Genomic DNA, 144,179 nt, shown 5'->3' with positions numbered 1-144,179 from the left:
GAATGAGGTTTCGAATCCCCAAGCTCCCATGGAATGTTTCTTCTTCTTCTAGGGCTTCCAATTCTTGTCTTGTTTCGTCTGCAACCGAGACGACTACTACCACTTCTACTCACAGAAGGTCTCTTCACAAGATTTGGGATTCCAGCAAATGCCAGAACCTCCAGGTGTGTATGTGCGTTTATGCGAGAGAAATAAATGGTAGTTCATAAAAAAGTCATTGCATTGCATCAAACTCAGTGTGCTCTGAGAACTTTATCATTACTTCTTCCTTAAATTCATTGTTTTCCAAGATGGCGTTATGCCATGATATGGTTATCTCACTATAGAAGGTAGTTTGGCCTTCTGGCTTGTCTAACCTTTGTGGTCCTGATATGCATGACACTCAAGAAGTCTAAACGAAGACGTTTTAATCATCAAGGTTATGAATAGCTTGATCTTCTCGATTTCCAATATTATTGGCCATGACTTGGAGTTTGGGATTTGCACCATGAACAATAGACAGTATGTTCTCTTGGCTTACGAACTCACCTCACCCCTTACAGAGATTCCTTGTGTACCCCAAAATTCTACACCACAAATCATCAGCATAACTTATGGCTTGTAATCTTGTCATGAATCTAGCATGAGATGCTTTGTCGAGACCTTTCGATATCCACAAAGAAACAGTCGAATTTGATTGTGTTTGCCATACCCTGCTCCGTGACAGTGCTCATCTTTTGTTTCATGTGTGGTTAATAAACTAGTGTAGCCATAAACGTTGTTGTCAACACTAAACATCCAAAAAAGTGATAAATGAATACATTTATTTCCTAGTGATGACGTGGTATTTAATTATCTTCATCGTCAAACTCTTAACAGCTTGCCATATCCATAAAATTCTTTTCTTGGCATACATTCATGATTGTGATTTGAACTTGTCGTGATGAAAAATTTGTTTGCAAGCTTCATGAATCACAATAAATTTGCTTTACTACAAGCTTATGAGATCCATCATTGATACTCTTGGTTCGCAGAATAATGAGTAATGAACAGCTTTGGTAACAAAATGGAAATACCAATATGGAAATGAGCATCCAAAGGGAATATTGTGTGTTGTGTACACACACCCTACCAATGCCAAAATAACTATTGTGCATAATTACTTTTCATAGTTCTCATCACCTTCAACTTGTTTTTTGTTGATTATGTTAGACACTACACAAGGTATTAACGAAGTAGCGAGGTGTTTAATCAATTACCCTATTGTATAATATATCACAAGCGTGTTGCCAGATGCTGGAAGGTCAAGATATCACAAACATTAATTTATCAGATTGAGCTATATTTAAAATATGAGACAATATCAAGTGTATTAGAATCACCCAAATCACAGCTTCTGCAGTTACCTTGTATTGGCTTAATTGTTAATGCAAGACCTATGTTTATCTTTCCTCCTAGACTTTTAATAAGTCCATTATATTTATTTTTGCACTGCAGATTTTGGCTTGTGTTAAACAAAACTCTCCATCGAAATATCATATGTGTGTCATGCAAAGACTTTATTCAGCTAGTTCCACAGCTGATGATGGTGAGAATTGATTCGAGGAAAGCTTCTACTCTCGGAGTCACATTGATGTGTGTGGTTTCTGTTCTTCTAGAGTTGATTTTATACAAATAACTGATGTGGGAATGTTGTAATTGCCGGATATTGTATGATTGTTTATACACTTTATTGAATATATTTGCTTATGCGTAGTATTATAGAAGCATCATGAATAATGGATTACTCAGGAGTTGGATTGCCCTCATAGAAAGAGATCTATCCTTTTGGGGTTTTTTTCTGTTCTAGTTTGACACGAGGTTATTTTAGTTTTCTGATATTAGAAAGTGCTTAAAATGGCTGTATTCTATTTCATTTAGGGACATGTAGAAAGATTAATGAGGATTTTTAGACATGTGTGCAAACGTTTCCAACATAAAAGTATGTTGCAGGTGGCATCCTTGAGTAGTTGCTGTCAGTCTTGGTTAGTATTTACAGTGGGAATAAAATACCAATTTGGAGTCTGAGCAAAGAAATGTGTGCTATGCGATTTTTAGAATTTAGAGAATAAAAGGGTCAAGTATATTAGTCTGAAACCAAAAGGCATACTGTCTTATCTGTATGCTTATTATGCATGTACTTCAAATGTGTTCCCTGCTGGTTCCATTTGAAATAGGATATATTACTCATAGTGGTCATTTTAGTATTCTTATCTTCTAAAGAGACTACAATTACTTTTCAAATTACAGAAGATATAGAACAGAAGTCTGAATTGATGAAGAAGGTCGGTTGGCTGATAAAGATATTGGCAGCAGCTACAATTACGTATGTCAGTTTCAACATGTACCCAATAATGGGTAAAGTATTGCAAAACTTCATATGTTGTTTTGAGTGTTACTTAAAATACCACGATAAGAACTAGTATAAGATAAAAAATAGTTTGTCAAAGAAAAAACTATTTTTTTCCAATGCAGGTGATAGTTTAATTTGGCAATCTGTTGCGTTAGTACGGTTGGATGACCCCTTTATGAAACGAAGTGGTGCCTCAAGAATATCTTTGATTGCCACAAATGGTTTGTTCCCTGGATTCCATATATTTTCCATTTTTCTTTGTCTCTTGCAATTCAAATTCTTCATTATTGGAATGCCAAGCAGATAGGAGGAGGAAAGGTTTTGTTGAAGCAGGCGGAGTTACTGAGTTGACAAAAATGCTGAAATCTGCGTCAGATGAAAAGACTCAGCTTGAAGCTGTCAAAGCTCTTGTAGCACTATGTGAATGTGGTATTATTTCTTGTTAAGCTTTTTACCAGTGTAAAAACGATGGATGTTTACTTGACAGTAGGACCAAGATGGTTGCCCTAATGATCGAGGCCCTTGCTAGCATATGCCATAGGTCAGGAGTTCAAATCATGCCCGCCCCTTCATCAGTTGTAAATACGAAAAAAATAAACACTCTGCAGTATCAGAATTCAATATCTGTTTATGTACATTACCTTTTAATGTGTTTGTGTATATACATTACACTATTTAATATCTGTTTATGTACATTACCTTTTAGTGTGTTTGTGTATATACATTACACTATTTAACATTATCGTTAGAGAGAAACTTTTGACATTGCCAGAATTGGTGTGTGTGTGTCTGTGGATATGTGAGCTTACACAGATAATCACCTTTGACAATTGTTTGGGTGCAAACACATTGGGCTATTACCTTTTATGTTTATGTATGTATATTAGGGCTATCAACACCAATTGAGAGAAAAGGATGGAAGAGAAGATGTTTCTGTACAAAGCACAATGTGACACATATACATACACCCACCCACACATATGTATGTATGCATATATACATTATGCTATTTATTAACATGTCACATGCTGTGACAGATGTAGCGGTAGAAGCTTTGCATGCCACTGGCACTGAAGGTTTATTGAGATCGTACGTCAAAGGATCAACTTCTGAGATTGAAAAGCATACCATATTTTTGCTTCGGAAACTGGAAGAATGGAAAGCTAAGCTAAGTAGAGCAGAAAACTAATTTTTGTCCTCAGTTTTAAACTTGTTTCTTCAAATTACCGAAATAAATTGAGGTGTTCCTTCCATGAGAAAATATGAACAATGTGAACGAGGTATGTGTAAAGAAGATGAGAATGACATGTAAAGTTTCATCTCTTAAAGAAGCTCATGGATGTTCAAATAAATTTTTATTTTATACTTTTGAACTAAAAATAGATGAGATTTTCGTCTACTTGACATAATTGCTAAGTCCTTTTTCCGTAAGAGTATTTCATATGTTAAAACAACATTATAAAATATCCTTACTTAACGTATAACATAGTAAATCCTCGGAGAACTAGTCGTGACTTAACAGCAATTCCTCCGAGTACAAGATGTTGCAGAGCTCAATTGTGAACACTGCCAACTCAATTTTGATTTCAAGATACGTACTTTTGGTGATAAGAACCCATTTCTCATACCTCAATTGTACCATAGACACTGATACTAAGGTAGTCAAATTCATGGGCAGGGTAACGCTTTGGCTTCAAATTGAAAACCCACTAAAGTGTGTCAAACGTGATCCATCTGTGCTTTTTGTCCTCAATCACCATATAGGATAAATGTATTAATCTAAACTGTGGTTTTGCTCTAGAACCACCACTGAAAGTAACCTACCCATTATTACGACCAAATCTCTCTCTCTTTCTCTAGTGGTGGTTACAAAGTTATTACTAGCCCAATCACTTAGATTCAAATCTCGCTACATACACTGTAAATGTATGCTGTTGTAAAATGTTTGAACTCATGCCCAGGTTTTAATCAAGCATTTCCTGATTGGGCTACAAACAAATTGGTGCTCTCTTGACTATTAAGTTTCAAAATATCAATATTTATGAATGAGAAATATTGTGTGACATAATGTTTTCATTAGATTTCACTTTTGAATGCATGAATGGCTTTGAAGTATTTTGCTTAATGGATGCTCCAAACTAACAAATGAGGTTTGAGAAATTCAGAACAATGCATGTTGAAAAATTGATTAGGTAATCAAATTTATGTTGGGCTGTTGCGTTATGAAATGCGATGTTGTGGAGATAATCAATGATTGAAGTGTTGAGTAGATTTGTGGATCTACAAGCGTTGGGTTTCAGCCACAATGGTTTTGAACTAGAAGATGATAAAGAATAGAAAGTGATAGTTACAGTAAACAAGTACAAAGTGAGAAATCCGCAATGACTTGCAAATACAACAATAGAGGTAGATTGATATCCCCTATCTTTTGAAACATAATTTATAATGCATTTATTTGGAAAACCAAGCCTCTGGACAACACATCTTAATATCAACCTCAAAAAATCTCAATGTAATGAGATGATGTCCTCTAGTCTACTGAATTATCCCTTCTTGGCAACTACATTTTTATTGTCAATTTTGCACATTCAATTCAATATAGTGTAGTAGATATTACTTTCTATTCTATACTAGAGTATCCCTTCAATTCGATATTATTATAATGATAATAGAGGAATATTTGTTTAAATAGACCCCTTAATCTTATTGTGACATATTAAAAAGGGAGGCATGTGTGTATGCATCACATTTCTTCTCAAAATGTACAAGCCTCTTTCATTGAGTACAACTTTCTCGATATTACGTAATGAGTTCTTCCTGGTAATCTTAGGTAACATCCTTGTATTCAAGTGCATACATATATGTAAATGCATTGGTTGTGTGCACATGTGTGTGAGTACTATGAGTGTATGTTTCTATATGATACTAATTTTCTTGTATACACCAAAGCAATAGGTTTAAGGAACTATTTATCAAGCAAACGAAATATCGGTTTAAGGTACGACTAGTATGTATATATTTTCTAGTGTAATTCTTCCTTGATTAACAATATTATAGCTGCAAAATTGCAATAGAAAACAATAGCGATCTCAAACACTAGATTACGAGTGTGATGCAGAAAATGACTAACGCATCCTAAATGAAATTTCTAATGTGTTATCCTTGTCAAACCCGTGCTAGATTTTGTTACATGATCAATCCTAAGTAAATAGTAGATTTCAGTGTATTCGAACATGAAAACCCTTAAAAATGCCTTACACTAGAATGCCTCTATCATAAACCTAGCTACAATGTCTCCTCTTGTACAATAAAGGGACTTATATAATAGATATACAAGAATATAGGTGGCTGATGTATAAACAATATAGCCTACACATAAATAAAGGTAAACAAGAATATCACTCGACATATTCACATGTTTGAAGACATGACCTTAAAGGTGATGATAATGAAGGCATGCCATTATATGTATAGTTACATCATGCTTCTTCATGTCAGGGGTACATTTAAATAGTGAGGAAAGTAAATTTTTACATGCATTTTCCGAATGACATGAGAATCAAGACATGATCAAATTTATCACAATATCAGTCACTCAAAGACACGTTTTAAAAAATAGCATGGCAACACACTTTGAGATGTAGAACCATGGAACCACTCTGAAAATTCCAAAATCTTTTACGTTGTCATGATGAATTTGACACCAATGACATCAATCACTATTGAATGTAGCTTTACCTTCCGGCTCAAGATTTGGCCATCAAGTAAATCAAACTAAAGGTAGACGTCCTTGGATAACGTGCACAGGAAAGTGTAGTATTGATCAATTTTACAAAAAAATGCCAATGCAATTGGCAATACAAATTTTGGTGAAACTATCATTCTTTTGAGATATTAATTCTCTCTTTCACATTTTAAACATGATTAATTCGTTATCACCCTTTGAAGGGTTTTCTTCCTTACTATGATTTAACATGTTCTACACATTGTATGCGCATGTGCACATGCACACCCACATAGTTATAAGACCACCAAAGAAATAATGAGAATAGTAATTTGAATCTCAAATGTCCAATTTCATTACAATTTACAATCTTATAAGTGGCATAAAATGCATGGCCATCTCTATCCTTGATTTATGATGCAGAAAATAAGAAACAAATTAAAACCATGCCATACCTTCAAGCACTAAACTTGATTTGCATCGACAACCATCCACAAATTAGCACAAATATTAAGTTATATTTAAGTATAAAACTAACTTTTATATTTTGTTCAACAGTTTTAATAGAATACCTGATGTTGTCATGAACGATGGCGATTTTTTAATACATAGAATGATATATCAATGATAATGTTGTTTGTATTGGACATTTTCCCCATTACCTAAACAATGTCAATACACATGAAAGAATTTTGAGATAGTGTGATCCATTCTAGTGACAAGATTTTAAGTTGCAATATTTGAAGTTATTACGTACTTGGAATTTGTGTGATGCTTATGTCCATATCAAGTATGTATATGTATGTCACAAATATATTATGCAATCGTCATTATAATGAATTAATATCAGTATTATGTAGATTGTTAATGCACTAAAATAAATTGTAACATCCTACGTACATTGTCTTAACTAATGGAGGTAGTATTTATTTATTTATTAATAAAAAATAAAAATTGTAATAAAAAAGTAAGCAATTAATCAAGAGTGAAGATTAATAAGACTGTTGAGAGGAATTTTGAGAGTTCTATGATGTAATTTTGTTTGCTAACTAATGTGAAGTAGTGATTTTTTGGAAAAAAAGAAGACCTGAGTCATTTTTTAATAAAAAATAAAAAATGTAATAAAAAAGTAAGCAATTAATCAAGAGTGAAGATTAATAAGACCCTTCCATTTTGATAAATAAGAGTGTTTTCACAGACGTAGTCAAGTGTAAAGTTTTGATGGTATAAAATCCTTGTTGCCTTTGGATATGTATATAATACAGAAATATAAAACAATTTAAGAATGTGGCATGGGCATTTATTCTTGTACACTTTATGGTGGGACATGTGAAGAATGGAGGGTCTTTATTACAGTCACATGGGAGCAAACACCATGTCAGTGAAGAAGAAAATGCAAATGTGTATTATAGTTTCTAGCTACAACATTCCTAGCCAACTTACCTTTACTACAAATTGGGTGCAGTAAGTTCCCTTGAATGGCCCCTTCTTATGTATCCACTATTAATCCACCTCTTTTTATATCTTTATGGTGGTATTAAAACTTTAGGGTTCGTCGTCAAACTCCATTATCAACCTCATAGGGTGGATGTATGGGTGGTTGAAAAAGTAGCACATCAACATGGAAACTTGAAAGTCACTTCTATGTCTTGTGTATTAATACCATAATGTGTATTTTTATGGAATGACATTGATGCCTTCACATGTAGAAACACAATGGAAATAGTGTGATTGAGTATGATGGAAAATATAACGTCCACAAGGTATATTGGATCACATATACATATTTTTGCTCCAACAATGGAATTCAAAATCAGACCATATGACTTTATATAATGGTCTCAAATGTGTCAAAAAACTCACACATCTAAAGTCCAACCATAATTCTAAGACCACATATTTATGCACAAACATTAGAACAACGTATTTTTCCGTCTTTGCATATTTTAATAATGGCCACTCTCGTAAATATTAACACAAATATACATTCATACTTTAATTAGGAATACAAATTCTATAGTTATAAAGAGACCCCATTTACGAATGTCCAAATTATAAATATAACTAGCAACGTCTAGAAGTAAATACACACCCTTTCTATTATGTATAGAGAGAGATAGAGAGGTGCAACCACATTAGCATTAACCGCATTTATAGTTGTAATCTAGAACTCAATTACATTGTTAATGATATTATCCATTCTCTATTTCCATGTTCATTTCACTCATAAGGATTATACTTCTTAGTGTTGAGTGTAATAGGATGTGATGAGTATGTTACTTGGGCTAGTGAGCCCGTGTTTTAAACTACATTATCTTGTATGATTGATATAGAATTGTTTACGCAATCTTCAAGCAGATGATGAAAGTATCACAAAAAGTGTTGATTAAATTGCTAATGTTGCATTTATGTCTAACCCACAACAAACAATCGATTGCTTTTGAATGCAAAAGTGATCCATCAAATGTTTTAAAAGACAAAACTCCCAAACAATGTAGCACTAGAATGTGAGTGGCAAGTTTTCAAGAGAGAAATTTCTTCATGCATAGACAAATTCTTTTTCATGAAACATCTTGTAAAGAAGTCAATAATTGTACATAACTCCAAGGGCATAATAGTTTGATAAAGAATGCTGAAAACCAAAATCTGCTTGATGAATTTACTAGAACCCCAAATGCTCAAAGATAAGGGAAATTAAATGATATGTTTGTTTGTGCATTGCAACATGATATGGAGAACTAAACAAATCAAAACTCTCTACATAATGGGTGAGAAATAAACAATCGGGCAAACTTAGTCAATTTAGTGTATACGGTTGGAGACAATAGAAGGGACATTACCAATTTTCTAGACAAGGACATTTTCTAGACCATTGATTTTCCCATCAATCTTCAAATTCTAATGAACGAAATCGTTAGTACATGAATGATATATTCCATCCTAGACTTCAACAAAGCATTTGGTATATTGCTTCATGAGCATATGTAAAGGCACTTGCAATAACTTCAAGCACCAAACATATGTTTACCTTTTATTGTAGCTATTTGAGCTAGGTGATATGTCGTATGTGTGAAACATGGAAAAGAAAATTTCGCCAACCATATTGATGTCAAGGAGGATGTACACTACAATCTAACTCTCTTTATGTAATGTGTCACTAAATTGGAACAATGGTTGATGAACTCATCATCGTGCTTTTGCTATATGCATATGGTGTGGCTGTTTTAGCAAATTTAGTTTGGAAGATTAAATGAGGGTTATGAGTGGCTAGAAACTTTTGTCGACATTGTAAGTTCAAATGTCAATAGCTTCAAACCAAAGGTTATGCTTATGAAGACTTTTAGTAAGTTTAAACCATGCATTACGTATAAGAATGAGCCACTTGGAACGACATAAAGCTTTCAACACCTTGGCCTTGAGGTTCTCTCCCATTTGTAGATGAAATGAATACATTACTAATGGCTTGGATCCGAGAAAAGGGCTTAATATGCAATAGAAAACATGTGCATTAGAGGAATCCAAATATTGGGCTCCTATTAATATACTCAAAAGATTCATCATCAACATTGTGCAACCGATAGGTTTTTCTATACATTGTTGTTGTGAGCCCTAGGAGAGAAAATGATCAAATCAATTGGTGCTTTATTCACTACCTTGACTATATGATTGATTGCATAACTAATATAAAAGAGCGAGGTCGAAGCAACTTGTACAATATTCTATATGGCGACCCCAAGTTCACTTAAGAATGGAGTTCTTGACAACATCTCTATGATTGAGAGTTGTGTGACAAACTGATCTCTCATGATACAGAGATAGATACTAACGGTTTCCTAGTACATGTATTGTGAAGTGACATAATCAAATGTTAGGCACCTACTACATTGCTCACCAACTTGAAATTACAATTAGTAGAGGATAGCTTCTCCTTCTTTAGTGTTTCTAGGAAGATAAGGAAGGTTCCATGTAAGTCTTACTTGTCTTAGACCCCCTTCCCTTCTCTTGATTCAAAGAGGTGGTTGTTGTGGGCCTTCTACCCCATGCATTTAATGAACAAATGACAAACATACAATTCGCCAAATCAATGGAATATTCTCGCTTGATGAAGCATGGTGCGTGCAATAGTGAGAATTTCACAATTTCTACCTACATTGTAGCTTCACAAGGTTAAGTTTTATATTGCATCTGCATGACTAGAACCAATCTTTTGTCAACAAGTTATCACTCAGCTTGCTTTCTAAGGCGCCCTTATTCGCGCGTAGAAATATTGTTTCACTTCCATTTCGCCTTTGAAAGGATTCCCACCCCCAGTTCCTCCAAAAAAAGAAAAAGAAAAAAGTAAGTTATAGGAACTGATGGCCTTGCAAGCACCTTGTGTGCATTTTCGGAAACACGGGCTAAATGTATATGTATGTTATGTTTTTCTTTTGAGGGGGGGAGATGAAAGGGACACACACACACACAAACAAACAAAGAAACAAACAAACCTAAAGAGACCTGTGTATTGTGTTGATCCTTGGGGGAAAAGAAAAAGAAAACGAACTCCTTATAATTTCTGTGGATGTGAATCACTCTATGGTGTGTAGACAGTAGGACCCAACCCCACTCTCCTGTTCCATGAACACAACTTGAGAGAGAGACTAAGTGAGAGTGAGTGAGTAAATGTAGAAGTACACAAACACACACTCACTCTCTCTCTCTCTTTACCCTCTACAAAATCTACTGAAATTCTCCTCTCTGTTTAGAAGAAGAAGAAGAAGTAGTAGTAGTGGTAGTAATATTAGTAGAAGAAGAAGAAGCAGGGGAGGCCATTTGGAACAGAAACCAGAAGGCAAATTGGCTCAGCTCATTCACATACAGCAGCCGCTACCAATGTTGGTTGGGAAGGTGTGGGTGTTGGGGGTGACATGGGCATGGACATGGGCATGGTCTATGTTTCTATGGGGGCCAGTGACCGTGTCCGGGTCTGGGCTATACTCGATGGACGAGAGCCCGAACCTCGCGGCCGAGTTCTTGGCCGTCCAAAACGAAGCGCGCGCGGATGTGGGCGATGCCCCACTCCAATGGCACCCCCAGCTCGCCCGATACGCCCAATGGTGGGCCGCCCAAAATGCCGTCTACGGGGACTGCGGCCTCCACCATTCGGGCGGGCCCTACGGCGAGAACGTGTTCTGGGGGAGCGCCGGCAAGGACTGGGCCCCGTCCGATGCAGTGACCCAGTGGGCGGGCGAGAAACGTTGGTACAGCTACTTCTTCAACGCGTGCGCCTTCTACGATGGGTGCGGACATTACACCCAGATCGTGTGGAAGGACAGCCGGTACGTCGGGTGCGCCAAGGTCACGTGTGGCGACGGAAACGTCTTCATCACTTGTAACTATTACCCGCCCGGCAACTACATCGGCCAACGCCCCTACTAGACCTGGACCGCGCGACCGACCACCTTAGCTCCACGTGAAATGCCACTTAACTTACCCTTGTGTTTCACTTTCACCCATCATTGTACTTTAGGCTTTTGTGCCTAATAAATAGCCCCTCTAGTGTTTTAACCCTCTCCTTCTTCAGATCTCCTTTCATATATATATATATATATAATCACTATCAACATTCCGATCACGACGATCCGTTCAATATATAACAATCAACATTCCAATCACATTCACCAATGATGAACTCTTTACCTATACCATTTCCTACCCCTTCACATGTCTAGTTAAGTATGGCCATTGCTCCTTCATCCTTGTACTTATATATAGCATACATTGCATTCAACTTGTCATTCATGTGTTTCCATGTTTCTTGCCTTTTGGTGTGCCAATGTTTGTGGACATTTCGGTTGGATCCCAAAAGAAATGAAGGCAATATCTTTGTACGAACTAACCTTAACTTTCTCAAAATCTTCAAGGGTGATACTACTTACCAACATGAAAGAACATGTGGTGGAAAATTGATTGGCATTAGCTCGATTTTGTGCATGGGGATTTTTGCCAATGTTACATTATCACAAGCACACCAAGGTTGAATACTATGATGACGGATAGTAAGTTAACATCAATAGTAGATATGATTAAAGTATAATGTCATGGGTGTAAGTTTAATGTTGGCTTGGGGGTTTATCGTGCCATATGACTAAAGAGATTTTGTACAACTAATTATATGTCACGAGTTATTGGTGAGTGAATGGACATGAGATTGATTATGGCTTCCTCCTAATTTGGCATATACATGTTTTGATAGTTTTGCTAAATCAACACAAAGTTTATATTTTTGGGAAACTTGATCACAGTAGAGATCCTTTTTACGTGCTCTACTTGTAGTGTTTAAGAGGCTCTACCACATATCTATGTCAATCAATCCCTTCTCTCTAGACAAATTTATTGTTCGAATTTTAGTCACAGTAAATGAGTGAGGGTGTTCATCGTTGTTATATCTTGCTAATGGATGAAACTATGCCAAAAGAAATATTCATAAGATTTGAGCAAGTGCCCAAGGTGCATATTTGGCATTAGGCTAATATAAGTTTATACCGTTCACTCATTTCCTCTTTTATAAGGAAATCCTCACCGACTAGTTTATTTGCAAATGAACCATGTAGCTTAATTTGTCTTAACCTAAGGTTTCTCGTCAAATCATTAAAAAAATCCTTGTAACATGATAACAAAATTGATTCCAAGTTTTTGTGTTTGCGATCTACTAATAGCATTAATATTGACAATAATGACTCTCCCATTCATAAATATTATTCTTATTGCTTTGATTCTTGTACCAACAAGGGTGGTTACCACTGTAATAGCTCCTATGTGGTATAACCATTTGATACATTTTTGAGAGCTTATGATCATTTAAAGCCAAGGTTTTCATTTGATTGTCGATTATATTTCTAGTTTAAGAGTATTTCTTACAAATCTACTCTCTCTCTTTTTCTTGTCTCCTTTATTAAATAAGATAACTTCTCTGTATCATTGAGTCATTCTCCATGCATATTTTCCTCCCGTAATTTTACCTAACGAAGAACAAAACAATTACAATACCAATTGAAGTTTGTGGGCATCAATTGTAAATTTTTATGTTATTGCATGTCCTTATATTTATGATATCATTGGGCACGATTACTCGAACAATAGTGTGCAGATTGGGAATGAATTGTTATTGTTCAAATCAAAGGTTTTGAACAAGTTGAGTTCTTGGGTAACTCATGCAAACCATGATGTTTTAGAAATTTTCAAACTTGGCTTCACACTCATGACCACTCGGTACAAATTTAAGGTTGACCTAAAAGAAATCTAAAACAAGTGTTTGTAGCATGCAATTGAATGTCTAGGTCAAAAAAGTGCACATCCAAGCATAATGATATTGTAGTCTCTCTTCTTTCATCGCGGCTTTTTCATTTTTGTTGTTATATACTTGAAGGGTTTAAATATTTAAGCTCAATTTGTTCAATTGTGCTTCTAAGTTTCTTGCACAACATACCATGTTCGCACGTCCTCTTCATCTCATGTGTAAGAAATTACTTGTATATAAATCTTGAGCTCTAAACCATCATTCTTACATAACATGTATAAAATAAATTACTACGCCATATAAAGATAATAAAAAATAAATCATAGATGGGACAGAAGGTGACACATTTAGTGTGTAGAGAGTACCTACATCCGAAAAGAGTAGTTATTCGCATGTAAGACTCTTATATTCAAAGTTCAAAAGCAAAGACATAAAATAAGCCAGCAGAAGAATTCAAGGAATTTCTTACTATTTTTTCATGATTCCATAAATGATGAAGGCATTAAATTTGATTATATATCCCTTGTCAAAATTACCTCAACCATTTGTCTACTACACTATGTAAAAGCCCTTTATGAAGGCTTCATTTCTTTGCCAATTCTTTGTGCATACATATCTGTGAAACTTAAGTCTAGCTTTAGAATTATAATGGTGCCCGTTGCTTCCTAATCACAACTCCTCTCATTTTTGAGTCATAACTCAAACTTACTGTCTACATGAAGTGGTTACTACCTCACTGTAATTTTTACAATTATCAGACTTAAGATTAAGGGAAAAGTACCACGATACCCCTAGAAGTTCGTCTATTTACCAAAATGCCCGTGGAAGTTCCAAATTTACCAAACTATCCCTATGTCCAAAAAATTACACTTTATAAAGTAATTATACACTCAAATCTACAAGCCCTATTTACCAAAGATGGAAGAAATGGACCCAAACTAGCCCTATATACCAAAGATTTGAGTGTATAATTATTTAATAAAGTGTAATTTTTTGGACATAGCGGTAGTTTGATAAATTTGGAACTTCCAAGGGCATTCTAGTAAGTAGACAAAGTTCTAAGGGTATCTTGGTACTTTTCCCCAAGATTAACTACATTGCTACAATTTAGTGCAATATACAAAAACTATAGTTATTTTAGTAAAATTGTTCCCATGTAAACTTAAACTTAAACTGTGTTGTGTAATATCTACTAATCAAGCCTATCTATTTCCAACAAAATCTCTCTATTTACTTTATTTTATTTTAGTTCTGATAATTGGATAAATACCCATTTAGTTGTAAACCAACCGTCTCATGGGCCAAGTTTGGCCTTAAGAAGACGTTAATATATCTTTCTCTTGTTACTGGGTAATACCTATACCACTATCCTATGCTTGTTTGAAAGTTATCAATGTATGCTTGTCTGAAAGTGCACCGCATACGTTATCAACGTACTTGTTGTGTGTTGATTCAGACCAAACCTTAGTTGATCAATGATGATGATTAGACATAGGCATAGAAAATCCAGTTTAAAAAGACCAGGACAGCAAATATTGTAACACATTATACTAACATTAAGCAAAATACCATATGGTCGATCATTGACACTCATCGGTCTGGTACCATAGCACATACATCATTCATGCTTGAAAGCATATAGCAATAAATAAAAAAACATATAAGAGTTCCCTTTTATTGTTCGGAAAGTCCTTCACTCATGCCTTTGGACGGTGGTGATTTCTTAGGACCATACAAGAACTCCTTTGTATTTGATTCCTTTATGTGATGGCAAACCTGACGAATTCTTCCTCTCCCCACAAGCCACATTAACAATGCCTTCATGCGGATCTTGCTTTTAATCCCTGCAGGCTGTCATTTCAAAACAAAGAAAGAAATGAAAAATAAATTAACTAAGCCAAACATGTTTTAGCATGGGGTAATGACCAATAAATATCCTTATAAAACCCAACATTACATTACAACTGAAACTTGTTTTTTTCTGAGAACATTCAACAACTGACAAAACAATGGAATGTATATTTCTGTTTCATATACATCATTGATCCATGTTTCTAGTAACCACAAATTCTTTCACAGTCTCAAAGAATCATTCCTACAACTTAAGAGACATGCCTTGCGGACCAATTTGATACATATACCATGTTGTGCCACAAGGTTTTTACTCTTTAGCCATATACATAATGTTGTGAGAGCTTTCTATCTAAATCATATTAGACATAAATGAATCACTCAGTCGATCACCCTCATACAAGTTTTACAAGCAGTACAAGTTCTGTATCCTGGTTTACATTACAACGTGATGAAAACTATTTATGTTACAGTTTAGTAAGTAAAAGCTTCTGGCTATAGCCAACAAGGCTGGCGTTGTACACATATTGTATCCCATATACAAGAATTTTAGCACCCTTGTCTGGATGGAGCTATTCCATAATCAATCATGGATAGCAAACACTGTCATGATGCAATTGGCACATGGGGTACATTTCGACCAAACCTAACCTGAGCTTATTGAATCATTGGAAGTGTGCATGAGAAGACACAGAAAAATCACTAAAATTCTCATCATAATTATCATCTTTTTCTTCATGATGATGATGACGATCATCTATCTTTGCCTTCTTCAAATTTTGCTGTGCAAAGGCATATGCTTTAAAGAATGTCCATCGAAAAAAAGGCAAAGGGAGGAGATCCCACATACAGGGAAAAGTTTGGCAATAATTGTATGTAGGACAAAGAAAGAAATTATCTTTAACTAAAGAGAGAGCTACATAGTCTCCCCTTCGCCCAAACTCCCATGTGCTTTCCATTTTACCATGTGATTAAGGGTGCACCATATGCTCTAGTGCACATACCGTGATCAAGAGTGCAACACGTGCTCCAGCATGCAACGTGTAATCTAGACAGAAACACATGATCATGATTTTCTGATGTGTTACTCTTCGCTAGCAAAAGATGATGGCTAGCTTGGCAAACACAGGCTTGAATTAGCTTTGAACTCAGTTGAGTTCCGGGGTATAGTCTAAATATGCCCTTTATTAGTAGACATAGTATTTTCACAACTTCCACTGAATGTAGTTGCATTGCTTTATATCTTTAAATTCCAGCCTTGTTGCTCCTTCATGTTGTTGTTATTGTTGTTGTCAGTGACGCCTCAAGGCCAAGATCCTCTACACTACATGGTCACCATGGGTGCTGGATTTCAAGATATTCACCTTCTACACTTGGATATTTCAGTCTGTGGGTCAGTAGGTGTGGCAAGTTATTAACTTGGACACTTTTTGTTTGGACAGTACCACCATAAAAGCTTGCCCCATTAGGAACTAACCAGGGGCAGCATGAGGGAGAGATAATGAAAACAGAGGGGTAATTTCGGAGAATAAAGAGAGGGGGGTGTGTGTGTACCTCGGCGAGCTTCCAGCAGTCAGAGACGGTCTGAGGGCCATGCTCGCGAAGCAGGTCTTCAAGAATCTTGGAGGGGGGAAGCTCGAAAGGAGGAGCAGCAGATCTGAAGGCCTTCCCGCCGGCGATGGCTGCTTCTGCTGCTGCGGAGAAGCAGGCTCGCGTCGCGAACATCTGCTCTGTTTCGTTGTCCCGACAAAAACCTCTCTCTCTCTCTCTCTCTCTCTCTCTCTCTTTCCTTTTCAGAAAAGCCCTGCCTGTCTAGTCTCTCAAGCAGAAAGCAGCTAGAGAATGTATGTTGTTACATACAAGACCTTAGAAGACTAAAAAAGAGAACGAGACTGTAAGAGAAAGAGATATTATATTTACGCAAAATGCCCCTGCACTTTCCCCATAAATCTCATTTTCCCTACCTACCCCCCCCCCCCCCCCCCTCTCTCTCGCTCTCTCTTTCTTTTATCATGATTACCTTGCCCTAGTGGACCAGTGGTTAGTTGTTACGCACTACTATCCCTAGGTCTTAGGTTCGAGACCCCGATTCATCCATACATATCCTCTTCATTCACTAGATGCCACTGTGAAATGTAGGGGTTGAACCCCTGACCTCCAGTGGGCAATTGTGATCTCTCTCTCTCTCTCTCTCTCTCTCTCTCTCTCTCTCTCTCTCGTAATTAGCATACCCTAGTGCTAAGTTGTTATACTATAAGCATTATTTGTTGGGTTTGAAACCCACTTCTCTCACCTCTGGTGCGGTGGCGGGGGCGGGGGGACTCTTGGTTGGTGCGGTGGCGGGGGCGGGGGGACTCTTGGTTCTTAACTATCGCAAGTTAGGGTTATTCTTGTCCTTTTCCAACCTTCAAGTAGTGTTGACTTCATCATCCATGACATAACCAAAATTATTTGTAATTTCATAGACATAAGAAAATCATATACATACATTTTGAAGCTCTTGCTTCCTAGTATTTCTCTAATTTCATGGAAAATGTGACTTCATTCCTTCGTCTCATTTTTTGTATTAGAGTTGTACGATGTATCCTAGTATATTCCTTCTCATTCCTTTTATTCTTATTTTTTCCCAATCAAGAGCTCGAGGACATGGAAAGAACTAGAGAGTATGGTTCAATGTATAGAAGTACACCGAGTAAGATATTTGTGTGTGTGTGTGGCAGAGAGACAGAGAATGAATGAATGAATGAATGAAACATATATTAACATCTTCTAAGGCCAAAATTGGCCCATGAAACAATTGGTGTACAACAAAATAGGGTATTTACCCTATCATCAAAAATAAAAATAGAACTTAAGCTAAAAGAGTTCTAGTATTGTACAAAACATGTTATGATGTAACATTTTCGATATAAAGGAAATGACTTTGTACTAGGCCTTGTGTCATTTCCATCCAAGCCTCTCGAAAAGAAGTGGGAGGTCAAAGGGTTTCGGTGTGGGTATGACCTGTGGTCCCAGTGTAGAAGGAACCCCAACCATGGCTTATAGGCGGTGTAGCTCACGTTGCCGAGGTATTCCTCGCGGATGCGTGGAATGAGGCGGGACCTCGGGAGTCCTGTACCGAAGAGCAAGTGAGAAAGGAGGAGAGACCCACTACGTGCGAGCGTAGATTCACAGGGACACGGCCCTTCGACACAAAGACGCGAGTGGGACAGCGACACAAAGAGACGTGAATGTATGTATGTATTAACAAAGACAAAACAACAAGAACACGAAGACGGTTACAACCGAACAGGCCGGCGAACAGATGCCGATGCTTGTTCGTAAATGCACAGAAAGAAAGGAGTAGGTTGGAGGTGCTGCCGGAAGCACTCGGGCATTCCTCAGAGCAGCACGAGCCTCCCGAGACCTGCACAGAAAGGAACTACAGAGTATGGAAGAGAGAGAAGCCTTCGGCCCGCAATCCGACAGCACTTCGTCCTCTCCGATTCTGCGATCCCTTCGCCCCTCCTCGTCTCCCTCCTTTTATAGGCAAGGAAGGAGCAGTTTCCCCTTTACTTCCTACCTACCGAATCTACCAGCCTAGGATCTCCTATGTACAACATAAGGCGCACGTGCATGAAGAGCCGGTTCCTACGCCCCGGTGCACCGATTCCGCTTGTGGACGGTTTTCTTCACGACAACGTTCCCTTATTTTCTTAATTGCTTCTACACCATATTGAGTTGCTTTGAAACCTGGCATTCGAGGGCATTTGGTTCTTCTTTGGTTTTCTACTTCATCAATGAAGAGGTTGAGTGGTGCAGGTGTGTCCACATTCGTCGTCTCCCCTTGTTCCTAAAAAACTTCATTTGTTACATGTTGGTGAATCTTAGAAACATTATCGTCAACATTTTGTTACAGTTTATTCTCTCTACGTTGTTTTAGCTCTAAGATACATCTTCCTAATTTCTTTATATCTAGAGTATCTAATAGTTTGGGGAAGGTGGGAGAGGGACCGAGTATGTCTCGGTATTTTGCCCTTATCTCAGCATAAGTTGGACACTTGCATGTAAAGTGGTACTCATCCTCTATCTCTATGTGACATAATCTACATATCCTTTCCTCTTTAGGGACGTCATTAGTACAATCATTCTCAATCTCAAGTTGGTGAGATAATCTTCTAAGTTGTCCATTGGCAACCCTTAGTGCATTTGATAAGAATGCATCTAGATATTTTGGTTGTCTAATAAAATTGTGTTCCTTATAGTACAACATTTTAGATGGGAGTGGCTCTAGTGGGGTGATCCATTTATATCGAGTGTAAATTTTCCATATTTCTTAGTGTATTGCTTTATTACGGTCCTCGTGAGAGATCAAAGTGTTATCAATCTGTGGTTGTACCTATTAAGGGGAGGTAGGTTATTAATGTCTAGACCGTTTGCAAGAAGCCAAGTCAACATCATGCCACACCATGAGCTAGTATAGTCGAACTCATACAGTGATCAAGATGCTTCAAAAGCTTGATGAGTTATCCTATCATGCGGTTGGTTATGTATCCTATGAATAAAGACTACAAGTTGAAAAAGTGCTTCTACTAACATCGGGGGTAAAGTGAACTCAACTCTAATAATGTCATGTGGTACTGTCAATTTGCTTCGAAGTTGGCATGATAGCATCATCACCAATGGTCTCTCCAATTGCGTCCACATGGAAGATGGTAGCCTTGGAGCCCAAACCACTGATGCATACATGAGCGAGGGGGTCACTAATGAGTCGTAGAGCCACCCCTTAGTCTATAGCTCTTGAAAGTATGCCTAGTGGCATTGTCTCTCTAATAGTGATAGGAATGCATGTCCTCTCGTATGTCTATCCTTTGCTACTTGTGTCATCAAAAACTTACCTGAGCGGGCACTGAAAGTGAGTCCGAGATATAAATATGATTCAACTACCTCAATTGGGCTATGGGAGATGGTTAGGTGATGCTTAGTTCTAACTTGAGCCGATTCATGGAAGATAAGGACTTTAGTTTTCCCTAGGTTCACTACCAATCCTTGTTGTGTGTAAAAGTCATATAAGGCGTTAAGGTGCCTTTGTAGGTCGTGTTCGAACTCAAAGAGCAAAACTATGTCGTCTGCATAGAGCAAGATATGAACTTGGGTACCCCCAACGACTACTCCATTGCCTCCCTTACGAGCAATAAAATTCGTGATCTCATCAATGTAGATCCCAAAAAGAGTTGATGATAATGGGCAGGCTTGCTTTACACCAATAGTGCTAGTGAAGCAATAAGATAGGCCACCTAGGCATCGTATGCACCCGGAGCCTTGCTCATTTACTGCGTAGATGGCCCAAATAATGTCATATGGTATCTTCAAGCTTTTAAGCCTATCAAACAACTGCTCTCTAAGGATTGTGTTAAAGGCTTTGCAGAAGTTCACAAAACAACAGTATAATTTCTACTTGCGAGCTTTTGTCAGGTCAATTAAGCATCTAAGTGTGAACATATGATCAATAGTAGAGAAGCCTCGTCTAAAGCCAACATGTTCAGGTGCTCAAAGATTTAAGGTCTCCATATAATCGCTAAGCTCTGCTTCCATTACTGCACCATATAATTTAGCAAGTGTATGGCCTATCATAATGGTCCTATATGTATTTGGGTCCATGGGGTTCCCTCCCTTATGTATGGGGGCCACTGTATTCATAGTCTAGTGTGGTGGAAAGCCCTCGGTGAGGGCTCGATTGAAGATTATAGTTAGAAAGGGAGGTACTAGGCAATCTCGTGCATATATGATGTGTTTTGTTCGCAATCTTGTGTGGTCCATGGACTTCCTGTGTTGTAATTTCTTTATGACCGTCATGACCCTAGAGGTCGTGAAAAGTGTCCCCATGGTAGGTCGGGGTGTAGGCAACATTGGAATGGGTGGCTAGTTTGGGACTTGTAAAGTATCTCTGTATATATGTGTGCCAAGTGTTGGGATCCTCGATGGGTGTTTGTGGTCTTGGTTCCCGTAGTCTCTTCCACGCAGTGGTGCAATCACTACTCATGAGCATATGGTAGAGTTCCCAATATTGGGATGCTTCCCACGCTCGTCTCTTATGACGTGTCATCTTGCGCATTTCTTTGTGAGCTTGTATTGAGGTGATAGTACCATTCAGTTGTGATACTTTAAGTTGTCTATGTAAGTCCCTATCATCCTCATCATACCATCTATTATGTGGCATAGACCCTACTCTACCTTGATTGGAGTGTTTCGTATATGGGAAGTTGTTAATTGTTGCGAAGTGAAGGATGTATGCGAGTTCCGTAGGAAGGCTTTCTAAAGGCAAGGAGGAATCAAGAGAGGAGAGATGGGCCTGAACATGTCGGGAGTATATGTCTAATAGCTCGTGTGTGAAATGTATTGTGGTGTGATGGAAACTATGGTATGCGCCAATAGGACATGGAGTTAATCATGTGGATATCTTCAAGGTGTCCTATTAGATAGTCCATTGTGCTTTTCCCTCCTCCATGTGGGAAACATGTGAGCTCTTCCGAGCCTGGCCACTTGGCTGAACCATTATATATGATCATCCGATGCCAACTACCAAGTTTGAGCAAATGATGGCCAAAGCTCATGGTGTCTGCATCTTGATCTTTTGATCTACGTGTGGTGCCTATGTCTAAAGGATCGACTTTACCATTTCTAGATTTTTATTCATCCAAAATATTGTCGGGATTGGGTTCTTGCATTAAAATCTCCTACAAGGAAGACTTCTCCTTGGATAGAATATCGGATTATGTCATCTGATAAAGGTTTGTATGGAGAAGGCCCATGTGGCACTCCTTCATCAACTAGTCTTGTCTCTTAAGCAAAATAAGGGATACATATTCAGTTCATCTAAAAATGATGTTAAGCGTAAAACAATTATAAATCAAGGTTACCCAAAACATTATAAATGAGTGGGAGCTTGGTTTATATGAAACTTCTATGCTATTAGAAGTTAGAAATAATAGGTAATGATAGGAGAGTGAGAGGGATATCTAAGGTACTAACAATCGGCAACAGTTCGATTCAATTCGAGAGTGTCCAAACCAAACAATTTAAAATTTTTGAAACTTGAACCGAACCAAACCATGAAACCGTTAAACCGAACCGTTAGGTAAAAATTCAAATTGTTAAACCATTAGACCGCTAAAACCATGGTTTCGTGGTTCAGTTTTGGTTTTCAACTTAAGGTCAAATTTTAATTTAAAATTTTTAAAATTTTAATTATTTCAAATTTTAATTTCTCAAAATTTTAAAGATTTTTCCTAAAATCTGAGAATTAGGCTTTAAAATAAAAAGGTTGTTTTAAAAAAAATGTAACAATTTTTAAAAATTTAAAAACCACCAAACCGTTAAGTCGGGGTTTTGCGGTTCGGTTTGTGGTTGCCGATTGTTATAAGGTACCCACTTCATTCAATGCAAAAACATCTCCCATTCATTACATTAATGGTGAATGTTAATGCAAAAGAGTGCCCCAATAAGCGTACATTCACAAACAAAGTTATATGTGATTATGCATGTCATTTGAACTCACCCCCTCAAGCTAATCTTATGTCATTATGGTCATTTATATGATGACCTTTGATATTGTACTAGCGCTCTTGCACTCCCCATCAAGCTTAACGAGTTAATTTGATGTAGTATAGGTGTTGTTGAGAACTCCTTGATCTTGTTCATCGAGTGTTTTCTTGTTGTGAAGATATTTGTCGTCTAATTACTGTTCTAGACCAATCCCATGATGGATCCATTGTAGAAAGTTCTATTCTTTTAGTACACTGTGAAATTTGGTAGAACCTTACCCATGTCTAAGAATATTTCAACTCCTACAACTCAAAATCATTGGAATAAGTGGGGTGTTTCAAGCATTCATTTGAAGGCATATTGGAAATGGATTTGGTCTTTTCGGGGACCAACCAAATATATTCTCTTCAAATGGGTTTTACTATATGCAACACTACTAGTAGGTCAGTCATTGAAAGGAGATGTGGCAATCATTCTTAGACAATGTTGTTATTGAGGTGACATGCATGAACCTACCAAGCACACTCTCTAGTCATGCTCATTAGCCCAACAGGTATGGAATAAAGTTCTTTCTTTATTCCTAACAATTAATGCAAGTTGCCTCTTCTCTTGGGGGTTAGCAATATGAGGAGGTTCTCCATTCCAGTCTCTTGTTGTATGAGGCAGATGATGCTCCAAAGACTATGATAGTCATCAACATGCATCTAATTTTTGTTTCCCCTTTTTAGCAACCTCGCAAGAAAATGCGTGCAGCCCATGTATGGAAAACCATATCTACGGTTAAATTATGGATCTTATGAAAGTATCGTTGTAAAAGATGATATGATTTCATAATCCTCTTCTCTCAGGTATATTGCCGGAATTATGGGAGAGCTTATTGGCGGTATTGGGGGGGCAATATGACAATATGATTGGCTCTTCGAAGGTTGTTCTTAAGGAAAGAAAAACATTATTGTGCAATTATGGAGGAAGTTGCCTTTGTTCATAGTCTCCTCTCAAGGACCGATATGGAAATATCATCACCCCTAGTCCTTGTCATGATCATCTTTTTTGTATATAACACTTTGTGATTGTACATTTTGTAACTTTATGGCGCTTTTCTTAATACTAATGAAGGAAATCTTTTGCAATAGATAGATAGATTGATTGATATTGTTGTGGCTATGGTGGAATAAAGATGAGCTTCCATATTTGAAGGTTGGAATGGGGTTAGATCTCTCATTGAGGGACATGAGTTGCTTCTTTGAAGCTTTCAAGTTCAAGGATGATCGATGTACCTTCACCATGAAGGTGTACCATGGTTCCATGTAATTATAGACGAACAAGGTCATTGCATTTTTCTCAAAGTTTGAGTGATGTATTTGTTTATAAGCCTTTGGTAGTCTTCTTGACTTTTATTTGTGCATAATCACATTGATTCACTATCTACAAATGAACCCAAGTTTGCAAATTTGTCGGAGTGGCCGTTCATGGCCTCTCCGTGACATATATGATTGTCTTTGTATTGATCATGTTTCTTCACCTTTGCTTTGCCTAATCAAATAAGGTTTAGTGTACCTTGAAATTTGAGCATTTTCTATTAATCGAGAAAACCTTTCAAGTGATCATGCCAAAAGTTGGTCGTTTGAATTATCAAGCAAGTCATCAGTAGTATCACCAAACAAGTCATCAAGCAAGTTATCGATCAAGCACTCCATACCCTATTTGTTGTATTTAGAGTTGACGGATTATGGATGTTGGACAACAGACTACCTCCACATGGTCGGATTTGCCGAAGTATGAACACTATGGTTAGTTTTGGTTGTTTCGTCCACAATGGAAACTTCCCCTTCTTCCAAAATTCCTATTTTTGCATTTGTTAATGTTCCTGTTTTGGAAGTCCACACCTTGCCAATACATTTGCCATGCACTCAATGTTTTGCCCATCGAATTTATTTGTCAATCATCTTCCTCTCCATCCTCCACAATTGTTCTTAGAGTGAGAGCACAACATTCGGCTTTCAAAGCCAAAATACTTGTTGTTTTCTTCATAATTCCTTTTTATGAGAAACATTCACCATAGGTCAGAGATTGTGGGAGTGAGTCTCTTGCAATGATGGGAGCTCTACACAAGACAAACAGTTATGATAAGCCACTGAGAAATATTTGCATCATCTCATTCATATTGATCAACACATTGATGGGGACAAGAGAATCTCATAACAAGTTATTTTTTAGGGTATAGTCATTTATTGATATAAGTTATAACCTTTAGTTGCATGTTATTCAACTCTTGTCTAAGTTGAAGATTGCATGTGATTGTCTTTAGCAGCAAAAATCTTACATAGATTTTATCATGCAACATTTGGAGTCTTTGGATTTTAGATGTAGCCAACCATGTGATTGTGCATCTACAATGTTAGACAATTATACATCATGCAGCTAGTCCCTTGTTGCCATTTGATATAATTGTTTCTTCATGGATTTAGCATGTCCGTCAAGTTGCCTTCAATGTAGCCCCAATATCCTTCTCCAACAAGTAATGGTGTCATTTTGCACTTTCATCTTGCAAAGTTGGTTCTATCAAGCTTCTCATTTGACATCTAGCTATAAAAGTTTACAAGTGATCTTACAAAAAATACATGAGCTGCATATGCTTTATAGTGTTTACCCTCATTGAGCCATGCTTTTTATAATGTTTTCCCTCTATGAGCCATGTGCTTTATCATCTCCATTACTAGAAGAGACTCTTTGTAATATTCTTTGGTTCCACAAAAAACCCTCTTCTTATGAGAAAGTGACCATGATATTTCCAATCATAGTTGGTGTCATCCACACAATAACATCAATTTGTCTTATCTCTTAGTTATTTTGATTCAAAACATGTCGGTGGAACAAAGTTGAATGTTGCATATACTAAAGTAAGAAAGGTTGCATGGATATGAATACAAATCAAGAATTGTTTTATCCATCTATCGAAGGTTCACACTGCGAAAATTTTGTTGATATCACCCTAACGGATAAAGATTTCGTATCGGGTTTTATCAACAAGAGCATAATAGACGAATTTCTGGTAAGGTGGCATGGTTCTACTTTACATCGAAGTATTTATTTAAGCCAATAATTTGAACTTAGAAAGGGGCTCATTACCTAAATGTATATATTTTATGTATCGCCTTATGAGTTTCTTAATACTAATGTACTATCTTTTATGGAAAAAAAACAAAAACAAAAGCATAATAGAATCCATAGAGGGTTGGAGATTCTCCAAAAAACAATCCACATTGGATGCCGTTAATTGGAATTGTGAGATTACTACCTTTTAACAAGCTTCATGCATCAAATACAAGAGTTTAGAAATCCATACCAATTCCATTTAACTTATTACTTTCCAAAGATTGTGAATGAAAACCCTAATATTGTAGTTTCAAGTCTTAAGCAACTAGTTTGATGTTGTGATCCATTTGTATTTACAGTTCTAGTTTGTGATCATGATAATTGATAATGTGCTCAAAAAACTAAATGCCATATCCCAAGTATTGAAAACAATACAACGTACATATTGAAAGGCTAGAGTCAATTATCAAACTAAAATTTAATTGCCTTTTCCGTAAATAGAGATAATGTAGAAGCACATTTGTTTTGGAAAAAATATAAATTAAAAATTAAAAAAATGTAGAAGCACATTGGCTTTTAGTAATGTGAGTAAATATGAGATTGAGAAGGGTAAATAATGTCTTATAGTAATGCATGTCTTTATGAAATCTATGTTTGGAATTTAAAATTTGGGAAATATACTTTTTCAAAGGATTTATTACACAAGATACATTATGACGAGTCCAACTAGTCATATGAATATTATAGCTTATGGTTATAAAATAAGGCATTGTGACATGCAAAAAGTGTGATATTTCACGTTGCCTCTCCAGCTTCTTACAAGTTTAATATAAACCACCACCACTATGATAGAATGTGAAAACATAACTTGCCTTGATATGTCATACAAGAGACTACAATGCCCCAACAAATTGTCAATTGTATGTTCACAATATTACTATAATTTACATTATAAACTACACAGAAATAAACAAGCAATACATTATGCCTCACAACAATATTGCAATGGTGTCATTATCATTTTCATGTTCATTAGAGCTTAACACTAATATTGTGGTATCACATGCCTCCCTTCAAGACATGTGTTATGATGCACTCCTTCAATGAGAAGTTTGAGATTCATAATAAACTTGGTGAATCATTTTGTTTAAATAGAGTATGTTGATATTTGTGTTTCACAATGTGGACGTTACGGGCATGACCATGTAATATCCCGTGGTAAGATTGTACCGTAGTATTTTATCCACATGTATAGAATACTATGGTACAATCTTACCACGAGATATTATATGGTGATGTCTGTAACAATGGATCTTGACACAATATCATTGAAGCAACATTAGAGATTAATTAAGACGATTAGTTGTAAACCTTGAGCTCCTCACCATACAAGTACATTATGGTACATGTATTGAAAGGTGGGATATGACATAATTGTCGATAAACATTTTGAGATCAACATACTTGCATTGGAACTCAAGTTTAGGTTGCATTTTGTGGGCCACATCACTCTTGTTGCTCAATTATTTTCTCTACTTGTATTACTCCTTGGTTTATTTTCCACCCTAACATGCACTTCTTATTATGTTATCACCTCCCAAGTGTCTGAATTGGGAACACAAAATTACTATGATAACTTATAAGCCCAAGGTGCAAGCACATTGTTATCTCTTGTAGCATAGGTTGTAAGAGGCCTTCACCTAATGGACCTCACCTCCAAGCAATCAATCTCAGAGGAATATCAACGTTTATTCTACCATATGCAAATATTCCCAAAGTATGCTTAATTAGTCGAATGACTATTTAGATCCTTATAACATTGAACAACAACATTTGAGACAAGGTTTTCAAGTCACCTTCGTTGTGGTTGCAACACTCGAAATGCATTTTACAACAAACTTGAATATTTCATTAGAAAACATTCCATACATATTTATGATTGATATGAATATGTATGTAAGCTCCAAATGTTAAGCCTAAGGATTTGGAATTCATAAATTTATTTGCATTGTCCCTAATGTTAACCATAACGTGTGTATGACCTACACCAACAAGGTCAATCAAGTATGATTATATTAATTAGATGGTTCAATAAATTTTTAACTTCCATTATGAGCAAGTTTCTCGTCCTCGCAACCTTGATCATGACACAACACTACTCAACCTTGGTGCAAAACGTAGTGCACCCTAGGTTCCTAAAAGTTTGTATATTATTTTTCATCAAGTGCATTGATCAACTCTAAAGCTTTGTTATTGGAAAACCATGCATTCTATATGCATTTAAGAAGAGTCATCCGGCAATTTTCTAGTTATTTATCAACTTTTACTCCTAGACTATTCTATATAGTACTTAAGAGTTAAATATTGGCTTTGTTTTAATTATTGAAACATAGTTTTTATCCATTGCCAAAATTTTGTGAGTATTTGTCCTTTCATAATGAGCTAAGCCCTCTTCACAATGTACTTTTATTTTATTTTACTTTTAGAGGCTCTCATCAAGTTTTACACAACCTTGATCGTTAGCGTACTGGTTGGTCAATCAAACTCAATACCTCGAGCTTGGTTCAAAAAACACTCAAAGGTCGTCTAACTTGTGATGTTGTGCATGTGTAAATTGACATGCATGATATTGCACCAATACTACAATCTATGAATCTTGGTATACTTTCAAGTGTTTATGATTGGTGCACAGTATTAATACTTTAGCAAGCAAGAAGATTGCAATATTATGTATAAGGTGATGATGTTCGAGGAGTGTCAAGATGTCATCTATGGTAGCATCAAGTTCAACATCAACTATGATGTGGATTATAGGTTGTGGTGTTTGTTGTGTCGAAGGTTGGTTGTTAATGTCTCAAGGTGTAGATCTAGCTACAAAAAGGGCAATTGCATGAATAATATCGGGGTGGCTCCCTTTTATATGCTAGGTTGAGCAATTACAAATATATTGTTCTTCATAACTATCATAGGTTAGGAAAATATTAGAGTAGGGGGGATAAGGCTCTCAAGTAGATATTCTTGAGTAAATCAGTAAAAACATAAATTGCAATAATTTTTCGATTGATTTTGGTAAGACATACTCGAAATATTCGTAGTTCATAATGAATAGAGGCTACAGGAGGCTAACCATCACCAACATTATGAGAATATAGAATTTTTTTCCCCAAAAAAGAGAATATAGATTTATCACGAGGATGACAAAGTTGTAGACATTATTATGATTTGTCAAGGTACCATCATAGTGGTGTATTGACTACGTGTCCCCATCAAATTAAATACGTTTTGTATGCACTCGGTGCATCTGACAATTGTACTTAGAGATTTGTATAATCTATAAATGTATGCATTTAGAGCTTGCATTCCATGATGAATTTATGAGTTACAGTCGGTACACCACCACATGTGGATTGTGTGGCAAACATAACTTGTTATTCTTTTTTCCAATTACATGTTTCATAGTGTTTCCATACTTGAATCATCCATTTTACTTACAATTAAATGATATAGCGAGAACAAAAACAGGAATTCCCTTATGATATTGTTAATTTGCTACATTTATTTGAGCTGAAGTGAGCAACACAGATAAGGTAGATAACACTAGAATACAAAAGATCGTAAATATATTGTATACACAAGAAGAGAATGAGAGTAAAACGTAAGAGTACTTTTATGTCTCAATTATACAATATTACTAATCATTACCATTTATCTTGTACCGAAATACATAATGCTAAAATTTTACACTTCGATTGCACCAACACTTCTATCAAATTATATTCCCATGAAGATCTTTAATGGGCATTGTACAACGAGGTAACTCACCATTACATGATAAACCATACCTTGAGAGCAAGTTTTCCTTTATATATCGTATTAAAAACTTTAGAAATCCCCAAATTATTGAATAATCAATATAGTTTGCTAACATTTAATACGAGCAGAACTATACATGCGACATATTGGATGGGGAAACAGAAGCATATTCTCTCTGTTTGATAAGGATGAGTGTTGACGTTGTCAAGGGCTAAAGCATACTTTCATGAGGGGATGAGGACATTAGAATCATTTTTTTTTCTAGTTTATGAGTGTTGATGTGGAGTTGGAAGCATACTCTGACGGTCGGCGAAACTACATGCTTTGAAGATCACATTCCAGGATTTCTAAAGTTGGTTGATTTTGTAGGCATGTTTGTGAGGCATGTTTTTGAGAAGTTGGCTATTTTGTTGGTTTGTTTTTTCTAGAATTTGGACTATTCATCATGTTTATTTGGAGAAGGATATGGCTTCATTGTATTGTCTTGGTCTCTAAAAATTGGCTACGTGTCTTTCTCACTTATCTTTACCTACAAAGATTGACTACGGTCATATGTAATATTGGGCTATTTTGTAGTAAGGCCTTCGACCACTGTAATTCTAATACCAATGGAGGATATATTTTCACAAAAATAAACAATGGTGTACACTTAGAGCTTCTTGTTATAAAATTATAAAAAACATCTTCTAGCTTATCCTAGTTTGAGATCTCACATGCCATGTTTGAGTGCATAGAAATTTACTCCTAAAACATGGCTTTTCAACTTTTATTGTTTTTTCCACAACACACATTTAAAGCCAATGTTGATAATACATTGACAATTAGATAAAACATGAGCAATAGAAAGAGATTCAAAACATGTACAACAATTTCAAATTCTCAAAATCATAGAATTAACATGATTTACATTCCAAAATTAATCTTTTCTATGTTATAACTTATAATTATCTCACGATGATTTTCGTATTATCTCTGTTAATTCCGTGTTCCACTAGGTTACTTCCTTACTCCGGTTGTAAGAGTCATTATGCAATTGCAAAAGTGTATATTCACCTCCTCTCAAAATCTCTACATTTGAGCGATGAAATGATTATATACATCACATTGTTGAGAATATAGTTTGGCTTGCCATGATGAAAAGTATAGAGTGCAAAAATCTTATTATATCACAAAAAAAGAGTATAGAAAGTCCATTGGTGTCAATACTTTGTGACAATGATCCATGGTGAATCATCACCTAAATTGAGTTCCAAGAATCGTCGAAAAATAAATATGCATAATTACTTGCATGCTAACGAATAGTTTAATTCTTAATGTACGTGTATGTGGGGTGCAATATTTGATTCGATTATGCAATTCAGCTTAGATTTTTGGACATCAATATTACCATAAACGAGGTTACGCATATTTGAACATTTTCTAATCATATATGTACACCCAAAACTTTCTTCAAGTACTTAGATGTGAGAATAGATCTAAAACTACAAATATTATCTTATTCCTAATGTATAAACAAGTTTTTCTTGTAAAATGTACCTATACGGGCGAGAATCTTGTAATGATTTCAAAATCTCATGCTCATGTCGGATGCCTCTTTTTCTCCACTATATATCTTGCTCGTACATATTTTACATCTACAAATTCAAAGTATCAATGTTATCTAATCCCCCATTTTTGTTTTCCATGATCTCATAATGGTTATATGTAAAAGCAGTGTTAATAGTTTTGAATTGGCTGTAAATCGACATTGCATCTTATTATATTTTGTTAATGTGTTTCTATTGTATGCCCATTGCCAACCACATGAATAAATCATGTTTTCTCTCCAATTTTTGAACTTTAGATTCACAAACACTTTTATTTGGTAGCTTTGCATTTTGTGGATTACTCATAATCATGTAAATTACATGTGTGATAAATATGGTTTTGCCTAATGATAATGTATTTTGGTTTACACGTGAAAGTTGATGCACAATATGTGAATCAATAATCTCCATTCCAACTATAGCTTGTCCAACATCAAAGCACTTATATGCTCAAAATCTAGATCACCTAGTATATGTAAAACATCATCTTGTGACAAGAATATAAAAGATCATGTTACCATTAAAAAACACGGCATTCAAATGCATCTTGAGAGCTTTGTTTTATTATGGTAACTTATAACCCAATATAATTATGTAATGTACACTTGGTGGAGAACTTGATCAAGGCCCACGAAAGTAAAATGGGGCAAAAATGTATTATGTGACTTCATAATTCATTACAATTAGATCGAGAAATACTCACATGATACTTGCAACAACACAAATCATGAACAAAAATGTATTATGATTTTTTCAATAATTAAAAGGAACAAAAGAGACAAATTTTGATTATAAGTGTTTACATAAGAAGTGGTGTTGGAATCGGTATGCTAAATATCTAAAAATTAGAGACCCGCTTTTGTTAAATGGTTGTGGAATGCATGATGTTCAAGTAACAAAGCTCAGGGGGGATAGGCTAGAGCAATGAACTTGAGGACGAAGGTCTTCCAACCTTCGAAGGACCTGGGTTGCACCAGGTCTTGCAAGGTCAAGAGGAGTTGGCACATCATTGGTAGGGGATGCCTTGACGAGCCACTGTCGAAGCACGGAAGAATCAAGTAGCTTCAAAAGCTCAGAAGAGATAGCACCATTTGACTAATTAACTCAATATAAGTAGTCGGCTAATATTAGTGGATGTACAAGCAATTTCGAAAATGTCGAGAGTAATTACTCCATTACCACAATAATAATTTGGTAAAGTCATATTTGTTTCAAATGATGCGAGGATATAATTAATCATACTCTAATTGGACAATCTAATTATATGATGGCAAACTACATGGACCATAGGAATGACCGGTAAAGATACTTTGATGATGATGAAATATAAGTTATATCTATAATTGTCGACCTCCTATATGGAATCCTTGCAAATGTCTTTGAAAAAATGATCCATCTAATCTTAATAATTGGAAGTCTTTCTATTCTATAAGTTAGCAAGTGAATCAGGATTGCTTATAACAAGACTCCATTCTTAAACTTCTATAGATTATCCATACATAGAATGCATTATCATGTTCACAAAGACTACCAAGAAGAGGAAGGAGGAGGACTAGTGTGAGTGATATAGACATATACATGTATATATAATGGGAGAATATAATGAATTTGTGTAAATTGAAGAGTAGTAGTTGAAAATAAAGGGTAACTTGTGGATGGTAACATATTTATTTATTTATTACCATCCACAAGTTACAAGTAGATCTCCTCCATACTAACACATACCAACAAATAGATTGTAGAGAGAGTGGATGTAAGTGTGTTCCTAGAGAGATGAAGCCTTTTTTGTACAAACTCCAAGTGTTGCATTATGAAATATATTTGGTAGCATTGATGGGCAACTATGCGTCAAGTGTGACTCCTATTTGTTTGCATAAAATAGAACTTCAACGTTGTATGATTGAGTTCATGCTCACCCACTTACACTTCCGATTTGGGATTCCCTCCCATGGATTCTTAGAGCCTCGAAGACAAATGACCATTGGCTAGCCTTTATCCTCATTCTAGTTTCATTCTCAACTTTTTCTTCAATTTTCTAGCTAATTACTTGATATGGTAGTATCCTCACCCCCTTCCTAGCGACATTCTTATACATGGTTCTTTGGAACGTTCCAATCCCTACTTTGCGACATAGAATGTTTGTATTTGTAATTACATTTGTCTTTGTACTCTCCTTGGAATTTGGGCACACATACAAATTTGAAAGATCTTTTGTACAATTAATATAAGGGCATGTTTCGGAAAACCAAAAAAGGGAAGAGAGAAAGATAGAGAGACGATGATGATACAATTCTATTTTTGTAGTAAAAGCATTTAAAATTACATCAATGTGGTTTTCATAGCTTTCAGTGACCCCCTTCCATCCCTTCAAATATCTTTGAATTTGGTGTTACCATGTGTCCGTCCTTGTCTCAAACTCTTATGTCCTACACTCCCACTCCTCCCCTTACATTATTTTAAATAAGAATCTTCCTCTCATGTCTCATCACTTCTATTATATGATATTATGATACATAAAAATGGCATCTAGTTTTGTTTTTATGTAATTTAACGAGGTAGTATCCACAATGCCCCATCGTGCATCCATGGGTGCTCGCAAAACCCATACTATTGTCCCTCTAAAGATCCTCCTCCTATTAATCTCGTGACCATGTAAGTTGCTTAAAGAAAAACAATATAATTATGAAGCTTTCCTAATGGTCAAAGTTGCATGATAATTTTGCCTAGAAAAATGACCACGTGTGTAAGGTAGGAACAAAGGATTCAATGTGCCAAACCAGCGAGAAATTGATGCAAAACCATAGAAAAACTTTCATATGTAAGGAATCTTACAAAAAGTGCTTTGTTGCTATAAACCCTTGCACAACATATGTTTGTAGATTTAGAATTACATCGAATAATGATTTATTTTTTTATGTTGATTAAACGTACGAATAGGAGTAGTTGTGAGGGTGTTCAACGTTGAAATTCCCTACATATATTACCCACACTTGGCAAGGTGAAATATAGGGTAGGAGGTTCTCACCAACCCTCTGATGTCATGTGTGACAAATTTGTGAGGTTTTGCAAGCAAGACTATACATCAACACCTCCTTTAGTAAGGCGAAATATAAGGTTGGAGGATGTTGACGACATTGGAAAGTCATGAGGATCTTTACATTACAATGTAGGCTCTAGCCAACATTCAAAGGCTACCACAAGTAATCGTTATCCCTCTACAAATTCCTTCATTGTTTACAAATAGAAATTTGTACGCTAAGTTTTGTTAAAGTTCATATGACTTCACTATTGTTATCCGCCCATTAAGGTATGAACCATGTTAATTTAATGTTAACCATTATGTCCTTCTCGAAATGATAAACTTCAAAGGTTCCGTTGTTACAATTGGCCCCATCATCCATCCACGTGTTTTATGAATGAACCAATTATTACCTTATCATTATGATATCCCTATTCTCATATCTACGTTTTTTTTAACTTATATTTTTTCCTTCTTCAAGTGGTAAACTTCCATCATTCCATGATTTTAATGAACCCACTTTGAATGTGAATGTCCTTATTTGTCTAACTTTTAGGTACTTTCTTTGTTCCAGTCTCTTACTACATAAATTTGGAGATATTTATTTCATCATCATTTCAGCCTCCCAAGTTTCATGACTTACATGCAATACTTTTTTCTGCTCATACCAACACATGTGCGTAGTACAATAGGCTAATTGACAGACAACATTCATACATTTAAATGCATCTATATGTAGCTCAACATAGATATGTGCATGTATACATGTATGTACACATACGAGCATGAATGTATGTACCGAGATCAACATACAAATTTGCACCCATATTCTTACAACTTGAAATGTTACAAATCTTTTGTCCACTTTTACGAGGAGACCTAGGTGAATATCTTGGCATCTAAAACTCAAAATGAAATATGAAGATTCCCATTTTGCCCATACTAACTTCCCATGCTCGAAAAAGATGATTTGCCACTTGTTCCATATATTGCACTTGTATACTTGTTTCATTTTATGGAGTGACTATGTTTTGAATGAAGCCTCACCCCAAGAGTTCTATTAAAACTTTGAATGTATTTGCACATACACATATGTATGACCATAGACCTACACATACATATGTATACGTACACATGCTTGTACACTAATATTTTACATCCATTCCCACAACGAATGTCCATGCACACAAAATGTGTAGTAGCAAGCTAATTCTCCAAAATGCTGAACAAATGTCCCAACCAAGGACCTATTTTGGATAGCAAAATGATAAGATGTATGTTTTAGTTTATCTATGACAAATGAGCTAAATATATTGTTGGAAGCTAAAGCTTAAAACTAAAAGTACTTGTCCTCCGATTTAAGATTTGAAATGTGTATTGTTCATGCTTTATCACAATGTTAATATGTTGGAATAAAATTATAGATAATAAATCCACTAACTTTGCATAAAAGGGAATGATAAGACACGTTGTAACATATGTATTTGATAATCGTAATATGTTGTGTAATAAATGGCCTCCTTGGTACTTTGCTTGCACCTTGACATTTGAGATGTTAAAGATGTGCTAACACATGTTGTGATGTGTTCAAAAGTTGTAAACTTTTGAAGTAGACAACACATGGACAATCAACAACATAAAGGACCAATGGAAAATATGATTTCAGATAAATGAAGATAGTTTTGGTTATCAAATGCATTGAGATTGAGTTGATGATTTGCATTACATAGAGCAATGAATATGATATAAAAGTGGCAACACAAAAGTAATTGTGAAGTATGAATACATAGGCTAAGTTCCTTAACAATGTCCTATGTTTCCATCAATAAGCAGTAACATAAATTTTAGAATATAATGAATTAAAACTCTTCGGTACATGCACACTTGCATTTCTCTATTGATTTGATAAAGATCCCTCCCCCTCTTGAGTCTTATCTTTTACACAATGTATGTTTACATTGAACTATGAAGCAACATAACAATACAAAAAACCCTTATTATCCTTACAACAATAGTAATTATGCTATGGCAAGGGAACACTCGAAGGTATTGTAATCCTGAGTAAAATAAAGGCAACTCCTCGGGGGATAATGTTCCTACAAGCTTTGTTGTGAGAAATTGTAAAAATCAAATTTCCTTTTAACCTACGAACTTGTTATCGTACTCCATAGAGACCACTAAACAAGAACTCATTTCTCAAACTCCAATTGTACCAGGTACTCCAATACCTAAGGTAGTAAAAAACAATCTTACATGATGATGGAGAGAAAGTTATGGCTACACTAATGAAAACCCATTGAAAGGGTGACAAAATATCCCTAGTTAACGACGCCCAATGTCGAGAAACGTATGAAATCTATGTTTAGCATCGTCCTTGATCACTTTACAAACAAACATGCTCGATTGGAAATACATCAATATTTTTAATTCATTGCCAATGGTAAAACAACCATCTTTGCCTACCAAAGAAAAGCTTTTGCACATAATGGAAAACAAGAATACAATCCTACAACCAAAACCTAATCTCCCAGTTGTATACAAAATGCAATATGCCATGTATGTGAAACTATCATGACAATACAACATCTATCTTTAATCAACTAGTGATATACATAATTGATTTGCACTGCTAGTATCGATTTCTTACCATCAAATAACAAACATTTTTTAGTGTTTTTGTACCACCAATTCCAAAAGAGAGGGCACAATAATAGGCATTACAAGGATTAATAATCACCAAATATAATCATATTGAAAAGGTATATAGAACTTAGTCTACACTATCTTGAATGCCACAATCTATTGGCATGACACTAAAACAACATCTAGTTGCGAAGCCAAGCCTTGCATACAATTGAACTCAAACATGAGATTCTCCTTTCCACCCCAATGCAATAGTCTTGAAGATGCAAGAACATATGTTAATCAATCGTCAATATCTTTTCTACTCTCGGGTGTTTGCCACTTTAGCAATTCTAAACGTGTTTGCCTAGAGTGAACTAATTGTTGACACGTAATAGGCGATGAACATTTAACCTATCAATCCTATTAACAACACGCCACCATGAAGCTACTATTTTTGTTTTCCCATGGTGTATAGAAACCTTTTTCACAAAATAATAAATTGTCCCCACCCAAGGTTATGTATATGAATCACAATTGTCTTACAACCTTGTGGCATTAGCCATGCACTTTCATGCAATGTGCATGTTTATGAATTTGAATCTAAATATTAAATATATGTACATACATACTACATAAAAATTACATATAACTCATAGTATGATATCAACATGATTAGAGAACCTTGTGTAAAAGGAAATAAAAATATGCTCACAAAAGTATTACATTGAAACATTGGATGACTTTGAAGAAGACTACTCCCTTTGACAAAATACAATGAAACCTCCTAAGTCCTTACTAGGACTCTCAACAATAACAATAAAATTAAGAGGAGTATGCCAACCCCAAAAGTGCAATAATGTATGTGAAACATAGAAAAAAAGTTGGGACATCAAGGGGTTGACTATGTGTTGGATAGTGAGGATGAGAGTTTTGTGTCATGTTGTAGCCAGCTTTAGTTTCAAAGTCATGATAGTGGTTTCAAATGTACATAGTATATATTTGAGCCTAGTCTAAAGGATATAAATAATAGCCAAAAAAGAAATTATATCTGTTTGTTAGATTCTAATTTCTAAACACCGAGGTACATGGTAATCAATCCTAGGAAGGTGTGGTTGTGGTGGTTATTATGAAGATTTGAGAATATAAAGACGCATCCTATATTTCATGGCAAATGCCAATACCTTCATGGATACATTTCATTACAAATACCAATGCCTTCCATTGTGGTTCATGTATTTCTTTGAAAGTGGTGAGTCTTGCATATTTTTCACTGTACACCCCAAACATTTCACAACTATTGAAGCCAATATCACTTTGTAAGGCAAATCTTTATTATTATTATTTATTTAACATAAACTACACCATAGTTTCCATTACCAATGCAATAAGCAAATACAAACCTATAATGATACATTTTAGTGGTGAATCTTACAAGTGGTGGATGAGTTGCACTACTACAATCACTCCTAAAAATATGGCAAAGCTTTTGAATTATTGTTTAGAAAGTAGTTTTTGCCCAAAAATAAAATTGGTTAATGACTAGATAGCTTAGGATCGTAGAGAAACGTTACAATGCTTGATTGCATCTAGAAATATGATGTTATTTAGGAGTTCGGCTGCATGGTGGAGCAAAAATGGGGATAAGGTGAATAAACAATTTTTCATGCATAAATAACCTAGAACAAACTATAGCTACAATCTGAAGTTGGTTAAGGAGGATGGCTCTATGTCGGAGGATATTTCAGAGATCTTGGAGGCGGTCACCTCACACTATCATGAGTTGCTTTCGGATAGTTACAATAGCCCCGAACAACCTGCTATGATAGAATATGTACTTGAGGGAATGCAACATAAAATTTCAAATGCGGCACAAGCTAATTTGGTGAGGCCTCTCTTGGAGGAGGAGATGGCTGGTGCTTTGGCAAGTATTTGTAGAATGTCTTGCCCAGGCTCCGATGGGTTATGAAGGGGTTTTTTTCGAAATTTTTTAGGACGTAATCAAGGCAGATTTGGTTGATGGGCTAAAGGAGGCATGGGATGTTGGGTACTTACCTGAGCAATTTCAAGAGGGGATGATATTTCTAATTCCTAAGGTACAAGGTGTAACAACTGATGCAAGGCAATGGAGACCAATCACGTTGCTAAACACAATATATAAGATATTTGCTAATATACTAGCCAAGAGGGTAAAACCCTACTTGCAGGAACTAATCCATGTTGGACAAACAAGGTTCATGGAAAACAGATACATAATTGATAATGTGCTAACATTTTGGGAGGCGATTGCTTTGGCAAAGAAAACCAATCAACACATTGCCTGTCTCATGCTTGACTTTGAGAAGGCATATGACAGCGTTCATTGGCCTTTTTTAGATAAAGTCATGGAAAGGTTGGGTTTACCTTTAAAATGGCGATCAATTTCGCTAGCCCTTTACAAAGGAAGTTCGAGTAGGGTGTTAATGACAGGGCATCGTGGCCCATCGATTCCATTATGTAGGTTTGTTAGACAGGGGTGCCCGCTGGCCCCCTATCTTTTTTTATTTATTACAGAGGCATTCTCTTTCTTTTTGAACAGATCGGATGCAGGAATAAGAGGTTTAGTTATCCCACATGCGAGTAAGGAGTTGCTGGACTTTGATTATGCAGACGACACTATGTTTTACTTGCAAGGGAATGATGCTAATTTATAGAAGGCGGAAGGACGGATTGAGTGGTTTTGCAATGTATCACGGGGGAAAATTAACTGGAACAAAAGTAGAGGATTCTGGGTAAGTTCAAACCCACGACCGTTATGGTGTCCCAACGTTGATTTTCAATGGGTTCCCAATGGCATGGCTGTAAGTATTTGGGCTTTTTGGTGGGAGTTGAGACACCTAAAAATCAACAGCTTGAGCAGGTCAAAGACAAAATTAGAAAAAAGCTTCGGTTGTGGGCATTAGTAAAGCTCTCCCTTGCTAGTAGGGTTGTGGTGGTGAACCATATTTTGATGGCCACCATGTGGCATTCAGTGGCATGTTGGATGTTAGACAAAACCTGCATAAAAAATATTAAGGCCATGGTGAGAGGCTTCTTGTGGTCGGGTAGAGACAATGAAATGGCATCAGCTAAAGTGGCGTGGGGTTGTTTAGTTAAGACAAAGAATGAGGGAGGACTTGGACTGGTGGATCCGGTTCACCAAAGTAAGGCTCTACTTGGTAAGCTTTTAGTGCGAAGTTTGCAACCTGGACCAGAATTGTGGAATGTGCTCCTTAGGAATATAGTTGACCTTTGGTGTCCCAAGAATGGTGGTCTTTGGTAGGCAAATACATGGTGGTTGTTCAACCCAGCTCTAAAGTTGAAAGAATCGGCTAGCATGGAGGATAGTGTGGTTCACGCCATAATGAAGGCATGGTCAAGTTTAAGAGAAGGGTTAGTCTTAATGCAACCGAAAACACTGGATGAACAACTAAGACAACCGTTGTTTTGGAACCCTAGGATTAGACGTGAAGATGGTAAGATGCTTGGACAACAAAAGTACTTGCCTTGGGGGAAGATGCTAGGGTACAAGATTCGGTCGGTACACGATTGGGAGGTTTTCAACATGAAGAGACGGATGGGTTAGACTGTTAATTGTAGGATTACTGGAAGACTAGCGAAGGTAACCCAACTGATAGATGGGGTTGTTGATGGATTGGATAAGTTGACTACGGAAGAGACAATTTGGTCGGGCTGGTTTGTAGGTGAGGGTGACGCACAACTTATCCGTGGTAGGTGCTCAACTAGCGAGGATTGTTTGTGGGGTAACCGAAGTTCTTTGACAGATGATTGTTGGTGGATGGCAGTGCGAGTGACAGTGTTGGAGGGTAAGTGGTGGCAATTGAACCCAGTCCCTAAGACACTGGATCATGATTGTAAAATATGGCTTTATGATAACAAGCCCTTATATGATTTGGAGTGGGACCCATTGGAGGTTTGGTGGCAGACACCAGGAACAAAAAACTTGAAAAAGTTTTTTGAATACAATACCAAGCTAGGAAGACGAATCGTTGGCTCCAAAACCGTGGATGCTGGAATGATTCGCAACAGTTGGAAGGATAAAGGCATTTCAGACGACGATTTGAAGTCGTTTTGGAGGAGACTATGGGCATTGGATATGCCATAAAAAATTAAGGCTTGGTGGTGGCTTCTTAGCCACAAGGCGGTACCTGTAGGCGAGTGGTTGAGCTCTCGTGGTGGCGAGGCTAGCTGAAGTTATGTGGACAAGCTTTGGAATCAATCTCTCATTGTTCTTGGAATTGTACAGAGGCGATTAGCATTTGGAGTAGAAGCCTTCGAATCATGGCAACCTGTGGTGTGAAAGGGAACGTTGTGTGGGGCTCAATACAAGGGTTGTCCTTAAAAGGGGAAAGTTGGGGTGAACGGTTAAACCCACAAGGACATGAATTTATAGTGCAGGGCGGTAGCGTGTTCCAATGTGATGGGGTGAGACCATGCACAAATTCTGAAATTTTTGAGGAGATTTGGCTTATGGTGGCCTATTTGACGGACTGACACATCTAGATTAGGCGTTGTAAGGTTGTTTTTCAGCAGCAAAAGATCTCATGCGGGGAGATGATGTTAAATATCTGGTTATCTTGTGGCTTGGTTGCGTGGTCAGTATGATTCGATTCAAGGGGATTCAGAATAAGCAGAAAGGGCAAGGTCAAAGTTCTTGCTGAAATGGAGTAGCTCTCCCATGCTAGCCAAATCTTCATCGAGGCCTAAGTGGAATTACCAAGCACCTAGGTGGTTGTTTCCACTGATGGCTCCCAATATTGTACATGGGTTGTAATTATGTATGTATAACTGACACAAATGTGCGTCAGTGAGTTGTAGAGTCGTGGTAAAATAGGGTTTAATTCAATTTTGCTTGAGGTAAGGATCGGTTGAGTTTTTTTGCTATTTTTGGTTGATAGTTTTGGAGTTGTTTCTCCAAGTTGTATATGTTGATCCCATTGTGGATTTGGATAAACTTTGTTGTATTCTATTTGCTAACTAATGCAAAGTAGTGGTTTTTTGGAAAAAGAAGAAGAAGGATCGTTGTTCTACTCACTCATTGAATGATTGTTTCTTGGTAGTGATGGTTTTAAAACTTTTGTGCGAGTTTATCGTTTTGTTTGATTATTAACATTAAATGAAAGCACGTGCCCAATATCCAAAGACAATTGAGAAGGCAATGAAGTGTGTGTTATTTCTTATTGGCATCCTGAAGGACCTTTGTATTCTTTCACATGTTAGTAAACATGGCAATACACTTCTTTTGGCTTCATTTTGTTAGAAATCCAAGGCCATGGAAGAATCCCGTTGATGGGCAGGTTGCGTCTATAATTTATTTCCTACTTTTGATTATGAAAAATGTTGACGCAATATCATGCGCTAATTGAATGAGGTTGCATTTGAGGAAAGGAATTTTCTTTAGGTTTATCACATGGTAAAACGGGAACTCATGCAAATGACAACATGGTGAAGGAGAAGATTGTATACATAGTGGAACTTCTTCCTTCACAAACATCAAGTATTCCCAAGTGGAAATGAGTTTTTGTGAAGACATGATGTTACTACTTATATGTGGCAACCTTCCTTGAAACTCCATGCATTTGTTTCATATGTATGGAATTTCGAATGATTATAATGTTTTGGAGGTGAAGACTCAAATCTTGATTTACTCGACTGTTAAGTTAAGGATGAGTATGAAAATTTATCTCATGGAGTCCTTCAATATAGGATACATGAGCCACAGGTTTTCAATAGATGATACAAGGACATTATACACACATTTGTTTTCATGTCATGCATATGTATCACATATATGTTGTTTTCGTCTTGCATAATTGCGCGCACTACATCCTTCTTAGTCACTAGCAGTTACCAAATTATTACACTCATGTCGATGTCTAATGACATATTGTTGTCGCATGGTCATCAGGAGAAGTGACATATTGTTGTCGCATGGTCATCAGGAGAAGTGACAGGTAACGTAACAAACATGCAAGATGCCCATCTCATATTCCATTCCATGAGAAAGTGTTTCTGCGGTCAGCAAAGGTGGGGCGGGCCAACTTTTGGCGATGGCTTTAAAACACAAACACACATTTAGACGGGGCATATGCTTTTTGTCTATACATACAATGATCGAGGAGAATTTGGGGCAAACCATGGTAGAGCCGTTATGGATGTTTTGTATATACATATAGTAATCGGGAGAAAACATTTGGGCCCATTCACTTTGGGGGGGGGGGGTTCAGAGAGTTGGGTCACGATCAAACATTGTCCAGATCGTATCGTATTGTCGCCATCATCCGGACGGACAACAAAGTTTATGTTATTATGTATGTATATGGATGTGATCTCTTTCTTTTGGGTTATTGATTTATAGCTTTTTGCTTTTGGCCACTCTTGGCCCTGTTCTTCCTTCCCCTGCTCTCTTCTTCTGGTTTTTGAATTATAACTTTTTGATTTTTGGCCGCGCTGCCCCTGTTCTTCCCCTGCTCCCTCAGAAGATCTCTCTTGTTTTCGTTTTTGCGATTTCCCGCTCGATCGATGTGCTCCCACTCCGAAGAAAGAGCAGAAGGAGAACAGACGACGGAAATGATGACTGGGTAAGAACGTGGAACGAAGACAGCCAGGAGTAAGACTGTAAAAGACAGAAGGAAGGAGGAAGATAGAAAGAATGGATTTCGACACCCCAATGAACAGGTATCCTCTTACATTTAGATCTATCTGCAAGTTTCTCTTTTGTTCATTCGTTACAACTTCTTGGATAGCATCACAGGTCTAGATTGCTATTTTGTTTTTGTACATGGAGAAGTTTTTACGGTTATTTGAATGTTGTAACAAGTTTAGAGTGTTTACCTATACGGTAAAGCTGTTTGCGTCTATTTTAATGCCGTCACAGCTGATATATAGGATTTTCTGGATGATATTACAGGAGCATAGTGGTTTTTTCCACATGGTAAAAGCTTTAGGTTTTCAGAGTGCTATATATAGTGTTTTTGCGTAGGTGCAAATTATTTTTGTACATGCTAAAGCTAGAGAGAGAGAGAGAGGTAGACTTTCGGAATGTTCTTTGGGGGTCAAATTTATCGGATGGGACTTACAGGGGACAGAAATGTTGTTTTTTATAACAGTTATCTTTGGTGCAGATAATGGTATTACATGTTGCATCCAAGCGGAGAGAGTGAGAAGTAAATTAAAGAATGGCTGGGAGAGGGAATCTAAGCAAACCCTCTCGAAATGCTGCCCCACCCCCTCGATACTCATTGGCTGGACCAGGCAGACCTAGCCTTTCTCGTCGCTCCTCAGTCATATATGGAAAAGGGTCTCAACCCCGGCAAGATCCACGACCAATCAATGACAAATCTTTCCAAACTTCCAGTATGCGCCGCCTTGTCGAATATCTCACCACACATGGCTATACTTTCCCTATCTCTCCCAAATTGCTACCTTCAGGTAAAGATATCCATAACATGATCGAGTTTCTTTTCCAGCAAGTCGATCACACTTATCGCCTCATCAAGCTCGAAGATGATGTGCCCTTATTCTTTCGAGTATTGGGCTACCCTTGCCAGATCAGCAAAAGTGCGTTATATGCTGCTGGGTCTCCACACTCATGGCCCAATCTTCTTGCTGCCCTTGCTTGGCTCGTTGACCTATTGAATGGCTGTGAAAAAGAGGCATCTGGAAAATCTGAAAATGATGCTGAATTTGATTCAATATTAGAATATGTGGCACAAAGCTACTCTTGTTTCTTGCAAGGTGATGATGCAGGTTGTGCAGTTCTGGATGAACAAATTACCTTTCAGAGCTCTGAAGCCACAGATGAAGCTAGGCAGAATGCTCAACTCATAGCCGAGCAGATAACTGAACTTGAGGCTAAACTTCAAGGTTTGCAATCCGAGCTTAATCCTGTTGTTGCTCTCGAAACGAAGAAATCTATGCTTCTTTCAGATTCTGGGAAGTTTCACTCACTTATTCAGAATCTCACATCGCACAAGGCGAGCCATGAGAAGAAGGTAGAACAACATAAACAACAGCTTGAATCAAAAAAAGCTGAACTAGAGACAATAACTGCTGAGAACCAGTCTCTGGCACAGCGTGTTGCTATTCAGACGGTCAAGGTGGAAGACATCGATAAGATGTCTAGAGAATTGGCAAGAGTTTCAGAAGATTTGCTATCAGCTTCTACTTCGAGGAAGCAGAAGGAGAAAGAAACTTGGGATTTAGAGGTTCTTGTATCTAAGACACTGAAGAAACTTGAGAATATTGCTCTTGAATCAAATCATGCAATGAAGAGGTATCTCTATACTCCCCTGTTTTTTGAGGTGTGTGATTATGTGATATCACATTACTAACGGCCTATTAGTGATCTTTAGATTAAAAGTATTCAATGGCTCTGGAAACCCATTTGAGATCCACTTGAATCCGAGAGGTGAAACTGCACAAGATATGATTGGAATTGACATCAAGAAGACTATAAGACCGCATTTGAGTGCCATGCTAGATGACATGGAGAAGAGCGTACGAGAGAAGTGGAAAGAATCCACTGATATCTTAAAGGAAATAAGCTCGAAAGAGGATGCACTGCAAGAGAAACAAGCTAGTAATGTACAGTTGGAATCAAAAATGAAGGAGGTATTTTGTTTCGAGCTACACATGCTCTCTTTGTTTTTGTTTTCAAATGGGAATCGTTTGTTATTTTGATGGAATAAATTTGGGGCCAGCTTGAGGCTGTTTGCAAAAAGAGGCAGGAGAAATTGGATTCCATTCTGTTGGCAATTCAAAAGATTCGGACACGAATAGATGAAAGTGAAGAAAAACTCAAAGCTCGCGAGCTTGAAAGTGCAGAAAGATACGAGGTATTACCTTTAATTGCTTATGAGCTCTCATGGTTTGTAGAGTGAGTGCTAAGTGTAATCAAAATATTCTTGGTCTGAATGTGGAAGGAAGAGCGTCATGTTCTACAGGATAATTAAAAAAATACAGAACAATGAGAGTTGACTTCTTGAAATTTGCTAGGTTTAAATTTGGTGGGTGTTGATTTAAACTTGCTAAACACAAACTTAACCAATCTTTATAATCTTGCTAAGCTTACACCCTTAGTTTTCAAGTAAGGAGGAAATCTTATTGCCAAAGTCTCTCTCTCTCTCTCTCTCTCTCTCCCCCCCCCCCAAAGTATGAATATCCCTTCTTAGGAAGGAGTCACACAGCAAGAAAACTTGTGTACTTAGGTCCCATGGATGCTAAAGAAGATGTAATCTAATCTCTCTCTCTCTCTCTCTCTCTCTCTCTCTCTCTCAGAGCAGATCCAAAAACATTTCTTTCCCCCACTGAAGATGTTTTAGCATTTTAAAAACTAGTAACAACACTATCGGTGTCTTAAAAGTATTAATAAAGGTGTTTTTATATTCTTCCCTGAAATCTTGCCCTTTCACCAAGCTGCTGTGAAAAGCTATGAAGCGTATTAGTATGTTTTCGTTTATATTATTATGAAAGGATGGATGCTTTATTGATATATTGGAGTGTTACAGATGTCTTTTTTATATTTCCCTAACTTTTAATCAATTATTTTCCATGTACTTAAGACTGCCAAAAAGGAGCTTGAGCAGACCGAGGTTTTGTGTGAGAATGAAATACAGCAAGAGGCATCCAGGCTATTTGCAGTGTTTGACGCAGTGGCGGGATTCTTGGAACACACACATGTAAAGAATGTGGCACTTAGGGCTGAGGTAGACAAACTGAAAAACATGGCGAATGACAACTACATCCGTAGATTGAAGAATTTGCAATCAGATTCTTCTCTAGAGGAGACCTAACAGTATCAATGGAGAGATTCATTAATGGTAGCTTCTTAAAAAGAAATCTACGAGTTGGTCTTCATATATGTTGTAATACAAGTTGTTGAGCTTTTTAGGCATCTTCTGAAGGATTCTACTAGCGGAATTTCTTGATAAGTTGTAAAATAAGTTGCAATCCAATTCCTCCCCTGAATGTTTTTAGCATGATAATGAAATGTTATGAAAAGGAATGGATGGACATCTTGTGTCTGGACTTGACCCTATTTTGGGTAACCCTGATGGTTTTTGAGTTTTTACTCATTCTTTTGAAAGACATATCCACTTGATATGTTGTAATACAGTTGCTGCTTTATGCTGCAGTTTTGCATGTTGAATGTGGGAATGAGGATGCACTTTATGAAAAAGGAATGAATGATTGTATTTTTCCAATGGGGTAACATTTTCAAATATGGGCCATGATTTGCAGGAAGAATTTCTCCTTTATAGTGATTATTGATACACAGTTGACTAAAGGTTTTATAACAGAAGCTGGTTTGTTGTTTAGATTAAATATATATAATAACGGGTATTAACTATTCCACAATCATAGCAGAGTTATCAGGTCATGTTGCAAGACTGTGTTATATACATTATTATCGCTGACTCATATTTGGTTTAGTAGTATAGACTATTGCTTTTAAGACCCTGGATGTATCTGTATACTAGTATTATTTGTTGGAACAGAATGATTTTGATATGATGAAATTAGTTAAACATCACCAAACTTGAACCATGACAGCTATTCGGGATAAGTGCTGTTCAGGAGTGACCTACAGTCGGATATTTTTTCTACAATTAAACATTAAGTAGTTTGCTAGGATTTTTTAATTATTCACGACAAATCATTTCACAGTTAAAATGGCATTAAACACTATCCTCTAACAAGAAATACATATATTAGTGTTTTACTATCATAATAAAATATATATCCTTTTCTTAATGACAGTTTCTGACTAACGTATTTTCATTTCTTCACAATCTCTAAGCTATCCATTGTGAAGCCATTCAACATGCACCAACAATAGGCACAATTTCTTTCATAGACAAAACCTTAACAGTAAAGTAAAGATATTTGAAATGAAATTTGTCATTTCAGTATTGTCAAAACCGACATCAATTTGGGAAACAAATTGTTAAAAGGATTTAGTCCACATTATTTCGAATCAAAAACTTGGTTCTACTGAACTCATCAAGTTTCTTCACAGTATATATATACTCAAAACAATTGCTAGCCGTAACCCGAGGCAGCAGCTGAAATCAGATGACATATCAAAATAACATAAAAACTTTCCAAACTTGAATGTGTTCACTTAGTCTTGTTGAAAAGTTTTGGTGCCACCTACAAAAGAAAAAGATCAATACATTTAATTAACAGATCAATTTGGCATAACAAAACACTCCAGAAAGAAGCAGAAGGTTATAAATTCATGCACATACACATTTGTCAATGCACGACCAGAAATCAAAATACTGCCCTGTACAATGTTTATGCCCTGTTGTGTCTGCCTCGACTCGTTTAACACATGCCTGAAAAAAGTAAGAGCTAAAATACATCAAATTCCAAAAAAAAAAATATAATCACGAGGTAATACCCAAAATAGGGAAGAAATTCGCAAATACCAGCGCCCGATTTTTCTTTATTTCTCACAGGGAAATTCAAAGTGTTAATGAGAATCGTGTTAAAAAACTCATTTGCTCCAGCATGACAAAAATAGACTAGCCCACTTCTTATCTAGGTGGTCTGAGCTTACAGACTAAATGCACTTAAGTGAGTCAATCAGATAGAGGGTTAAAAAAACGAAGGGATGACAAGGAATGGGTCAAATGACTTGAGAGGTACTTCACACAAGCATATTATTAAGGGTCACTATAGCATTTCGCAGAGTCAAAAAGCAGCAGAAGTAATGAAACGACACACAACACCCATGTAGTTAAAATACCTATTTTAAAAATAGAGAAACAGCATGAAGAAAATAACTAGCCACCTTATCTTGGTAATCTGAGCTTACAGATTGAATGCATTGACGTGAGTCAATCGGAGAGAGAGGTGAAAACGAGTGAGATGGACATGATATGGAATGGATTGAATAGCTGAACACACACCGCATATAAGCATAGTATAGAAGTCACTCTAGCATTTTCAAAGTCGAAAAGAAGCAGTGTCTAACTCAAACCATGTAGCTGTCAATAATGTCTGAATACCAACGTAACAAAACAGCACACAACTAGCAATGGGCCCGGTTTTGGCTCAAACCGAACCGAAAAACCATGGCTTAACAGTTTATAGGTTCGAAAATAAATAAACGGTTTGGTTTGGTTTCAAATGTTACTAAACGGTTTCAATTCGATTCGGTTTTGAATTTAGCGTTTTATCGGCTTATCGGTTTCTATTTATGTGGTTCAGTTTAAATGTTTAAAGGTTTATAGGTTAAAAAATATTCATAAATTTTCCTTGTAGGCTCTAACTTTCAACTTTTAATTTTAAACTCTAGTTTTAACTTATTAAATTTTATATGCATTATATGTAGAGTCTCCTTTTCATTTATGATAATCAAATATGATAAGTGTGATGATCAAATTTATGATAAGTATGATGATCAAATTTATGATCCGTATGATGACAAAATTTATGATGATTTTCTCACACAAATTTATAATAAGTATGATGACGAATATCAATAAAAAATGGTTTGGTTTGGTTTGGTTTTGATTTATGATAAACCGGGTTGGTTTGGTTTGGTTTTAAATTTTTCGTAAACAGTTTGGTTTTAAACGGTTTGGTTTCTCCTATTCTTTAAACAGTTTGGTTTAACGGTTCGGTTCGGTTTAAATGGCTTCATAAATTTTAAACGGTTTGGTTCGGTTTTCATAAATGGTTTGGTTTGGTTTCAAGGCCAAGAAACCGAACCGAACCAAAACCGAACTGGGCCCATTGCTACACACAACACCCATATCGTTAAAGCATCCATTTCAGAGAACAAAAAGAAGTTCTGGGAAGAAGAACACCATAAATTACCTGATATTCTAGCAATGGTTTCACACATTTTGGTTTGCATAATTCCTCAAGGTCACGTTTGGGGTCGACAACCTCATCAGCTTCATCAGACCTTCACAGTAAAAAACTCAAGTCTTAATTGCCCAATTTCTTCACTATACCTTCTACACAATTAAACAAAATGTTATCAACTCTAATCACATACATATTACCTTGAAAGTACAGTTTATAGTTTATTCTTCAAATGTATGCAGATAGGACATAAATGAATGGATTGACGAATGTACATTGATTTGACTTGAAAATTATGTAATTCTCCTAACCTCCATAGTCTGCTAGCCATGTATAGCAATTCACACTTAGACTAAACTAATTTCTTTGGGTCCTAGACCTTATGTAAGGGTCGTGTTCAATATTGTAGTAAATCTATTTCTTCAATAATCCTTCAAACTTCTTGTCATGCAGGACCAACCATATGAATGAGCAATAATTTGAGCTTTTAATTACCAAACATTATGCTTCTATTATTCATAAATTTAAAGAATGACGAACCATCAATAAGATTCGAGTAGAAATCAATCCTTAAATTTGAAGGCCAAAGTAAAGGTTTCATAAAAAATTAAAAATTTTAAATATTTAAAGTTATTTTTAAGGCCAGCATGCTACTATGCGTTTAAAATTTTTTACAAAAAAAGTCATCCTGATTGTAAAATCGCCATTTTCTTTTTCACAAATCTAATTAATATTGATGCTGAAACAGCCCGAAATACTAGATAATGCTTTTCACAAGGCAGACTGCTACTTTCCATTTGACTTTGTTATTTTCATACACCATAAAACATCAATATACATGTATGTATATGCACCCTGTGCACCCTATACTTGAGAAACCTTAGTTAGTACGTGTCTGGGCAATTGACATACCACTTATCCATTCATATTGGGTTTCACTCTTGAAACCCTGAAAAAAAAATTGAGCTTCATGCTATGAATTGCTCATAGATACCTACGTAATGCTACGCCATATAAAAATATATATAAATGTGATTATAAAAAAACGAAAGGACATGCAAAAAAATATGAATCAAAGGTTATGATCCGAGAACAAAAACACACAAAAAGTACAGAGCGTGCTAAAGTCAAAAACTTGACAAGCTATAAATCTGGAATAATAATAATAACTTAAATTTGCATCCAGAAAAATGAACTTTACTGGAACCAACCTTACACAAAGCGATAGAAATCTGAGAAAAGGAAATAAGAACATTGTTGTTTCCAAACGAGGGACGAATATACAAATACAGAGGAGAGAGAAAAGAAGAAAGGGGGAGGTTTCCTCCAAAAGGGAATGGACGCATGAAGAAACTTACATGGTTATAGAGAGTCGAGAAGAAGCAAGCAGCTCTGTTTGGTTTGTTTTTTCTTCTTCTGCCTCTGTTTGTCCTGCAGATCCACAAGAACAGAAGGTAGAAAAATGAACCCTTTTTCTCCTTTGCCAAAAAACAGGAATATAAGGAGAGAAGGGGGGGGGGGGGGGGGGGGGGGGGTCTTGACCCTTTTCACACCACCACAACTTGGCATGGCATCCACCCAACCCACACGAGCTTTTGGTGCCAGTGACCCGGAGGGGGGGAGAGAGAGACCATATGGACTTGCATATGGAGCTATCTATAATGTATACATATGTGTGTACCTTGGTGTTTCTAACACCCAAAACGAGCTTTTTGTTCATCGACAATTGTCGGGGTTTACACGCGATGAAGAGACACAATTTTTTTGATGTTGTTCAATGTGTGAGTTGTGTTATCATAATTTAGGGGTATTTTGTCCAACAAGTAGGGGATATCTTGATGTTTTTGCTCGAAAAAGGGCTTCTGTGCTTAGGGAAAAGAGAACACGAGACAATGCATGTCTAGTGTTGCTTTCTCAACCATACATTAGGTTTGCATAGTTTCACCCTTTGTACCCATTGTTGGCCTTGTGCATCAGTCCAAGGCTTATCTTCATGTACCCAAACTTCTTTTGCTTTTCTTTGTTAGAAACTAGTGTGCAACTTGTTTTTGATGTTGATCATCCATGCTCCCCCTAAAGGTAGCGTGCACTTTGTTTTAGCAGCATACTTAAGCGAATAATGTTTGGAAGTGTCCAATCATCGAGATCATTTGTAGTTTAAAAAGTTGACAAAAACAATGTTGGTGCATAACTTTGTTTTATTTTTCTCATTCGATGCAATATTGTTAATAACAGACGATATAAAAGTTGAGCAATACAATGCTTTGATAACTAACACACTAGTGCATATCACATTGGGAAAGAATAAATGGGTGATCATGTGCACCTCTTTTTGAAAGTGTTGCCTTAAGTGATTTTGATGATATGTTGTTTAGGTTAATTAGTCTTTCACACATTGGTTGTTTGGGTTACCTAGTACAAGTCCATCTAATGATCGAGATATAAGCATTTGACACATTTGTATCATAAATTCACAATCCATTATTTATCAAGATTCCAATTGCATCATTTTACCAAAGCACTGACCCATCTACATAAGGCACCGTGGTAAATTATTGATAGATTCAAATTCTCAAATCCAAGTTGATAAAACAACATAGGTGTCAGACACAGTTGTTTGATACCTCTACTTCATACTTTCTATTTGCAATGCTCGTGTAGGGATGAACTCGAGCATGCATTGTTTTCTATTCAAAACGACATGCCATATATTACTTTGTAGACCACGAGTCTTAGTTGATGGACTTGGACGTGTTTCTAATTGGATTATCTAAAGCTTTCCGTGAGTCCATGAAGTGGATGCTTTGAAAATATGTGGCAAGGCGCAGTAGTCGATGGTCCAAAGTAATTCATAAGACCAAAGACAGAGACAGGAACCATGACACTTCAAAGGCATATATCCATTTAGACTATTGGCCAAGGGATATGTGATCTTTGATGCCTTGCATGATCAATCAAAGTTTATCCAATGGAATAGTTTTCAAAATTTGCCATTTGCCATTTATATATGCTACAAATCTAGTTCAAAGTGGCCAATGGAGGACTTTGGCAACCCTCATCTCAATAGTAATTTGATCATTAAACAACCCAAATATTAAGATGCGGCTCATGCTACTTTATGTAGCCCATAGATCCACCATTTGAGCGTAACCCTCAGCAAGGACCTCTCATATAAATGCACCGAATTGATCACCAAACCATCCAAATCTAAAGATGTGAATCGGATCTCGTTGAGAGACGCAACCCTAAAATTAGGATAGGGATGTTCCCACAAGATTGTCTTGTAATGGCTATATCACACCGCATTTAGGTGTCCGGGGGTAAAGACTGGTTTTTTTAAAAGCCTCATTTTATTCGATTACGAGAATCAAAAGCTGAAAGCGAGCTTCGAATACATATGTGTCAGCCGCGGCCCCAAGGACCCGAGAAATGCATATGTAGTGCCCACAAGGCTTTTATATCAAAGGTGTGGGGTTTAGGGTTTAAGGTGGACATGGATGGCTGCCAAGCTTCTCAGGCGATGTGAGATCGCCCAACACACATTGATCCTCAGGTACGCAGAACAAGAACTCCCATTGATCAGTCATAATCCATCATCATCACCATTGGCATCACCCTCGCCCCCATCAAACATATCATCGCCATGGTCACCATCACCATCACCATGTAAAGCTTCACGGGACCAGTTAGGGCATCCTCAGAGTATCATTGACACCGATACCAAAGACCCTGTTTCTGTATACGCTTCCCTGTTGAGGAAATGTGGTGAACTAAGAAGCTTCTCTCATGGTAAGAGAATCCACGACCTCCTTGTGGCGAAGGGAGGCTCAAATAGCATCGATGATAGCAACACATTCTTTGCGAATCTTCTTATACAAATGTATGGAAATTGTGGAGCTATAGCAGAGTCTGCCTCAATCTTCTATAACTTACCTTTCAAGAATGTATACTCATGGAACCTCCTTATGGGAGCATACATACAAAATGATCAAAATTTTAATGTTTATCCATTGTTTCTTCATATGCAAATGGAGAATTTCATACCAGATCAAGTCACATTTGTTACTGTGCTTTCATCTTGCTCAAGCATTTCAGGCCTTCTTGGTGGGCAATGGATTCACGTTAATATGCAATTCTTCGGATTGGAATATGACTCCATCGCGGGCACAGCTCTTCTTAACATGTATGGAAAATGTGGTAGCTTGAACAATGCATTGAGAGTGTTTGATCTAATACAAGAAAAGAATGTTATCTCTTGGAATGCCATGTTTGCCTTGTATACAAAATATGAGAGAGCAAAAGAAGCAATTCAATTGTTTCGATGTATGGAAATGGAAGGTATTATTCCCAATAAGGTCACTTTTATCACATTGCTTCCCGCTTGTACCAGCCTCAGCGACCTTTCACAAGGAAAAAGAATGCATGTTTACATTCTAAATGAAACATTTGACTCAGATGTGAAGGTGGAAAATGCATTACTTGATATGCATGGAAAATGTGGAGATTTGGAGCTAGCACACTATGTTTTTGTGTCTATGTCAGAACGAGATGTTATATCGTGGAATGTAATGGCTGAAGCTTACATTCATCAAGGTCAAAATGAAGAAGCATTTAATCTTTTCAAGCAAATGCGAGAAGAAGGTATTCTGCCCGATGAAGTTAGTTGCATAACATTACTCTCTGCATGTGTAAATGAGGGCTCCTTAATGGAAGGAAAACGCTTACATTGTTTTCTATCAGGAGGAAAGGACGAATCAGATGTTATATCTGGAACTGCTCTTGTTAACATGTATGCCAAATGTGGGGACTTACATGGTGCAAAACTAACATTCGGCAAAATGCAACAAAAGAATGTTATATCTTGGAATGCGATGGTTGCTGCCTATGCACAACATGGATCAAGCGAATTTTGCTTTCATCTATTTGAAGAGATGTTATGCAAAGGTGTTCGAGCGACTGATTCGACCTATTTTAGTATACTCTCGGCATGTAGCCATGCTGGCTTATTGTATGAGGGCTGTTTTTGGTTTGAGTTTATGGTTAGTTTTCATGGTATTGAACCAACCACAGAACACTTCAATTGCATGGTTGATCTTCTTGGGAGGTCAGGACAACTAGATAATGGAGAAGCCTTGCTCTATAGCATGTCTTCTTTTCGACCAAATGCGGCTTCTTGGGCTACTTTGTTAGCTAGTTGTAAAGCTCATTCAGATGTGGACCGGGGAATCCGAATTATAAGACAAGTGATAAGAACAGATCCAGAAAGTGCCGCACCTTATGTGTCAATATCAAACATATATGCAGCTCTTGGGCGATGGGATGAAGCTGAAAAGATACAAGAAAGAAGGAAAGGTGTTAAGAAGCAACGTGAGAGGGTAACTGATTATGACTTTATGGATGATGACAATGATGATTTTTTCTTCATGAGTATTCAAGAATCAGATAGAAAAAATCAAAACTTTTTCACATTCTGAAGCTTGACCATGTCCAGAATTTGCTATTGGTTGCAACAAAAAGGAAGATGTACAATAATGCCAACATGTATGTGTAAAAGAAGCAAAACAAATAGGGCTCAGCTTTTACTCTTTAGAAATGAAAAATGTCACATCTCTTTATCTAAGCACTTGCTTCATCTGCCCAACATAAGGGCTCCAAAACCAAATACTAATATGATTGATCATCTGTCACCAAAACTATATACTGAATCACGGCTAAGTCCACGGAGTTGTGCAAAGATAATTAGAGTCACACTTTATCGAGCATCTTTGTAGCCCAAATTTTTTTAAATCTTCAACAATGACTAATTAACCTAAATTTATCCATCTCTAATTGATAAAAATGAAATGTTAGTGTCTAAGGTGGTTGAAGACAGTTGGGATTGATGGTGGAATAGATGCATTGTGGTGATGACAGGAAATTTTGAGAAGTTGAGGAATGTGTGGAAGAAAAGGACGTTTCATAGGTAAGTTTGAAAGACAAAATGTTTTTTTTTGTTTGTAAAGCATGAACATGTAGTGGAATACATTTGTAACAAATTAATATAACAAGGTTTCATAATGATAAGAGGCTAACATTGATTAACGTGATGAAGATTTTGTAGCATTTTTGTAGATTTGGTTCCTCATGAGTTGCCATGTCTTCAGTGTAACTCATAAATAATTGGTCCTTCCCTTTCTCTAATTCAACTAGAAATCCCCCTCTTCTTTGAATTTGGTCGGGAAAGGTGATGTGCTATTATATTAGTCGTGACTAGTGAGGCCCATGGCTACCTCTCTTTGTAGTTGGGCTCTTATCTCTCTACACATAATTATACCAATTCTTTGGAGGCATTGTGCTTGAATTTTATCTCCCTATCTAAGACTTAAGTACATGGCAATGATTAAATCACAATTGAGCATAGAGTTTCAATCATGACCTATGCCAACTTTGCAAGAGTGCAACAAAGGATTCTTCCATCAAGGAGTTTGGTAGATTGTTCAAGTGTACACTACATTTGCTTCCTTGAGAAAAGTATACTTTGGATGGTACTGCGCATTTTGTTTGCGTAGAACACTAACGTAAATCCACTAAAGTGTGCATGATCCATTGTTACACCAATGATAAGTCACTGAGAGTTCATGTCAACGAGGCACTAGTGTGGTGGGGGGGGCAAGAATATAATCCATTGCGCTACGCTATGCCTAAGCAAATAAGGCACTTGGTAGTTGATACATGTGCGGTTTGACATGTATGTAGATCTTCATCTCCAAAGGTATCTTCCATAGTGAAATCTCTAGACAATTTGGATCCTTAACCCAAACACAACAATGACATTATAAATTTGGACATTTATTTAAAGTATCAAAGCAGTGGTGGCCTCTTTCTTATCATTGAAGTCTCAAAGCAAGACAATGTGTCCATATTTGAGAACTCCTAAATATCCTCACTTGAAATATTGTAAGGTGATTGTCCCCCATAGAATTCAACATAACAAGGAGTGCTAGTAGGGAAATAATATATGATTGCCCTCATATACTCTCAATCGACCCGTTTGTGTTGATCAATATCATCTCAATGAATAATGTGCTTGAAAGGTTGAAACGTCTCAATGAAAAGCATTGCAACTATCTTGTGCATGTTGTTTTCGTCATATCAATCGACGCCTCTACTTCATTGATTGTCTTTAGCCCATTTCGCCTTGTTTTTTGCTCGCCTCTTGCAAAGTGGACTCTAATCCTTCAATGGTATTCCATGTCTTTGCCTCTGAGTGAGGTATTCCACATAACATTAAATGAGGTATTCCATGTCTTTATCTTTGTCATTGGGCTTTACAAACTCAACTTCCCTCCACTCGCACTCACAACCTCCATGATCTGATCATGTTTATCCCTCTATGCTTCCACCATTCCATTGTGGCTTCAATTATGCACTTTTGTGTCCGTTTGTTTGTGCCTCATAGGAATATGTATCATTCTTGGGTCGATAATTTTTTGTTTTGTGAACAAGCACAGAAATGTAAATCTCAAGGAATATAGTTCTAATAAATAGAAGAATGAGAAGGATATATTTGTAATTTTGTACAGAAGATAAATTTACATAGAGAGATAGAGAGAGAGAGAGAGAGAGAGAGAGAGAGAGAGAGAGAGACTGAGACTGTGTTGTCGGCGAGCATGGCGACCAACCTTCTCCTCCAGACCTCCTCCAATGGCTATGGCGTTCCTCTGTGCACATTTCCTACTTCCTCTCCCACATCCAGGAAACCACCTCTTCCTTCCATTTATCATCGAAAAAAGACTTCTTTCTCCTCCATTTGTTCTCATGCATCCCTCCCGCTCCACAGAAGTAGAATCAGTGTTTTTACTTCGAGGAAGCCATCTATTCAGACAGTTTCAGCTTATATTTCTGCTCCTGCCGCAGATCCAAACTCTCATTTCTTCTTCAACGACAAAGATAATGCTTCATTAGGTATTTTTAATGATGGTAATGATCTGTCAAAGACGCCGAAAGAAGTGATTACATGGAAGCTTATATGGAGCCTGATGCTGGAAGAGAAATGGAGGCTTGTCATTTCTGCTCTCGCTCTCGTTGTTTGCACTTCTTCTACGCTCAGTATGCCATTGTTTTCTGGTAAGTTTTCCACACTAATTGTCCTTATGAATTTTTGTTGTCCCATCTGTTTATGCCTATGTTTTTTCTGTAATAGTTTTGATATATTCTATAATTCGTATGTAGTTCTCTATCTTAGTTTCCTGGAATTTATTTGTAATATGTATGTATTTTTGATGTCGTATGTGATTATTGCTCTGCTGATTCTCCCAGCAATATTTTAATGTTTTCTACCTTTCATTTTAATGTCTCTTCGGCGTTTATTTCAATCTCCTATACTTTTAGTTCCCAAAATTTTATTGCTGTATCGATTCTTCTTTTGATAATTTTGATGTTTTCTGCCTTCCTCCTCTGTTAAGTATTTTTGATCTCTTTGGCCTTTATTTTCTGGTAAGTTTTGGTCTCTCATACCATTAGTTTTCTCTTAATTATTCTGGCTAAAAATTTGATGTTCCAGTTCATTGTTTTCTCATAAGTCCTGATCTCTTTTTGGCAAATTCCTATCTTTTATGGGCCTTTTTTCTGCTAAATTTTCTTTTACAAATTTCCGTGTCTTATCCTGTTGCTATCTGGTAAGGTTCCATTACCTTTTTGCCTTAATTTTGCAGTGGATATCGATTGCTTATGCCGTTGTTTTTATGGTAATTCGTCTAGAAATTATCAATGTTTTATTCTTTTGTTTTCAGTTATGTTTTGGATCTGTTTTGCATTTGTTTTGTGGTAAATTTCAATCTTTTTCTGATATTTCTTTTCTGCTTGTTTTCTGGTAAATTTTGATGCCTTCTGATATTGTCTTTTATAAATTTCTGTCTCTTTTGTGTCATTTTTTTTTTTTGTAAATTTTGATTGCTTATTCCTTTCATTTTCTGGTAAATTTTGTACTCTGGTAAGTTTCAGATGTCTTATGAACTTGTTTTTTGGTAAGCTTTTTGATCTCTTTCCTCATCTTTCGAAATGTACTAATCATTAATCACTTACGCATTTCCTAATTATCTTTTGAATTTCTTAGGATCCAATCATTTCTTTTCATGGTTGCTAAGATCTCGTCATACACAGATATATGTAGTTATCATCAAAACATAATGCTCTCTTAATTACTGATACGATCTCATAATCTGTTTCTGGCCTTTCCAAGGCCAAAATACTGTTCTTTCTTGGGTGCTTATCTCCATGTATTTGTGGTTTTATATGAGGGAAATCATATGCAATTGTCACAGAAATGAATGGCATAAGCACTGAGAGGGTCTCATATTCCTTCCGTACTTTTCGATTCCAAACTTTTTTCTTTCCTTAGTCATTTAATTCTCTTGTTTGTACTTGCGGTTATATATGGGGTTGGAGTTATCATCAAAATGCATTGCTATTTAATCACTCATAACAAACCGAGTGTGATATAGCCACAAATCGAGTGTGATATTGACCCGTGGTTATGTTGGTAGATATTTCCATCTCACATTCTCAGTTTGACAGAGATGCTAATTAGTGCCTTAGCTTTTACTCTTTTATTCGGAGGTTATTTATAACATGATTTATAGAGCTTGATTGCTACTATTGTGAGGTCTTGCCTATCCACCTCTCCTGCAAGCTGACCATGGTTGGTAGGATATGATCCTGAAGTTGACCACTTTATTGTTGGCATGCCGTGTATGCAGCCCTTTTATATTATGTGCATTGAGGTTCTGTGGTTTGTTTTTGCATATATATGAAAATTGGGAGACAAATTTTGATTGGTCAGCTATGGTACCATGCCTACACAGCTACAACATTGGTTACATGCTTGACCTTTGATCGTGTTTGTTCTTTGGATATCAGTTGCTGAGTGATTGACTTGCAGGAGCAGATGGGCCACTAAAGTACTCTGGTTATGACATTCTGTCTCATTCTGATTGGCATTCAGTTTCTTGATATTCTGCTTGCTTGTTAGAGATGACTTTGATATTAGGGGATCTTCACAGGGATACATTCTCTTGCAGAGTTTCTAGTATTTAATTTTTGGTATATAAGTGGTGGTGCTCCCATGACCTTGGGATTGATTAACAGAATCCATTGGAAACTTTGGTCATTCTTTCACTTGGACTGATTTGTGCTTCAAAAAGTCAATGGCGTGTGTATCAGCTGGTTCCTAGGAGGTTGAGGAAAGAAAACACAATTCGGATATAGACCATCACTATGCTAATTTTCATGGTATCTCTTGATTAGCTGGTGGTATTAGTTATGGCTGTTGTATATGCTACTTTGAACTACCCTCAGCATCAGGGCACATTGCACATCTGAATGGTTTCTAAAAGAAATATACAACCTTTTTTCAAGAAAAAAGATATACTTCCTTATGTTGATGAACACGTGTTTTAGTTGGGGAACCATGAATATATAATGTGGTTATTTCTGGGGAGAATCTTATGTAGTTAACATCTAATAAATATGCATTTCCTTTATTGTTGATCTTATTTTTTAGTTAGGAACTGTGAATGTCTGATTTCGGAGACTACCAACTTGATCATTAAAGTCTTGGTTTGTTGCGGCGCTGACTAATATTGTGATTACAACTTAGAGAAGGAACCATACAATGGAGGATCAGGGGATGTAACGTGTTTTAATCCTATTCCTTAAATGAACATGACTTAGTGTTATTGGTTTAGCCATTATTCATTATACACACTTGCCAAGAATATGACCTGATGGCTGCGGCATTTACTTATTCTTGTTTTTGGAATGTCTGATGACAGGACGTCTTTTTGAGAGCTTGATAGGGAAATCTTCTGAAGCACTTTGGCAGATTTTGTCCAAACTGGCTGTCATATACTGTCTAGAACCAGCATTTACCATTATTTTTGTTACAAACATGACATATATTTGGGAAAACGTTGTCGCAAATTTGAGACAACGTGTCTTTCAACGCGTTCTAATTCAAAAGGTCTTTCTTTAACATAAACCTTGTGAGTTTAAGATTACTGAAATTTACTGAAATCCCTAATTTATGTGCACTTATTGTAATATATTTTATGCACTAAGTGTGATGTAGTTTGTCAGTCTATGACAGAAAGAAATAAATATTCACATATTTTAAAAGGCCAAAGTAGCCAAAATATTGTCTCATCTTTGTCATCGACAGACAACGATTATCATCTGGTGCTGAAGTGCTTTCCTTGCTTCAGAGACCATCCCATGTTTTTTGAAATCAGAAGTTTTAGTCTTATCTAAGTTCAGAAATTTCTGTGCTTAGCTAACGAGGCTCTTGGGTATCTTATGTTTAGCTATACATATTTATTTTGGTTCGTTCTTCTTAAAGATGAATAACATTTTAAGGTGTAATTTCTTGTTCTGTTTCATAGGCCATGTTAACTTTTTAAAACACATTAATATATTCTGTCTTTCTTTTCACCCATACACTGAATTCTGATTCTAGGATTGAGCCATAAAGTTTGGCCAAGAAATGGCTACTCAGAATTATCCAATAGTTGCTAGGTATCATGGGATCTTCTCTCGTGGAGATAAGTACAATGGTATGTTCTGTCTAGCTATAGGGAAACCTTCACACCTAGTCTACTAAAGGTGCGTGTAGAAGTAGAACAAGGGTGTCAGGGCATCAATAGAGTGTAGACCTACCAATCCATCATGATCTCGGGCCTTTCCAAATTGTAGTTTATATAATTCTCACCTCTCATGGGTAAAAAAGGTGTATTCACCCATGTGGGTGGGGGAAGTGGGGCTGCTCAGAAATGTCAATGAGTACCTTGTTGGATATCCTAGATAAAAAGCTCTATGATAGCATGGCCTATGACTTCTATGATGGGCAATGATGGTTTTAACCTTTTGTGCTTGTTTTGTGTAATCGAGTGCTGTATCTCCCTCCAGGGTAACTCCTCTAGAACATGCTCTACTGTGTGTTGAGTTCCAGATGAATGTGTGGAGCTGTGGCTTTGAAGAAGCTAGCTATCGTTCTTTGTAAGGCTGGATTATTTTGTTGCCTATCCTTTTGAAGGTGTATTCTATTGCTTCTCAAGAGTTTCTCACAGTAGTGTGTTCTAGCTAGAAGATTCTTGGGCATCTCTTGTCCCAAAGTTTATTTTATTGGTAAGGGTCCAAAGTCTTCCCTAAAGAGGATGTGTTAACTTCTTTGATTTCATAAAATATGGGGAAAGGATATATATGGTGCTGTTCAGTTTCAACCTCTAGAGAGCATAGGTAGGAGATGCAGTTATTTGGTTCCAGCCATTTAATTAGAGTGACGAGGGGCAGATCTGCCCAACTCTGCTACATATGCTATGCGAGAAGTGGGTATCCATGTGGCTAGGATGGATGAGAAAGCTATTTGATGTTATATACAGGAAGTTGTTCTCCCTTGTGCCTAAGCGATATGAATAGAGCATCCAAAAGTTTTCCTTAACAAAAACTTCCTTGCAAAAGTCAGCTAGTTTTTGTCTTTTCTATTTATTGACAATAGAATATAAAAAAATGACCTGAGCATGAATTCACATAGTTGGAATAGAATTTTAGTGAAACTCAGCTTGCATTTGCTCTATTTTCTTTTGATTAATGTGACGGTTATTTGATAATATTTATTATGTTTATTGCAGGTTGAATTCTTTGATCGACATAAGGTATACTCATGAGCCTTACACATCTAGATTATGAACAAGAATTGTATGAAAACATATTTCAGAGTATATTTATAGAGCTTTGAGATATGCACGTTTATGGAGAGTAATGTGTTCAGAATTTTAGAGACAACAGGTGGCATAACATATTCACATTCATTAATATGTTTGATCTCCATGTTTGTTAGTGGCAGGGTCATTTGGATTTCTGTTTGAGCTTGCCATTCATGGTTCTAACGTCTATTTGTTGTCTGACTATTAAATTTCCGCCTGCTAGATTCTAGACTGATCTTGTGCATGCCTTGCCCAAATAGATGTTTTCAATTGTTTGTTCATTAATATGTTTGATCTCCATGTTTGTTAGTGGCAGGGTCATTTGGATTTCTGTTTGAGCTTGCCATTCATGGTTCTAACGTCTATTTGTTGTCTGACTATTAAATTTCCGCCTGCTAGATTCTAGACTGATCTTGTGCATGCCTTGCCCAAATAGATGTTTTCAATTGTTTGTTCATTAATATGTTTGATCTCCATGTTTGTTAGTGGCAGGGTCATTTGGATTTCTGTTTGAGCTTGCCATTCATGGTTCTAACGTCTATTTGTTGTCTGACTATTAAATTTCCGCCTGCTAGATTCTAGACTGATCTTGTGCATGCCTTGCCCAAATAGATGTTTTCAATTGTTTGTTCATTAATATGTTTGATCTCCATGTTTGTTAGTGGCAGGGTCATTTGGATTTCTGTTTGAGCTTGCCATTCATGGTTCTAACGTCTATTTGTTGTCTGACTATTAAATTTCCGCCTGCTAGATTCTAGACTGATCTTGTGCATGCCTTGCCCAAATAGATGTTTTCAATTGTTTGTTCATTAATATGTTTGATCTCCATGTTTGTTAGTGGCAGGGTCATTTGGATTTCTGTTTGAGCTTGCCATTCATGGTTCTAACGTCTATTTGTTGTCTGACTATTAAATTTCCGCATGCTAGATTCTAGACTGATCTTTTGCATGCCTTGCCCAAATAGATGTTTTCAATTGTTTGTTCATTAATATGTTTGATCTCCATGTTTGTTAGTGGCAGGGTCATTTGGATTTCTGTTTGAGCTTGCCATTCATGGTTCTAACGTCTATTTGTTGTCTGACTATTAAATTTCCGCCTGCTAGATTCTAGACTGATCTTGTGCATGCCTTGCCCAAATAGATGTTTTCAATTGTTTGTTCATTAATATGTTTGATCTCCATGTTTGTTAGTGGCAGGGTCATTTGGATTTCTGTTTGAGCTTGCCATTCATGGTTCTAACGTCTATTTGTTGTCTGACTATTAAATTTCCGCCTGCTAGATTCTAGACTGATCTTGTGCATGCCTTGCCCAAATAGATGTTTTCAATTGTTTGTTCATTAATATGTTTGATCTCCATGTTTGTTAGTGGCAGGGTCATTTGGATTTCTGTTTGAGCTTGCCATTCATGGTTCTAACGTCTATTTGTTGTCTGACTATTAAATTTCCGCCTGCTAGATTCTAGACTGATCTTGTGCATGCCTTGCCCAAATAGATGTTTTCAATTGTTTGTTCATTAATATGTTTGATCTCCATGTTTGTTAGTGGCAGGGTCATTTGGATTTCTGTTTGAGCTTGCCATTCATGGTTCTAACGTCTATTTGTTGTCTGACTATTAAATTTCCGCATGCTAGATTCTAGACTGATCTTTTGCATGCCTTGCCCAAATAGATGTTTTCAATTGTTTGTTCATTAATATGTTTGATCTCCATGTTTGTTAGTGGCAGGGTCATTTGGATTTCTGTTTGAGCTTGCCATTCATGGTTCTAACGTCTATTTGTTGTCTGACTATTAAATTTCCGCATGCTAGATTCTAGACTGATCTTTTGCATGCCTTGCCCAAATAGATGTTTTCAATTGTTTGTTCATTAATATGTTTGATCTCCATGTTTGTTAGTGGCAGGGTCATTTGGATTTCTGTTTGAGCTTGCCATTCATGGTTCTAACATCTATTTGTTGTCTGACTATTAAATTTCCGCATGCTAGATTCTAGACTGATCTTTTGCATGCCTTGCCCAAATAGATGTTTTCAATTGCTGGAAACTTCAACAATACGAAGTCTTAAATGACTGTAGTGACAGTTTTTACCCTTATGTTACTGAAGTTAGACATGCAATAATTAATATTCTAGTATGATGTATCTACTGTTCAACTAGGCCTAGGCTTAGGCAACTCTTCTATTATTTCTCTCGCAGAGACCACCCATATTCCAGCTCATCAAGCCTAATGAGACTTCACAAGTTTGACACTTTGATTTGATGTTACAAGGGAGCAAGCTCACCTCTTATCTAGAGAGCTTGGTAACTTGTAGCAACTTTGCTTGTTGAAGAACTCATGTTCTATCATTCTTGATCTCTTTAAGTTTTTGATCATTGAGAGGATGAACTTTTGAAAGTTCCATCATAATATGCCAGCTTGCAAACTTGTGGACTAAGAAACATTGGCACGAGGACTCAACAGGCATTCATCTAGGGTAGGGATGCTAAGAGAAAGAAAATAATCCGTGTTAATATTTGTTGAGTTCTTGTGTTAATCTGTCCTGAATCTCTGTGTATTTATGTTTACTGATTCTCTGCGTTAATCTCTGCTGAATCATCATGTTAATCTTTATTGAATCTTTGGTTACTCCTCATGTCAGCGTGTTTGGAATCTCTGCATTTTGTCCTGCAGAATTTCTGTTGAAGCTCTACATCTATCTACTTAATCTCTACTCAATCTCAAGGTCAATTTCTGATTAATCCTTCCCTTCATTGCTCGACATTATTATCTTGTTAGAACACTGTGGACTTAGAGTCGATAACTAATGAAGCTGCCTAGAAGTTCATGAAGATAGGTTTGATATATGGAATACCCCATAAAGGTACTAAGAAGGGAGGGGGCCACACTAGGTAGTGTGCAGAGGGGGAATAAGATACCCAAAATGGAAGTTTTGATAAACAGACGCAAGGGGAAAGATAATGTCTACAGCCAACTGATTAGGGACTAGTTTAATTGCATGGCAATTTTATAGAAATAGTCTAAAAAGAGAATGCAAAGCAGAAAACAGAAATATGTGCCCTTTTGAAAATGGAACTACTTGATGTTGCAAGCATAGTAAGGCAAGCTCAATGAAATGACATTTGCAAGCATCATAAGGCAAATTAGAGGCTAAAGATGATAGAGTTTTGAAGATACCTTTTGAGAACACAGATATCTCTATGTACATAGACACCTGTCAATGCATTGATAGTAAACTCCTCAGTGTGCAAGTATATAGATAGGAGTTGGTGGGCTATCTGCAACCAGACATGTCAGGAGGCACTAGAAGCCCTGGTGGAGTGGCTTTGTTGTACAAAGAAGAGCTCCTTGATAGTGTGTTGTGTGTAAGGATGTGCATGTGTGTGTGTGGATACAAATCCAAATGGAGGGTGTCATAGAGAGTTATATGTTGCAATTGTGTACTTTCCACTTGCCTACTTGTGGTTTACATCTGTTGGAGAATCACCGTATTAATAAAACTATTAGAGGGCCTCAATGCATGTACTGATGAACAAACAACTTTGTCTGACACAAGTATGGGCATGTATGGAGAAGTTGTAGTAGAAGAAGTTGGTCTAAAGCGATTAATGTATGACATTGTGTTGATCTCCGACTCCCTTGTAGGACTTCAAAAATATCTAAATGCTGTAAAGTCATTTCTATAAAACTAAAGTGATTTATTGGTCGACCTTGGTAAAACTAAAGTGATGGTATTTTAACACCACTCAAGCATGGGTAATGAGATCAGATCTGGAATTCTTCTTCGAAGAGATAAAGGTGGCATACGGAGGATCTTGCATATATCAAGGAGTAACATTCACAAGGCTTCAGCTCTCCATATGGGAGGCTGTATGTGCTTGACTATCACATGGATATGCAGCCCTTGATACTCTTTAAAGACAGTGTGCACATATCCAGTTCCAAGAACCGCTAAGTTCTGGTTGTTTGATACACTTGTAAAACCAATTATGGAGTAAAAATTTGAGGACCGAGCCTTCATACTGCACATAACTGAACAGATTTGGAGGTACCATTTGTCTCAGTGAATGCCTGCATAATAATATAGGTTATGATGGGTGCAATACAAATAGTCACTGATGCATTATTCCTATGAATGACTAGTCTGAATGAATATCATTAAATTGGAGAATGAAAGAACATGGATCAACCCCACTTCATCTTTTGATAGACCCACTATAATACACTCTTTTTCCACATGTTGCAGGATAGATTTACTATCAGGCCTTCTTGCATCAGCGCACATATATGTCATGCTCTCTGTAGTGTATTAGGGCAGCTTAGTAACTCTTCACAATGTTAGAAATTGAGACAGGTAGATGTACGAGCAAATCTATGGAATTATGAATCTGCCAATTGTGCAATCAAGGGTGGACTTGGAAGGACACTATCTGAGATTGTGTTTTTTGTGAAAGAATGGCAAAGATCACGGGCTCTTCAGACAAGGCTTTGGCCCACTATGCAAGGTAATGGAATACGAAGACCAACATTGCTTAAGACTGTTAGCGGTTACAATGGATCAGTCAATTGCAGTTTGTCGTGCATGTAGGCCATGACCATCTGGACCACACCTTGTCACCCTTGTCATCAACAAATAAAGGCCATTATAACTTGGCACCAAAGGTGTGTCCCTCAATGTGGTGATCTCTCCATCTCGGAGTAATCCATGTTGAGGATTTTTAAAGGAAGAAGTTTCAGTTTATCTGTGTTCAGAATCTTGAGTTCTTAGATATCTAGATTCTTTAGTACCCTATGTTTTAGTAATATTTATTTTGGTTGATTATTCTGAAAGACGAGATAACATTTTAAAATGAAATATCTTGTTTGATCTTATAGGCTATTTTGGCCCTTAAAATGACATTATTATAGCTTTCTCTCTTTCTGTTATAGCTTTCTTGCTAATCCCAACCTCACCTACTCAGAGACATGTAGCATTGCTCCCCTTATATTCATCCTCCTTGACGTTTGATATAAACTATTCTTTCTTGATTTCGATGAGATGTGTTTTGGCTGTATGGATTTCCCTGTGAACTTCATCAACTAGATCTTGCTAGCCTTCTCGAGCTGGAGATGCTGCTGCTAATTCTTTGTTTTTCCAGGTGGGAGAATTGACAGGATTAATTTCTTCAGATCTGGTATCCATGAAGAATCTTGTCAGCGACAATGTTTCAAGAGATCGAGGTTTTAGAGCAGTTTCAGAGGTTGGTTCTATGCATTCTTATATTATTCTTGTAGCACCTAGCATATTTTTCTTAGCACATTGCATGCATCCAACAATCCAGTAGAATTGTAAGAAACTAGGTTTATAGGCACATAGATAACTAGTTTGAAGTTTCTTGCTAGCCTATTTTAGCTTCATTTCCTTAAGAGCTAAGGGTTAAGACATTATAAAAAATTTATCATGAACTTTTTTGTACTTATTTTACTTATTTTCTCCATCTCCTCTTTGTATATTGATCTGTGGCATCTGGATGCATTGCTGGTCTTTCATGGTGTTTTGCTAGATGGGACAAGTAGATTTTAAAAAGTACTGCAATGTCGAGGAGTCCGGCCGAACTGGGAATAATCGTTTATACCCCCACTGCATAGATACACGTCTCATGCATCTATTTACCATGGCATAGGAACTGGGTTACATATGGAATTAACCTTAATAAAGCTTGATTTTGGTTGTAATTTTATCATATTTGCAGACAGTTGGTACACTGGCAATATTGTTTACTCTGTCACCGCAGCTCGCGCCCGTCCTTGGCTTGCTAATCCTGTGCATTTCAGTTCTAGTTGGTATATCATATATAAATATTGCTAGAAAGATATGTTTGAAGGTTCTCACTTCTGGACTTCGTAAACATTTGTGTTTAAGTTTTGTTTATCTTAACCAGGTGGTACAATTAATAAAGTGCCGGATCCTGTCTTGGTTCTGAGGATTCACTTATTTCAGTTAACTGATGTTTAGAATTTTCCATTAACTTTAGAGACTCCCCTAAAACAGTATTATGACCAACCACCTGCTATAGAGTTCTTTTCTGTATAGCTCTTACATATCTCCCGGAAAGTTTAGCAATGGAAGGCATACAATAAACTCCTGAAAACACAATGAGCTTAGAGACGGAAAGGACACAATAATATTAGTGCCTGTGAAAGTTTGGAGAGTTTCCTGAGCAATTCGATACTGAGATAATACAGTTGAGGGCCTTTTCATAGGGTCAATTATGAAAAATCTTACAAGATTGGCTGAAATTATTCCTAGTTCTTAAAGCAGTTCTAACCTATAAACATTTACTGTCTCCACCATGGATGAGAAACGAAACAATTTTCTGGGTGACTAATGAAAATCAGGTAGTTTGTGGGAGGCAGCTATTATCTGAGTAATAATACTTTACTGCAGGTGTCCTGTTTTGAAGTGGAAAAGATTCTTTCTGGAAGGTGTTGTGTTGTGTGTATTGTTGTTTTTCCTTTACCCATAAAAGTATATTATGCTGCCATACTTTCTTTCTTATTTTTATATGTCCTCTGGCTGTAAGTTTTATATTTATTGATGTTATGCATGATTCAATCATAATACCAACATAATTTAGAGTATTCTTTTATGTCCCATGTTAATATCGCTTTATCGAAAATTTTGTTTCTTTGGCATTGTAAAGGTATCTATAAGAGGACTACTGTACCAATATTCATATCCCATGGTTTAGCGCAAGCTCGGATAAGTGATTGGGCTAGTGAGACTTTTGCTGCCATACGTACGGTAAGCTCATCTGCATGATTTTAAGTTTTTCCATGGGATATATTTTTTGAAATAATTGAGCAATGCGTGGTGAATCTGAGATAAGAAACATCACTTCTCTTTCCATCTTTTCCTCTCGTCTCTCTTGAAATTTCAAGATGAACCCACCGACAATGTGAAATTTGAACAGTTGTATGTACACTGAAGTAAGAGATGCTGCAGGCATTTTTCAGTAAGGTGGAAACATAGCTTTATAATTTATTTCTCAAGATACCATGAAGATTTATAATTGATTTCCAATGCTTCGTAAGGAAGAAGAAGAGATTGTATTTGGCTAAATTTGAAGATCATTTGTATCGCTTGTTTCTAGGCCAAGAAAGTAAAAGAGCATGGAATATGTTTAATGAGAGGCAACCTACCGCACAGGGTCACAGCCAATTTGCTGCATGATTTTCTCTAGAGCACTGGTGATTAATATGATTGAAGACACTGGAAAGGGGAAAACCCAATCTCATGATGGCATGTTAGGAGAACTTTTGATGCATGGACTTGATACTTCGGCTCCACTTCTAGTGTAAATATTTAATAGATCGGTATAAAGTGAATTCTTAACTAGCTGAACAGAATATCTTATAATATTTGAGGACAGTTCCATTTATGCTGGACTACAATACAATCATGATGGGTCATTATTTGGACAAACTTTATTGATCAATTTGTGAGTTGGAGTTGGAGTTGAAGGAATGGGCAATGGAACTTGGACATTAGGTGTGGACAAAGAAACTTTGACGTCAGGTCCAAGGACAAGCATGTGTTAGGAGGGGATTCACCCCCTAGACCACATATTGACGTTAGAACCCATGGAAGGAAGATCTATTGTGGTTTTGTAGACTGCCCTTGCCGCAGTACCATGATCTAAACTCATACTCTATTGAGGAGCCAAATGCAGTGGGGGATTTATACGCTCTATGAGTTACCCCAAGAGAAATATCAGACAAGGTGGCTAGCATTATTTGGATAAAATGAGGGTATCCCTTATCACCCACTTTTTCTAGAGTACTCATGCCCATGCTCCCAACTCAGCTCTAAGTATCTCCTACAGCACCACATGATATTGTTAGAGCTGAGATTGGAGTAGGCCTAATAGTCACAGGCATTATCTAATATTTAGAGCTGAATCAGGGAATTACCTAGGCATCATTATCCATGGTTGGTGCTTGCCTGATCTATAAAATTAATAGAGGAAGGTGAGACCAATTGTTAGTATTCACAAATGAAAATTAGTTCCAAGTACATGGCATGGATATGACAAACGTTGGGATATGGATATGAGAGGAAATAATTGAAGTTGATACAACAAACTTGGAACAATTCAACAATGCACATAGGCTTAAAGATGGATAATTAGTTTGTCCTCTTATATTTGTCCTTGGATGTATTCATATAAGAGACACATGGTACATGTGCAGACATCATCCCGTTGTCTGAGGACATAAACTGGGCAGTATCTGCAAACTTTGCAATCAAGAAGTTGAATTTAAGAAGCATTATGTATGCCATTGCCCAGTCTTACTATGAGATGAGAAGAAGATATCTACCACCTAGGAAGAGGACTTTTGCAACAAACCCATCATAGTACATCATTAAAGACGCCTCATCACATACACATGCACGCACATTTACACGAATGTGCTCAAGAGCTCATATCACTGGAGGCACACATTGCACTAGTTCAGCTTTACACTTACATATATCTTCCTCATACACACTGAAGACGAGTTCCTAAAATGAGGACCACTTTCTGGCACTCAATTGCTGGAGACAGACATATTGCCTTCACTATGAGTTATGTTTGTCTCATAATGTGAATGCATGACGGCATGCACATATGTATTATAAGCCATTTTGCTCCATGATCACAACACATTTTATCTGATCCTTTTATAGAGAAGATGAATTACTGTTTATCTACACACATGTCAGATGGAGAAGGTATGGATTATAAAAAGACCTATAGTAATTTCATATAATAAGAAAAATATTTGCCCACATATGTGGAGATAGATAGTGTTACAATATTTTCTTTGCAAATAATTTCATCAGTTCTCTTTCTTCTTTAAAATAGGTACGGTCATTTGGTGGTGAGCGACGGCAGATATCAGTCTTTGATGAACAGGTTGCATCTCTGCCATTTATTTCTTTTGAGATAATGCATGCATTTTGTTTTTCTGTTTCTTGTATACTTTGTCTCAATTTGCAAAATATAAGTTTTGATATAGGTGCGAGCTTATCAACAAAGTGGCACAGAGCTTGGATGGTTTAAATCTGCAAATGAATCATGGACTCGTGTGGTTGTGTATATCTCTTTGATGGCTCTTTATATTCTTGGTGGGAGTAAAGTGAAAGCAGTAAGTGCCACTTTGGATTTTTCTTGTTGTACTTTGAAATTGGAAAATGATTATATTTGTTGTTCAATCTGTTGAAAAGTTTCATGTGAAAACAATTTGTATGTAATGCACAATATCACATTGCTTATGTCAGATGTATGTCCTTTTCAATATGACATAGATGGGGGTCTTTAAATGCTTTGAAATCTATCAACATGACAGGACTTGCAGGCTATCATTATTATTTATAAAATGGAATCAATTTGAACATGTGGCAAAAGCTAAAAGCTGTTTGGAATAACTAATAGTAACTTCAATTGATTGCAAAGTTACTCTGAGACTATTTTGATGAAATGCACAATATCAGACGGGTATCTGAAATATGCATCCATTTCAATGTGGCAAAATGGCTTGTAACCTAGAGACTTAACTGGACTACTAATATAAGTAGTATCTATAGTATGGAATCTGATTGAATAGGTCTGTCATTGTATATTTATGTATTTAACATGAAATCTGATGGAAATGACACGTATATAACAAATTTGTTTTTCACAAAAAAAGTCATCTGTTTACTCAAATTTCTTGATTTGGATCATCTGACACATTGGGGTGATTTTAGAGCATTGCTAGTTCTACTTTTATATTTTTACTGTTGTCTCTCGATTCTGTTCCTATAAGCAATTTCAGTTTTTGTTGATCGATCACAGGGTGAACTTGCAGTTAGTACAATGGTTTCTTTTATCGGATATACTTTCACACTCACATTTGCTGTAAGTCATTTTTCATGGGCTAGTTTGATGAAAAGCTCCAAGCCAATATAATCCGTTATTTATCTTATGATTTGAATACTCTGGATTTTGGATGATGCAGGTCCAAGGGTTAGTCAATTCATTAGGGGATGTTCGTACAGCCCTAGTAGCCATCGATCGAATCAATTCTGTTGTGGCTGATACTCAAGTTGATGAATCACTTGCCTATGGACTAGAAAGAGATGTGAAAGAGGATTGTAGAACTGGTTCAGGTGAAACAAGTTCCGATGATAGACTAGCAAGGGCAGATGGGTCATTTCCAGTTACAAAGACGGTTTGTGAACTCGCATGGTCTGGTGATGTTGTTTTGGAAGGCAAGAATTATTTACATCAGGTCTTGCAGTAATAGTTAAGAATAAATTCTGAAATATCCCTGAATTTTTTCCCCTCTGAACACTAATGGTCAACCTCCAAAAGAGAAACTATAGGATCTGTTTGAGAAATTATATTGTCAATTCGTCTTTCTGAGCGTTTTCCTCTTTCTGAGGTTGGCTAAAGGCATTGGGAAATAAAAACGACAGGTCTTTCAGAGTTTGTCCCTGAATTCAGAGTTAGTCATGTTGAAATATCAAAAGTAATTTTTTCAAGAAAAGATTGTAGATATTCCTTTTCTATTTCTGCCACAAGAAAAATTAAATGTTCAAGTTAATTTTGGTGATGACATTTCGGTTGAATTATGCAGATGTAGTTTTTGCCTATCCATTACGGCCAGATGCAGAGGTCTTAAAAGGAATCAATCTAGTTCTTAAGAAAGGCACCATAACAGCAGTTGTTGGCTCTAGTGGTGCTGGAAAAAGTACAATAGTACAGTTACTTGCCCGCTTTTATGAGGTTTAATTGATTTACTCTTGCTAATTTCTTGCTCAATTTTGAATGAAGAACATATTTTGTAATTCAAGATCAAGAATATTATAGATATGCAGGGTAAAAGACAGCAGCATTGTGTAATTTCAATATCAATTATAGACTCTCAGGTTTGAATACAAAAGCACCATATAAATTTAGGAGGCTCCTGAAGAGCTCATGCAACTAAGCTTTGATGGGTTATTGTACCCTGTGTAAAACCCATTGAAACCATCAGGAAAAATAGGATATGAAATAATATGAAACTATATTGAAACTTAATTGACTGATAAGTCTCTTACCAGTGCAACTATCTTTTTATTGACATTTCGGCCCTTACAACCCAAATCATTGATCTTCCACCTTGCCACCAGAGAGATCTTGCCTCTACATTGTGTCATGTCTTACTAAAAGTTGAATATGCAGGGAGATTTGTGAGATAAAGCACTATCCAATGGAGTTGCTTGTAGTATCTCTTTTTCACTGTATATGAACATTGTAAACCTTTGCCTCTTATCCGGGTGAGATGATTGATACTTTGATGGGACAGTGGGATGTATCAGCCCAGACAAGCTGAGAAAAGTGATATAACTGAGGTTTTTCCATGCTCTCTATTAATGACATCTCTTAGGTTTTGGCTCCTGCTCTCTATTACTTCCCCCAGAATCAGCAAAGGCAATTCTGAAAGAATTGTGCTTAGTGTATTAGTAACTATTGCTTTTATATTGCACATATCATGAGTATTGTCCTTGGAATGTGAATTCATTGAGCTAATATATGTACATTTCTTAATCAGCCAACAAAAGGTCGCATACTACTTGCAGGAGATGATGTGCGACGGTTTGACAAGAGTGAGTGGGCGAGAGCAGTATCAATTGTTAATCAGGTATAATTTTAAAAGTCTTCGCCAATTGACTAAGAATATAGAATTCCTTTTCCCCTACACATACTGGCTGCATTTGTTGAGATTTGAGGAAAAATCCACTTAACAATATGTTTCTGTCCAGCTTAACTGCAAATTTTAATTTTCTGGAACTTTTTGTTTGTTTCTCATCTTATTATATCACCTTGGTAGTGCCCAATTGTTTTTTGATTAGATATATCAGTTATCCTAGCTATAAATAATGGATAATATATCACCTTGGTAGTGCCCAATTTTTTTGTGATTAGATATATCAGTTATCCTAGCTTTAATTAATGGATATTATATCACCTTGGTAGTGCCCAAAGTTTTTGTGATTAGATATATCAGTTATCCTAGCCATAAATAATGGATATTAAACATTTTAGAGAAACCTCTTTTGGGGAGAGAATAAAGTGGAGATATGCTCCACCACGGTGGCTTTTTCCGCCCCCCATTATGGAAGGATCCCGATTTTAAATGTATAAATGCAGTTTCCAAGGTACCTGCGTGAGGGCTTTTGCTATTCGACATGTTGGTTGATGTGGGCATGATGGTTATGTTTTCATATATGAGTTCTTTGTAGCCTTTGGGCATCTTTGCATTAATACCAAGGTAAATCTTCAAAACAAAAAAAGAAAGATATTAAACACTGCGTGTATCGACCTTGCAGTGCTGTGGTGGTGTCCAACCAAGGTCTATCCCATGGAACAAACAGGAAGAATGTTATCTCTATGATACAATTAGTGGGATATATTGAACTACAAAACAACTGTGTTTGGAGCAGAATGTTTTTCTGCGAAAAGCTTTTAATAATATGGTTGTGATCTGTCTCTATGCGTGATTGTCAATCTCTTGAGATTCTTTGGCTTATAGCAATGCAACCTGAAATAAAAACACCAATATCGATTGTGAGTTATGGAATGTTTGGTGTGAAAAAACACGACAAGGTTTCACTTTTCTTCCTCATGGGGGAGCTTGAACTGATTCTAGTATATTTGCTTTTATAGTTGTGCTTGATTCTACCAAAATGTTCTATAAACAGCTGGTGGCTTCATTTTCCTTTTAATGGCAACATTAACTACAGGTTTCTACGGAGTGGAGGTTCCTTCGACATTCAGGATTTGACTTCTGTAATTGCCATTGGGCTTCTCATTGACCTTGCTGATGACTGACGATTAAATCTTTTTGTGTCTGACAGTTTCCTAGGATAGTATACGGCATTCCCAATGCATTTATACTTACTAAGAGTTATTAAAGCCTTCTTATGCATTTGATGGGGAAAATCAAACTAATAACTTGTCATCCTTGAATTAATGTATGATTCTTTTTGGTGCAGGAGCCAGTGCTATTTGCAATGTCAATTGCAGAGAACATTGCCTATGGTTTGCCTAACGAGGATGTTACACTGGAGAGCATAATCGCTGCAGCCAAGGCAGCAAATGCACATGATTTTATCTTATCATTGCCTATGGTATGAATTGCATTAACTCATCCAAGATTGTTAAGTATTGAAATTGAGAAGTTAATTGTGGGTCTTATTCAGAGGTTAATTTTATGTAGGGATATAAGACACTAGTAGGTGAAAGGGGAAGCTTGCTTAGTGGAGGTCAGCGGCAGGTAAGTTGTTTTGACCCACCAGTTATTCCCAATCATTTGCCATGTTTGTTTGAATAACATCATATTTATTCGACATATAAAGTATTGGAAATTGGTTTTGGCAGAGGGTAGCAATTGCAAGAGCTTTATTAAAAGACGCACCTTTACTGATATTAGATGAGGTAAAATCGAACAAACCATCTTCTCAACAGTGTGGATAGAGAGTTTATAGTCATGCATTATTAATATGTCATGTTCAGGCAACTAGTGCATTGGACACTGTGAGCGAACGACTAGTACAGGATGCGTTAGATAAGCTCATGAAGGTATATTAATATCCATTTACCCAGTACAGTTTCAAGACCATCTTAAATGGGTGGATGTGTATTACTTTCTTGGAAATTCATGCATTTTGTTATGGTTTGGGGACAGGGCCGAACAACCCTAGTTATAGCACATAGGCTTAGTACAGTTCAAAAAGCAGATCAAATTGCAGTTTGCGTTGATGGAAAGATTGCAGAACTTGGTACTCATGCTGAGCTTGTAAGAAGGGGTGGCACATATTCCTCTTTGATGGGCTCTCAAAAGTTTGGGTTTGATTGAAAAATTGAGGGTCTCTAATTTATTACATCTATGTCTACATTTATTTAGTCATCTTTCTATACCTGTCTACATCTATGTGAATTACAAATGCTCATTATGATTCTTTGAAAGTGAGAGGATGAAAGGCATTTGATATCATTGTTAACTCAATTGTAATTGTAAAAAGCAAAATCAGCTACATCCAAAAATCTAATTCAGATGTTCTGAAAAAGAGCCAAAATGCGCCAAGTGAGTTTTTTAGTCTTGCAGAAGTATTGGTCCCTTTCATGTTGGGGTGTCCTTTGTGTCAACCCTTCTCCCTATACTTGGATCCCTAAGAACAATGGCAACATCGTAGTTGGCATTGCCATTTGTGGCTAGTATTGTACAACAATTAATGTTGTGTGAGAGGAAGAACATTGGGTGCCAAATGATACGATGGTGTAAACTAATACTCAAAATATGGGCTCCAAACTCAACGAGAAAGAGGAAGTGGGAGAGGAGTGAATTGTTAGTTATCCTTGACTTATAATTGATTTTCTCTTAGTATTATTTGTACATTGAATAATCATCCCCCATTTTGTTGATAGTATTATTTGTACGTTAAATAATCATCCTCGATTTTGTTCAATACATGGACTTCGGCTTATTCTTTTTATTGTAAGTAGTTTACCCTAGTGGTAAATTGATACACTATGAGCATTGTCTTGGGTTTGAAACCCAATTTTTCTTACCTCATTATTACATATCTCTTAACTCATTAGATGCTAGTATGAAATGTAAGGGTTAATTTCATAGTGGCATGCAATTGGGGAGATATTAAGTGTTGGGTCCTCAAGAAATACCTTTTTGACACTTCGGTGCTTCTCTTTGGGTGGTAGCATCCTTAAATCTACTTGGAAAGAGTTTAAAAATGTCGAAAAACATTTTCTTATAAAGTTTCTACAAGTTAAGAAATAAATGCTATATATCCTCTTCCTTGAGATGGGATCGCTTTCCATTGAGATCATGGCCATGGAAAGGGTTGTTGAATATGTGCTCATGTAGACTTCTTGGAATCGTATGGGAATCAAGCAAAAAGATCCAAAAGACATATAAAATCAAAATGTTGTACTTCGGTTGGATATAAAATTTGAAAAAGGGATTTGGTAGAAGGGATGCAACACATTTGCTTCTTGATGCATCACTAGATTCCTTTGTAAATGAGGCCTTTCTGCAATGCCACTGTATCATGACATGGGACAAATGTGGAGGCTCATGCTTCACACATTATATGACACATGTTGCACCTACCTATAAAACCATATTCTTTGAGGAATGGGGAAATTGTACACATCGATACATGTTAGAGCCCATTTTGTTATCTACCATTTGAACCATTGTTTCCATGCGACTTAGCTCACATGCATTGCAATGTGAGACGGGGTATTGGGTCACAAGTGATGAGAGTGGCCGTCTATGCACACTTTGCCTTAAACAAGTTCGAGAGTCTAAGTATCACACTTTGATACAATGCTCTACCTTTAATTATATTCGACGATGCTTTCCACACATCTTCAACTAAGCCTAATCCTTGCACGGATTTCTCTCACAACCACAATGTGCACTCTCGATTGCAACATTCATTGGTAAAGTTCTTGAACATTGAGAGTCGTTACTCACTTTCATACATATCACGTGAAATGTAATATTTTTGGTCTCATAGGTCATATTTGACCTTTGAAGATGATAATAGAATCTATCTATCTATTTCACTCGCTCGCTCTCTTTTGGTGAAAACACACAATTATATTAATAAATGTGTGTAAAAAATGCTACTTTAAATGGGTGTGACAATGGAGTATCGTCACCCACTAACTACACTACATGGGTAGAGGAACATTTTAATTGCCAATAGACAATTTTCACTTGCTCCAATAAAGAAAATTGCCACATTAATACTCCCTTCAACTTTTGTTGATATGCTTTCACTCCATGTCTACCATCGAATACAAAAGTGTTACGCATGTTCCAATTATGATGCAATCCCCAATATCTTAGAAATAGAAAAATGATCTCCATCTCTGATTTTGGGTCAACCTGTGTAAATTGTGCAAACACCCACGGTCTAGGTGTCAAATAACATCGTGATAAAACTTGCCAGATTTGAGAAATGTAACTCCAAATTTGACAAGCAATCAGACATTGTATAAATCGATGAGTGTTATCTTCCATTTGAACAATGCAAAAAAAGCAATTACCGATTGCTAGTCCCAAAGGCAATGCTCGAATCAAAAATCTCCAAATGAAGACCTTTACAACAAGTGGCAATTTAGAATGCCAACTACATTGTAAGATCTACCATCCAAGAGACTCAATAGAGTAATGATACGAAAGATTAGTAGTCACTTGTAACAATGACGTTTGATCTCGTAAACACAAATCAATCCACGATTGTTCTCCTGTTTGTAGAGGCAAGGGAGCTTGCCTCAATACAATATTTTGTAGTTGTTGCCAAATAAACCCATACTTAGGCGGGATGCGTAATAATTGTCAATCAAGTAACATTCATTCCTAATGGATAACCCAAGTGTTGAAAAATAGAGCCTTTATTCACCATGGATCCTTGCCATCCTAAACATTCCAAATCCCTTTCAGTACATGATATGAGACTAGACTTCCTCCAATTAATATGTAATCTAGAAGCCAATGCAAATTGGTTCCATACAAGCATCCCCTTCTCAAGATTCTCTCGTGAGGCTTGTAGAAACATGAAAGAATCATCAGCCAAAGCTTGTGCTACTAGTTGCCCTATAGACAAAATGTGTAGACCCACAATGTCACCATTTGTTGTAATCCTTGATAATATCACTAACAAGGGATGAGTAACAATAGCAAACAACAATGGGCTAAGAGGGCATCCTTGACGAACAAATCTTGTGAGGGCAATATTTGATGTAACTCCCCCATTAAGCATTACTCGAAATATCGCATCTTGTTCTAATAAAAATATGAAACGAGACATACGAGGTCCAAAGCCCATTGTATGCATTAACTCAAAAACAAAGGACCAATTAACATGATCATAAGCTTTCTCCAAATCTAATTGCACCATAATCAATTCTTGATGAGTGTTTCAAACATAATCCATGGCCATTTGAACATTCAACACATTATGCAATATATTCCTACCTGCAACAAAACCATATTGGGTAGGATGTATCAACTTTGGTAAATACTTTTGTAATCTATTTGCCAAGACCTTTGTAAATATATTATACAACCCCTCCATCAAAGAATTAGGTCTCCATTAATGAAATGACTCGGGAGATGCCACCTTTGGAACTAATTTAATTAGACCAACCTTCCAAGCTCGAGGCATACAACCAGAATCCCAAGAATGTTGAGACATAAAAGTTAAGGGCCCCTTTAAAATGTTTGAATATCGCTTAAAATTTTCATTTGTCAAGCCAAACAAGGTTCTTAGCAGTAGGAAGATGCCTTAAAACCGTGTCCACCTCATCCTCAGTGAAATCCACATCCAATTCATGACTAATGAGGTCATGCACAATACATCCAACCACATCATAAAACTCATGACGTGCTCTACTCACCTCATTTGTCATTAACAACTGTGGGTCAATCAACTCCTTAAAGTAATGAACACATATGTCAATTATTGTAGTAGGATCCACTATCAATTCATCCCCTTGCTTCACATGTACCACACTAGATCGAGCATAAGTAAGATGTAATGCTTGGAAAAACAAATGAGATTGACATTGATTATCTATGAGCCCATCCCTCAGTTGATGCATCTTCGCATAACGATAACTTTGGCATTGCAATTGAAATAATAAACTGCAATTAGCTTTGGATATCAAAAAGCTCTTCTTCGTGCATGTATCAATAATGCATTACACCTAGAGAGAACTTGTGAGATTTGTCGAAGAAGACCTCTTCTTCATTGACCATTAGTTACTCCATACATACGATGAATGATCTTAATGTTTCGTAATGTGATATCCCATGCTTTAACTCCTTTAAGATTCACTTCTTATGGAAAATTTACCAAAATTTGCTCCATGAGAGAATCAAAGTGAGGTTGAAGTAAAAGAGAAGAGTTAAAGAGTAATGGAGGCTTTCCAAGTAAGGATTTATACATGTCAATTGCATGACTACATGTCAAGATCGAGACTGGCCACAACTGGTTCAAGTTCAAATGTTCGGGTGCAAAAACGAGATAGACAATACACGGGCAGAAAACGAGAAATAAAGACACAATATTTAACGTGGAAAACCCGAAAGGGAAAAACTACAGGGTCTACAAACCCCAAGAGAGGAATACAATGAGACTCATAGGCACTGATCTTGAGCTAGTTCTCGTCTAACAGACGATGGTGGAGTTACAACTCACACACACACACACACACACACACACACACACACACACACACACACACACACACACACTCACTCTCTCTCTCTCTCTCTCTCTCTCTCACTCTCACAGTTACAGAGGCAACTACTCACCGTAACTTGTTCAACTATAATGATTCACACTCTCCACATAAAGTTTTCCCTAGTTGTATTTATACATATACAACTTGTTGGCTATTTACATACATAGCCCACAAGGGGCACATTTAGACTATTTACATATATAGTCTCCCGATTTCGAAAATCAATTTTCGGCCTCGGTCGAGCTTGCTCATCCCATCTCCAAAGGGACCTGGTTTTCCCAACAGTACAAACCTCCAAACAAATAGGAAAGTGATATGAAATTCCTACATCTTGTAGGACTGTCATACGAAGTGATGCCGAGATAAAAGAATCATCGTGCATCACTTACACTCTATCTAATCGACTCCATGTTTGTCTATGTTGAGCAAATTGGAAAGTAAAACTTGGATCATTACCATGCAACCATGTCCAAACATCCAACTTCAAAACCTCCATAGCCAATGAATCCCAAGCAAGTTGCTCAGGATCATCCATGATTGAATGTTCAGACATAAATTGAGATGCATCAATACACATGTTAAAATCACCCATAAGTAATCTTGGACAACCCACACATAGAGTTTGAAGGAGTGAGCCCCATAATGCAATACGTTGAGTGGCTTGGTTAGGGGCATAAATCCCAACCACCCACACAACGTCTCTCTCTCTCTCCACCCACGTACTGTCACGGACGAGTAGACGAGAGAGAGAGAGAGAGAGAGAGAGAGAGAGAGAGAGAGAGAGAGAGAGAGAGAGAGAGAGAGAGAGAGAGAGCATAGACAAGAGAACAAGAACTGAATTATGCTTTTGTAACTGGTGTTGTTCACCTTGACTAAGGCCAAGGTGAACCCCTGTATTTATACATGTTTGTGGGCTCTAAATGTAGTTCCATGTAGAGACTCATTTTCATGCACAAAAGTTTGGAATGTTCTAGCTTCTAGAGCTTTCTGGAAGCTTCTAAAATCTCCTACACGTAGTATAGATAATCTACAATATTCTACTAAGGTAACATGACCATGTATTGGATGTGTTTGTTAAAACATATCGATTGATTATAATATAGTAGGTCAAGAGTTCGAATCATGACATGACTATTGTTATGTCCATAGTATGAACCATACGTACCATACGTGCATTCGCATTCGTGCAAGAAAAACACTCTCAAAGAATGATAAATACCATAGTTTTGGATTAACTATTTATTACGAGGTAAATAAGCCTAAAAAATGGAAAAAAACGAAAAAAAAACATTAAAAAAATGGGAAAAAACACAAGAATGTTTGAATAACATTCACATTCATTTTCCAACGTAGGAAAACGAATGTTATGCTAGACGAACACGAATTTTACGTACTATGGTTATGTCCATGACACGTACATACATAACACAAATATCTTACTTAATCTAGTCCATGCAGAAAACTACTAATTAGAATTAGAAACACCTAAGTATTTAGTTAATACATTTTGGTTCTTTTTTTTCCACTTGTTATTAAAAATGTAAAACGTAGCTAGGCCTTGGATATTGAAAAGCATTGAAGAGCACAACCATGGTGAGGGTAGAAGACATTGATCTGAAAAAAGGCTTTTTGAAAGCCTATCTTCTTTATATGTACACGATCATTCATATAACTTCAATTGGGTGTGCATAATTCTTGGTCATAGTAGACCCCTAATGGGAAGAGCGAGCAACATTGGTGTGTGATGAAGTTAAATTCATTGTACGTAGAGAGTTAGTTATTTTGGGGGGGCTGGAGGGGTGTTGGGTATGGAACAAGAGTGAATTTGTGGCAAGAACAACACATATTTACCAGGTGTTATTGGAATGAGGGTCTGAGAGTGTGATGGTATGAACAAAACGGAATGTTTCTACGAAAACTTCAACTTCAAATGGCATGCATTCATTCTATAGTCATAAACTCACTCGATATTTGGCTCAAGTGTACGCAATCGAATAGGCCCGTGGCTTAACGATTTAAACAGTTCAGTTCAGTTTAGGTTTTTTTAAATGGTTTGGTTTGGTTTCAACAGTTAGAAACTGCGGTTTAAACGGTTAAACGGTTTTTATTTGATTATTTAAATTTAAAATTTTTAAAATTTGTTTTTAAACAATATTTTCATCTTTAGACCTTATTCTCAGAATTTAGGAACATCTTTAAAATTTAAAAAATAAAAATTTGACCTAAGTTGAAAACCGAAACCGAACCACGAAACCACGGTTTTAACGGTTTGAATTGTTTTTAATGGTTCGGTTTAACGCTTTCGTGGTTCGGTTCAGGTTTAAAATTTTTTTAAACGGCTCGGTTTGGACCCTCTCAAACTGAACCGAACCGTTGCCGATTGGTGTACTCAACGCTTTCACAAAGGTTTCTTCCGGCCAAGAGTGAGTGACCTTAGGTTCGAAACTCGGATTGTATTGATTGCACTTGGAGTTTTAAGAGAGAGACAGTGTAGTGTGGTTGAATGCTTGATTGTTTGTTTGCGTGTGTTTCTGCAGATCGCCATGCCTCCTCGCCCGCACCGACCCTTTCAATGCATTCTTCCTGGTAAGTTCTCCACATAAAGCTCCATGCTTTTCCTTCCTTTCTTTTCTTTCCTTCTGTTTTTGGATTTCTGATCGATGTTTCCAAGGCTGATAATCTCAATTGTATTTGCTTTTTTCTTCCATTTCTTTTTCAAGGCTAATGAATGATTGCAGTAACCTTTGCTTCTCTACTGCTGTTTCTTTCTTTCTCTTTTCGATCTTTTCATGGATATAATTTGAACGTTAATTTCATAGCTAATGATTCCGAAACCTTAGTTTAGTGGCTAACGAATTACTTAAAACTTCGGCTCCTCTGCTACATCAAAATCTCTCCTTTTTTCGTCTCCATGCATGGATTGAGCTTGAAACATTAGTTTTTAAGATTACCATGGTTATGATAGCAGTAAGAGGAATAACTTGAAAGTGTGTCAGTTTTTCTTTATTTCCCGAATGGCCCCCCATCAAACCCTGACATTAGCAATTATATATACTGTATGAGCAGTTATATGGTGAAGTTATCCATTTTTCTGAGTTATGTGTGTGATTTGACTACCACTTCGTTGTCTTCTTTGCTCTTTCAGGGGTTGATGAGGGGCGTGCAGGGAAATAATGAAAATTTAGGGGCATTTGAGAAGTAAAGACAAACTTAAGGGCATTTGGTAAATGCAAAAAAACTTCTGGTTATATAGCCTTTTTCAGCTGCTTTCTTTTTGTCTCCAGGTCCCAGTTTCTAAGGTTCTGAGGTTGAATTGTGTAATGATTACAAAAACTTTAGTTTTTTCGGTTGATATGTTTGAAGTGTGAAATCCTATTTTTGCTATGGTATGTTCGAAGTATGAAATGTTCAATGAGGTTATTCTCGTTTTTTCTGTTCCAATCTTGTATGCATGAAGATCCTAGTTTCTGAGAAAAAAATGGTTTTGAGTACAGCTAATTCTTGATAATGCTTTTCATTGTGCAGTTTTTATGGATTTTGCAGATAATACATGCCTTTTAACGTATAATTATGGTGAAAATTCCTATCTCTCTTCAACTGTGGAATACCAGAACATATGCGCATAGATTCAGACACTCAAATGCCTTGTCAAGGGTAGCATTACAACAACAGCATGCATCGAAAGGTTATACCTTTTTTTCCATTCCGTCTTTTCCCAGTTATTTGTATTGTCAAGGTCACATACATCCTTATGTATAACTTCAAATGCTTTAGCAGATGACATGTTACTTTTCGAAACCATGTGAGGTTGTACCTTTTATAGTATCTCGTTGGTCAAGATTCTCTTCCTCGAGAGATTCAATAAATGGAGATGATTTTCCATCTGCCAAAAGGACTGGTAAACGTTGTTTTTATGGTTCTAGAAGTGGTTGATGTTATATTATTCCTCTTCTCTCATTTGCTTTTTCCAAGGTTTCTTTTGAAGCTCTAAATGAAGTGCTTTCGTGTATCCCAAATTTGCTTTCTGAATCTGCTTTCTTCAACCAGATACACCCGAGGAATTTGTGATTTTAAGGAGGAAATCGGTTGGCTACGTCCACTATGATAAGAATAATTGCGGGAATGAAGGCATCAGTGAGAATGCTGTAATCATCACACTTTGTAAACATGGGAAAATCGATGATGCACTTGAACTTTTCAACACTATGCAGACCAGAGGAATTGTGGCAAATGTAGAAGCACATGAAGAGGTTGCAGCGGGACTTGCTAGGCTAGGACAAGTAGAAATGGCATCAAGAGTTTTTGTTGCAATGAAGGGTATGGGCGGTATGTATACAAAGATGATGTATGGAACTATGGTTATTAATTTCAGTAAAGGAGGCCATATTAAGGAAGCTCTCAAGTTTTGGTATGACGCGATTCAGCGAGGTTTGTGTCTCACCAGAGTGGCATTCACAGCACTTATAGAAGGTCTTATTAAGACGGGTCTATACAAGGAAGCCTTCTGTACTTACAAGGAGTTTAAGGCTATGGGTAGGGAACCACCTGCAGTAGTGTTAGATCTTTTGATTGTTCCATTGGCTGTGAATGGTGAAGTTGATGAGGCATATAAACTTCTTCAAGAGCTTACTACAAGAGCTTGTGTTACAAAGCCCAACCTTTTCAATTTTGTCATTAAAGGTTTTGCTATGGAAGGGAGACTTACAGAGGCTGTTAACTTGTTTGAAGAGATGCCAGCCAAGGGTGTCCATCCTGATATATGGAGCTATAATTATTTCATCGAGGCTGCAGGTAAGTGTGGAGACCTTGCAAAAGCTTTGAAAGTTTATAAGGAAATGAAGAAAGTTGGACCTACACCTAATCTTGTCACATACAATATATTGATTAAATATCTAGGCCGGGAAAATCTAGCTCAAGAAGCTTTTGACTTATGGAAGCAAATGAAAGTAGAAGGTATAACACCATTAACTATAACATACAATACCTTGTTGAATATTCTGGGTAGGTCAGGACTTATAGATGATGCTATTATAATTGTAGAAAAGATGCTAAAGGAAGGCCTCTATCCTAATGTATTTACTTATGCAATTCTTATTCATAATCTTGGGAAGGTCAAGAGAGTGAATGCTGTGAAGTTTCTGTTTGAGAAAGTTAGAAGAACACCCTCGATGACAACAAGTGTTACTTACACAGCCGTAATCACTGCATTATGCAAGCATGGTGATATCAATGAGGCACTTCAATACTTTGAGGAAATGAAGTGCAAAGGTCATTTCCCTGATGTAAGGACATACAACTCGCTTATCAGCGGTCTTCTAAAATCTGGTAGGTTTGATGATGGGTTGCACATGTTTGAAGAAATGGATATGATTGGGTGCTCTCCAAATGCCATAATTTTCAATACTTTGATCTATGGATGTGGATTGGCGGGAAAAACAGAATATGCAAAGGTATTAATGATGGAGATGGATGCACGATGTTTTCATCATGATTGGGTAACATACAAGTGTCTTCTTGCTGGGTTGGGTGAGTCAGGCTTAGTTAAAGAGGCTTGTGAGGTTTTTACTCATGTGCTACAAGATGGTAAACATTTGCATTCAGATGTTTTTAAAGTAATGCTGAAGTACCTTATAAACATAGACCTTATTGAAGATGCTTATGGATATTTTAAGAAAATGACTGAGCTTGGTTTTACCCCCGACATATGGACTTACAGGCTTATGCATGATGGCTTAAAAATTTCAGGGCGTTTGGAAGAAGCCCAAAGTGTGGAAGATATGATGCTTTTGTCTCATGCCGAGTGTTCTGGCTAAGTGTGTGTTCTTTAGTTGAATACCATTTTGGGGTCAGTAGTGTGTACAGATAATAGATATGATAAACCTGTGGACATGATGCTATTGATCTTCATGGAGGGATTGAACACGTTATTGTGTATTAGTTCATGTTGATGTATACAGTTTCTCATGTCTTTTGAGTGTACTCTACACATGGAGAGTAAAAAGACTCATACATATACATTGAGAAATAGAATACAAGAAGACATGAGCATAGACATTTACACATTGAAAGCAAGAAGACACAGGTATAGACATCAATTCATGGAAAGCAAGACACATGCATGGATGTTGATACATGGAAAACGAGAATATGCAGGCATGCACATTAATACATGGAAAGCAAGAAGACATGCATATACATTGGTGTTCAGTTTGTCTTGGCTTTATCAGCTGGCTGGTTGGTGAGAGGCGTCACAATCAATCTTGAGGCAGCATGTATTTTGTGCTCTTGGTCATTGAAGCAACCTTATTTTGTTGATCTGTATTTGGATCTGTTGATGTATTTTTGTTTTCTCGAGAATTCTTCTCTTATACTCTTCTGTTTACAGGCAATTGAATGAGTGCCATCATTATCGGCTCCATCTGGATCTATCAAGGATTTCTTAAGGTATTTTAAAGCATTTAGATCCATCTCTCTTCGTCTTGCAATATTAATTTTGCTTTTGTGATTTGGTTCTAGGTTGAAATGGGGTCAAGTGAATACCCAACTGGTACTGATGCAAAAAATCTACCTCTTATTACCTGCAGAGATGAGAACAAAGCCTTACGAGTATTTAACACTCTCAAAATGGTAAGATAAATGTTATGATTGCAAAAGAACTGAATGACAGTTGATTCTTTTCATTATCTTATCCAACTTGACTCTTCAGTCTATGAAGTCTTGGTTTCTTCAAGAGTTGTTCGGGAACAATACTGAGTTTGGTATTTCGAAAATAACAAAAATACTTAATGATAAATAATAAACCTGAAATGAAATTTGGTAGCTTTTGTTATGAACTAATATTTTAATACTTGGTTTTCTTCTAGAAAACCTCAAAAGTTGTGGCACTAGTATACAATGGCCTTTAAACTTTAACAGTGATTTTGGAAAGTGCAAATTAGACTGAAGTTGGTTGTTTCTAAAGCTTTGGATAAAACAAAAATATTACATTGTGTCCTACTGTATATTGCCACATCAATACACTGGTCGTGCCTACAAAGGCATTGTGCACACCAATGATAGTACGATCCCCAATATCTCAAACTTCACTTTCTCTCTCTTTTTGTAAATAGCAATGTATTAATTATGAAAGTTGAACTACAATTGATGGATTGTGATATCCCATTGGCCCACCACAAAACTGTTAGTTCTCATGACATGTCATCTCTAATCTCTCTCTCTCTCTCTCTCCCATGAATTTCTCACAATCACAATGTGCTACTCATGAAGTGGTGAGATGCCAAAATGATAATATGGGAATATTACATTGCAGCCCCTAATGTTGGCCCTAATGCAAGGTAAAAATACTAGAGCCCATCCAACCATATCTTATTGAGGCTTCAAACTTACTCACACAACTTACGTGTTGAGGTGGTATCATAACATCATCACCTTGGAGATATGCAAGGTTAGCTACAAAGAAAACCTAGTGGAAGATGAACATAATTTCCGGTGTGCTCAATGTATAAGGTTATTCCTAAGAAGTATGATGACTTGTTAGATAGACATGATAATTCAAGGGTGATACCCAAATCCCCACCAACCCTTCTCAAGGAAGAGTCACATACAAGATATGTTTATTTGGTTTTGTCCCCCATAGATGTTAAAAAGATCTCTCTCTCTCTCTCTCTCTCTCTCACTTTTTGGTAAAAGCACACAATTATATTAATTGTATGTAAAATCCAGTTAGTTACAACATTTCTTAGTCTCCTCTACCTATCATATGCCTATGTATGGAGAGGGACGTTCTGTAATACTATTAAAAAACCTAAATATGCATTTGAGGAAATGATCCCCACATTCTCTAATACCCAAAAATTCAACATGAGAATACCTTTTAACTTCTTTATATAGGCTTTCACCCGATGTTTATTATCAAACATGAAAGCATTACGCATATTCCAATTGTGTTGTAGACCCCAATAATGTAAAAATTGGAACAATATTTCTATCTCATCATTTGAACCATTTTGAACATATTGAGAAAAAACCCATTGTTAAGGTCTCAAACAACGGATTAAAACTTGCCAAATGTCAGATACATACTTCCAAATGGAACACGTTATAGGACATTTAATGAACCTATGTGTACTATCCTCCAATGGAACGGTGCAAAAGAAACAAGTGTCAGACCCTAGTCCTCGTCTCTTTAAGGCCGAACCTAATGGGAACCCACCAATCATGATTCTCCATATGAATACCTTTGCACGAAATGGTAGATGGGAATGCCAACCACATTGTAATATTTTCCACCACTTGGCATCCGACTTACATACATTCCACAACTTCGCTGCTTTTGGAGATATCCAAGATAATGATGCCATCGCATGATGATACAATATATTTGTAGTGACCAATAACAAGTGTGTACCATCTTGTAACCACCAATCCACCCAAGGTGCAAAATTTGTTTCCAATGGCAAAGATCCTTGCAACAATGGTATATCTTGTAATTTCTCCCAAATAAATCCATAATTTGGGGGAATACATAACTATCACTTGGCATCTTCAAAATCTGACAACCTTTGAGATTCATTATCAACCACATCTTCCAAATTTACAATCCCCAATCAAAATAAATAACTGAATTGAGATCTCAATTTCTCTTTCCCATTCCAAAACAACATTCGAGAAGAAACAAGCAATACATTTTGTAATGAATTACAATATTCTCGATCACTTGATGGTCCCCATTCAAAAAGACATAATGCATCTTGCCACGATCTTACCAAATGTTGTCCACATACAGAATGTCGAATCTTTAGAGGAATACTTCCATTGAGTAATGACCACTAGCAGGCTTGAATCTTTGTTTTCCCGTGCACCAATCCTTCATGCTCAATAAAATATTGCATCATAGATATCCATGGGTGATCTTGTTGACATATATCTCGTAATAATGCAAATCTACGAGCCATCAAATGCCTTTCCAAATCCAATATTGTTGCACCACCTAACCTTTTAGGAGTAGCCAAATGGTCCCATGAAATCCATGTAACTCCCATCATTTCTCCCTTCTACCACAACATGAATCGAATAGGTTGTAAATTGTAACATGTTTTGTGAGGCCTTAGTCCAAGGTAGTAAAGAAAAAAAATATAATAACATGGGTATCAAGATACATTGCACCACTTTGAGTTGTACATAAAAGGGCCATAATTGAGACTTCCAATACATAAATTTGTCCTTCAATTTACTACCAATCCAATCAATCAATTGAACATGTGTAACATCAACACCCAATGGATAACCCAAATGTCGACAAATTGATCCTCGTGTAATCACTGACCCTCGACATCCCAAACATTCCAAAGCACTCTCCGTACAAGAAATAAGGCAAGATTTCCTTCAATTTATATACAACCTTGAAGCCAAAGCAAATTGATCCCAAAGTTGCATAATCCTTTCAAGATTTTCTTTTGAGGCTTGTAAAAACATAAAAGAATCATCAGCCAATGCTTGCGCCACCAATTGTCCACCAAAAGGACGATGCAAACCCACAATATCACCACTAGTTGCAAGATTTGACAACATTACTAACAAAGGATGTGTAACAATAGCAAAAAACAATGGGCTTAGTGGACATCCTTGCTGCACGAATCTAGGAAGAAACACTTTCGAAGTAACTCCACCATTAAGCATCACACACAAGGTTGTATTTTGCCCTAGCAAAAAGATAAGTCGACACATACGAGGACCAAACCCCATACTATACATCACACCTGAGAGGAAAGACCAATTAACATGATCATATGCTTTTTCCAAATCTAATTGCACCATAAACATTTCTTGATGTGTATGTCGAGCATAATCGGTAACCATTTGAACATTCAAAACATTATGCAATATATTTCTACCTGTAATAAAACCATATTGAGATGGATGAATAAGTTGAGGAAAGAACTTCTTAAGTTTGTTGGATAATATCTTTGCAAACACTTTGTACAACCCTCCCATCAATGAAATACGTCTCCATTGATGAAATGACTCCGAAGATGGTACCTTTGGTATCAATTTGATTAAGCCCACCTTCCAGCTCTCAGGCAGGAAACCAGAATCCCAACATTGTTGAAACATTTGTGTGAATGGACTCTTAAGCATGCCAACATACTTCTTAAAAACTTCATTTGTAACACCATCCCAACAAAGGCTTTTACCATTTGGAAGGTGTAACAATATCTTTTCCACCTCAGCTTCTTCGAAATCAACATTTAATTCTTGACAAATATTTGTATTCACGACACTCATAATTACATTATAAAACTCTTGTCGTGCTTTCAACACATACTCATTAATAATCAACTTTGGCCCAATCAAATTCTTAAAATGAGTAATACATAACTCAATAACAAAATGGGGGAACAACTCTGTCAACCTCTATTTTGGAACCCCAGGATTCGAAGTGATGACGGTATGATGCTTGGTCAGAAAAAATACTCGCCATGGGGAAAAATGGTAGAGTACAATGTTAGTTTAGTAAGAGACTGGGAGGAGTTCAAAAGGAGAAGAAGGGAGGGACTGGTTGGTAGCCCTAGATTTACTGGCAGGCTGGAAAAGATTACCCATTTGATAGATAAGGTTGTTGATGGTCTAGCTAGGCTGAATGAAGAAGAGGGGGTCTGGTTTGGGTGGTTTGTGGGTGAGGACGATGCACAAATTATCCGTGACAGGTGCCCATCTAATGAGTATCGGTGGTGGGGCAACCTAAGTGCTTTGGCAGACAATGGCCAGTGGTTGATAGTACGAGTGGCAATGCTAGAAGGTAAGAAGTGGCAAGTAAACCCGGACCCAGGAAACTGCAATATGATTGTAAGCTTTGGATAGTTGACAACAAGCCCATATGTGATCTGGATTGGGATCCACTAGAGGTGTGGTGGCAGAAACCTGGAACGGACAAACTTGAACGGTTTTTCGAGTACACTACCAAGCTAGGAAAGCAAATCATTGGATCTAAATCGATGGGTGTTGCCCTAACTCGCAATAGCGGGAAGGATAAAGGCATTTCTGATGGCTGGTTGAAGTCGTTTTGGAGGAGGCTATGGGCGTTCGATATGCCAGAAAAAATAAAGCTTTGGTTGTGGCTTCTTAGTCACAAAGCTGTACCAGTGGGGGAGTGGCTTAGGTGTCGTGGTGGTGAGGCTGGATGCAAAATTTGTGGTCACCCTTTGGAATCAATTCCTCATTGTTTTTGGAATTGTAACGAGGCTATTAACATTTGGGGTAGAAGTCTCCGGATAGTGGCAGCATGCGGCGTGAATGGGAGAGTTGTATGGGGGTCCGTACAGGGGCTCAAGTTAACAGGGGAAGGTTGGGCTGAACAGTTAAACCCTCACGGACATGGATTTATAGTGCAAGGTGGCAAGGTGTTTCAACGGGTTGGAGTTCGACCTGGCACTAACTCAGAACTTTTTGAAGAGATATGGAGGATGGTGGCTTGTTTATCGGTCTGGCACATTTGGACCAACTGCTGTAAGTTTGTTTTTCAACAACAAAAGATCCCTAGTGGTGAGGTATTAATAAATATCTGGTTTGAGTTGGTCTCTTGGCTGCGGGGACGATACGACTCGATTAAGGGGGAATCTGATGCAGCTGAAAGATCTCGATCAAAGTTCTTGCTGAAATGGGGTAATTCTCCTATGGTCGGCAGATCATCATTAGGGCCTCAATGGCACTACCAAGCACCCCGATGGCTGTTTCCCCCAATAGTTTCCAACAGCGTCTAGGTGTTGTAAATTTGTATAGTTATGGTACAAATAACTAGGTTATTGGAGTTGTTTGGATACGTTTGTTGAAAATGAGGTGGGAACTATGTCCGCTTTGGTGGGAAGGCCAAAGTGAGGGCTGTTGAGAGGAATTTTGAGAGTTCTATGATGTAATTTTGTTTGCTAACTAATGCGAAGTAGTATTTTTTTGGAAAAAAAAAACTCAATAACCTTGATTGGGTCTACAACAATGTCATCCCCTATCTTAATTTGTACCACATTTGAATGAGCATATGGCGGTCTTAATCCTTGAAAAAACATATGAAATTGTGATTGATTATCGATAAATACCTCCTTTAATTGACGCAGTCTTGTCTGTTGATCACTTTGACAAGAAAATTTCTTCACAATGTCCTGTACTTGAACTTGAACATCCAAAACCTCTTCATCATGCGGATTATTCATCAATAGTACATTGCATCGCATAAGAATATAGGAAAACTTTTTATCAATTTCTTACGTCTTTTAGCATTAGTCATACCATACATACGATGAATATCATTGATGTTTTGTCTCTCTCTCTCTCTCTCTCTCTCTCTCTTTAATGCAATAGGTGTTGAGGCACTAATGGGAAGACTCATTAACTATGTAATGTTCTAGCTTGGGTCACAAATTCTATTCCCCTTGAATAGAATGATGAATAGAACCACTCGTTTTGGGAAGTAAGAAACTATGTTTTGTATCTTTTGAAATTATAAATTTAAGTAACTATGAAAATAAACATTTACTTTTTTTATTAAAACATGGCTTTTAAGTGACAACGTTTTCTCAATTGGAACATGAGAAGAAAGTTAATTCATTGATATAGAAAAAAAGCTACTTCATGAATAACATATGAAATATGGTGTTGTGAGCTTTTCTTTCTTGGTAGGCCAGATGTTGTTTACACCTAATGGCCACCAATGTAACTTTGCACATTAAAGCCTCCTCTTTCTTGACGTTGTGATTCATGTGTAGCATAACCAATAGTCCTCTTAATTTGAATGTTGTATATCTCTTCCCCCCATAATTGTGACATTGATATTTGCTCATAGATCATATTATGTGTTCAAGATCATCATGATCCAATTGTTGTATAGCCCATTGTTGAAATCTTGTTTCCTTTATATAATTGATGTGACTCTCAAGTTGAAATTCTCTTATTGATAATCAAGGTCTTTTAAAGGAATTCAATTAAAAGATATTTTCAAGAAGTCTGTTTTCAACTCATGTTCTCTCACTAACACACACAAAGATGGATGAGTTTGGTTAAAGTTGAAATAGAATCATGCAATAACCCTAATGGAAAGCAACTTTTTGATGCAAACAAGCAAAATGGTCTTGTTGCATAACTTCTGTTATACATTGCTTTCATTTTTATGTAAATTTGTGGTATCCGCGTGCATGTATATTAGTTTAGATATCCCTCTCTTAACATTTAGTTTTTGTTGCAAATTAGATAGACAAAATGCAAAGAGGCATTAAGTTGAAAGGTTTATTAATCATTGTAGTAAATTATCTTAAAGCGATAGAGACAAGCAATATATACGTGCATATAGACATGATATAATGCAAAAACTTTAGATCTCGCTTTTATTTCACTGTGGTTTTGATTGCACATGATATAGGCATAGTGCAAAAACTTGTTGACATTTTAAAAGGCATGTTGATCAATGTGGTACACATTGTTGGAAGGAACACAAGAACATAAACAAGATTTATATGCATCATGAAGACATACTTGATCATGCTACTTGAGTCAAGATGAAAGTTGAGTGATTTTTGTAGAAATGGTTTACTAGTATTTGACAAGTCAAATGATGGATGACACACACTATCATTCAATGGTAGTTCTAAACTATGAAAATGATTAGAAGTAAAGTCAAATATTGTTGCATATGGTTTATTATCAAAGAAAACGAAGTATGGTTTGAAGATGTACATACATATTGTTTCATATTGTAGCAAAATATGAAAAATAAAGAATATAATATAAAAGTACAAAATGAAAACCATTGAGTTTATTCATATAACTATATAGTCACATATGTTCACCAATGTGCACATATCACCCACCCTCAAAATTACAATATTAGAAAATACATTGTCAAGGTAATGCATTATGCAAGTTTATAACTTATCATTTTCTAGTGTATCTAGGGTTCAAAAACATGTAACTGCCAATTTGCGGCAATTGCTGGCTGCATGGGCATCGTCACGATCAAAAGAGGGTTGGGGAGCTCGTATTCCGGAACCCTAATCGGGAAACCGTATCCAAGCTTGTCGGGCATGCCGTGTGTTTCAGCTCTGCCTCGGACTTGAGAAACTTAGCGAACCCATGAATATTTAGGCCTTCTTGAAAGTTCAAAAGAAGAACTTTGGTAGCCATTTATATTACACTTTTTACCGCTTCTTCTTCTTCCGCAGTTTTCTTGCGCTTCATGAAGAAAAGGTGTTGTTGATAAGTTCATAGCTTATCATTTGTTATGGGCAATTTTCTAGTGTATCTAGGGTTCATAAACATATAGTCTCATATTTCACAAATGTGCACATATTGCTACCCTTGAGATTACAATATTAGAAATACTTTATCAAGGTAATGCATTATGCAAGTTTATAACTTATCATCCGTTATGTGCAAGTTTTGAATGTTAGGATAAAAGTGAAAGGTCTCAATGAGGCCCCAACAATTATACAAGATTTAGCATGGATATTATGAGAGAATTATGTTCATACACATGGAAAGTTGAAATATTGTAAGTACCTTTACCCTACAAAACGTCATTAATCCTTCAACTCACCAAATTTAGCCATTCTTAATCAATTGGTTATGGTAAATAAATAATTTAGCAACAAACCATCCTCATGAACTTTATAGTCACAAAAATAATATTTATTCATATGAAGTCACAAGAAATAACTTCATGAAAGATATACACTGCATGGTGTGTTTCTCATGCTCGCATGAGAAACAAAAACAAATACAACTTTTCAACCCGAGCATGAGAAACAAAAACAAATACAACTTTTCAACCTCTATATGGGATACCAGTAATATGACTAATACGTTTTAAAGTGTGGGTGGCTTGAAGCATAATCACCGCCATGATGATAGGGTGGTTACAAGAAAATCACCTCAAGAACTTGCAACGTAAAAGGTGTGCATTATTCTCTTTAAATGTCAAGGGTTTAGATCTGAGCTCTAATATGGCTCAAAGGTTGGAATAAAATACACGTATAATATACATCGTATTCATAGATGTGGAGTTGGAGTAGATATAAATGAAACTTTTAAGGTCAATAAATGCTAGCTAGCTACTTATATGGGTAGGTGAAGTGACTAGAATTGAGGTCCTGAAAATGTTTGCCCAAATTGCCAACTAGAAGGAGCAACATCAAATGCAGTGATAGATTGTCCATTGCTTGTGGTGACACGGAAAGAGAGACTTTGGCCATTGAGATTGCCTGGGTCTTGCCAGTTTTGACCCCATGTGCGTTGCATTTGACGCCAACCTGTATTTGAACCCTTAATTTCAACAGAGGCCACATCACCTACACCACCAACATTAGTTATGAGCACAAGGTTGTAGAAGGTGTGGCCATTAATTTGGAAGTGAATGCCTCCTGATCTAACACATGAAACCCTGCAACACCGGATAAATTGGAGTTAGTTTTAGGATGAACATGCACTGACTTCATACTTCGGAATTTAAACAAGAAATTTGTTTGGCTAGACATGGATAGATAATCTTGTGTAAATAGATTTTTTCATGTGTTAGGACAAACCTTGAACCACGTATCATTTGAAAACTAATGGCTCATATTCTCACTCATTGTAAACTTCACATTGCATCTTATGTTAAGGTAAAGGTAGGACTTTAGGTCTTACCTTCTATAGAGAAGAGGTACATGGCCGTAGGGGATTTGTGCTATTTGAGAGAATGCGGGTTCAGCCAAATCGAAATGTTGCTTTGGACTATCGCACCAACCCCCGTTGCTTCCTTGAGGGCACAAATTGGTTGCAGTGACTACGATGGAAGGTTGTCCTGCCAAACATCCATCACTCTCACACTTGATCTCATAACATGCACCGCAAGTGTGACCATCATTGAAGAGAGGATTGCTCAACGCCGCAGTTAGGGTGCCATAAGTAGAGATTTGGTTCCCATATCCACAAGCACCATCTAGTAGTAGCAAAGGCAAAACTCTAGTATAAGATGGAATGCTTTATATTTAAAAGCATATTGTGAGGGACACCACAATATGTATAGGTATAGACATGATTTTAGCAATGGCTATGGGAATGTTGAAATTGACTTCGAACCCAAAAAGAAAGTTTACAAAATATCATGGTAGAAATATCAGACAAGGTACCCAACAAAAATGTGCTCATTGATGTCATGGTAAGCATGATAAAAAACCGAGGAAACACTCATCCAACCATGGCACAAATATGTACATCCATGCATGCAAGCATATATCCATTTGTACACATACACATGTACATCCACACAAATGCATGCTCACACACACATCTACATACATACATAATTGAGAGACTGATGATGATGATGATGATGATGATAAGATTATGTTTACATAAGTGGTGGTTTAATCATATGACACTCACCATTAGTTCCAGAGGCATCACTCCCTCCGTAGTATGTAGCATGGGCTTGACTCCATCCATCATAGTCACCTGCAGACACACATGTAGTGATAGCTATCACGAAGCTAAGAAGCAAGACAAACATGATGGCCATGGGGGATGGAGAAGAAGCCAAAGGATTATTAGAGAAATAAAGAAGAGAGGTAGTGAGTGAGGAAGGGAGGATAAAATGTGGAGAAGAAGAGGAAGAGTAGGTCAATATATATGTGTGTGGGTTTGTGAATTGGGAAGGAGTGTGGGGTCAAATTTGGGTTTTGTGTTTGTCTGTTAACTTGTCAGTTAGGTCTTTCTTAACAAATTCAGACAAGACTTTTTCACACTCTCTCTCTCTCTCTCTCACACACACACACACAACGCCATATAAAAGCAATAGTTTTTCTTCTTATTTTTTTTCTTTTCGTTAACAGATAACTGAAAACTTGAACTTTATTGCTAATTTAAACAAAGGGGAAGAAAAGAAATTCAATCAAATCTTTGTCCGAGCATTCATTTAAATTTATTTACTTATTCTCTCTCTCTCTCTCTCTCTCTCTCTCTCTCTCTCTCTTATTTGGTCTTATAGGCCATTTTGGCCTCTTAAAAGACGTTAATATATCTTTCTTTCTTTCTCTCAATTTGAAACCCCATTTGCCAACTTGGGACCTTTTTTTTTTTGAAGTTTTACATTAAAGCCTTGAACAAAAACAAAATTAGGCTTCATTTTGAATCCCCAACATTTTGCTCCCCACACCCCATTCTTCACTAATGCAAGTGTCAGCTAACTTTAAGCACCGCTACCCTAAACCTCGACGACTGTAGCCTAGAAAGCTTCCCCGTCTTGTCTGTCTTCTTCCATTGTCTCCTCCTTCAAAAAAACATACATATTCACTTGTTGCTCCTTCTCCCTTTATTTTATTGACTATTGAACTTGAGCACATGGGTGGCCCCCACTTACTTTTATACTAGAAAATGACACCTTTTCATGTTGTCCACATGTTCTCAGAAAAGACACCATACCTTAGCTTCCCATGTTCTCCCATGTTCTCAAAATACACATCATCGTTTAACTTTTTGTTCACCAATGTTCACCCTCATGGCTCATATTCTTAAAACCCTACCCATTTCAAATCCATGTTCTTTTGTCTCATGCCTCACATCAAATCCTAATGTTTTTAGCCTTGAATACATACACATTGAATTCACATCAAATCCTCCTCAATTTACACAAAAATCCCATCAACCTCATCCACCCCCAATAGTGTATCGCCCATCACAAATTTCCTATTCATAACGTTACATGATGCCATTTCTTTGTTGTCAATATTTTTCCCTTTATAAAGCTTGAAAACTTTCATTTAAGTTTGGAGATAATGAAGAGACCCAATTTCACATGCTACGAGATCTAGGATGGATTGGCAATAACTTGCTAAGATGGACAAACGAAAATGTGGTAGTCAAGTTAGACCCATATTGCATGCTATTTCAAAGTGGCCCGAGATTATTATTTTTGAGTTCACATCCTAGGAAAAGAGATTGAGATCCTACAACATGGCTTGGGTGCCATATTTATCAAACTTACATACAACAAACATGAGTTCATTTAATTAGAATTTTCTTGTTTCTTACTATCCACCAAGATGTGGAACAAAATAAGCTTAATTTTTGTCATTTCCCCCCATGTTTGACCTTAGTTGGAAGAATCATTCAGTTTTAAGCCCTTAACCTATAGACCCTTCGAGCAATATGTTTTGGATGGAAGAAAGACTAATTATCTTTTTCTTTGGTTTCATACATACAAAAAGCCAAAGGAGAGTGTAGGAAAATAAGAGAGACGAAATACTAGAATGTTGCGATTCCTATGTCATGTGTTGAGTAATGTTGCAAATGCAGAAGTCAACTTTTATTTATCGTAAATGTGAAATCTAACTGATGATTCATACTTGCAGGGGTAGCGTGAATCCAACCTTTGACACGAATTGACCACACCATTCACTTGTTTTATAATCCTCACAATCTTATAACGCCCTTACATTATATTTTCGTAATTCACATGGAGCGATAACCATCCTAACCCTATTATCGCCCCAATTTACACTAAAGCATTCCTCTTGTTCTCCCAATCCAAATCAAACCATCCATGTGATGTGTTCCTAATAATTGTCTCCTCAACCTAATTGATTGAAAGACATCTCCTATGTCTCTAATTTCAATCATAGTCACATCACTAATGGACCTACCTAAACCTCTCGATCTAATTGTAACCTCTTTGGTTGTCCATGTTCCTAGTTCCAATCACGATACCTTAAACCTTTACTTACTGTTTCTTCAGTTTTAATTTTATATACTTATTTTTTCAGATATTCTTGCAGGCCCACAATGTTCATCCACCATTTGCTTAGTTATTCACTAGTTGTTAGCAATTCCAACTTGCATTGATATGTATGGCAATACTTTTGATGGACATATCTAGCCTTTTCTATCATATTTTGTTCTAACTTCCATTGATATTGATGGTAGTCATATCATTTACTCATATGCAGAGCGTCAATCACGGTTACATATAAAACATCAATTGCAATTTGTGAGTTGTTGCAATTATGCAAATGTATAGTTTACGAGAATATACTCTATTATTATAATTCTTTAGTGGGTAGTGAACTAGACGCGAAACTTGCATAGTTTATTTAAAACATTATATATTAAAACTTACATACACATGAATCTATATGCGTGTTTGTATGCATATAACTAGGTACACCATTGTGTATTATGGTGCGTAATTGTTAATTTGAGATGAGTATGAGGCATCTAGCATGAAAAAGGAGAAATATTTCATGATGGCTTGACATTGGAAAGGTACACTAAGAAAACATACGTGTACGTAAGGGGACTAATAACTACACATGAGCATGAAAGTGACATGCAAGCAACGAAAAGAATAATTTAACATGCATCATATATAATCAATAATTAGTTCTCTTTGCCAAAACTTTGATCGCTATTGTCATTTCATGCATTCATATAAAGTTTGCATTTGGCATGAAGTTTATTTATTATTTGAGCTATGTCCACTACTTTGTAAAGGTTTTCATATTGCTCCTCAAACAATAAGGTCATCTTTTAAATTAAATGGTGTAATAGATACTTATCGAGGTAGAAAGTACCAACCACAAGTCCTTTTGGGCCACTAACTTGCAAAATGAAAACAAAGTTGTGGTGAAAGAAACAATTAGCTATCATTATGAACAATAAGCATTTGAGAGGTAGGTTTTCATCTAAAAGGAGATGTTGGTTTTGTTAGTGTGGAAGGTGGGCTCAACACTTGGAAACACTCTTGTTGACATGGATGCAAAATGTAGTAGTCTTGAGGATGCCTACAAGATGTTTGATAATCTTTTCTTAAAAGATATTGTATCTTGGAACACCATGATCGGTGGCTATGTAGATAATTGATACAATTGTAGAGCTTTGGAATTATCAGAAAGGTTGGAGAAAGAGAGCATAATGCTTGGACTAGATGAATTTGGGAATGCTTTTGTTGACATGTATGCTAAATGTGATGATTTGGAAAAAGCTCATCTGGTGTTTGATGAACTTCCTAGTCAAGATTTGGCCTTATGGAATTGGATATGTATGCCAAATGTGGTCAAGTAGGAAAAGCATAGAAAGTCGTCAAGGGGCTTCCGGTTTGGGATGTGGCTTCTTGGAATGCACTAATTTAGGATATTATATATGTTTTATTTGATATGTATGCAAAAAACGATATCTTAACACAAGTAAAAGAACTGTTTGATAAGCATTCAATCCAAAGTGTAGGTTTGTGGATTGTATATATCTGGATATGTTGAACATGAACATGATGAGGAAGATTGATTTGCGTCGAGCATATGCAAATTCATGGTATGTCTCAACTATTGAGGAAGTGATTAATCAAGTCTATCAAATGAAGGATTCATGGCTAACCATTGTCTTACACAAGACGGGTTGGGAAAGGATAGTCACTTCCTTTCCATCTATTTTGTATTTTGTGGCTGATATGCTTTTTAAAACTAATGGCTAATATCAAAGAACATAGGGTTCATAAGTATGCAGGGAAGGACTTGATAACAAAGCGACAAATCCGCGCTCAAGAGGGCGCTAAGAAGAGTCGTCGGGACATTCTCCTTGAGAAACGCACATCTTCAAATCATATGTAGTATGGACGAGTTAAATATCCTTTCTTGAAACGTGCAAGGCTTGGGGGGTCAGGCCTTTCCTAGATTTAAAGGACTTATACGAGCAGATTTAGATACACCAAATGTTGGTGCAATTGATATTCTTTTTTTGCAAGAGCATCACTTGTTTGCTGATAGGATACGGAGTTATGGTTCTATTCTGCCAGGGAGATGGATACATTTTTGGGTCCCAACGATAGGTCAAAATAGTGGACAAGCTGGTTTATGCATGGCTATTAAAGAACAATGGGCATCCATCATAGTCTCAGCAGGTACTATTTTGAATAAAAGGGCGCAATTTCTTATTCTTCAAATAGGACCTCAAAAGACTGGTATTATAAATCTATATGCTTCTAACTCGGCCTCAGAAAGAGCTTCCTTTTGAATTTCTCTTTCTGAATACGCCAGATTAGCGGACTCTTGGCTTGTGGGTGGTGACTTTAACATGATTGAAGAAGCATCTGATAGAAGGGGAGGCTCAATCAATACAACAACAGGCCGAGAAGCTAGAGCTTGAGATTCGTTCTGTTTCTCTTTTGGTTTATTGGATCTATGGAATATTCATTCCATTTCTCGAATGCAAGCCTCCCTTCATTTCTCCCGGTCAAATGGTAGTATGGTTGCAGCTAATTTGGCACGATTGGATAGGTTCTATGCTAGTAGCTTATTTTGGGAAGCTTCTGGATCTATGGGGATTATTCCTGGGACGGTAACTTCTGATCATTATCCATTGAAGTTAAACATTGTATTCACCAAAAGGTCCTATCTTAAGCAATTCTGTATCCCGAACTCATTGCTTGCTGATGAAACTCATAGAGTTTCTGTAGCTCAAATCTGGTCTAAGTATAGCTTCTCTGATGCCTTTCTACTCAGAGATATCACTTATGCCATTCTTGATGTCAAGAGTTTCTTCATAAACATAGTTGCCTCTTCGGTTGATTGATGCAATGCTCAGATTGCTCATTTGTGTCGAGCATTGGCTGCAACATAAAGTTATTGGAAAGATACCCAACCTCACCGATGTTACTATCGGATTTACAACAAGTAAAAAGCAATTTAAAAGAAAAGCAACATGCGAGAGGATTATTTCTATCAATGTAATATAACTTCTTGGTCACAGAAGCAAGATAGGGTTAACAGAGAATTCTTCAGTCAATTTAAACAGAAGTATAAAACAATAACTATCAAAACCCTAAAACGACTTGATGGCTCTTACACAACGGATGATTCGGAGATGCGAGACATAGCTACGACATATTACCATCAGTTGTTATCTGCTAAATCCTTCTCAGAGGAGGACCTTTATAAGAGACAACTTGTACTAGAAACAACACAGCAGAAGGTCACTCATGTAATGGCTTCCCAATTGCTTCAACCATTTATAGACACTAAAGTTTGGACAACGGCTAAGTCCCTGGGAAAAAATGTGTGCCCTGGAAAGGATGCCATCGGAGTGGTATTCTATTTGCACTACTGGGACTTGTTGGGGCCTACTCTTACTAGAGCGGTTAATTTAATTTTCTCAACAAGGAATATACCCGAAGAATGGACGGAAGGAATCATATACATGATCCTGAAATCAGATGCTCAATGTAATGAAATATCAAAATGGCGTCCAATAACTTTGCTTAACGACATCTATAAAATAGTAGCAAAAACTATAGCCAATAGAATGCGACCGTTGCTTCCCTCGATTATACATGATACACAATCAGGATTCCTTCAAGATAGAAGCATCTTTGACAATATCTTCCTTTTTTGGGAGATGATTGCATTGGCTCAACATCACAAAAAGTCCCTTGCTATACTATTATTAGATTTTGAGAAAGCATATGATAAAGTATATTGGGACTTTCTGGAGGCAGTTCTATCAAGATTAGGGTTTCCAAGTGCATGGATAAAAGGGGTGTCTGCATTATATAGACACGCGTCTAGCTCAATTTTATTTTCTGGAGGCAATGGTACATTATTTCCAATTTCTAGATCTGTTTGACAAGGTTGTTCATTAGCACCATTTCTTTTTATTTTATTTGGGGAAGCTTTATCAGCGTTTCTTAGATCCTCGATGGCGGCCATCCAAGGAATAGCCTTACCTATTGCAAACTCAACAGTTCTTGATGCAAAGTTTGTGGATGACATTGCTCTTTATATTCGCGGAGATGTTGTTAATCTTGATCAGGTACAGAATGCTTTACATATATTTTCAGATGCTACTGGAGCCTCTCTCAATTGGAATAAATCTGTAGGCCTTTGGGCCAGTGATGAACCGCGTCCACAATGGTATCCAAGCCCTGCATTCCGTTGGCTAAATCATGGGGAGCCGATTCGTTACTTAGGTTGTCTTGTTGGTATAGATTTACCATATGGAGTGATGCTATCACCATTGCTAATATCAATTAAGCGTAAGTTGGTATATTGGGACTCGCAACAGTTATGCCTTGCAGGTCGGGTTGTCGTTGCAAATTCGGTGTTGTTGGCTTCAATGTGGTTTATCACATCAGCTTGGTTGTTCTCTCGGTCGGCAATCATGAAAGTTCAAAGCCTCATACGTAACTTCCTTTGGGGTGGAAAAAATGGATCTCATGCAATGGCCAAGGTGGCATGGGATGTTTTGATTAAGCCAAAAAGTCAGGGAGGGTTGGCTCTAATAGATCCCTTGATACAATCTCGAGCTCTCTTGATAAAGTTTGTAGTCAGAAGATTGTTGCCAAGGACAGAGGCATGGAAGGGTATGTTGCTTAATCAGTTGATGCAATTATATCCCAAGACGGGAGGAAACTGGTTGTCGTCTTTGAAATGGATGTTCTTGACAGATATTCAAACACCGAGACGGAATCTAACATCCAATAGATTTCTACTGGGGATTGTCAGAGCATGGGATGCAATCAAGATTTTTCTACGCAAGGAGATGCCTAACACATGGGATGGTTGGATGAATCAACCGCTTTTGGCTAATTCTCTCGTTCGGGATTCTATTGGAAATGTATTGGGCCTTAGACCTCGTCTTGCATGGGGAAAACTTGATAATGGGCCAACAACATCAGTAGGATCCTGGATTTATTTTCAACAGATGCTAGAAGTGGATCGCCTTAAGCAGTTACATTCGATATATGGGGCAAAGACAATGACAATGGATATTTCAATTGCCTTCTCTCAAGCCTCATCGCGACTTCAGCCAATGCAGGAGCATATGTGGTTTGGTTGCCTAATGAATGGCATAATGCTCTTTGTTAAGGGAATTTCTACAAACGGGTGTATTTTTTATTTCCATATTCAACAGGATAATAAATTGCAGCCTTATACACCCTCTGATAATTTGCTACAAAACCTACTTGTTGTTCCAATGATTGCCAAAACTGGTAAGAAATGGCTCCTGGATCTACAACCATCAATAGCCCATTTGTTGGATATGCTTTGGCTATATGCACGCCAACCAATTAATAGGCTAATGTGGGACCCAGGGGGATGGTCTTGGACTAGTCCCATGATGGATCCAATGCAAAAAGTTCTGTTCTTTTAGTATACTGTGAAATTTGGTAGAACCTTACTCATGTCTAAGAATATTCCAACTCCTGCGGCTCAAAAGCACTGGAATAAGTGGGGTGTATCAAGCAGTCATTTGAAAGCTTATTGGAAATGGATTTGGTCTTTTAGGGGACCAACAAAATACACTCTCTTCATATGGCTTTTGCTACATGCAGCACTACCGGTAGGTCAATCTTTGAAAGGAAACGTGGCACCCGTTCTTAGACAGTGTAGTTATTGTGGTGACTTGCAGGAAACTACCAAGCATGTTCTCTGGTCCTGTTCACTAACTCAACAGGTATTGAATAAAGTTCTTTCTTTATTTCCTGACAATTAATGTAGGTTGCCTATTCTCTTGGGGATCATCGGTATGGGGGGTTCTCCATTCCAGTCTATTATTGTATGAGGCAGATGATGCTCTAGAGGCTAAGACTGTCATCAATTAGTATCTAATATCTATCTCGCCTTTTCAGCAGCCTCGAAAGCAAATGCGTGCAACCCAAGTATGGAAAATCGTATCCACAGTTACATTATGGACCTTATGGAAGTGTCGATGTAAAAGACGATATGATTCCATAGTACCCCTTCTCTCAGATATATTGCTAGAATTATGGGACAACTTGTTGGCGGTAGTGCGTGGGCAGTATGACAATATGTCGGGCCCTTCGGAGGTTGAGGTTGTTCTTAAGAAAAGGAAAAAATTACTGCAATTATGGAGGAAGTTTCCTCTATTCACGATCTCCTCTCAAGGACCAATCTGGAAATATCATCATCCCTGGTCCTTCCCCTGATTATCCTTTTTGTATGTAATACTCTCTAAATTGTACTGTTTGTAGCCTTGTGACGTTTTTTCTTAATACTAATGAAGGAAACCTTTTTGGAAAAAAAGAAAACTAATGGAAGGATATGTTTTCTTGAAAGAAAAAAAAAATCTTACATAAAATGAAAATGTAAATAGGATATACACTTGTAACACTATGGATTAAAGTTTATGCTTGTGAGATTCTAACCACCAATCAATACAAAGCTAGAATATATATGTATGATGATTATGTATCTCATGTAGTAGTAAGTGTTAGCTTTTGCCTTATATGTTTTCCTTCCTACTTGCAAGTGTAGAATGCCAACCCATATCTATTACATGTTGCCACACATTGTGGGGTTCAAAATTCCCCATTGTTTCCCATCATTTCTGTATGCCATTCACTCAAACATTTAAATTAATGTATGAAAAATATCATTTGTTTTTACTTTGGAATTTCAAGTTGTATTATCTACCTCATTTCAAGATTTTCAAAGATGATATCGACGGGTGCAAACCATGCTAGTGTCAAATTGGTTAGCAAAGTTGTGACTAATCCAAATCGAGCAACACTAGTTGTGTATTGATTTAAGTGTGTGTGATATGAGAATTGCATAAATCGTGAGAGAGTTGGATTTGTAACTCTAGGAGTTTTATTTTATGATCTTAAACATTAGATACTTCTAAATGTCACCATTCTCCAATCAAGATGAAAACCTTTGTTTACCAAGAAGAGAGTATATCCAATGGAAGAATGGAGTAAATTATTACTAACCCAACTAAACCATCTTATTTATAAGATCAATCTATTCGTTGATCTACAAATGATAGCTTGAACAAAGCAACTGCATCACATTTTGAGATGAATCATAACCCACGATAACTAATAATGTCATCTAGAAACCATGATTTTTTAATACGTTTCTCTTCATTAGGTCTCGATGAATGAAGAAAACATACCATTTCATTGAACCAACCACCAAAGTGAGGGTGGCATCAAAACCCTTTGAAGACAAGAGCTTTGTAATAAAATCCAACATAATAGATTTCCATGGGACATAAAAATTGGTAATGGTTGTAACAACCATAAGGCCATTAGTACTTTCCACTAATGAACCATAATGTCTTCTGGAATCTAAAATGTGCAACCATTAGGAATTAGCGATGGTTCGGTTTCAGCTTAACCAATTTGGCCTTGCCCAAACCAAACTGGTTAAGGCTTAACCGGTTTGAGAGGATTCCAAATTCAAGCCAAACTGGTTCTTAAACCAATTAAGGATAACCAATTTCTTCGGTTTAAGAACCAGTTTAGCCAAGTCAATTAAGCCTTAAAATTTTTCGAACAATTTGGTCCAAATAGGTTCAGTTCGGCTTGAACCATCCCAAATCGAGCTCAAACCAGATAAGGAAGTCAAGCCTAAACTGAACCACCAACCATTCAAAAACGGTTTAATGGTTCAATTCAAGCTTGAGCTGAGAAGTTGCCAATTCTACAACTTCAAACTTTGTTATGAATCTCTTAATTGGTTTCTACAACTTCAAACTTTGGTAAATGAAATATGATTGGTTGCAACAATCCATCGACTTTGATATATGACTAGGCATCCCCATGTGCAAAAGCATTTGCATTAGTTTTGAGGATAAAGAGCTTGGTTGGGTTCAAATTAATCAAAATGGGGGGAAATGTAAATGCTCACTTTATGCTTTCAAATGCCCCAATTGAACCTAAAGTCCATGCAAATGGTTGGTGGTGTTGGGTAAATTGTGTGAAAGGAAACATGAATTTGATATAATTCTTGATAAACTTGTGATAGAAATTTCAAATTCTAAGGAAACATCGATTAATGTGGTTTCTGAGAATCTTGAACCATTTGAGCCTATGTTAGATCCATACAGACAACCTCTAGGAAAACTTGATTGTGATCGAAACATTAATTCTCTAGTTTGCCATAGAGCATGTATTCTCACCATCATTGTAGAACTTAACAAATGTGGATATCATGTTCCTCTTGAGTTTTTTACTATATCAAGATATCATGTATATGAATTGAGGAAATCCAAAATAATAACATTTGTCACATGTTGAAAAAATTAGCTTATTTATGAGATTGAAAGCCAAAGTTGTGGTGATGGAAATGTCCATATCATTTGAAAGCATAACGGTAGCATCCACATCTACCCACATTTTAGTTCACATTGAACCAACCAAGCCATTCATTATTAAAATTGATGTATTTGATAATGCACTTGGGAGTTTCATGCCACAACTCAAATACAATGGTCAATTGCGTTCAATTGTATTTCATTTGTGAAAGTTTGAAGTTTCAAAAATCAATTACAAGATTCATGACAAAGAGATTCGAGCCATTGTGGATTCTTTTGACTAGTGGCATCATCTCTTGGAGGGTTCTCTCCACTACATCATTGTCCACAATCATATAACCTCACATACTTTTAGAATGCTTGAGTCATGTATCAAGACAAGCTTATTAGACGTGATTTTTAACATGTTTCAAATTCTTAATCATGTATTACTTAAGGACATAACAAGGAAAAGAATATACATGGTCTCGAGCTTATGAATTGGCATCTCATTTGGAAGGCCTACTTTTGATTATTAGAAGCAAGTACTCTTGCTTGACTCTTGAATGAGACAAGCTCATTAGGCATTATTTTTTACATGTTTCAGTTTATTAATCATGCATCATTGAAGGATGCAAATAGGAAAAGATGATGCTCTATCTCGAGCTTATGAATTGGCATCTCATTTGGGAAGACCTACTTTCTATTATTAGAAGTCCTTTTGTTTCTAAATAAATTTCATCATTGGTATCGAGATAAATTAAAGCCTAGTTAGTCTATTGTGAAGCCTAGTTAACGTATCGTTACTTGTGGAACTGTTCATCAAAGGAGGCATATGGTAGGTATCATGAACATACAAAATGCCCTAGGTTTTGGGGCACTTTCGATATTATAGATGTCATAACACATTATATGATATCTGTGTAGGTCACCAAGCGTAAAGCATGCACTATAGTCAAGAAGCAAGCATGCCTCACACCTAGGTGGTGAACATGACTAGGAGTACTATATATAGGGAAGATGTCAAATGTTATCAAACCATTCTTGCTTAATGTTAATATTGGCATAATCTTGCAATTGTTGTTCTTCTTGTCTATAATAAAATCCCTTTTCTTTATTTCTCTTTCTCAATCTAGTATTACCTTCCACTACTTTGGCCCTTGACAATGATTATTATACATTGTTGGACATAGACTTTGATTCTCTCTTAATCATGTTTCCTTTTCATGACATATTGCCAAGCATTCAATAATAACAAGCCCTTGACAATGATAACTATACATTGTTGGACATAGAGTTTGATTTGCTCTATCATGTTTCCTTGTAGTTTTTAGGACATTTTGCTAAGCATTCGATAATAACATTTAAGGTTTACAGCTTCAAATCTAAGTGAACATGCCTAGGTATCACAAGTCAACATGGTTGGATTCCAATGGTATGTCAAGGATAACATCATGTAGCACTTGTTAGATATTTTATTGTTGGCTTTTTTAATAGCACTTGTTAGATATTTTATTGTTTGTTTATTGTATATTTTTCGTATGGCGTTTAAAGAGGAATTTTATCATTTTCATCCTTGTCTAACAAAAATTTGTCATTATCAATGTTATGAAACCATTTTTTAGGATCAAAGTGTACATGACTTTGGAACTAAAATTATGAACCATTTTAATAATAAAAGGAAATATTTGGCCCTAATATTATGCAACAACCTTAATATCATGCAATCTCTATCATTACAATACAATAACCATTTCATTTATATGTTTGATAATATAACTGTCATCAATCTATAAGAAGTCTATGTCAAAAATATATAAAGCCAATGCTTCTGCCTTGGGCTTTGGCATGTAATGCCTACTTTAATCTGCACATGGCCCAAAAAAATATATAATGCACTAATTAACCATTTTTAGAGATAGACTTGACCATAGCATTACAAATTTATCACGGCATAGAACATCTAATTTCTAGTCACTACATTTCTATGTTTTAGCATGGTTTTGTAGATATGCCAGATTCGTTGAAAAGTTTTTTTTTTCACAATGTCTAGACATTCATTTGTGTGCCCGAAGTTGATTGGGGTTGTCAAGATGACTTGATTGATGAGGTCATTTTTAGCTATATTACCTCTCTCACTCTGTATTATAGAGTAAGTCTTTTAGGTCATCTATAACCACATTCCACATACAAATCATATAAAAGGTAGCCTCCAACATCATTGAATGAGAAATTTGAAGTGGTTATTTTTTAAGGATTATCATTACTTGCTATTATTGAACAATTGTTTTCTCATTATTCTAGACATAAATATAATGTTTCTCTTGAAGTTTAGATCAATGGACATGCAATAAGTTTATGAGTTATCTTTCTAAAACTTATTGCATGTCTATTGATCTAGTATATTTGAAGAATCATATAACTTCCAACCTAATTCCTCTTTTCATGCGAGTGTAACACTAGGTAGGAAGTTGCTTCTTGCAAACAGGTGAACACATATAAGTTTATCAACCATCTAGTAGTTGGAGTCAATTCCTTGGCAAATTTTGGTTAACTATATACTACAAGCAGCTAAGGTAATTATTTCTTGCAAATAGGTGAACACATAAGTTTATCAACCATCTAGTGGTTGGAGTCAATTCCTTGGCAAATTTTGGTTAACCATATACCACAAGCAACTAAGGTAATTATACAAGTTACAACAAATTAGGACATCCTATCCTTCGGATGAGCTTTATTTCTTACAACCTTGAATGATCTTCTAACAATGTATACCTCGAGTTGAGAAAGCCTTTGATCTATGAAACTCTCAAAGCATAATTTAATGTTAGTGCATACTGAGGTCAATTGTATAAAGCCTTCAATATCAAATTTGGACTTCCAACTTTTTTGTGCATTTAGGTTCATGTTTTTTGTACACATGTGAAAAGTCGACAAACAACTACATTCTTTTCGGATCATTTTCAAATCTCTTTGTGACACGAATAAATGTGGAAAACTGCTATCAATTTACGAACCATTTCGCTATCGAGTTCACTTTTTTGCAATTGTAATCATGGTTTGTGGGAAAAAGCTTCAATGCAATACTTTATATCTTGAAATTGGAGGCTAGATTAACTCCACAAACTTTTGTGTCCCTACTTTGCTTTTTGTAATTGTGTAAGTTACAAACAATTAGATTGCTTTCAACTTCCTTAGCAAGGTTATCCAACTTACGGGCAAACTTTCTAATAAGCTAAAGTCACAATTATTGAATTGTTTCTAATGTATAAACTTGAAACTTTTTTTTCCTTTTGATCGTAATTCCATGTCGAATTTATAAGAAAAATCTAAGTACATCTTTCGTACTATGCATTGTATTCCGAAAATGTCCATTGGAAACAAAATGGTGCATATTTGTATATGTGGATGTCTACAACTTAAATCTTAAGCTTTCAAGTTTGCATATGTAAAGGAGAGTTGTTGGTGTTCATGAAGACGTTAGCTTTGTTATGTTATGAGCCCTTAGGACTCATTAAACTGGTTTCTTGTTTGTACATACACATCTACTTTTCTTAGGACCCAACCCTTCTATCTTGTTTGTCGTAGTGTGGAACTAAAGTGCATCATAGTAGTTTATTTCCCTACCTTTAATGATCTTGAAATTGCTCTACTTAAAGCCATTTCACTGACCATCCCTAACAAACAATATCATTATGTATAAGCAAGTCCATAGATTTTACAATTGTGTAATATCTTAGAAACAACATGTAACTTTTTAACTTGTTGATGAACTTCCTTTCATGCACTATAATAGTAAAGAGAGACATAATATTACATCTAGGATATTTTGGTTTAGATAGGTATACCACAAAATCTAGGAAGGGAAATCGCATATGAGTACATTGAGCATGTATCAAGTGAGAACATATGGCAACATTGAAGCAAATGTGACTAAAGATGAAATACTAGTAAATAATTTCATAAAAAGTTTGAACAACAAGTTCGAGGATTCAAGTGTGATGAAGGGGTTGAAGAACTTTTTTGTTCAATATTGTCTTTATGATCCCCATAATTTCCTTTTCATATTTCGTATGCTTTTAGAGACATATTTTTCGATCAATGTCTAAACCATGAATTTTGGATCTTGTGTTTTAGCCAAGGCCAAACAAATACATTAATCATTATCTAATTGACAAGACCTATAAAAAAACATGTAGGATCATGAATTTTCATTTTAACTACTAGAATTTCTATATCTTGAATCACAAGTGACATTTCCCAAATTCCAATACTTCTTAAAGTAAAACTTAGTGCAAGTTTGCTTGGTTATTCATGCGTAAATGGACACATGGTTTTAACCCAGAGAAGGCAGCACAACATGAGGATTCCATGAAAAAGGTAACAATGTTGTTTCCTGGATTATCCTTAGAATACAACATGTTACTTCCTACTATTGGCAACTCCTTTGGTATGATGTTGGACAAGGAACTAACGCTAGCGGACAGGCTAAAGAAGCACCTAGGTCCTCCCTCTATCCACCTATTGGTGCAGGACATCAACAAACTTCCCTCCAAGATCCTCATTCCCAAGAAAAAGGGAATGCGGATTGAACAACGCATAGAAGTGATTGGCGCACCAGGGCAATGTTTTGCATGCAAAAAACTTGGTCATTTAAAAAGCACTGCCCGACAAGACGTATTAAAGATCCTATGAAGGAGACTCTGGAAGGTCGGGACACCACAAGCACATCAAAAGCCTCCCCCACCACGGCTCGATAAGGTTGTGATGGAATGGTGGGTGGTGGGAAAAACCCATGTCCTTCGAAAAACTCCATAGGCACAAAATCCTCCATCGCCAATGAGCCCCAATCGATTTGATCTACTACAAGAGATCCTCCCCACGGACGAGCATTCCCCTAGTTCTTTCTTAAGCCCCAAGGAACAGCCTAAGGTGATACCAAACACACAAGAGAAAGTTCTCGTTAAAGCTTACAAAATAGGGAAGCGAAGAAGGATAAGTCATGTTTAAGACCTTAATCGGAGCTTGAGTGGAAAGGCACCCAATGCAGAAGCAACAAACCAAGGCAGAAGTTTGAATGTCACACCTCATATCATAGTCTTCCTGGACACAAATGAGTGTGATTCCTCTAGCCAAGACCTTGAACCACACCCGCAAAACGCCTTGAAATGGCTAGGTATTGGGCACAAGACAGTGAAAAAAATAAGGGTACATGTATTAGCAGTACACAATAACGGAGTTCCAACAACCTCAATCTCCTTTCCACTCTTGCTTCCAACACAGGAAGATTGGTCGAAATCCAAGATTAAAGATACGTTATGTAGCCAAGCAGCATGCTTTGTAGCAAAAATAAGTGATGAAGACCTCATGAACGAACTAAAGCAGCATTGGCATATCACTGAATTCTGGTGCACCATGGATGAAGAGGAACCTCATCTCTGCCACATCCACCTGCGGACTATCATAGACACCCAACAAACTCCAAGCTTTTTCTACTTCTATGTGAAGCATGAAGGGGCGATTGAAGCTCACAGGATAGCCCACAAACTCCACTCATGGATGTGGACCATCATTCCATCAATGGAAATGACTGGTTGTCTAAATGGTGAGTGCTCTCCACTCACAACATGTTGTGCAAAGCATCAAGCACAAATCTCCCACTCCATTCCATGATTATGAAGATTGTAACATTGAATGTGAAAGGGCTCAGGAGTCGTTGTTGACAGATGGAAACTGAGAAGAGATCTTGAGGAATATATATTAAGGGGTGTTGTTGACATCATCATGTTGCAAGAACACCACCTTGATAGTACTCGTTTAAAGGAAGTCGGAGATCTTTTACCACGATCATGGTGAACAATTTGGGAGCCAGCAATAGGGGAGGATGGAAATCATGGTGGTATTTGCACTCTAATTCGGGAACATCTAGACCAAGGCTTCATACACTAGGAATCACTTATACTTGGTAGGGCACATTTTTGCAAGTTGGCCATCCAAGGGCAATGTTGGAATTTCATGAATGTTTATGCTCCAAATAACAGAACAGAAAGGGCAATATTATGGGAACGCATCCGCCTACAAGTAGCGGGTGTGGAAGAGTGGTGCATTGGAGGGGATTTTAATATGATTGAATCCATTCACGATAGCTCCAACAACAACCCCATAGTTCTACAAGGAAGGGAACGTAAACAATGGGGGAAGCTATGTGTACACCTTAACCTACAAGACATTTGGCATTCTGACAACATCCAACGAAAAAGGGACTCTCTCTTATTCTCCCGATCAGAAGGGTGGAATAGTGGACCCACCCTTTCCCGCATTGACCTCATTTATGTGGGTGAGGCTCTAGAAGCGAAGGGAGGGTGGTGTCACATAACTCCAGGCACGACTTTCTCTGACCATTACCCGATAGTCGGTCATTTTCAATTGCACCGAAAATGGGGCCCATTCCAGCCTCGCATCCCGCACACTATCTACACAGTTATAGAGGTGAAGGAACAACTCTCCAACCAATGGTCATTACTCGTCAATGTCTCATCAACATCTGACAAACTTCTAGCTAAATTAACAAGAGCTTCAACTCTCCTACATGAGTTTGTCAAGACCAGAAGCAAGGATGCTCAGGAAAAGTGACAGAGGACAAAACGGGGACTAATAGCCTTACAACGACTCCAACAGAGATACCCGTCATGTAGTTGGATTGCAGGACAAGTTGCCATGGCCAAACATGAACTCAGCATGGCGGAAAAGGAAATATACGACATGGAGTTTCATGGAAGCATGGCGCAATGGATTAGAGTAGGGGACAAAACCACAAAGGAATTCTTCTGAGGCACGCTAGAACAATGATGCGCAGCCTCAACTGAGCGGATGGAACGACCACTTAGGATGGCGACGAAATGAGGAATATTGCCATAGGTTACTATAAGCACCTACTTACCGAAGATATTATGGCCATAGGGGAAGACATAAGAGAAGATATTATCCTCCAAAGCATACCCAAGAATGTCATGACGGAAATGAATACATGGCTCCTGCGTCCCCTATCAACCATTGAGATATGGGAGGCCCTCTCTGATTTGGATGTAGATAGTCGCCCTGGAATCGACGACCTCATCCCTCACTTTTTCACATGCCTTTGGGACTGTGAAAGAAGACCTCCTCCAAGCATATGAGGAGATCATCACGTCTGGAAACATGCCGGAGAAATTTGGACAAGGGATGATACATCTCATTCCTAAAAGTGGTGGTAGTGCCAACTGTTAGAGACATGTACTAAAGTAAGCATTAGATAAGGATAGATCCACCCGACCACCCCCGAGCGAAGGGATCGAGATGGACTTGAGCCTCGATCGGCGTCCCATACCATCGTCGTGGCATCAAATCGTACCTGGTGCTGGCGTGCTCACTACAAGAGTTGACCCACCACAAGACAGAGTCTCGATGTAGTCAATCCGATCCTCAAATGAGGGTAGCTAGGCCTCTTACTTATAGCGATACCCAAGGCCCCCATGCAAGTTCACACTTGGCCTAATGGGTTGTCTCAATCCCGAGGATTAAAAGTAATCCTCCCCTTCTTTACACTCTCGTTTAACCCTCACACTTACCCACGTGTATAGAATACTACGGTAAATTCTCACCACGGGATATTATATGGTCATGCCCGTAACACCAACGACATTAGCAAGTGGCGGCCCATAACTCTTCTCAATACTATCTTTAAGTTGCTCGCAAAAATCGTGGCACGCCAGTTAACACCTCTTCTCCCTCAACTCATTCATCCATCCCAGACAGGTTTCGTTAGAAATCGGAGCATCCTAGACAACCTCTCCTCATTCTGGGAAGCAATAGCCCTTGCCAAGCGTACCAACAACAAGGTAGTGGTGGTGCTACTAGATTTTGAAAAAGCATATGACAGGGTTTGCTGGAACTTTCTTGAAAGTGTGATGGGGAAACTCGGTTTTCAAGAGACATGGATTAAAGGCATTGCAGGACTTTATAGGAACAACAATAGTTGCGTTTCACTGGCAGGTGAAAGGGCCCCCTTTTTCCGAATATCCCGATCTGTACGACATGGATGCCCACTAGCTCCATCCTTATTTCTATTATACGTCGAAGAACTCTCTTGCTTTCTCAACTCGCGGCATCTCAACTTACGTGGTCTTCTCGTGCCTCATTCTCATCAAAGCATCCTGGATATAGAATTTGCAGATGACATAGCAGTCTACCTACAAAGGCACTTGGAAAACCTACAAAAGCTTGAAAGTGGGTTAGCCGTATTTTACAAGAGATCCAATGCCATGATCAATTGGCACAAATCTTGTGCAATATGGCTTTCTCATGAAACACATCCTGCTTGGCACCCACATCCCGCTTTCAAATGGATCAATCAAGGAGCGAGCACCAAATATTTGGGTTTCCAAATTGGTTTCAACATACCGCCGGAGACTATGATTGCATCCGTTATCCATTCCATTCGACAAAAGTTGATACATTGGAGTTCGAAAAAACTATCGTTAGTGGGTCGCATCATAGTGGCAAACTAGGTACTACTCGTAACAGCATGGTACAGTCTATCATGTTGGAAAATCTCCAAGGACAGTATACATCAAATTCAACGACTAGTACGCAACAACATTTGGTCTGGTAAGGAAGATCATGTAACTCGCGCCAAGGTGGCATGGCCTATACTCACAGCACCTAAGTCGAGAGGGGGATTGGGTCTGGTTGATCCCCTCTCACAATCAAAAGCCTTACTTGCCAAATTTGTGGTGCGAGGACTCCAACCAGGAAATGACTGTTGGAAAATGCTACTGCAGTTATGTTTCGCTTACTTTAGGCCACGAAAAGGGGTTAATTGGCCCCCCCAAATGGGATGGATTCTAAACATGGATCTCAAACCTAGTTTCTCCCACCAATTGGAGGATAGATTCAGTGCATCCATGTGGAAGGCATGGTGTGACATTAAACAAGGGCTCAAGTGCGATCAACCGAGTTCCGAACCTGCCTGGCTCATTCAATGTATCCTATGGAACCCATGTTTCAAGGATGAATCTAATCAACTACTTAAATCAAGTAAGGGGTTGTCATGGGGATACATCGCAGAAGGTCCGGGAAAAAGCATAGAATGTTGGAGACGGTTTATGTCACTGCCACCACAAGATCAAGCCAACATACTCCATGGAATTAGGAGCGGATGGACTATGAGATCGGAAATCAATAACGCTCTACTGATTAGGGAAGCCGCTACTCATAGGATGACAATGGAGAAATGGATAGGCTACGAGGAGGAGGGATCTTTGATCCCGAGAGGTAGGGGATCACCAGACATGATCGAAGGCTCTGAATTGCGAGACACTGAGCCACCAACATGGAATAACGCAATTCGAGTACTCGCGTATACTAGTCATAAATGGATTGTAGATCCTGATCCGATCAAAGTACAACCCGATTGGCACATATGTACTTATGAAAACACATGGCTACGTAAGGTCAGTTGGGACCCTTTGCAATGGACATGGCGTGATCCTTACGCATAGCAAGGAAGAAAACCCATCCCTTTCTTCCAATTCACAACTAGATTGGGTCGCCACCTCCTAGCTGCTCAAACTGCCCGAGAGCCGGCTACTGCAAAGGTCTGGCACACATATCAAGTTCCTCACACAATTATCACTCAGTTTTGGCAGAAAATCTAGAAACAACAACACGTGAGGCGAATTGCCACATTCCAATGGCTATTAATACATAAGTCACTACCGGTGGGAGCATGGCAACGTGGAAACCTTAGCTCTCCTAATTGTGTAGAGTGTCCAAATGCAATAGAATCAATACAACACGCTCTGTGGGACTGCCTAGCGTCCAATCAAATATGGCGGGGGGTTGGCCGCTTGTTGCAATTATGCCAGGTGCAAGGCTCAATCAAGTGGGGAAATATATGTTGGCTATCATGGCAGACCCCAGTTGGCAAATACGAGCATCAGGAGGAGGGGATGACTTTGGTGATCAAAGCACAAGAGGTTTTTTTCTCCACCATCGGCAATGTCCACTCAACTCCTCTTAATGACAAATCTCAAGTTGTGTTGGAATTGGTCAGCCCAATAACTCTTTGGATTCTATGGAAACAACGGTGTAGACGGGTCTTCTCCAACCAAACCGTGCATCCAACAATGTTACTGCAAGAGATATGGAGTGAAATTGTAGCCACTCTAAAGAGCCAATATGATGGCCTCAAGGGCAGCTCCGATGGTGGGTCGCCACCTCCTAGCTGCTCAAACTGCCCGAGAGCCGGCTACTGCAAAGGTCTGGCACACATATCAAGTTCCTCACACAATTATCACTCAGTTTTGGCAGAAAATCTAGAAACAACAACACGTGAGGCGAATTGCCACATTCCAATGGCTATTAATACATAAGTCACTACCGGTGGGAGCATGGCAACGTGGAAACCTTAGCTCTCCTAATTGTGTAGAGTGTCCAAATGCAATAGAATCAATACAACACGCTCTGTGGGACTGCCTAGCGTCCCATCGAATATGGCGGGGGGTTGGCCGCTTGTTGCAATTATGCCAGGTGCAAGGCTCAATCAAGTGGGGAAATATATGTTGGCTATCATGGCAAACCCCAGTTGGCAAATACGAGCATCAGGAGGAGGGGATGACTTTGGTGATCAAAGCACAAGAGGTTTTTTTCTCCACCATCGGCAATGTCCACTCAACTCCTCTTAATGACAAATCTCAAGTTGTGTTGGAATTGGTCAGCCCAATAACTCTTTGGATTCTATGGAAACAACGGTGTAGACGGGTCTTCTCCAACCAAACCGTGCATCCAACAATGTTACTGCAAGAGATATGGAGTGAAATTGTAGCCACTCTAAAGAGCCAATATGATGGCCTCAAGGGCAGCTCCGATGGATTTGAAAGACAACGAATAGCCTTCATCCAACAATGGTCGTCCTCTCCATTTCTTGAGTCAGTGGGCATCCACATAAGATGGAACTATCGCGTCCCTACAGGCATTTGTACATAATCATCTCATTTGTAAAATTTTATAACTAATGGAAGGAGGTTTTTCTTGGGAATTAAAAAAAAAAACTTAGTGCAAGTTTGAAACCTTGTACATTTAGTATATGTGGACTCCCAAATTTTTAGCATGATATAGTCATGGAGATAGAATCAGTGTAACGTTAAAAGCACTTAATGATCTTGGAACGGTTTAGTCTAAACCCATTTCATACAATAGTCCCCCATTCAACTGATGACATCGAGCCCCAAGTTTTGAAACAACTCCAATGAAAGGATGGGCTTGGTCAAGCATTTGGTCGTATTTTGGAAATTGTATATGACACTCATACTACTTTTTTTCAAATTCTAGCGCTAAGAAGTAATCTTTGACCACACATTATGTGCCCGATGAGTCAAAGTTTGTGAATTGGAATTATTGCATAAACATAGTCGAGTGCATCACATAGTTCGAACACAAGGTTCACCAAGTTTACCATTAGCTAAATTAGTGGTGTTATGGGTGTTGGGTGGTATTCTAAAGATATGTTGTTCCATCGACATTTGATTAGCCTTTAGTGCATGAGGAACCTAAAATAAATGCACCTCATTAGGTTAGGGGGGCGGGCAATATAGTACTTAATATCCTTCCAAAAATCCTATCTAGCCTCCTAATTCATAATAGAAATGCTTACTTTATTCTCATCTTATATTGTTTTATTATTCTATTATATCTTTCCTTGCTCAATTGTTCAAAGAGTTTTGTTTTTAATACATAGATTAAAAGTTTAAAACCTTGTCAGGCAAGATCTTAATCTATGTATTAAGGTCCCTACACCTCTTACATATTCTTGGAGACATCTCATATTGCCATGCCCATATTTTTTTGTTTAGAACCCCTATCATTTCACCACATATGCATGGTACTAGTATGCTTTTGCACACTATACAAAAGGCAACCAAATGCAACATTGTATTGTGGTAAGATCCACAGGCATTGAGGCAATGGATGATAGTTGATGAGGGATGACCAATGACATTAGGGTTAGGTGGTGGTTTACTACCAACAACATTGAGTGACTCGAAGATGACAATTGCTAAAGTTAGGAGAGGAGGTAGAGTAGTTTTCACTGACAACCAATTTCTATGGGTCAATGTTTATCGCTAGGACCCTCCATTTTATATTTTTAATGTTGCATTGTAACCCATTCTTTTGCCTCTTGTCATATGCATTCTTGTTCCGACCAATCCTACTAATTGTGGTACTCACGGAATTTGTTGTTGAACCTTTCCCTTATAATGTACAGGTCGTTCATGGTAGAGAAGTATGATGTGGTTGGTCCCTAAGAGACTAGTTGTAGCAAATGAGAGGGAATAGAGAACCAAGAGAGACATCTTTGGGTGGATTTGGTTATGTAATCTTGGTGGGATCATGAGACTATGTCAAGACTCTAATGGTAAAGGTAAAGCTCTCTTTTTTCAAATTTGTTCATCTAAACTTCCGAAGCACAACACAATATCATATTTAGTGATATAGGAGACCAAATCATATTTTTTGTTCATTTCTTGTCCTACACTCGGGAGTGCTCATTGTGGCATAGCAATCTTAAACCATTCTTTTCTTAATCTAAATATTCATTATACGCAAGCGTTATTGCTTCATAATTTCCCCATTTTGGGTTTGTCTCGGAGTTGAGGGAAACTCACCATTAGAATAAAAAGGCTAATTTGCCATAAGTATCTAAGGTTGACTCACCTTTAAAACATTAGGATGACTCGCCTCTAAGGACAATGTCAATTATCACTTATCATATGAGAACGACCGGTCCTTAGCATACACCATGAATTAGCTAAAGGTGGAACAAGGGCAAGGGTTTTGAGTTGCCTAATCTAGGAAACAAGGTCTCATGGTTGAGGAAAGCTCTGTATGTTTAAAGCAAACACCAAAGACCTAGTTTGAGTGCAATATGGTGGGCTTGGGGTTATCACACTTGTGTTTAGGGCCAAAGGTATATTAAAGACTCAAGAAGAGACTTGTCTCTCAAATCAACTACACACGTAATTATCGAAAACATTTGAGAGCAAGGATTTTACTTCGAAATTCATGAATCACGGGGATGGAGCTAAACTTGAAAGCCAATTGTTTCATACACTTTCACGTCATTTGAACATGATATTACCTATATTGCCACCAAAATATGTCATCATCATAATCGCAATATGCATTAGAACAATCTAAGAATACATTGCACTCGAAGGGAATATGTCTAGAAGCGATGTGATAGAAGATATTGAGAGGTATGGCATGGGTCGAACACATGGCATTCTGATTGACTCCAACATGTTACGCGAGGCACAATTAAGAGAATCCATTCAACCATGGGGTGGGAACTATGGTTCACAAGTTCTTTTATGAAGACAAGACTGGATGCACATAGAAAACGTGACATCGGTACCCCCATAATGTTCAAGGGCTCGGTCGACTGGACCTAGTGGGTTACACGGCCAAGGCCTCGTCCCAGGCGAGTTCCAGTTCCAAGGGTTTGTTGTGTATCCGAACTTTCTCTTGTTGGCTTTGGCCACACCACCACCACAAACATTACAAATTTTTTATGACAGGTCCTCTGGATTTCTTCTCATTTCCCTAGCAATCCATGATTCCTTAGGAATCTATACAGACAAACTCCAATTCGATTGACAAACCCTAATTTCGCAGCAGGGTTACCCGGAGCCTATGTGTATGTCTCGATGATCTGGCCACTACACACAAAATGGCAGAAAGAGCCATTCCAAAAGACTGTATTCCCCATGTTAATAACCTCAAGGTTGAGAAAATTAGCTCCAAAGAGATACCAGATAAGAATGCTCTGTTGGGCTTGATAAGATCATGTATGAAATCCAAGAACTTGCCCAAACTTAGAAGGATTCACAATGATATACTCCGAAGTAAGATTCTTTCTAAAGATATGTATCTAATTACTTCTTTGCTCACTGTATATGCCAAATGTGGCGCCATAAGGGAAGCTCGTAGGTTGTTTGATGAGCTTCCGAGGAGAGATATTATATCCTGGAATGCAATCATCACCAGTTACTCACAAAATGGATTGCCTAATGAAGTTATGTATTCATTTGAGAAGATGCGAACTGAGGGCTTCTCTCCAAATGCCATCACATTTTGTTTGGTGTTTAAGGCTTGCGGGAGCTTAGGATATGTTGAGGTGGGCGAACAACTGCATGCAGAGGCTACACGGCAGGGCCTATTACAGCATAATGTGGTGCTTGGTACAGCTCTGGTGGACATGTATGCTAGGTTTGGCTTACTGGTAAAAGCTCGCGAAATATTTGATAGGATTTTGACCCGAAACGTTGTCTCCTGGAATGCTCTCATTACTGGGTACGTCAGGCATGGTCTCGGTAACAATGCTCTGGGATGTTTTCATGAGATGCAGGAAAAGGGTATTATCCCGAATGAAGTAACTTTCATTTGCGCTTTGAAAGCTTGTGGTAGCGTTGGGTGTCTTAAGATGGGAGAAGAGATACATGCCGAAGTTCGACGATTAGGTTTATTGGCTGAGAGAAGCAATCATATGCTTGGGAATACCTTGGTGGACATGTATGCAAAGTGTGGCATGATAGGCAAAGCTCAACAAGTGTTTGAAGAGCTTCGAATAAGAGATGTAGTGTCTTGGAATGCACTAATCACAGGGTATGCCCACAATGGACTTGGGGATGAAGCTTTGAGATGCTTTAGGCAAATGCGAGATGAAGGCATCGACCCCAATGAGGTCACTTTTATTGCTATTTTAAAAGCTTGTGGAAGTATAGGATGCCTTGACATTGGAGAACAGATACACTCCGAGATTGGAAGAAGACCGGGGCTACTAGTGAAAGAGATTGCACTCAGCAATACATTGGTGGACATGTATGCCAAGTGTGGTGTGATGGAGAAAGCACTAGAAGTCTTTGATGATATTCCAGTGCCAAATGTTGTGTCGTGGAATGCACTCATTGTGGGATATGCTCAAAATGGGCTTGGAGAAGAAGCTTTGTCTTTTTTTTGCCGTATGAGAGATGAACATATTACCCCAGACGCATTCACCTTTAGTTGTGTTTTGAAAGCTTGTGCTGATGTTGGAGCTCTTGCAATGGGGCAAGAAATACATGGTGAGGTAAGCAAGCAAGGATTAGTAGAAAGAGACATTGTTCTTGGAACAACATTGGTAGATATGTATGCTAAATGTGGACTGTTTGAGAAAGCACAAGAAATCTTTAAAGCCCTTCCAGGAGAGGATATTGTATCTTGGAATGCAATAATGGCTGCCTATGTCCAGGTGGGTCAAGCCCGAAAAATTTTCAGATTATTCGGACAAATGATGGCGGAAGGTGTGGATGCCACAAGTGACATTGTTGCATTTCTTCTGTTGCTCACCGTGTGTAGTCATGCTGGTCTAACTAAGGAGGGGCAAATGGTGTTTGAGCGTATGAAGACTGTTTATTGCCTTAGTCCAACTCTAGATCATTACACTTGCATGGTGGACCTTTTGGGAAGGGCAGGTCAGTTCTATAACGCTATCTGTATACTTGAACATGCCCCATCATCATGTGATCGGATCCCACTCTTGTTGGCCCTAATGGGTGCTTGCTATAAATGGGTAAATGTGGAACTTGGCAAATGGGCCTTTGAACAGTCAGTAGAGTTGGATGAGAAGTGCGAGGCAGCATATGTTTGCATGGGGAATATATATGCAGTTGCTGGTATGCATTCAGAAGCTGAAAAACTGAATGCTTTGAGAATGAGAAACGATATTGCATGCAAAATACCAAGACATTTGTTTGTTGATTGATTTGTAAATAGTCTTCATTCTTAAGAATGATGGTAAAGATGAACTTGAAGTCATGCAGTGCTTGAATAGAGAGCGATTACGACAACATACCGTGTGCCGATGCTAACTATTGAAAAGTTACATACATGAGGATATTTTCCATTTAAAGTAAATATATTTTCCAGTGAGGTTTGATTCAGGATGGATGGCGGTGGATATTTGAGGGGCCAAATGAGATTCAATTTTGTCCAAAAATACATAGGATTGAAACATTGAGAAACATAAAATATGAGAACGGCTTTTTTGAACTTGTAGGATACATCTTTAAGCTTTTCCATCCACTTTCCATGTCAAAGTTATAACTCCAACTTTACTCCAAAGCCCTTTGCATTGGGATATTCTACAGAACATTATACATTGGCTAAAAGTTATTGGAATTAGGCCAACTAGGCTCACATGGTTGGTGGATAGTGAAAGGAAGATGCTCATTAGCCATTTGTATAAGAGTGATATTGTTCTTTGAAAGCATTTCAACATGACAAAAGATTGGTTCAATCTTGTCTATGAAAGCTACTGCGATATGTATACATGTGTGTATAAATTGTTCAATACTACCCAAATAAAAAAAAGACCATTTTGAATCATGCGAGGCTAACTTGTACTGCACTATGTAGACATTTGGGTTGGATGTGGTGCAATTTGTTGTGATATAAATGTGATGTATATTTGAACTTTGTTTTTAAGTGACTTGATGCAATCATATATGTAATCAAAATTGAACATTCTATATCTATATGCATCATTTGGAATACACGCTGAAGATAAGTAAAGTATATCTATATATGTAATCAAAATTGAAGATTCTATATCTATATGCATTACCTAGAATACATGCTCATTTATTTTGCTAATGATTGATTCATTCTTAAAGTGATCTATATCATTGAGAAAATTTGACGTTTCTTCAAGATATCATATACAAAATCATCATTTGCAATAATTTATTGTTTTCATCAAAACTCCTAGAAATACATTGACAAACATAGCATCATCTTTAAATATATGGAGTACATCTTGAAATAGGGAGGTGTGATAGAGGTTAACCCCTCCTTGAAACATATTAAACAATAAGAATATATGTATGTACATGTTTAGAGGGTATCAATGAACCTCTCCTATCAAAGGCAGTAAGTATTATGTGGTTGTTCATAGTTATTATTGGCTCACAATGCAAAGGGTAAAAGAGCACTTTAAGCAATTATTAAGTCTTTTCTTTTTCTTGCAAAAAGGTAATAGAATCTGTCTTGTTCATTTTCCATGCTTGCAAAACGAACCTCTTTGGCTCCCAGAGCATTATTATGCAATAACAACAATGATAATGGTGCAAGAATATAGTGGCCAATAAAGACCCAACTGTACAAACCCTGCTTGTCATCACAATTGTTCACCAATGAAGGTTTGCCCGAATTGCCAAGAAGAAGGTGCCACATCATAAGAGGTCAAAGTGATGCCATCACTAGTGGTGATCATGAAGGATAGGGCCTGTCCACATAGGTTAGCATTGCTTTGCCAATTTTGGCCCCAGTTTCTAGATAATGGTTGCCATCCAGTAGACGATCCCTTGACTGACACTGCCTGCACGTCACCGGCCCCTCCCACATTGGTAATGAGCACTAGATTGAAGAATGCATGGCCATTCACTGTGAAATGAACCCCTCCTTTCTTGGTACATGGAATCCTAGATACCAAGACAATGGATAGAGAGATGTTAGAAGAGTAGTTTGTGTTTTTACATTGTGTTGCGAACGCCATGGCCATAAATAATAACCGACATGCAATGGTCATATGGAGAACTCACATGCAAGATAACATGTATAGAATGAAAACATCAAGCTTCTAATACCCATATAAAGGGGTAAAATCAAGATGTTTAGTGTGAATATGTTTTGCATTTTCTTTGGGTGGGTTCCATGAATTCGTAAACGGGTTAGATTTGATGTCAATGTACCTTCTAAACATGACAGGGACAATCCCTGCTTGGAAGCTTGCAATTTGTTGGAAGGCAGGTTGAGCTAGGTCAAAGTGTTGCATGGGGGGGTTACACCATCCACCATTGGTATCGGAGAGAGCAAAGTTTGGAGGGCACAAGTTGGTCGCGGTGACCACGATGGAGGAAGAGGTGGAGACACACCATTTAGGGTCTCCACCCCCACACTTCAGCTCGAAACATGCCCCACACGATAGACCCCCATTGAAGAGGGCTGTGCTTAGTGCTGCTGTGTTTGTCCCATACCCTGTTGAGTAGAGGTCACCATAGCCACATGCCCCTCCTGTTTTAGAACACTACAGCATTTTAGGACAACAACAAAAAAACCAAAAAAAAAAAACCATCAAGACATTAGAGCAATCAAAAAACAGAGCAATGTGGAAGGAAAACAGGGCTCTAAATCTATGGAGGGGAATATATACATACATATATATATATATATATATAACATTTACGTAGCAGGAAGGAGGGGACTCAAAGTTTGGATGTAGTGAATATAAGGCAAAATAAGATTCTTGAGGTAAACCAAGTGACAAAAGTGTGTGGGCTCATATAATGTGTATCTTTAAGGCCCGAAAATTTTAAGGGTTCCAAAAGTGTTATTATTGGTCTACCCATGGTTCCCGACGCATCGCTTCCACCATAGAATGTGGCATGAGCTTCACTCCAACCAGAAGAGCCTTGAGATTGTGCTTTCGTGAAGCAAAGCAGAGCCACAACACCGATGAGGTGGAGGAGGAGGAGGAGAGGAGAAGCCATTGGCTTGATGATGATGGTGGGCTTGAGTTGAGGAGAGACACAAGGAGAGGAAGTGTGAAAATATATGAAGGAAAGCCAAGGTGGCCCCGCATGAGCATCAAAAATAACTTTACAGCTTTCCCTAGAACCCAAGGAAAGATGGATGAAGAGAGGAACAAGATTAGGCATTGGTTTTGTCAAGTGTCAAAGCACATGGGGATGACCCTATAACCCCCCACTGTCACCACCAAAAATTAAACAAATGACATGTTGGGGAACTTCGTGTTAATACCTTACAAACTTGGATACTAGTTGCCCACCAAACACACATGTATTATATGGTGTATGGCACAATTGCAACAACTATAAGTGGGATCGACACTCATTTTTCCATTCATGCCTCTTGTGGTAAACTGAACATCAATGCTACATCTATCTAATCATAGTTCCCTATAGTGACTTGAACCTAACCTAAAGGCCATGGAGGGGTTTTTTATGGTTGGGCTTACACCTCATTGCCCTTTGAACACATACAAACCGATCAATGCATGGCATGTTGCCGCAATTATTGGGAACGCCATGCTTTTTCATTCATGCCTTCAATTATGAATAGTAAAAATGGTTAGTCATCGGGTCACGTAGTTGTAAATGGTGAGTTGTTTGCATTCATGTAGGATCATCCTCATCGAGATTGGGTTCACAATGTGTGGAAATGGATGTTTGAAAGGGAAATTGTTGAGATAGAAATACTTTATTGCTCTCAAACAAGTAAGAGTGATTTAACAAGGCGAAACCCCCCATTATATGTACATATATCGAGCATCATTATCGCCAAAGTTGAGTTTCCATGGCATTGTATGACATGCTTGAAAGGGGGCTTAATGTTCACGTGGCAATAGTTAATTGCGTGCTAAAAAGTAAACCAAAGCCTTCCGAAGCTAATTATCTTATGGCAAACCAATGGCATGTAAAACATTTTTCTAGCCACCTCCCTCAATTTATGTTCATTCTTTTTTTACATTCCTCACTTTTTACAACAAACTATCCAACTTTAGTAATTTGGCCCACAAGAAAGAGTGGACATACCACATCATTCTTGAATCCTAGTGCATCCAATCAATTTTCACTTTGTCGACATCTAATAGCCTTTTCATCTAGAGTTGACCAGTCCTATTTCATCAAAGGGAAAAAATCTTTATAGGTATCTTCTTTTCTATTGGCATTCATAACACGACCTTTGAAAAATTATTGACTCATGACCTTGGTTGTCCTAGTCTCTTGCTAAACGTCTCCTATACATATGTCCCTTCCACAGTGTCCACATAAAAACACTTGATTTGTTCAAACTTTCAATAGACCTTACCTTGATAGTTTTGTATGTTACCTAATACCCTTTTGATTAAACACAAGAATGTTAAATACTCATCGAAGTGAAACCACTAAGATAAGCATGTCATACCTAACACGATTATATTGATTTATTTATCCAAGAATTTTGCCTTTTGAGAAATATATGTATGTTGATCCATGCAAACCTAATATCCTTTGATGACAATGGCCTTTTGCTTTACTAAAACAATTTGAAAACTGTTACTGATAAATGTATGTTAAAGTTACCTCTTCTATTTTTATAAGAGATTCGTGAGACCTTGTCTATTCAATGTATTATTATGCTTAATAGATTCGGGGCGATGACATAAGAATCTCGAAATTACAAGTTTCACGCATAAGGAGGATATTTATTTTCATCGAAGATGTTGAGGACCGAGGTTTGATTGCCCCATGTAAGTCTATCAAACATTGGTATTTGTGCACTCAGGTATTAGGTCATAGAAGCGACCCCACTATGAAGCATAAATAAGTTTCGACCACAATTTTATATGAAACAATGCAAAAGATTAAAAAATAGAATGTATTTACGAGGACTTGATGTAGATGAGCCTTATGCATAATGACAAATACCCATGTTCTAAAAGCTATAAACCACCTTGGACTGGATTTTAAATAGCAAATTGTTCACATTGTATAATATTTCTAGTACTTATTGCCGTTAAGTCATTACCTTGTATTATTATGAGATTTTATTATCTTTTGCACATGGAGGAGTCATGATCCAATCCTCAGGAACCCCTTTACTCTTTTTATGCAAGCATTGTTACATGTTTCAGCCCTTGGGTTGTAGAAAGTGAATTTGTAAAGATATTTTACAAGTAGACAAATGTTTCTTAACTATTAGTGTGTAATGAGCTCAAAGTCAAATTATGATTTTAGTTGTAGAATATTGCATGTATTGTTTTTATGAGTATGTAAACCATGTTTTTTAGTAGGAAACCACTAGTTACTGTAATTATCTCAAGACATTCTTTGTATGTTTTTTTATAACATGAATCATACAAGTTTAGGCCTAACTAATGACATTAAGCTATTTGGTTTTACTCAGCACCAAAGTATTTATTAAAGCCGATGGTTAGAATTTAGAAAAATACAGGGGATTTGTGGTATATCTTGTATGTATAGCCGTATCACGTTTTCTAATACTAATGTAGTATCTTTATTTGGGAAAAAATAAAATAAAACATAATCCTTACAATTAACCGTCATGGTTATACATTTTAACCATCGTTAACTTTTAAAAACATAGAAAGGCAACCGTTTTATAACATGCTTTAACAAGTCTTATAGAGGTTTTTATATTATTCTCGTATAAATTTCAATCATAGCAAGATATGAACTTATCTCTTATTATGTCAAAGTACTTGTTGCATTTGCCACTTGCATTTCCAATTAGAGATGATGTTTTCGCACTCCAAAAGTTTATATCGTAATCCTAAAACCAATCCTCAATATGAATCCTCACTTTCAATAAATATAACATATTACATGGATAGCATAGTACTATACCTAGACAATTATATCTCAACAACTTAATGAAGGAGGAATCTCTCTCTTAACATGTCCATACCTTTAAATCTCTATCCGAATTTGATTTAGCTAAGCATAGTTTAATATCAAATTACAATGTGAATGCCTTTCTTTGAATATCAATTAACTTAATGCAACATTTGTGTCCTTCCCCATGTTTATAGCTCCACCTAATTTTACCTTGATACACATAAAGGCATAATCTCTCGAAATTGTTGTTGTTAGAAGTTCAGATGCAAAATTTTCACACTATATATGTACCAAGTATTTTGCTTAAGATACTCATGGCTCAAGGTTTTTTTGATGTTAGCACTAACTTCATTGTACTCGTGTGTACTCAAGGTTTTTGCTTGATATGCATTAGGACCTGATTTTTCAAAATCATTGTTGTTAGAAAATCAAATGCATGCTTGTCACACTTTAAGTAACAAGCACCTTGCTTTAGTTGTTCGTGGTCAAAGGTCGTCTTGTTGTCCATCATATTCACTCTTACCATGACTTAATGCGAGAAGCTCCACATAATCTCGATTGATCTGGTGAAAGAAATATATTTGCACAAGCAAAGCACCAAAACAAGCTCGTAAACTTCAAGACATCATTGAAAACAATAAACATGACTTTTACTTAGAGGCAAAGTGGAATAAATGTGCAAACTTGAATGGACTTGAAAATGATCAAAACAATGTCAATGTTGCCTCAAGGAATCAAAACCTTTGATTGCAACCATTGTTAGTGTTGAAGCAAATAATGTTGCATGGAAACTAGGTGTGTTCTTTCAGGCTAAAGGATTAAACTCACATACATGGTCATTTGCACCTTGAACATTTATATGCACCAAGACAATACTTTACATCCTCGTCTATATGCCCGATTGAATCTCATTCTACTTTTTAAATGAACAATTCTCAACAAAAACCAAACGCCATGATGTCATGGGCTTCACCAAATGTTTGAATGCTTTTGTGTGTTGCATCCTTTCCTAGTTTGACGTACATCCAATAAAAAACATTGGTATCAATTTGAAACCACTTCACTAGCATTTATTAGGGAAAAACATCATTTTATGCAACCTATACTTTGTATAAGACCCAATGAAGCATCACATTTTTTAAAACATAACTGAAAATCACATGGACCCATAAATGGAACCATTTTCATGCTACATACATAAGAGAGACATACACATTATTGTTGTTGCTTGTACGCCATCACATGTGGAAAAACAACCAATGTTGAGAAACATATAGTACCAATAATAAGGAAAATATAGATAGCATAGTACTTATATAAAGGTACATGAAGGATAAATTGAGAAGAAAATAAGATCCACTTGACCACTTTAAGTTTCAACATTAATTTCTAAAAAAGATAGACCATATGGTACATGGTGAGCGTGCATGAGTGCCTTGCAAATATAAACAAGTGCCTAAACTATAAGACACTATGTTATTGATCTCTAATGGACGTTAAAAAGATATATGTATATATATACATACACACGCACACACTTCTCTCTTTGTCATTTGCTTAAGTCTTGAACGTTAAAACTAATCTTTGTTGATGATATGGTGGTGGGCAACGGATGATGACGACGACTTGCAGTAAGATGTGTACAACAAACAACACAGATATGTAACAAGAAGAAGAGGAAGAAAGGTAGACGGTAGACATAATTTAAGCTTCAATGGAAGTTCTCTATAGATCTTTTCTCTCTAAGAGTGTATACAATGTTAGGGTCAACCTTTATATACTCATGCCCTAACTCGAAGATGTGTTCACACTAAAGATACAAAGTGGAAGGAGTTGGCCTTTTATGCCAACAAACTCCCTTGTAAAAGGGCTACTCTTTCCTATGTATACAAATAATTGGGGTTATCTCCCCCCGTGAACCTAGATTACAGGTTTAATCTATAATTACAAGTATACATGCAAGATTGTTGGTATATGGTCGAATTTACAGAGGTAAAGTCTGGCTCTAGCCTAATTCGGCTAGTTATCCAAATCGTATGTCGTCCGAGTTGGCTTGTCTAAGTCGGTCGGATTGACTTGTTCGAATCGTCTTGCGTCCAGATCGGCTCGTTTGTCTGGATTGACTCACGTCTGATTCTTACTCTCGGGCTCTGGTCGACAGTTTGTTTTCTGCTCGTGCTTGCTCTTGGGCTCCCCGCTGGATCATCCATCTATCTTCAGGTTCGTTCATCCCTTGATCGTCTCCTCTCCAGTTGATGTCCTTGCTCAATGCTGCACCTTCAACCTCTTGGTATTTTGATTCTTTTGACTTTGCCTTTTTGGCTCATTTGATCGAACTGGTCTTCGACTTTCCTTCTGTTATTGTTTGTTTGGCTCTCTTCTGCTCGGTCGATTGTTGTAGTCCCATCATTGTCCTTAGTGCTCCGAAGTGTTGTTTTGGGAGTGGCTTCGTCGGGCGCAATCGACGATGTTCACATCGGTGTTGATATTCCGAACTTCGAGCTTCTTTTCTATTACGAGCTCCCAGATATGATGAAACTGCACCTCAATGTGTTTCGTCTTCGCGTGATAGATTGGATTCCGAATGAGGTATATTGCACTCTAAGGGTCATAGTAGATGGTCCACATTGGATGGTCGATTCGTCTTGTTACCGAGAAGTCGGTTGAGAGTCGGTGCACCCAAATGGCTTCCTTCGCCGCCTCTGATGTTGCTATGTGCTCAACTTTTGTGGTAGATAGGGCCATGCATTCTTGAAGCTTCAACCTCCATGATATGGCGCCGCCACCATAGGTGAAAAGATAGTCTAATGTTGACTTCTGATTATCTGTATTTTCGGCATAGTTGGAGTCGGTATAACCTTTGACTTCGGTCGAATTGGCTGATCCGAAAGTCAGTTGTGCATCCTTGGATCCTCTCATATACATAAAGATGTGCTTAACGGCTTCCCAATGCTTCCATCCTGGGTTTGACATGATCTTCCTATTGAGCTCTCTCTCTTCATCTGTCGAAGGAGAGTCTCTGTTCGATAGTCGGATTGACGTCGGAAGTGGAGTAACTTGACGTTGGCTTTGCATTCTCCATGTTGAATAACAATCGGCAGTGGTTCAGTTCGGTTTGAGAGGGTTCAAACCAAACCGGTTTTGGAACCGAACTGTTTAAATTTTTTGAAACCTGAACCAAACCATGAAACCGAAATGTTAAACCATTTTCAAACCGTTAAACCATTAAACCGTAAAAACCGTGGTTTCGTGGTTTGGTTTCGGTTTTCAACATAGGTCAAACTTTTAATTTTATTTAAATTTATAATATTTCATTTTTAAAATTTTAAAATTTTTTAAAGATGTTCCTAAAATGTGAGAATAAGATCTAAAAATGAAACGATGGTTTAAAAACAAATTTTAAATCTTTGTAATTTTTTTATAAATAATAAACCGTTTAAACTGCGGTTTCTGGCTATTAAAACTGAATCGAACCGTTTTTAAAAACCTAAACCTGAACCAAACCGAACCATTGAAACCGTTAAGCCATTGTTTTGCGGTTTGGTTCGGTTCAAACTGAACCGTTGCCGATTGTTAATGTTGAAATGCTTCAACACCTTTTGTATGTATTCAGACTGGGAGAGCCAAAGTGTCTTTGTTGTCTAATTTCGTTCTATCTTCATACCTTGTATGTGTCGGGCTTGTCCAAGTTCCTTTATCACAAATTTGTCGTGAAGGTTCCACTTTAGTTTTCCGATCTCTATTAGATTGCTCCCTGCAATGAGCATGTCATTGATGGATAGGATTAGATAGATTCAGGACTCTCCGACTAGTTGCCAAGTGTACATACATGGGTCGAAGTCGGACCGGTGGTAGCCAAGCTACAGAATGTAGAAGTCAAACCTTTGGTACCACATCCTCGACGTGTGTTTTAAGCCATAAATGTTTTTCTTCAGTCGACATACAAGGTGAATGTCCTCCCCGTCGTCGTGATGCTTGACGGTTGAGACATGTAAATGTCTTCTTCGAAGTCTCGATGTAGGAATGTCGACTTGACGTCCAGCTGTTCAAGCTCCAAGTCTTCAGTCACCACAACCCCAAGTAGGAGTCGAAGGGTGGTCATCTTGACCACTGGTGAGAATATCTCATCATAGTCAACCCCATCATCATATTTATATCTGAAGACCCATCTGCAGGGTAACGACTTCCTTCCAGCTAAAATTCGACCATGTCCCATGTTTGATTCTGATTAATCGAGTCCATCTTGGATTTCATGGCTTGTAGCCATATGTCGGCATTTGGCGTGGCTATGACTTCCTCGTAAGAGCTTGGTTCGCTTGCGTCCATTGTCGCGAAGTTTCGCGCACGTGTGTTACTTGGGCGGGACCATAGGGGTCTTGGACTAGGGAGTACTCAAGGGATAGAGAAGACCCGAGGTTTGCTTTACGACAATACTACTTGCCGACCCCTTCCCGAGCAAGGTCTCGTTGCCCTTTGTTTTGTGAGGCTGGTGGCTCTCATTGATCATGACTCGTCGACCTTTCGAGATCACCGCACGAGCCAAGTGACAAAACGGGTACAAGCAAGATGAGCACGCAACATGAACGCACAAGGGGACGATAACACAAACACGAATGTCTGTACGTCTTTATGAGGAGGAGAGGTACATGGGCAAGCCCAAACGCTCCCTCGTCACGAGACGATCGAACGTACAAGGAAGACACAACACACGCACAAAATGCTCGTACGCCTTTATGAGGAGGAGAGGTGCATGGGCAAGCCCGAAACGGTTCCTCGTCACAAAACGACTGAACGTACAAGGAAGACACACACATACACACAAATGCTCATACATCTTTATGAGGAGGAGAGGTGCATGGGCACGCCCGAAACGCTCCCTCGTCACAAGACGACCGAACGTACAAGGAAGACACAAACACACACACAAATGCTCGTACGCCTTTATGAGGAGGAGAGGTGCATGGGCAAGCCCGAACGGTTCCCTCATCACAAGACGGTCGAACGTACAAGAAAGACACAAACACACGCACAAATGCTCGTACGCCTTTATGAGGAGGAGAGGTGCATGGGCAAGCCCGAACGGTCCCCTCGTCACAAGACGACCGAATGTACACGGAAGACACAAACACACGCACAAATGCTTGTATGCCTTTATGAGGAGGAGAGGTGCATGGGCAAGCCCGAATGGTCCCCTCGTCACAAGACGGCCGAACGTTCACGGAAGACACAAACACACGCACAAATGCTCGTACGCCTTTATGAGGAGGAGAGGTGCATGGGCAAGCCCGAACGGTCCCCTCGTCACAAGACAACCGAACGTACACGGAAGACACAAACATACACACAAATGCTCGTACGTCTTTATGAGGAGGAGAGGTGCATGGGCACGCCCGAAACGCTCCCTCGTCACAAGACGGCCAAACGTACAAGGAAGACACGAATAAAGAAAGAAGGAGAGAAAGAAACACGAATGATATCGACCAAAGAGATAAATACGTATTCGATTCCAATGCAAGAGGACCCTTTATAAAATAGGGTTTTGTTTACAATGGCAACTTATAGTTAACCACAAGCTCAATCGAAACATAAATATTAAATGCCCTTAGAGACAAAAGCAAATCCGAACACGGCGAAGATGAACACACGAGCACCACCAAAATGCCAATCCCAACGAACCACGACCTCCCGAATGGTGAGCACATGGGCTCGCAATGACGAATGGGGTTCGCAATGTCGAACCAACGAAGCTTGGGCTCACGAGCACTTTGAGTGCCGACGCGAAGAAGACGAGCACGTGGCGATGGGGGGATGAAGGGGTATGAGATGAAGAGAAGTGGTGAATAAGAAGATGAAGAGCTTCAAAGGAAAATTGGCGATAGTCTCCTCCTCCCAAAACGTCCCCCCGAATGAGCCCCCCTCGACCTCCTTTTATAGGAAAAAAGAAGAGGGGGTCGCCAAATTTGTCTTCAATGAAAAAGGAATAAAACTCCTTAAATCACGATGCACTGTAAGACTAGATTCAAACTGTGCACCTCTAGCTAGTAGTTAATGTGACTATCCACTAGCCCACTAACTCTCTCTTATACAATATATAATTCTATCTCTATAAATTAATAGTTTGTCTCCCCTCTACCTTTTATCTCTCCTCTCTCTTACTTTTTTTCACGAGCTTCTATACCTCCTTTCCACCCTTTCTTTTCCTTTTTATTTTGCATATGCACAATTAATCGCCTTTGTGTGCACACACATTGCACATGCACATTTTGACCCCCCTTTCGCCGGTTTTTCCCACCCTTGAGCACGCCACATCACGACACCGTGTAATTGACGTAGTCAAGGCCCGATTGATACAACTCTATCGGTCTTTGAACTCGTCTAGATCTCCTTAGTGCCGATTTGTCTAGTTCGGATTCTTCGATCATCTCTGTTGGTTGATCGGTATTTCTTGAACCATCTTCAAGACTCCTTTTCGATTATTCACCCCTGCGATAGGATTTCGGTAATGTCGAATCTTCCAAGTCCCTTCTTCGAGCACGATTGACGAATTGGCTAGTGCCTTGGTTGGTTCTATGTGACCTTTCAGTACCTTGGCTTGTTTGGGTGATTTCGTCGTTTCAACTTTGTCTCTTTCACCTCTTGTCAATCTCTTAGTTGAATCTATTTCAACTAGTGGGCCTCTTGTCGATTTGGATTCGATAGAGGGATCGTTGGCTTAGTTTTCTTCGACTGTTTGACGAATTTTTTATTTGGCCCGTTGGGTCGGTCGTTCTACGACATCTCTATCGATTTCGAAGGAAACATTTTTGCTGACCGTTTTTTACTGGTTTTGTTCAGAGAAATTTGAGTCTTTAATGTTCAGAGAAAATTGAGTCTTCATTGAAGACTATGTCACTACTCCGAATCAACTTCAAGTTCCCTGGATCCCATAGCATGTAGCTGAATTCCCAATTGGTTCCATTACCGAGGAATATGCACTTAGTTGCATGGGGCGCCAACTTGGTACTTTTCTCCCTGGGGATTAATGCATAGGCTTCGCATCCGAATATACGAAGTCTGTCGTAGGTTGGTTCTTTTCCTGACCATAGTGCTTAGGACACTTCGAGCCTGATTGTTTTCGACAGTGATAGATTTATCAGGTAGATAATTGTATCAGTATGCAATGCTTCGGTCCAGAATTCTGGCTTTAGTCCAGAGTGCTGGAGCATTGTCATTACTCTCTCCTAGATCGCCTGGTTGATCCGTTCCACCACACCATTTTATATGGGAGTATAGGGAACAATCATTTCATGTCGGATCCCTTTGACGGATAGGTACTACTTGAAGGCTCGGGAGGTGTATTCCCCTCCATTATCGGATCAAAGTGTCTTCACTCTGTATCCTGATCGGTTCTCCACTTCGGCTATCCACCGAGTGAAGACCTCAAGCGCTTCGTCTTTCGACCTAATCAAATAGGCCCAAACTTTCTGTGTACAGTCATCTACGAATATAATGAAGTACTGGAAGCCTCCTAGAGATCTCTTGGGCATCGACCCACAGATGTTTGTGTGCACAAGCTCTATGTTGGGAATCGACGCTTCGATTCACCTTCACCACTCGGCCACAACCGAGTAATCGCGGATCAATGCAGCAGAAAATAGGAACCAAACGGAGAAACAAAACGCGAACACAAGGATTAACGTGGAAAACCCTAGATGGGAAAAACCACGGGAGTACAAGACTCCAAACCAACACTATACAAAAGAAGTATACAATGGCGAGCTGCAAGGCGACGACCTTGAGCTCGCTGTCCTCGCCACAGGCGGCGGAAATACACAGAGGCGTCGACCTCTTTCTCTCTCTCTCTCGCGCGATCTATCTCTCTCTCCGGCTGCTCACTCTCTTCACTCCTCTAGAGTGGAAAAACAGAAAAATGAATAGCAACAACAAAACTGTTTGCCCTAAGTCATATTTATACCCATATGACTTTAGGGCTATTTACAACTATAGCCTCAAGGGCTCTCGGCAAACATATTCACAGATATGTCCCCGCATCCGGATCTCTCTCCGGGTTAATTCGTCATCCGGTTCCGAAACCGGGGTCTTCATCATCCGGTTCCGAAACCGAAACCGGGCTTGTCGGCATTCATCTTCGGACATCCGACCATCCCATCCGAAAGGGACCATAATCCCAACAAACTCCCCCTTCACTTCGGTATGGGATGTCTCTCCATTCCTATCCTCTTCCGGCATGCTTCCAGCTTGTCGGGTGTAAGCACCTTGGTCAGCATATCCGACCCGTTCTCGTCCGTGTGGATCTTCGTCAGCACGAACTCCTTGTCTTCTATCCTTTCCCGGATCCAGTGATATCTTCGCTGGATGTGCTTCGTCCGGGAGTGATAGGCCGCGTTCTTCGCAAGGTGGATTGCGCTCTGACTGTCGCAGTAGAGTCGGTACTCCTCCTGTCGGATACCGAGCTCTCTAATGAAGTCCTTCATCCATATCATTTCCTTGCCGGCTTCAACAGCCGCCATGTACTCCGCCTCCGTGGTTGACAACGCAACCGTCTTCTGCAGCCTCGACTACCATGAAACAGCTCCCCCTGCATACGTCATCACATACCCTGATGTGGACCGGCTGGTATCTGCATCAGCCGACATATCCGAATCGGTGAAGCCGTCGAGTTCGGGCTTACCGGAGCCGAATCGGAGGCACACGTTTGCCGTGCCCTTCAGGTATCAGAGTATCCACTTGGCCCCGTTCCAATGCTCTTTGCCGGGATTGCTCATGTACCGGCTCACCACTCCGACTGCATATCCGATGTCCGGTCTCGTACACACCATGGCGTACATCAAGCTCCCGACAGCCGAGGCATATGGCACTTTCATCATATCCTCCTTTTCAGCCTTTGTCTTGGGACTTTGCTTGTTGGACAGCTTGCAGTTTGCCGGGAGGGTCGATCCGACCGGTCTTGCTTCCGACATGTTGAACCGGTGAAGCACCTTCGTCACGTACTTCTCCTGTGACAGCCACAACAGCTTCTTCTTCCGGTCCCGGATGATGTGCATCCCTAGTATTTGTCTCGCCGAACCCAGGTCCTTCATTGAGAAGGTTCGGTGGAGAGCCTTCTTCAGCATCCGTATCTTGACCTGGTCCCGTCCGACGATCAACATGTCGTCCACGTACAGGAGGAGTATTAGAGAGTCTCCTCCTTCGAACTTCTTCACAAACACGCAGTGGTCGGACTGCGTTTTGAGATACCCTTCGTCAGTCATGAAGGAGTCGAACTTCCGGTACCATTGCCGGGGAGCCTGCTTCAGTCCGTAAAGGCTCTTCTTCAATCGGCATACCAGGTGCTCCTTCCCTTTCTTCTCGAATCCTTCCGGTTGCTGCATGTAGATCTCTTCATCGAGGTCACCGTGAAGGAATGCCGTCTTCACGTCCATCTGTTCTACCTCGAGGTCCATGCTTGCCGCTATGCTCAGCACCGTCCGGATGGAGGTCATCTTCACTACCGGGGCAAATATCTCGTCGAAGTCGACGCCCTTCTTCTGTTGAAACCCCTTCACCACGATCCTGGCTTTGTATCTCGGGGGGTTTCCGGCATCTCCCGGTTTCAGCTTGAACACCCACTTGTTACGGAGTGCCCGTTTTCCTTTCGGCAGCTCCACAAGTTCATATGTGTGGTTCTCATGCAGGGAATCCATCTCGTCCTGCATGGCACTCAACCACCTGCGGCTCTGGGTGTCATGCTTTGCCTCTTCAAAGCTCTCCGGCTCCCCCTTGTCGGTTAGCAACAGGTGCTCTGGTTCCGGAAATCTCCGGGGGGCCCTTCTCTCTCTTAGAGGATATCTCCGTTCCGGAGCTTCGGTAACCGATTCTTCCGATTCTTCTTCATCCGAATCCATTTCGGGATCGGGGCCGGTTCCGGTATCATTTTCATCTTCTTCGGCCGGTTCTGTTTCTTCACCGTCTTCGGCCGGATCCTCGAGTGCTAACCGGTCCCTTGCCGGTCGGGACTGCTCCTCGTAGAGTTGATCCTCACCGGTCGACTTGGAGCTCTTCATCTTCTTCTCCGACTCCTAGTCGGCGAGTGTCTTGTTCTCCATGAAGATGATGTCTCGACTCCTGAATATCTTCTTGTCGACCGGGTCCCATACTCGGTAGCCGAACTCGTCATCGCCGTAACCGAGGAATATGCATGGCCGGGTCTTTGGATCTAGCTTTCCTCTCCGGTCCTTTGCCACATGCACGTATGCGAGACACCCGAACACCTTCAGATGCCGGTAGGATACTTCCCTACCGGTCCACACTCTCTGCGGCGTGTCTCCGTCCAAAGGTACTGAGGGTGATCGGTTTATCACATATGTCGCCGTCGATATTGCCTCAACCCAAAACCCCTTGGGTAATTTCGCATGCGCCAGCATACTCCGGACCCTCTCCATTATGGTCCGGTTCATCCTCTCGGCCAGCCCGTTCAGTTCCGGCGTCTTCGGCACAGTAAACTCGAGCCGGATTCCCTTCGAGCGACAGTACTCCTGGAACTGTCCCCGGTATTCCCCTCCGTTATCCGCTCGTATCGCTTTCAGCTTCTTGCCGGATTCTCTTTCCACTCTCGCGTGGAGTTCTTTGAAGACGGACAACACTTGGTCCTTTGTCTTCATCGGTGCCGTCCACAGTCTTCGGCTATGATCATCTATGAATGTTACGAAGTACTGGGCTCCGCCATGTGACTTCGTTTCTACCTGACACACATCGGTGTGCACCAACTCCAATGGTGCTCTACGTCTCGTCGGTGGCCTTGAGTGGAAGGAGGTTCGGTTCTGCTTACCGGCCAGGCAATCGGTGCACTTCTCCAGGTGCACATGCTTCACTGGAATAAGGTTGTCTTCTGCAAGCCTCTTCATCCCCTTCTCACTCATGTGACACAGTCTTTTGTGCCACAGCTCACCGGCAGTGTCGGCTGCCACATTCAGCTCTTCCGGACATAACCGGGCATTCATCAGGTACAGTGTGTTGTCTTTCCGGGCCCGAGCCACTATCAGGCTCCCCTTGCTGAACTTCATCACGCCGTTCCGGATGCTACCTGTGTAGCCTTCATCGTCTAGCCTCCCGGCCGAAATCAGGTTCAATCGAACCTCCGGAACGTGTCGGACATCCTTCAGCAGCATTTTGCATCCGATCGGGGTTGTCAACCACACGTCTCCTATGCCAGCAATCCGGCACGTACCTTCATTTCCCATCCGAACACAGCCATGCTCACCGGCTGTGTAGGATGAGAAGTATCTTCTCTCCGGGGTCAGGTGGAACGATGCTCCGGAATCGACCACCCAGGTCGTCTCATCGCCGGCAATGTTTAGTTCACCTTCTTCGGTGATGACCATGATTTCTTCCTCACTTGCCGCGAGTGCCGTCGTTCCTTTCCTGTCCTGCCCTCGCCGATCCGAACCTCTCCGGTCCGTGGCTCCCCGGTATGCACCGTTTCTCTCCGGTGACTTCTTCGAATCGGTGTCGTCGGCTCCGTTGTCTTTTCGGTAATGCCGACAATTCTTTCGGAAGTGCCCCGGCTTCCCACAGTGGAAGCATGTGGGCCTTCCTCTTGACTGCGACCGGGTCCCCGACTTCTCCCGTCTTTGCGGACTCCGGTTCCATTGTCTTCCCCGATCCGATTCGGTAAGCAGCGCCTTCGGGTCGGAGGCCGGTTCTTTATCTCTCCGACGCGCTTCTTCATTCAAAATACTCGTCTTTACCGTTTGCAAGGACAAGTTATCTTCTGTGCAGGAGGTGCTGAGAGTCACCACCAAGTTCTCCCAGCTTTCCGGCAATGTACACATCAGGATGATGGCTTGCATTGCATCCTCCAACGGGAACTTGATCGCCGCAAGCTGATTCACGAATCCCATGAACGTGCTTACGTGTTCCACCATACTCTCGCCGTCTCGATACTTGAGGTTCACTATCTTCCTCATCAGGGAGGTCCGGTTCAACGCATTCTTCCTCTCGTAGAGGCCCGACAGCTTCTTCCACATCTCATATGCGTTGGTGTCGTTCGCCACATGTTGTAGGACGCTTACATCGACATATTGTCGGATCGTCGCTACGGCTTTTCGGTTCAGGAGCTTCCACTCCGACTCAAGTACCCCTTTCGGTATTTCCGACCTGTCAATCGGTTCGTACAGGTCCCGAACAATCAGAAGATCCTCCATCTTGATCTTCCAGTCGGCGTAATTCTGCGCATTCAGCACCATCATCCCCGGTTGCCCGCTGCCGCCGCCTTCCATTTTCTGCAGCAGTTCGCTCTGATACCACTTTGTTGGGAATCGACGCTTCGATTCACCTTCACCACTCGGCCACAACCGAGTAATCGCGGATCAATGCAGCAGAAAATAGGAACCAAACGGAGAAACAAAACGCGAACACAAGGATTAACGTGGAAAACCCTAGATGGGAAAAACCACGGGAGTACAAGACTCCAAACCAACACTATACAAAAGAAGTATACAATGGCGAGCTGCAAGGCGACGACCTTGAGCTCGCTGTCCTCGCCACAGGCGGCGGAAATACACAGAGGCGTCGACCTCTTTCTCTCTCTCTCGCGCGCGATCTATCTCTCTCTCCGGCTGCTCACTCTCTTCACTCCTCTAGAGTGGAAAAACAGAAAAATGAATAGCAACAACAAAACTGTTTGCCCTAAGTCATATTTATACCCATATGACTTTAGGGCTATTTACAACTATAGCCTCAAGGGCTCTCGGCAAACATATTCACAGATATGTCCCCGCATCCGGATCTCTCTCCGGGTTAATTCGTCATCCGGTTCCGAAACCGGGGTCTTCATCATCCGGTTCCGAAACCGAAACCGGGGTCTTCATCATCCGGTTCCGAAACCGAAACCGGGCTTGTCGGCATTCATCTTCGGACATCCGACCATCCCATCCGAAAGGGACCATAATCCCAACACTCTAGAGGTTGTCATAGTGGAGAGAGTGCGGCCTTCGGGCATGTTTCCCATAACGACAATGCTCCCAGAAGTTCGTCGTCGTCTAGAGTTTCGGGATGTAGCCGATCGCCATCAGTCGGTCCAGTCCGGCTTGAGACATATGGCCTAGTCAGCCATGCCATAGGTTTGAGTCCCGCGATTCGACTATGTTCACGGCACCTTCTAGATAGATCGCCATCAGTGGATACAAGTTATTGTACTTGTATCCATTTCCTATCTTCATATTTTCTCGGTTGATCATCCATGATGACTCATCGAGAGTCGTTTTGTACCCGGCTTCAGTTAGCATGTCGATGGAGACCAGACTCCTCTTCAACATGGGTACATGTTGCACTCACTGCAAGGTGATAGTATTGCCATTTGGCAATTGGATGCAGACACTCCTGCCCGTTGCCTCATCGGACTGTGCCGCTGGCTCAAACCGAATAGTTTGAAAACCATTCGATATTTGGGGTCACATGAAATATGGCACCGGAATCCAGTAGCCATGTTTGTGCGACTTGTGCAATGTAGAGGACTTCTCCAATCATCGAGTCCTCTAGAGATAGGATTTCTCCTAATTGGAAGTCGACAACATTGATTTGGTTGTTGACTGGAAAACGGTTCGAGTTAGATCGTCCTGAGTTCCGCTTGAATCATTGATTGTTCTCCTTCCTCTTTATCAACCAATAGTCAAAAACATTGTGAACAACTTTTCTGTAGTGGATGCAAAATTTACTTGATCGACTATTCCTCGACTTTGATCGTTGTCAGTCTCCCCCCTTTCTTGGTCGACTAGTTCTCTTGACTTGTTCTTTTGATCGACTCAGTCGAGTGGTGGGCTTCTGCCAACTTATCGATGGTGAGTCCCATTGATTTTCGCCGAAAATCCTCAATGAGGACTTATCCGATCGTTTCATCTAGATTTAGATTCGGACAATCATTGGCAAAAGTCGTGCAAAATACCTCCCAACTTGTCGGCAAGCTCTAAAGGAGGGCAAGGGCTTTAACTTCTTCTTCGAAGTTGATCTCTTGGGACGAGAGTTCAAACAATACCCGAGTGAAGGTGTTGATGTGGGAGGTTATTGGATCTGTTTCTTTCATCTTCATGTTGAATAACTGTTAGATCAGTGTCAACTTTGAAGAGGACTTTTTCTCGTACACAACCTGTAACTTTTCCCACAGAGAGAATGGTGTTGTCTCCTTTGCCATGCTGAAATAGACGTTCTCAGTTAGATGCATTCGACTGGTCGACCTGGCTATCTCGTCCAGTGAACGTCATTCTTTTGTTGGCATCGAGGTTGGTTTGTTGTTGTGTCGTATAACCTTGATTTGGCTCCGTATGATGAGTACATCCTACATCATCTCTTTCCATAGGGTGAGGTTCTTCCCATCGAACTTCCGGATTTTCACATTTGTGTCAGACTATGTCGCCATTTTTCTGGAAAGTAGATTTTACTAACCTGGTCTTTTCTTTCAGCCGGATAGCTTCCCTTCTCAGTCTTTTTTGCTTTTCGTTGCCGCTGGACAGCAAGTCAATCTGATACCACTTGTTGATGATATGGTGGTGGGCAGCGGATGATGATGATGATGACTTGCAGTAAGATGTGTATAGCAAACACACATATGCAACAAGAAGAAGAGGAAGAAAGGTAGACGACAGACACAATTTAAGCGTCAATGGAAGTTCTCTCTTATTCTCTTCTCTATAACTCTTTTCTCTTTGAGAGTGTATACAATGTTAGGGTTGAGCTTTATATACTCAAGCCCTAACTCAAAGACGTGTTCACACTAAAGATACAAAGTGGAAGGAGTCTGCCTTTTATGCCAACAACCTTGTGTTAGCTAGGTAATTTTGATAAATAGAAAGTGT

At 38.2% G+C, this 144,179-nt stretch overlaps 11 protein-coding genes across 21 annotated transcripts in view; 7 read left to right on the top strand and 4 right to left on the bottom strand.

Annotated features, from left to right (window-relative positions):
- Positions 1–3,736, top strand: part of LOC147869457 (ARM repeat superfamily protein) — a 3,772-nt gene extending 36 nt beyond the window's left edge. Inside the window, exons 1-6 of the mRNA XM_087329751.1 lie at positions 1–164; positions 1,477–1,567; positions 2,269–2,376; positions 2,494–2,592; positions 2,675–2,800; positions 3,409–3,736. The exon at positions 1–164 is cut by the window's left edge and continues 36 nt beyond it. Of these exons, the coding sequence (XP_087185877.1) occupies positions 3–164; positions 1,477–1,567; positions 2,269–2,376; positions 2,494–2,592; positions 2,675–2,800; positions 3,409–3,560 (738 nt within the window). The 5' untranslated portion in view covers positions 1–2 and the 3' untranslated portion in view covers positions 3,561–3,736. The remainder of the gene's footprint in view (positions 165–1,476; positions 1,568–2,268; positions 2,377–2,493; positions 2,593–2,674; positions 2,801–3,408) is intronic.
- Positions 3,737–10,933: 7,197 nt separating this feature from the next.
- Positions 10,934–12,119, top strand: LOC147869456 (pathogenesis-related protein PRMS-like). Its single transcript, XM_087329738.1, has one exon. It carries the CDS (start codon positions 10,968–10,970, stop codon positions 11,511–11,513), a length of 546 nt encoding a protein of 181 aa, XP_087185864.1. The 5' UTR covers positions 10,934–10,967; the 3' UTR covers positions 11,514–12,119.
- Positions 12,120–14,907: 2,788 nt separating this feature from the next.
- LOC147869455 (uncharacterized) lies at positions 14,908–16,974 on the bottom strand. The gene is made up of 2 exons (XM_087329726.1): positions 16,780–16,974; positions 14,908–15,225 (listed from the first exon to the last, which is right to left on the bottom strand). Exons 1-2 carry the CDS (start codon positions 16,948–16,950, stop codon positions 15,049–15,051), a joined length of 348 nt encoding a protein of 115 aa, XP_087185852.1. The 5' UTR covers positions 16,951–16,974; the 3' UTR covers positions 14,908–15,048.
- Positions 16,975–44,026: 27,052 nt separating this feature from the next.
- LOC147869454 (kinetochore protein) lies at positions 44,027–47,104 on the top strand. The gene is made up of 4 exons (XM_087329715.1): positions 44,027–45,199; positions 45,279–45,537; positions 45,627–45,761; positions 46,488–47,104. Exons 1-4 carry the CDS (start codon positions 44,103–44,105, stop codon positions 46,716–46,718), a joined length of 1,722 nt encoding a protein of 573 aa, XP_087185841.1. The 5' UTR covers positions 44,027–44,102; the 3' UTR covers positions 46,719–47,104.
- A 704-nt stretch (positions 47,105–47,808) lies between these two features.
- LOC147869453 (cytochrome b-c1 complex subunit 6-1, mitochondrial-like) lies at positions 47,809–51,244 on the bottom strand. The gene is made up of 4 exons (XM_087329704.1): positions 51,105–51,244; positions 49,756–49,846; positions 48,177–48,266; positions 47,809–48,078 (listed from the first exon to the last, which is right to left on the bottom strand). Coding segments are annotated over exons 1-4 (216 nt in total). The 5' UTR covers positions 51,107–51,244; the 3' UTR covers positions 47,809–48,045.
- A 1,946-nt stretch (positions 51,245–53,190) lies between these two features.
- LOC147869452 (putative pentatricopeptide repeat-containing protein At3g05240) lies at positions 53,191–55,514 on the top strand. Its single transcript, XM_087329603.1, has one exon. It carries the CDS (start codon positions 53,244–53,246, stop codon positions 55,218–55,220), a length of 1,977 nt encoding a protein of 658 aa, XP_087185729.1. The 5' UTR covers positions 53,191–53,243; the 3' UTR covers positions 55,221–55,514.
- A 1,819-nt stretch (positions 55,515–57,333) lies between these two features.
- Positions 57,334–76,625, top strand: ABCB28 (non-intrinsic ABC protein 8). Its single transcript, XM_087329588.1, has 17 exons — positions 57,334–57,852; positions 60,558–60,745; positions 62,409–62,432; positions 67,616–67,717; positions 68,210–68,300; positions 69,161–69,261; positions 71,366–71,416; positions 71,520–71,648; positions 72,338–72,400; positions 72,501–72,753; positions 73,122–73,270; positions 74,079–74,168; positions 75,523–75,657; positions 75,747–75,803; positions 75,908–75,964; positions 76,043–76,108; positions 76,215–76,625. The coding sequence occupies exons 1-17, from the start codon at positions 57,396–57,398 to the stop codon at positions 76,383–76,385; spliced, it is 2,184 nt and encodes a 727-aa protein (XP_087185714.1). The 5' UTR covers positions 57,334–57,395; the 3' UTR covers positions 76,386–76,625.
- Positions 76,626–83,299: 6,674 nt separating this feature from the next.
- LOC147869450 (uncharacterized) lies at positions 83,300–87,962 on the top strand. 11 transcript variants are annotated; one of them, XR_015530717.1, is made up of 7 exons: positions 83,300–83,392; positions 84,350–84,491; positions 84,584–84,704; positions 84,854–85,597; positions 85,703–85,759; positions 87,192–87,250; positions 87,323–87,962. XR_015530717.1 is itself a non-coding variant. In XM_087329635.1 (6 exons), exons 2-6 carry the CDS (start codon positions 84,480–84,482, stop codon positions 87,197–87,199), a joined length of 942 nt encoding a protein of 313 aa, XP_087185761.1. In that variant the 5' UTR covers positions 83,300–83,392; positions 84,350–84,479; the 3' UTR covers positions 87,200–87,962. The 11 variants fall into 11 exon arrangements, 7 of the variants coding, with proteins under 7 accessions (XP_087185761.1, XP_087185747.1, XP_087185751.1 ...); XR_015530714.1 differs by having other exon boundaries at positions 84,854–87,078; XM_087329635.1 differs by having other exon boundaries at positions 87,192–87,962.
- A 7,492-nt stretch (positions 87,963–95,454) lies between these two features.
- Positions 95,455–97,423, bottom strand: LOC147869449 (expansin-A1-like). Its single transcript, XM_087329670.1, has 3 exons — positions 97,214–97,423; positions 96,473–96,767; positions 95,455–96,227 (listed from the first exon to the last, which is right to left on the bottom strand). Exons 1-3 carry the CDS (start codon positions 97,344–97,346, stop codon positions 95,924–95,926), a joined length of 732 nt encoding a protein of 243 aa, XP_087185796.1. The 5' UTR covers positions 97,347–97,423; the 3' UTR covers positions 95,455–95,923.
- A 24,058-nt stretch (positions 97,424–121,481) lies between these two features.
- Positions 121,482–124,463, top strand: LOC147869448 (pentatricopeptide repeat-containing protein At5g16860-like). Its single transcript, XM_087329597.1, has one exon. The coding sequence runs from the start codon at positions 121,623–121,625 to the stop codon at positions 123,693–123,695; it is 2,073 nt and encodes a 690-aa protein (XP_087185723.1). The 5' UTR covers positions 121,482–121,622; the 3' UTR covers positions 123,696–124,463.
- A 244-nt stretch (positions 124,464–124,707) lies between these two features.
- LOC147869447 (expansin-A8-like) lies at positions 124,708–126,529 on the bottom strand. Its single transcript, XM_087329658.1, has 3 exons — positions 126,336–126,529; positions 125,683–126,004; positions 124,708–125,412 (listed from the first exon to the last, which is right to left on the bottom strand). Exons 1-3 carry the CDS (start codon positions 126,478–126,480, stop codon positions 125,109–125,111), a joined length of 771 nt encoding a protein of 256 aa, XP_087185784.1. The 5' UTR covers positions 126,481–126,529; the 3' UTR covers positions 124,708–125,108.
- Positions 126,530–144,179: the final 17,650 nt, after the last annotated feature.

The sequence above is a fragment of the Azolla caroliniana genome, unplaced genomic scaffold (genome assembly GCF_043228905.1).
Source record: "Azolla caroliniana isolate FFs.n. ecotype wild unplaced genomic scaffold, voAzoCaro1.0.p SCAF_1, whole genome shotgun sequence".
NCBI lineage: Eukaryota > Viridiplantae > Streptophyta > Polypodiopsida > Salviniales > Salviniaceae > Azolla > Azolla caroliniana.
This window is presented reverse-complemented; position numbering and strand designations above follow the sequence as displayed.

Excerpts from the sequence above, each read along its gene's own strand:
- ABCB28 (XM_087329588.1), top strand. The coding sequence starts at position 57,396 with ATGGCGACCAACCTTCTCCTCCAGACCTCCTCCAATGGCTATGGCGTT. Across the intron at positions 60,746-62,408 it reads AACGCGTTCTAATTCAAAAG|GTTGAATTCTTTGATCGACA; the intron begins GTCTTTCTTTAA and ends TGTTTATTGCAG. Across the intron at positions 68,301-69,160 it reads GTGCATTTCAGTTCTAGTTG|GTATCTATAAGAGGACTACT; the intron begins GTATATCATATA and ends GGCATTGTAAAG.
- LOC147869447 (XM_087329658.1), bottom strand. The coding sequence starts at position 126,480 with ATGGCTTCTCCTCTCCTCCTCCTCCTCCACCTCATCGGTGTTGTGGCT. Across the intron at positions 126,005-126,335 it reads CGATGCGTCGGGAACCATGG|GAGGGGCATGTGGCTATGGT; the intron begins GTAGACCAATAA and ends GTTCTAAAACAG. Across the intron at positions 125,413-125,682 it reads GTCCCTGTCATGTTTAGAAG|GATTCCATGTACCAAGAAAG; the intron begins GTACATTGACAT and ends CTTGGTATCTAG.
- LOC147869453 (XM_087329704.1), bottom strand. Across the intron at positions 48,267-49,755 it reads AACCATTGCTAGAATATCAG|GCATGTGTTAAACGAGTCGA; the intron begins GTAATTTATGGT and ends TACTTTTTTCAG. Across the intron at positions 48,079-48,176 it reads GGTCGTGCATTGACAAATGT|GTGGCACCAAAACTTTTCAA; the intron begins GTATGTGCATGA and ends TTTCTTTTGTAG.
- LOC147869449 (XM_087329670.1), bottom strand. The coding sequence starts at position 97,346 with ATGGCCATCATGTTTGTCTTGCTTCTTAGCTTCGTGATAGCTATCACT. Across the intron at positions 96,768-97,213 it reads TGATGCCTCTGGAACTAATG|ATGGTGCTTGTGGATATGGG; the intron begins GTGAGTGTCATA and ends TGCTACTACTAG. Across the intron at positions 96,228-96,472 it reads GTACCTCTTCTCTATAGAAG|GGTTTCATGTGTTAGATCAG; the intron begins GTAAGACCTAAA and ends CCGGTGTTGCAG.
- LOC147869456 (XM_087329738.1), top strand. The coding sequence starts at position 10,968 with ATGTTGGTTGGGAAGGTGTGGGTGTTGGGGGTGACATGGGCATGGACA.
- LOC147869452 (XM_087329603.1), top strand. The coding sequence starts at position 53,244 with ATGGCTGCCAAGCTTCTCAGGCGATGTGAGATCGCCCAACACACATTG.
- LOC147869448 (XM_087329597.1), top strand. The coding sequence starts at position 121,623 with ATGGCAGAAAGAGCCATTCCAAAAGACTGTATTCCCCATGTTAATAAC.
- LOC147869454 (XM_087329715.1), top strand. The coding sequence starts at position 44,103 with ATGGCTGGGAGAGGGAATCTAAGCAAACCCTCTCGAAATGCTGCCCCA. Across the intron at positions 45,200-45,278 it reads TCAAATCATGCAATGAAGAG|ATTAAAAGTATTCAATGGCT; the intron begins GTATCTCTATAC and ends AGTGATCTTTAG. Across the intron at positions 45,538-45,626 it reads TGGAATCAAAAATGAAGGAG|CTTGAGGCTGTTTGCAAAAA; the intron begins GTATTTTGTTTC and ends ATTTGGGGCCAG.
- LOC147869455 (XM_087329726.1), bottom strand. The coding sequence starts at position 16,950 with ATGTTCGCGACGCGAGCCTGCTTCTCCGCAGCAGCAGAAGCAGCCATC. Across the intron at positions 15,226-16,779 it reads ACTGCTGGAAGCTCGCCGAG|CCTGCAGGGATTAAAAGCAA; the intron begins GTACACACACAC and ends TTGAAATGACAG.
- LOC147869450 (XM_087329610.1), top strand. Across the intron at positions 84,705-84,853 it reads TCCATCTGCCAAAAGGACTG|ATACACCCGAGGAATTTGTG; the intron begins GTAAACGTTGTT and ends TTCTTCAACCAG.